The 143,329-nt window shown below is 51.9% G+C and overlaps 4 protein-coding genes across 4 annotated transcripts; 2 read left to right on the top strand and 2 right to left on the bottom strand.

The window, feature by feature from the left end:
- Positions 1-54,334: 54,334 nt before the first annotated feature.
- LOC122369670 (signal-induced proliferation-associated 1-like protein 2) lies at positions 54,335-142,499 on the top strand. The gene is made up of 20 exons (XM_043344576.1): positions 54,335-54,542; positions 82,276-83,167; positions 83,976-84,256; positions 92,331-92,476; positions 107,716-107,843; positions 121,152-121,233; positions 123,402-123,558; positions 124,077-124,180; positions 133,421-133,578; positions 134,085-134,191; positions 134,662-134,796; positions 135,167-135,288; positions 135,958-136,076; positions 137,406-137,529; positions 137,901-138,032; positions 138,403-138,978; positions 139,214-139,357; positions 139,906-141,065; positions 141,383-141,521; positions 141,891-142,499. Exons 2-20 carry the CDS (start codon positions 82,332-82,334, stop codon positions 141,999-142,001), a joined length of 4,761 nt encoding a protein of 1,586 aa, XP_043200511.1. The 5' UTR covers positions 54,335-54,542; positions 82,276-82,331; the 3' UTR covers positions 142,002-142,499.
- On the top strand, positions 56,938-60,434 carry LOC122369668. Its single transcript, XM_043344574.1, has 3 exons — positions 56,938-57,130; positions 57,788-58,634; positions 58,993-60,434. The coding sequence occupies exons 1-3, from the start codon at positions 57,030-57,032 to the stop codon at positions 59,683-59,685; spliced, it is 1,641 nt and encodes a 546-aa protein (XP_043200509.1). The 5' UTR covers positions 56,938-57,029; the 3' UTR covers positions 59,686-60,434.
- Positions 60,680-63,350, bottom strand: LOC122369669. The gene is made up of 3 exons (XM_043344575.1): positions 63,176-63,350; positions 62,425-62,575; positions 60,680-61,954 (listed from the first exon to the last, which is right to left on the bottom strand). Exons 1-3 carry the CDS (start codon positions 63,242-63,244, stop codon positions 60,792-60,794), a joined length of 1,383 nt encoding a protein of 460 aa, XP_043200510.1. The 5' UTR covers positions 63,245-63,350; the 3' UTR covers positions 60,680-60,791.
- On the bottom strand, positions 126,225-132,242 carry LOC122369667 (uncharacterized protein K02A2.6-like). Its single transcript, XM_043344573.1, has 2 exons — positions 126,663-132,242; positions 126,225-126,604 (listed from the first exon to the last, which is right to left on the bottom strand). Exon 1 carries the CDS (start codon positions 131,142-131,144, stop codon positions 126,666-126,668), a length of 4,479 nt encoding a protein of 1,492 aa, XP_043200508.1. The 5' UTR covers positions 131,145-132,242; the 3' UTR covers positions 126,225-126,604; positions 126,663-126,665.
- Positions 142,500-143,329: the final 830 nt, after the last annotated feature.

Below are 143,329 nucleotides of genomic sequence, written 5' to 3'. Positions count from 1 at the left end.
CAACCATAAGGTATGTGTTAGGTCATAGGTGTAGGAACGTTTTCGAAAGTGTGGGGGGGGGGGGGCAGGCTCCCAGAGGCACAAAATCTCACCTACCCCCAAAATCCATTTTCTCCTCGGATTTCGGCCACTTTATTTTCGCAAGCAGGCTCAAATTGGTTTAAAAAAAAACGTGACAAGGAAAAAAAATCGACCAAAATCTCGGGGAGACTCCCGTCCAGAAATTAAATCTCATGGACGCGTCCCCCTGGCCTCCGCAGCCGCGTTGGCACCAGGAGCGGATCCAGGGGAGGGTCATGCTCATGAATCGAAGTAGTGCCCCTACCTATACCCAAGATTAAAACCTCAACTGATTTCGGCCACTTTATTTTGGTGGTGCCCTATTTTCATTTATTTATTTGTTTTTGCCCTGGCAGGCCTGTGGTGCCCTGGCCCCTGTGTGGTGCCCCTGTGGTGCCCCTGCTAGGCCGCAGGTGCCCCTGGCAGGTTTGTGGTGCCCTGGAAGGACTATGGTGCTCCTTACGAGCCTGAAGTGCCAGCGACAGGCCCATGGTGCCTCTGCGAGGCCGGTGGTGCCTCTGCAAGGCCGGTGGTGCCCCTGGGCCCTGACAGGACTGTGGTGCTCCTGACAAGCCTGAAGTGTCCCCGACAGGCACGTGATGCCCCTGACAGTCCCAAGGTGCCCCTGCGAGGCCAGTGGGTGCCCCTGGCAAGCCTGTGGTGCCCCTGGCAAGCCTGTGGTGCCCCTGGCAGGTCTGTGGTGTCCCTGGCAGACCTGTGGTGCCCCTGCTAGGCTTCTGGTGCCCCTGACAGGCCTGTGGTGCTCCTGAAAGGACTGTGGTGCCCCTGGGCCCTGACAAGCCTGAGGTGCCCCTGATAGGTCCGTGGTGCCCTTGGCAGGCCCAAGGTGCCCCTGCCAGGCCAGTGGTGCCCCTGCGAGGCCGGTGGTGCCCCTGGGAGGGCCTTTGGTGCCCCTGGAAGACCTGTGGTGCCCCTGACAGACAGGCCTGTGGTGCTCCTGGCAGACCAGTGGTGCTCTTGTTAGGCCGATGGTGCTCCTGACAGGCCGGTGGTGCCCCTGTCAGGTCTGTGGTGCCCCTGATAGGTCGGTGGTGCCCCTGGTAGGCCTATGGTGCCCCCGGGCCCCAAGCGGGCATGACCCATGGGACCCCACCTTGGATCCGCCACTGGTTGGCACCCATGCGAATCCCAGAAGCATCCAAAAACATGTTTTATTACGAGCGAGCGTGAAACGTGAGAAGTGAAAAGTCAGCAAAAGGTGTGTGTGTGCAGGGCTGCGGAGTCGGAGTCGGAGTCGGAGTCGGAGTCGGTCGGAGTCGACAGTTGTGACCGGAGTCGGAGTCGGAGTCGATTTTAGAAACCCGAGCCGGAGTCGGAGTCGGAGTCACCGAAAATCTGTCGACTCCGCAGCCCTGCTAGGTCTGCGGAGTCGGAGTCGGGAGTTGGAGTCGGTCGGAGTCGACAATTCTGCCCGGAGTGGAGTCGGAGTCGGAGCTGGTTTTTGAAAGCCGGAGTCGGAGTCGGAGTCGGAGTCGCGGTAAATCCATCGACTCCGCAGCCCTGTGTGTGTGTGGGGGGGGGGGGGGGCAGTTAACATTGCTGGCCCCCACCACGTCGCGTGGTGGTGACGAGCTATACTTTTATAGCTCGGCCGCCGCCCAGTCAAAATGCAGATGAAATGTGGCGGGTGCACACCGCAACGTTATGTTGATGCTCATGTGGGGTTGAGGGGGTTGTTTGCCGTGCTCGATGCCGCTACTTATCTCCCGTCTTGCCAGCTGTACAGGGGACTAAGCGTGGAAGGCTGTGTCTCACATGGTGTATGTCTGTATGTTCGTGTTTGGGGGACACCGGTGTGACAATTTCGTAACCCGTGTTCTCGGATATATGTAATAAACATATGGGGAAAAAAACATTGCTGGCCCCCATTCGAAAGTGGGGGACCATTGCTCCCTGTCCCCCTGCTCCTACGCCTATGCCAGTAACCGATCAACAATGCAAGGCCGCCTAACATAAATTGTTAGTTTCCGCCGTTTACGCATTCTGCTGCGCCAGTATTGTCTCTCTTTGCAGCGCGCGCTGCCCCTAAGCTGCCACTTATTGCTTCTGACAAAGTTACCTTTCATTGGGTGGAGGAAAATTGCACTCAATAACGATGAAGCACAAATGTAAATCTTCATGGAAGGGCAGGCCAGAGAACCGTCAAGTTTGTTCTTCGGGGTGATACCTACAAATACATTAAAAAGTTCGGCAAAAGGTGGGGGGGGGGGGCCAGTTAACATTACTGCCCCCCCCCCCACTATGAAAAGTGGGGGGCCACCGGCCCCCCGTCCCCCCCCTGTTCCTACACCTATGTGTTAGGTAATTGATAAGATGAAAAAATCCGAAGCCAAATATATTTCAAAGTATACTCGAAGATAATAGGCTAATTAGGTACCTAATTAACGCCATCATATTACGTCGCTATAAATTTCCGTTGCTATTTGTAGATACATAAGCATTATATATGAAACTACTCTTTTACCTTTTTATGTACAGCTAGTCAGGATGATCGCAGATCGGGGAACGTTTTTTTTAGGTACATGATGGGTGTTGGCGCGCCGCACGTTTGTAAATAGAAGCAGCTGGCAGCCTGCACTCCAGCAGCTAATGCAGCCGCCAGCCAGTCTCACTCATGACCGACTCATCGCTGACTGAAATATAAAAAGATTGTAACATCGGCCTCTGCAAACGGTCTGCATGTGACCCCCGCTCTCCAGGCCTAGCGGTAGCTGTGTCATCTCTCTTCTGCAATTTCATGATCGTGAATCTGCATGCACAACGCACGGTGCAATGATTCAGGCTTCAGTGTGTTTTGATGGTACCATGATACGAGCTATGGGACGGAAAAAGTGTTATGTCAGTAAATAAAGTAAAAATGTAGTTAATAGTTATGCTACCGTCAGATGTAAATAGGCCAAGCTCATGAACCTTCTTGGCCTGACTGCGAACATGAAGTGAATGGAGAAGTGTCTGGACAATTTGCAGTATGTAGCTAAGAGGTGCACTGCTGTAGAACATACACAACATTGTGGCTGTGAAGTGTGAGTTATATGTGCATTATCATTGCGGAATTTACCACAATAGGTTCCGATATACACTTAGCTAAAGACGGCCCGACGGGGATGCCTCCCATCGTGCAATATTGCCCACTGTATTATTTCGGAAAACGAACATCCTTGATGATCGCGTGCCCGGTGCCGTGTGATACACTTTTCAGCTATTGCTGGGACAGCGCTGAACGGTGTGATTAGAAAGTAGAAACAGTTGAACGGACATAATTGAACGGTGTGAGACAGAGGGGCAATACACAGACTTGAACATTGTAAGACAACTTCACGGCGTGAGACAGAGTCTTACACTGCGTAAGACTGTGTAAGGTTCGCTGTTTAGGGTTCATAAGTCTGCCTCGTCGGAGAGCTCACGTACTCGCAACCAAACGACTCCTCTCGGCTACAGCGACATCTGCAAATGTCTGCGTAGCGTCACCTACAACGAATTATCCTTCCAGCCGCATATGAGGCAAGATCGTGAAAGAAAGACGTAAATAACGTAGGTATGTCTTGAGGGACAATGCACAATCAGAAAGCCATTTGGAAACGGCAAGGTCCTTACAGAGCCGAACACAGCATTGAAGGCTAGAACAAAGATGCAATCATGACAATTTTTTGCGATGACATGACATCGATAACGTCGAAACAAGGCTAACTAAAGACAGTGTGATCGTTATTCCATGACTAAATGATCTCCAACTTCAGACGCTGCCATATTTGAGCCTTTTCAACGGTAAAAATCAAGCATCGCCATAAAAAAACTACAGAAGGACTCTAAGCCATAAAACGGGGGCTGTAGTTATGCACTTTACCCATAGATGTCGCTAGTGAGAGCAGGCATGCTTCATTGTAGAGGTCGCTGTGAGTAGCAGGTCTGTACCAGTGAAGAGGGCGCTGTGAGTAGCAGGAGTATGTACATACCATAAGATAGGGCGCCTCGGAGTCTACATACGCAGACATGTGGAAAGAGGCAAATATACACCCAATTTTCAAAAAGAAAGGCTCTCAATCAGATCCAACAAACTACCGTCCGATCTCTATTCTACCAACTTTATTCAAGGTGATGGAAAAGTTCGCAGATAAATGTGGAGGAAAATGGAATGAGATTTCGCAGTGCATTCTCGGAGGTTTTGGGGTAGACGTGTCTTACCTTTGCCCCATAGGCGGCGGAACGGGGAGGGCACCGGGGCACTGTGCCCCCTTTAAAGGGACCCTCCCACCTTCAAAAAAGTTAATGAATTGGCACGAAAGTGGTGTCGCTCGGTTCAGAAAGAGCGAAAACGAATATCTACCAAATTTCATCAAAAAATATTCACCGGTTTTCAAGATATTAGACTTTTACTATTGTTTACTTTTTGGGATCTCCGCTGTTCCTAGCGACTTTATTTGAAAGTGCGGCATTTGTTGCGCACAAAGCAGCATATACCACCGCGTGCTACCAAACGTTTTAGTAAAAGATTTAAAAATTGTTAGATCTCCGCTGACGTCACAAATTCTAAGGGGGCATACCAATGCACTAGCCCCTTAGAATCCGAAAACTGCAAGTTTGAAATTCCATATCTCCGAATTAAAGCATTTGTCGATGTTGTGAATGCCCAAACCGGTATTTGCAGGCCATGGCCACCAATTTGGCTATCTCAACTCAAAACTAATGTTAAAGGGACACTCCCACCTTAACATTAGTTTTGAGTTGAGATAGCCAAATTGGTGGCCATGGCCTGCAAATACCGGTTTGGGCACTCACAACATCGAAAAATGCTTTAATTCGAAGATATGGAATTTCAAACTTGCAGTTTTCGGATTCTAAGGGGCTAATGCATTGGAATGCCCCCTTAGAATTTGTGACGTCAGCGGAGATCTAACGATTTTTAAATCTTAGACTAAAACCATCGTTAACACGTGGTGGTATACGCTGCTTTGCGCGCAACGTCTGCCGCACTTTGTCGGCCGGTGGAATTGCCGACTTACTTGGAGGTTCGGTGTGCCGATGCGTCCCCAAAGCCGGTCTCGAGCACTCTCTGTATTTGATAATTCACGCACGCTTTTATACAGGATCTTGCACGCACAGCGCGATCATATAAGGAGCGTCATGCGGCAAGCGCATAAGCTTATTCGAGGAACGACGCGGAAACCTCTGCAGAACCGGTCAGTCGTTGAATTAATAACCCGGATCTGCAGCGGGCCGCACGCACCTGAACAAGGCCATACGCGCTTGTAGCAATAGTCCTTTGAACAAAGCCTTGCGACATTACCTCCCCTCCCCCATGAGCCGACAATAGGAGGCGTCAGAACAACACACGACCGAGTGAAGAAGTAGACGTCCCGAGCTGGTGGGTGACTTGCTCGCAGCGCGGAGATGTGTAGGTTCTCCGGATCTTGATGTCCGAGGTCCCGGCCCATGACAGGGCCGCGCCGATGAGGTCACCGTCAGTGGACAGTGATAGAAGGCGCGGCCGGCTGGAGCGGGCGGTACTGTCGACTGCTGGCGGCCAGTGATTGTGGTGGCAACTGGCTGGAGTCGACAGCGACGGCCGTTGGTGGAGGGGACCTCTGGATGGTGCGCGAGCAGAAGTCGACGGGGACGTCTCGAGTCGATGCACTGGTACCGGACCATGGTTGTGTGGCGATTGTACTTGTAGGGCGATTTTGACCGCACTCGGGTAATGTGGTCCCGAGAATGCACGCCGGATAATCGCCATGGAGTCAGGTACCAGTGGCGGTGTGGTTGACTCGGCTGGTACTCGACGTCCCGGCTGCCGGCCGGGCCCTTGGCCAGGCAGCGGAGACGTGAAGATCGGTCAGCCGTGTGTATTTGACAGTCCATTGTGGCCCATGAGGAGTGAGTCGGCATGCAGCAACAGGCGATGCGAGTATGGTCGGCTGTCTGCAACATACAAAATCTTTCATCAATGGCACATACGTACACAAGACAAACGAACAGACATATACAAGCCTTAAAAACTATACATGATTTTTTTTTTTTTATGACGATCTGGCTGAAGTGGATGCAAGTAGGTATGCATATGAAACATGTGGGGCAACACATCAAGATAGTTGCCGCCAGACCGCCATGACATTAGCCGTAAGTACATGGTGATACAACCGAAAATGAAGGTCTTGACGAGCAGCCGGAGAAATGATATAGCCAAGATGTATGTATAGGGGCTATCGACGGCATAGATTGATTACCATCGAAAAGATGAAGATAGCGGCGATAATAGCGAAGAACCAGTAGAGCCCCTGCTGTAGTGTAGTTCCCAATGAAGAAGTGGTCGAAAGAAAAGAATCAAAGAGACCACTAGAGTGAATGACGGCTGTGGACTGGGCGACCGTCTCATTGCGCTGGGTAAGGGAAATAGTCGGGGTATCTAAACAGAAAGAGACGGGTTCACAGCTTTTAATTTCGTTATAGTAAAGACACAGTCTTTCCTCGTGACAGGGGACCGACGTAACGAACTGAATTGTCACGAGGGAGCTGTCAGTGGATAAGGCCACTGCACGGGATGAAAGTGGGATATTATTGAAGGATACGGATACCGTACCTGGAGAACAGATGGATTTGGCTCGTATGATAATTTTGGCAGCCACTGGACATGAATGACACCCAGTGACTGAATCAATCGATTCAATACGAGGACAAATTTTGTAATGGGATATGGCAAGGGACATGTCATTGAAGCGTATGTGAATATTTACTGGGGCACTCCGAAGTAGTTTAGATTGCAAAACACCGTCCGAATTAATGTAAAGGTGGTGGTTATGAACGGCGCGAGGAAGGATATTAGGACGCTGATTTTGGATAACCGAAATGTAACTTTGAGGGATATGGCATCGAAGGGTTGTTTCGTAGTTAGTGCAGTCAACCATGAGGGGGCTAAAAATAAAATCGGTAGACAGCGGTTTGGGGGCCTGAATGTCACCCAATTGACCTGGGGTAGGCTGAGATGGAGAAGAAGCGGATTCCAGATGTGAGTCAGAAAAGTCATGGACGTTTTGGACGAGGTATGGGGATGGCAGGGATAGGGGCTGGTCATAGGTACCTAAGACATTCAGTTCAATGCCAGAATTTGTAATAACTTGATCGGATGTCGTGGTATTGACTAAACGATTGTCGATAGCTTCCGAAATTGTAATGATTGGTTGACAAGTATGCCCTGTAATCTTGTCAACACGATAGGTGGCATTGTACTGTGGGAGTAGGTACCAGCGGAAATGAAGGCAGGGATCATAATGAATGACGCCACAAAATCTAGTTTTTGCTGGAATAGAAATGCATGACGTGATGCCGGGCCATGAAAGTGATTCTTTGGTGATTTCCGGAAAGTATTCTCGCCGAGGAACACATTTGGCTCCCCAGCTGCAATACTCAAAGTTAGGGCATATCAACTTGGAAGAAATTTCAACGGAAACCGGAAAAGTATAATATTGGTGAATTGTGGTCCATTGGCAAAAGACGTCTTCAAATTTAATCCGAATGTAATAAACATTGGCGCCACTGTCGTCCGAAAAGAACATGCAAGTCGTAGAACCTATGTTACTCAGACTAAGCTGTGCCTGTCCTGAGATAACACAGGATTGCTTACCTGTGGGCAGTGTTTGACACTGCGATATACGAGAAGATATTATTTTGAGTTCATTGCAGTCATCGTGAATAGAAGAAGCCAGAATGAGCGGTAAAAAACAAATAAGAATAACCACACTATACTTAAGCTGCATAGATTTAGGAGCGGGTGGTGTCTGTACCTGATTGGGAGAATCGGCAAATTTTGAGATTTTAGAGAAAGCTGTAGAAATCTGGCGGCGGGATGTATGGCCAGCTACAGCGCCCGTTCGCAGAGAAAGGCGGAAGCAAGAACGGACAAGACGGTAAATGCCAAAGATAATGTAGCAAATAGTACGAAGTATACTGAAAATAGCGTTACAGGCAGATCGAACGTAGATGATAACTAGACCAGAAACAATGATGATAAATCCATAAACTAAGTACTGAATGGTGTGGGGTAGGCATGAAAGATTCAACAACATTTCTTTGCAAAAAGTACAGGAGATTCTAGAACATCGAGTAGAACTGGGGATCAAAACTGAGCCAGACAAAACGTTACCATCGGGGGAAACAAACGTAAACGATAACGTGCCTTCTGTGTAACGTAGTTCAGTTGGAAGAACAAATTGGCGATCGGTATCTGAAACAGTATGGATAATTTCGAGGCCATCTTTCCTGGCGATGAAAGTTCCTGAAGTATTGAAAGTAAAAACAGGATCATGAAAAATAATTTCGGCGAAGTCGTTTTGAAAGTTGGCAGTGTCTACGCTTAGAAGTTTTCTAGCGGGTGCCAAGTTGATTGGGCTTTGGTAAAAACAAGCTTTGAATGACACTAGAAGAGGGTCTTCGAATCCAAAATCATGGGAAATTTGCAGATAAGAATGGAAACTAGCAAAGCGGGTAACACAAGAGCATGAAGACTGATTATCACAGGGAAGCTTATTACAAAATGCTTCGTCGCCGTGGCAGGGCTGCGTCTCAGGACAATTGCAGACCTCTGCCTGGCGTCGGCGGTCGTCGTCTAACCGTCTGGTACAATCATAGGCAGCATGGGTCCCATTGGTTTCGAAATGCGGTTGAGAGAGAAAATGTGTCGGGGCATACAGCGTGCCTTTATGTTGAGCGAAAGTTACCCAATTAACGACGGGGCAGTCGGAGCACATTAAACAAGTTTGGTGTTCTGGGCATTGTTCCACGGCACAAATGTTGTCGGGCAGTTCCAGCACGGGAGGGTCGAAATCTCCGATTGCGCACCATTCGGTGGTACGATGATAGTAACATATATGGTATAAGCCTAAAGAGAACGAGATATACTGAAGTACAATGAATAATTTTGGAAGTGGGTGCTGCATGATTGTACCACGGTTTTCTCCAAGCACCTGAAAAAGAACGGGTCTTTTAATGTTATCGGTTGAACGTACGGCGTACAAATCATTTCAAAAATTATTCAACAGATATATATGATATATCGTGAACATTGGCAATTGTAATCATTGTCGTCAGTGACGAATCATCATCTTATCCTACGGGGATATGTACAAGGGAACGCGTTCCTTAATCTAGCATGCCTTTTCATGTCCGCTCACTGGCGGAATCTATCTGGCGGCCGTATATGATGGCGCGGCCTCAGATTGTAGGCCGGCTCGTCCTGTCGGGGACCTGGGTCTACCGCAGGGGCCGCGGGAACTTGCCATAGTTCCTCTAATAGAGCTAAATTGTATTCAGGCACTTCTGGTGCCGCAAGATCTGCTTCTTCAGCAGAGCGGGGTCCTGCAGACATCCCTGGCGTGACCGGCAGTGTAATGAGCGGGTGTGCATCAGTATTACTGCGCTGAGTGGCCTGGCCTACGGAACCACCGTCAGGGTCGCAACTGCGAGAAGGATCTTCTGAGGCTTTGAGCTGTGTGTGCTCAGTAAAACGCCTCAGCCTGTCGACGTGGACGAGCTGCACGTCGTCAGGGTTTGAGGTGTGCTGTATACGAGCATTCACGGGGCTCGTCATGTGCAGCACACGGTATGGGCCGCGGTTGACTTTTTGGAATTTGCGAGTCAAACCGGGCTTGAACTGAGGATTGTGAAGGAACACAAGGGAGTTGGGAGGAAAGGATGGGGTTTGGTCTTGTGTCGCGTGAGACTGTTCTTGTGCCAAAATAGCGGATTCGTTGTTTGCACGCACGATGGAGTGAAGAGAATCCAAATGTTTGTGAAGGACGTCGCGGTAAGAATCGATGGATGAGAACGGATCGAATGGAACCTGTGCGTCTACATCTAAAGGGAGGATCGGATCTCGGCCTGTGAAGATTTGGGCTGGAGTGTCTCCAGTCGAACGGTTTACGGACGAACGAATCGCAAACAGAGCGAGAGGCAGTACTTCGTCCCAATTTCTTTGCGAAGAATCGACAAACTGGGACAAAATATTGCCAATTGTGGAATGGAGTCTTTCGACACGACCGTTTGCTTGCGGGTGACGTGGAGAGGACAAGATGCGTTTGATGCCTAATAATTTGCAGATAGCTTGCATGAGTTTGGACGTAAAATTTGACCCACGATCACTAAGCAAAATTTTGCTAATGCCATGACGAGAAATGATCTGTTCTACAAATGCTTTGGCTACCGCTTCTGTGGTAGTTTCTGATAAGGGAACAGCTTCGGGATACCGACTAAAATGATCAATCCAACTAAGATAGTGAGTGTTGCCACGATAACTTTCTTTCAGAGGTCCGACGATATCAAAAGATGCGATGTGCATGGGGTATTCTGGAACAAGAGTTCGCTGCAAAGGAGCACGTTTGATGTGTTTGTGGGCGTGTCTTTCCATACAGAGACGGCATGACTCTACATACTTTTTCACGTCGGTGTACATACCCTTCCAAAAGAATGACAAACGAATCTTTTGCAATGTCTTTTCGAACTTCAAATGACCAGACCAAATCGTGTCATGATATTTTTGAATGATACTCAACTGCATCGGCTTTGGAACAACCATCTGATCGAGAAAGGGACGAGTTTTGTTCTTTTGTGGGGAAACATGATATAGCAAACCATCTGAACTGAGGAAGTAAGCAGACAACTCTTCATGTAACTGTAAATCTTTGCGATCGTTTGTTTTTCCTGATAATTGATCTATGATGGGCACAAGAGCTGGATCTTTTCGTTGTTCGGTCTTAATTTTCTCACGGGTCCATCCTTCGTTTTCGAAGGTAGTGCTAGACACATAACCAAGAAAATCTGTTTTAGACTGTGAATCTACTCTGGTACGAGAGAGAACATCGGCTTTCACGTTTTGTCGACCTGGCAAATAATGAATTTCAAAGTCGAAAACACTAAGCTTCTGAGACCATCTAGTCAAACGACCACCTGGATTTGTACCTTTGAATATACCACGCAGTGGTAGGTGATCTGTGAAGACATGTGTAAAATGACCAAGGAGATAACAACGCAAGTTCTCAAATGCCCAATAAATAGCGAGACACTCTTTTTCTGTAGTAGAATAATTTCGCTCAGCTTTGTTGAGCTGACGACTGATAAACGCGACGGGGTGAAGATCGTTTCCATGTTTCTGTTCTAAAACAGCGGATATTGCAAAATCACTTGCGTCAGTAGACATATAGAAATCTTTCGTGAAGTCGGGAAATCGCAAAACCGGAAAATGTAGTAGTGCGCTTTTGATAGCTTGAAAATTTTCCTCACACTTCTCGGACCAATCGAATGAAACGTTCTTGCGAGTGAGATTGATCAGAGGAGCAGCCAACTCAGACATATTGGGGATATGTCTCCGATAATAGTTTGTAAACCCTAAGAAAGATCGCACTTCTTTGACTGAGGTCGGGGTAGGGAAGTCCTGAACTGCTTGAATCTTGGAAGGATCAGGTCGAATGCCATGCTCATCAACAATATGACCCAAATACCGAATTTGTCGGTGCATAAAAGAACACTTGGATGGCTTGAGAACGAATTGGGTTTTTTCAAGACGAACAAGAACTCTTTCTAATTTCTCTAAATGTTCCGAATAATCTCTACTAGCGATAAGAATGTCGTCTACGTACAAGAATGCATCAATGCCTTGAAGACCTGAAAGAGCTATCTGTAAGGCTCGGTTTAATCCACTGCCAGAGCTTTTGAGACCAAAAGGACAAGCTTTCCATTGAAAATGTTCATTGTTTGCAGTAAATGCGGTATACGGCCTAGAAGAAGGTGCGAGTGGAACTTGGTGAAATGAACTGAGAAGATCTAATGTCGAAAAAACTGAGCATCCTGACAACTGGTCAATGGCATCGGCAGCGAAAGAAGAGGGATATCTATCATCTTTGATTTTCTGATTGAGGAGACGTAAATCGGAAACTAATCTATATCCACCTGATGACTTTTTCACCAAAATAATCGGGGCGTTGTATGGAGAAACAGCGGGCTCAATTATACCACTTGCAAGCAACTTATCCACTTCTGATTTGACTATGTCACGGTGAGCGAAAGGTAGTCGATAAGGATGTTTAAATGCAGGAGTCGTATCCGAAAGTTCAATGTGATGCTCATATACGTTAGTAAATTTAATATCTTTTAAATCATTGCCGAAAGCAGAGACGTGTTTTACCAGCATATCGCGTAACTGAGATTGATAGGGCTCTGGGATGTGGTCTATCTTGAAGTCTTTTATGGTAACTTGATTTTCAGAGGAAGTCGCTGCAGAGTGTGCGACATGGTCAAGGTCGGGCTGCACGGAGCCGGGCTCATCAGATGGTGCAGCTGCAGCGGGACTGAATTGCGCAAGACGGACGTTTTTGCGGAGCAGAATCGGTGCATCAGTCACATTGGCAACGCGAATAGACACTTGTGGACGATTGACAAATGCAATAGCACGAGCTACCTGGATTCCAGCCAAAGATTGTTCAACATGACCCTGAATGAAATACGGAGTTTCACCTGGGGTGAAGTAGCGAGGGAGCTTCATCCGAACGAACATTTCTGAGAATGCTGGAATTTCAACTGACTGTGACACGAAAAGAGGAAACGTTGTCTCATCATCTATGGTAAATGCATTGCTTTCGTCCGTAGCGAACAAGGGATTGTCAGAATCAATCGGGCTAGGGCTATCGGTTGTGCCTAGCAAGAACTTCACTCGTTTCCTACGTTTTGGACTCAGGCGGTTTGTTGACTTGGACCGGATGGATGACGTTGCACAGGGTTGAAGAAATGTAATTGCCATTGTCGCAGGACTGTACATCAACTGATGCTGAATGATGAAGTCGATACCAAGAATGATGTCACATCCAAATGAAAGAGATTTCTCTGTGACGTAGAATTTATGTTTGATAGTACGGTCAAGAATCTGGATATCTATGTCAATTTCACCAACAATGCGAATCGCAGAACCGGTTACACCGAGAACTGACACAGATGGAGTTTTGAGAGAACCTGTAATATCGCATGATAATAGAAAATCACGAGTGACGAGGCAAACACTGGAACCTGTGTCGTATAAAGCAGTACCCTTTCGCTTAGAAATGGAGACATCCTGAAGAATGGGTGGAGGAGAACGATGTTCAGCACTAGCAGTGTTGGATGCAATGCTCGCAAACGCAGGACCATCGTCTAGCGTTGCGAGCGGCGAGCGTTTGGGGAACGCGACTGACGGGACCGGTCCGAACGGGACCTGTCAGGTGAGCACGATGGCGACCTTGAGTACGAACGTCCGCGCCGATCTCGGGAGGACGGACGTGACGAGCTGCGATGGTAGTGGCGGTCACGAGATGAGTCGCGATAGTGGCGGTAGGGCGAGCGTGCACGGTAATCGCAACAGGAATGGCGACACTGATCGGGCGAATATGCACGGCGGGGCTGGGAGGAAGATGACTGGTATCGGCGGTATGATGATTGGTGGTAGTTGGTGGTGGGTGGTGTGGAGAAACCACGGCCACGGCCACGCTGTGGATAACCACCTCTGGGTCGGCGTTGTGAAGAGCGACCACGGCCACGGGTGGCCTGCTGACACGTGGCAAGCTCGAGGCTGGCCACACGGCGCTGGAGATCGTCCATTGCGCCACTAGACTGTGCCTGGGTTGAAGATGCGGCGAGGGTGGAAGTAGCATCGGGCAGCAAAGAGCTGTTAAGTTCATGTGTCCGAGCTAGAGTCACCGCGGAATCGAAATCGGCAGGGTTCTGTGGAAGCACGTACTGACGGATGGAAGGCTTTAACCCTTTCACAAAGGTGGCGGCCACAGTACGGTTTTTGAGTTGTTGGGTGTCTGGGGTAGCGTCCCACTCTGTCAATGACTTTGCTTTAGTTCTGAGGCGGCAGGCGAATGCGTCTACAGACTCGGAGGGATGTTGTATACACGTCATAAGATCTTGCAGACGGGAGGAGATAGGTCGATCCGTATGAAGAGCGTTCGTTAAAAGAGTTTCAAAGTCATTCAACGTTTCTGCATTGGACAGAGCCACACGAGTGCGGACAATGTCAGCGACATGACCTTGCATTTTAGATTTGGCAACTTTGATAGAGACCACGTCAGGCCAATTTCCTAGGGATGCGGCTTCTCTGACGTCCCGGAAAAAATCTTGAATGGGGAACGAACCGTCGAAGTTGGGGATAAAAGTACCGATTTGATGAATGTTGAGGGTGTTAGGGAGAGGCTGAATATGGTCGTCTGGCATGGTTAGTATCTAAAATGCACCGGGAAAAAAATTGGGACCAGAAAAATACACCCTATATAATCCTAAACGGGCATGTACGTCACACATAGGGGACACGCAGGGGGACACACAGTAGGGCACATAATCCTACCGCTGCCACCATTATGTCGGCCGGTGGAATTGCCGACTTACTTGGAGGTTCGGTGTGCCGATGCGTCCCCAAAGCCGGTCTCGAGCACTCTCTGTATTTGATAATTCACGCACGCTTTTATACAGGATCTTGCACGCACAGCGCGATCATATAAGGAGCGTCATGCGGCAAGCGCATAAGCTTATTCGAGGAACGACGCGGAAACCTCTGCAGAACCGGTCAGTCGTTGAATTAATAACCCGGATCTGCAGCGGGCCGCACGCACCTGAACAAGGCCATACGCGCTTGTAGCAATTGTGGGACCGATTCCCTTCTTCCATATCATGATAAAGAGAGTACACGTTCAAGCTTTGTTACATAGAAATAGCCGTCACTTTCCCCACGTGTCGGCACCGTCCACCGACCCGGCGGGTCGGCGGACCGGTCCTTCATTGTGCAACCACCCTGCATATAACGCACAGGCACTGGCGAATCAGAATCAGAACCACAGTTGGAATACAAGTCTCGGCCCGCTCAGTCTTCTCTCCATCCGCGCCTCCGCGACAATGGTGGCAGTTGAACAAAGCCTTGCGACAACTTTAAGGCTGCCAAATTATTGCTTCCAAATAAAGTCGCTAGTAACAGGGGAGATACCAAAAAGTAAACAAAAGTAAAAGCCTAATATCTTGAAAACCAGTGAATATTTTTCGGTGAAATTTGGTAGATATTCGTTTTCGCTCTTTCTGAACCAAGGGACATCACTTTCATGCCAATTCATGAACTTTTTTGAAGGTGGGAGGGTCCCTTTAAGGTGGGAGTGTCCCTTTAATTTTGGCATTTAAACATTAGCCCTATGGGCGTTGCATGGAAAGAATGGGACCAAAAGTCGGCAGTGCCCCCCCCCCCCCTAATTGAAGGTGTTCCGCCGCTACTGCATCCCGTCAACGTGGGTTTTTCATAAGCATGCTAAGATTTAATTTCCAATCCGAAACTGTAATGATGAAAAGCAAATTTACGTTTTACATGTGAAACAAGCTGACACAACTAAATATTTCCCCTCCTTAATTGAAGGTGTTCCGCCGCTACTGCATTGCCCAAAAGTCTCTTTTCGAGCGCCCGAAACTCATCATTGCCTCAGAGCTGTATGTCAAGTCTATATGAACTCCTCGTGTAGATTGGCCGGCACCTGATCCACAGAGCACTTGAAAGGGTCCTGAGTCAATGTCATTGAGATGTCGTCTACATCGACCTCTGGGAAATAACGGATGATACAAAAAAATGGCCCTAATCCTGCGAGAGATGGCGACCGCGTGGTGGCCCAGCTCCTTCAAAAATTTGCATCCAATACAGGACGCTTCAGGCAGCCTATCGGGTTGACGGGCTCGGGCTGGCCCGTCGGGCCGGCCGGAGCCGGAGCGGTTGGGCCGGTCGGCGGCGGCGGTGGCGTGACGGTTGGCGTGGCGGCGGTCGCTGCGGGGGCGGTGCGGGTGTGCAATGTGCATGCAGTGGGGAGGTGGAGCGACTCGGGCGATAGTATGTGAGAGCCGAGAGGTGCTTCGACATAAGCAAACTGCTTTTGCACCAATAGGCGATTATTGTTTTGTACGTGTCCTGATTGATGAAATAAATTTATTCTATACCTACGTTTCTAATATGTAAATTTTTATGAATTTAAATGAATTTTTGAATGCATTTTTTAATTTTTAAAAAGAATTTTTTTTTATGAATTTAACCCGCGCGGGGCTGGGGTCTCCAGCCGAACGCGCGGGGCTGGGGGGGGGGGGGGGGTAAATTTTACCCCCCCCTGTTATCTCCCGAACTAATGGTCCGATTTGGAAAATTCAAACGCCAATCGAAAGCTCTCATCACGAAATACTAAAAACATGTACTTAATTTAAAGTTTGAGGTCAAGGTCAAGGTCAGGTCAAGGGTACAAATTGCAAGTTTCTACAGTATCGGCCTTGCACCGTAGTTACCGAAGAATGGAGTCATGGACTGAGACTGATCGCCCAAAACGTGTTCTTAGGCTACCAAGACAATATTCGTTGCATACAATATCATTCAGAGGTCAAGGTCAAGGTCAGGTCAGGTCAGGTCAGGTCACCAAAAAACAAAATATAGAAAAGGGCATGTGCGACACATGTTTTATGGGTCATTTTACTCATAGAATTCAATAGGCACACTCAATAAGTGATATGGACCACCTCTGGATGAATTTCAGGTCGAGGTCAGGTCAAGGTCAGGTCAAGTGAGGTCAAATTTTGAAGTTGGTTGTTAAGGCCTAAAAAGGTGTCTTTTTGATGCAGTTTTTCACGGCGAATCGAATGGTGCTATTTTTGTTTCCGTACGAGGTCTAGAACTTCCAAAAAAGTCATTTTTCAAAAATTTTGTGTGTCGTGACGTCATAAAATTTTGAATAACTCCCACATTTTTGAACCGATTCTTCTAAAATTTGGTATGTAGGTGCACATAGACCACTTCTCTGACATATATTCCGGTTTTTTCGATAGACTCAAAATTTTGGATTTTATAATGATTTTCCCAAAAAAGTCAGTTTTTTGAAAAAATTTAGGCCAAAATCCAAAATTTTCAAAAAACCGAGATAGCCATTTGATAGACAAAGTAAAATTACGTATAACCTTTTTTGTTACGTCTTGATTCCTTTAAAAATGAAGATGTTAGCGGCGTTTGAACTTTTGCCGTTTTTGAGGCGAAAATGGCGAACATGACGTCACTAAAACGTCAATTTCTCAAAAAATTTTCCGACGGATTTCGCTCAAATTTTCAGGGAACGTGTCAAATTGATGTAAGAAAAGGTACTGAAAGTTTGGCGGCGCTGCGCGCCGCCGTTTTTGAGATATCGCAAAAATTCGCGAGGGGGGGTAAAATTTACCCCCCCCCCAGCCCCGCGCGGGTTAACATATGAATTTGTCAACTGAATTTGTTTCGATGTTTTCATAAAAAATGATATCTAATCATTTGATATCATTTTTGAATCGTCGATACCATTTTGACCATGAAATCGTCGATGCGTTTTAACGTAGCTTTTGCCATTGTATCAGTATCATATATTTTTAATTGGGTCTCATTTAGCTCCTATGTCACCATGTCACATTCCTGACCGGATTCTTAATACCCACCCCGTGGAAGAATTCTAATAAAATGACCTTGACTTTGATTTGATTAATCAGGGAAAAGCACCAATTGCTTATAGTTGGGCTGAAAACCTAGGTACTAACCAAAAACTGCAGACCTAATTTATCAAATCTGCACCAAATGTGCACCAAATTTTGTCAGCTAACCGTCGTGAAAATGAAACAGTTTTGCAGGCCTAGGTCTATGTCATTCCTGATGACGGGCATTGTGAGCTGAAACTGGTTTTCATTTGGGCAGCTGTAACTGTGAGCGTAAAATGACACAGTTGGGTGAGTTCTCGCTTTTCTGTGGGCGAATATCACATTCATGATCCTATCTGGCAAACCAAAGCGCAGATTCACGCTAAAAAAGGAAACCCGTACATCGCTATGCAGCACAGTGCAGCTAGCCCGTTCACGGCTTGACCATGGATTACTTATATGGATTGGAAACTCCGCCGATTTTCGCGACATCGGGTACTGCGCATGCGCAGATCGACGTACAGGAATCTCGCCAGTGCCACAATGGCGGCGGACGGCAGTTCTTGGTGCGGCGCGATTAATTGCAAAAACTCGAAGAAGAAAAACCCTGATCTGTCTTTTCACCGAATCCCAAGTGATCCTGAAAGGTTACTGTACATATAGGAAGTGTTTTTTAATGGAAGTTCGATCTAGCATATGAGTAAAAAGCCTATGCATCACTGGCGTCGTTGGAGGTTTGGGCCAGTACATATCTATAGTCAGGAGATATAAGCCTTTTTTCCAGTGGACCACTTCAAGAGGTTTATTATTTGTCAATCATTAGCTATTATGCTTAGCCAATATGGCAGGACCTTGGACACTTGTCTGCCAGCATTTTTGTCAACGACAACCCCAGGCCAGCTCAGCTGACCCGCCCTGGAGGAGGTCAATCAATGCATCCCCCATCCATTAGTTTTTCCTTGCTAAGGTCATATTACCACCCTGACTGCTGATTAACCTTGTTTTAATGGAACTACAGTCATTGAATGACTGCTTCCCTACTTCTGCCGTGCAAAGGGAAAAGAGCATAAGTGCGGGCTTCCACACACAGGAAAGAGGATGCAAGTGCATGCATTCACATTTTGTGTCGGTTCATTTTTTCTGTGCCCAGCAGCTTGCGCTTAAGTTTTTTTTTTTGCTTTGCACGACAGACTTGTTTGTTGTTTTAACATGTGCACAGGCACCATCTCATTGGTATTCAACAATGCGTTAGGATCATTCCATGCATGGAGGTCAAGGTGGAACTAGGTCTCTGGGAAATAGTTAAAATGTGTCATTAAGGCTTCTACCATATTGATGCTACACCTCCCCCCCCCCCCTCCCCGCCAAGGCAATGGGTGGTAAACATGAGAAGAGAAGATATCATGAAGAACTCAACAGACTATCTTCATGTCAACATCGGCCAACTGGGCTCTTTGAGGAGTGAGTATCAGATAGATGAGAAATTGGCGTTCTTTATCGTTGATCTGCCTAACCTAATGTTCTTCTGGTCTTAGATTAGGCGGCATGCGCGCGATCCGGCCAATCGATGTCGATACGAGTGTTTGGAATTCAGATGAGTGAGGATTGGATTACTATACCGTGTCCACGCGATCACAATCGATGTTTATTTGAGTGTTTTGAATCACCTGTGATTTCGAAATGAATATCATGATGCCATGCGTCACATGTGTTTGTGGATTACACGTAAATACAGAATGACATGCAATGAGTGGAACGATGTTTGAACTAACAGAACTATGGGAGCAGAACTATGGGATTGTGAACTATGGGACTCACGGGTTGTGAGTCACAACAGCTCGCCGTCACAACTTGTGACGGCGAGCTGCGACGGCCTCCTGGTGACCGTCCGAGTGTGTGAAAAGCGGCGCCTGGGGACGCCTGCACAACCCCGGTGCACTGTCACCGCGGGGAGACAAGCTACTAAAGACCGGTTGGTAAGTGGTATTGGACGTGCGGTGAGTATATGTTACATATTTCCATCGAAATAGTTACCGGGTCACCGTCGATCAGCGTATTCCTGCGGGCGAGCCAGCCGCCGGCCGAGCACATTCCTGTATGTCGATATCCTCGCCGCTAGATGGCAGGCGCGCACCTATGTCGCGGCTGGTAATGGCGCACGCGGGGAGTTTCCAATCCATATATAGTTATCCATGGCTTGACAGCGGCGCTAGCTGAGTGTTATCACCCCCATCGACTTTTGGGTGACAGACAGATCCGAGTTTACGTCCGCGCGTTGTGTGCACGGCTGGCTGTCTATTCCAGTCGAACCCGGCGGCGAGCAACATGTCTCCGGCCCTGTGGCTGATGGTGGCGGCCATATTGTGTCCAGTCTGGTGTCAGTCAGACTCCGAGGAGGACATAATTATACAGCCAGGTGAGACGCGCAGTGGATGGTTCAGATGAAGGTGAAGATGCTATTTGACAGGGAAATGTCAATGTCATCCCTCGTAAGTTGACAGCGCTCAATAGCTGAAGAGATGCGCTACTCATAATTCATACTGCATATGTTTCACTATCGCATTATTTTTTATTAACCTTTTTTTGCTTGCAGTTGTTAGACATTCACACTTTTTAGTATCATTTGTTATTTTATCGCATTACAGAGTTTTATCTTGGTCCGGTGTTTGACATCGAAGACTTGTCTAATCCTTTCCAACAATTGGGAAGAAGAGGCTGTCTCCCGGACAACTTCAGCGTTGGTAATGGCACTGTGGAAGCCATTCAAGCGTGCTCGAGAGCAGTTGAACCCATCGAGACCCAGTGCGGGGGAAGACCACGGATGGGCTACTATTACCAGTGCATACAAAATGGGTAAGGATTCGGTTTGCAGCATACATACATGTATGTATGTGTTATTATTTAAGTGATTTGTGGTTTCGGGGCCGCGTGAATACATTCTGATTCATATCCATCATATATGCTCGTAGCTTCGTTGTTGGTATTTATAATTACATGCTTACATGTGAAGCGGCAAACGTGTAGGTATGTATGTGAGACAGGACAGAAGGTGGATGGTTGCTGTTGTCACGGATCTGTGCCTACATTTCCGGACAGGGCACTTCAATCAGACGATAATCCTAAAGGTAACCGTTGCCTCCCGAGAATGGCTTTAAAAATAACAGCGGCTGAAATAAAAAGATATACACAAACAAACCGGTGCGGGGCTGAGCCCATTCCAAAAGCTAATCCGTCGAATGACAGAACGAGCGAGAAATGGCCATCACATTCCGAAAAAAATGTGAGGCTCTTTGGCGTTGAGCACTCGCCTCGCTCTATTTCCTTCCACAGTATACCGGTGGCCGGCCCCAACGGTTTCGACGCGGTCGCCTTCCTCGACCTGATCACGAGTTTCTCGCCGGACGAGGGGTGGCAGGCGCGCGCGGGTCACCTGGCGCTGCGGTGCATCACCTCTTCAGACCCCGGCTCGTGCAGCGGCCTGTCGCGCGGCCAGCAGACGATTGCCGTGCTCGCCTGCTGGAAGTGGATGTTGACTCTAGACTGCGACTTCTGTAGTGCGCCGGAGTCGGACTGGACTGCCGCCTGCCGACGGGGTCGGTTCCTGGCCGGCTCGTGCCGCCGCGGGCCGGCCGCCCTGCTCCGCGGGGTCACTGATCAGGGAGGTGACGGCTTCAGTCGCTGGGAGGAGTGTATGGAGACCATGAGGAATGAGAGCGGCGTGCAGGAGTTGCTGCCGCAGGTGGCCGCCGGCGCGATCACCGAGGAACGCTGTGAGCTGCTGAACTCTGTAGCCGAGCAGTTCGTCGTGTGTCTGATGAGAGACTTCACCTCGCCCAACTGTCAGGGCGGCGGCTACGGAAAAGTCGATCTGGAGCGGCTGAGAAGAGCGGCGGTCAGCAGCACTGGAGGCACCCAGGACGCCCTGGCGCTGCTCGAGGTCCTGGAGAGGTGCGAGGATGAGCGGGATGTGCGCGGATTCATCGCCTGCTGGACAGAGCTGGAGATCTACTCGTGCGCCACCGAGCAGGCCAACGTCGTGGGACTTCGGTCCTAACCGGGAGGATATCGTGCTAATCCCCTTTGGGACGGGGGCACCCTCACATTTTTCACTACACAATCCTGGTTAAAAACGGCGCACCACATCTTGTGTACCTGTTGCGAGCTTATTGACTTTGATAATGGTGAAGCTTTTAAGCTAGAAATCGGATCAGTTTTGTTTAGCAATTGATATTAAGTGATGTCATAATTTCCAAATTTTCAGCCATCAATTGTTATGTGTTTGAAAATCGTATGCACTCGCAAATAGACGTTAAAAATGCTGTAAACAGAATTTCGCTGTCAACACCCAATACGTTTTTTTTTTGTGTGTGTGTAGAAAATTGGCTTCAACCCGCATAGCACTGCGAGTCACCGTACAATAACGGTGTAACAACAAACAGCAATACATATTTCTTAAACGCAATATGGAAATTAGCGTATAGTCAAGGTGGTGGGGCAAAAGCTGATGCTTAACTCGAGGCACCACCACCGGTGACATAAGCAATTGTACGTCATAATCCATAGTTTTGTGGCACTTATTGACATAGAAATACTCGGAAACCTGGTTTCAAATGATGTGCATGGCGGGATCCATTCAGATCATAGATCCATGTTATTGGTTTATCATCAGATTCTATGAGATCATAGATCTAGGATAATTTTTACGCCGGATCCGGTAGGATCCGTAGATCCTAACCTGCAATTTGCTTCGAGATCCACTGAGATCATAGATCCATCACTCGGATCCATGCACACATCTGTCCATGTACGTATACCCTGTAAATATGGTGTTTCTAAATGCCATAGAATCCACTCGCCAAGGGGCTGAAGGGGGCCGTAAATCCCCTCACCCCCCCCCCCCCTGGCCGTCCGCGTTATGGAAAAGGCCCTGGCCTGGCGAGGGTTAATATGAGGCCGGTGTGATTTGGTACCTACCTGCACTGAGATGGCACGATTGACAATTAAGATGTTCTGTACACAGCATAAGGCCAATAAAATATGCCCGGTGAGCTGTTATGTAACTGCTTCCATGTGAATACGAAGCCGGACCCGCCTCTGGTGACAAAAGCGTCCGCAGTGACGTCCGCATGACCCGCTGGCTGCTGCTGCAGAGCGCAGTGGCTTCCTGCAGGTGAACAGCGCAGCGCTTGTGGTATACCCGGTAAAACATCCGGGCTATCCCCTGTCGTCATGAGGCGGGAATACACGAACCGAACCGAACCGAACCGGACGTTTGCAGCTGGTCGAGAGTGAGCGAACCGGGACGGCAAAACGGAACAGTTGGACCGCACCCGTCGACGAAATGTGGTTTCATGGAGCCATCAGCGAGAAGTGGCAGTGACACCGGCTGGTCGTCCGTTAAAGATATTCATTGACGCTGCAGATGCGGTGAAGACGGTCATTGGCTCATGCATTTCGTACATGCATTTGACAGCTGACGACATAGCTCATGTTGGTTTTATCACCAGGTATATTCAAAACAGCACGAACACCAAACGTCTATTTGTACACAACCGTTGAAAGACGCGAGTTTATCCAGCACAGTGGATAAGCCGCCACAAGAAAGACATTCGGGTGTGTTTTAACCTCAACGATCCGCATGCATCAGTTGTACCGTGATAAGTACATTTGGCGGCATGCAATATGTACAGCTAGCAGCTAATAACGTACAGCTAATGCAATATGTAATCGCATTGAGACCACTGAATGAGCATCGGACATTTGCTGATCACTAACATTTCGGACCCTTTTGGCAGAAAGGATGACAACCATCATCCTGCTGTCCCTGTGACAATGTTGCTGATTCCACCGTTAAAAAGACAACACTCAGACTGAAAATCCAACTTCTATCCTTACAAACACTACTGACAAAGTACTTACAACACTCATCAAATGCAAGTGACGGCAATAATTGACAAGACCATTAAACTTCACCTGATTTGGCACAGATCCCCTGGCAAAGTTCGACAGAAAGCCGCAGCAGTTTAGTCATCCCATACCAGCCCAAATGCCCCCATCCGGTTACCTCTGGCTCTGTCCTGATCCTGTCTACCCCACGCACCAATCCACATGAATCTACGTACGCACCTTTCCCATCGAATCTCAGCGAGCGTGAGCTTCAACATCCCTCCCGCCAAGCACTACAAGTTTTGACGCTCATCACACGAGACAGTAGACACTGAACTATACCGCATGTCTCCAGTGGACTGCAACGCTAACCTCCAGCTTGCCCCACTCTGTGAGATCTAACGTCCCACCTGTCGACCTCTGCTAGGCTCTTACGTTCCTCCTCATATCAAAATCCTTCAGCTCTAACGTTCCTCCTCTCGATTTACATCACACTAAAGGTTCATCCTGTCCAGTGTCCACTTCCGTCCGCAATAACCTCCCTCCAGTCGACCTCTCTTAGCTCAAGCGTCCCACCCATCCGAATCTCTAACCTGAGACGCCACACTTTTCCGAGTCTCCAGGCTGAAACGTTCATTTTGTCCACCTCTGTGAGCCTTAACGCTCCACCTGTCGCCCTCTGCTCAGCTCGAACGCTTCTGCACACCTGCGTAGCTCCCTCCCGACAGCTCTGGCGGCTCCCAGCCTCCTCTCTGATAAGGAGGACGTCTCTACCTCCTCACAGAGAACCAGGCGCTCCTCTGCATGGTCCCCACACGGGTACCTCTGCGCGGGTCCAGCAGGAGATTCGCCTGCTCTGTGGACAGGGTGTTCTGTCGTGCGCGCCATCCCAGCCGGGGAGGAGGTCCGTCCCGCGGCGAACCAGGGGGCGAGGTCGGGTCTGATAGTAGCTGTTGGCCGGACCGGCGGAGAAGTCTCGCGGTCGGAACAGTCCTTTAGGAGGTCCGGCAGTGGTCCGGATGGGGCGGGGAGTCGCCCTGGAGGTGGACCTGCTGCAGGCATAGCCGGACCTGCTGGCAAACAGGGTGGAAACACCGTGTCAAGTCATTACTCTTGGTATTATTGTTACGGGCTATTGCTAAACATTTTAGGTACATACGTGATTGCGCAAAACAGGACACTTTCTATTGGGTCTCAATATACTCTAATATTTATAGCCTGCATTAAGTAGGTTAGCACACGGATTGCGGAGATATGGACTAACCTTCCACTGAGTATGTAGATCATGAAGCTTGAAGAGATCAAGCTATGCCTAACATGACAGCTTAGTGAAGCTTTTCTCAAATTTCAATTGAAATAATGATTATAATCTGAATTTAAAGTTATATATTCACAGCACTTTCATGTTCAAAGATCAACATAAAGGAAATATTTATAATGACTTGTTGAATCACAGCAGACCGTAAGAAACCGAAACAGTCATTTTGTGACGTTTGTCTCCATGCTAAAGACACAGCAATAATAAAAAAGTCACAGATTTACTTACTATGACGTTTTTTAATTATGTTGTCATTTTGTCGCTATGTGTGTTGTGTTATTATGCGGATCTTTTCAAGCTGAACTTCCTTACACCTATGCAAGATGCGTAATGCGTATAGCAAGTTAAGAAGTGATTAGACTGGTCCTTGAAAATAAATATAGCAATTAATTCAGCTTCCTAACCGTTGAATTACTAATGAGTTAAACACATTAATAGCTAAATGTTTCGTCGAATGGCACAATAGACCGCAAAAAGTTGCTAAATTGCGAATTAAATCATCTATAAAAAGCTTTGAGAAAAATAAAATGTTGCAACACATTCGAATCGTTACACCAGTAATCGCTGATAACGTTATCGAGCCCCCTCACTCACCGGTGGCGGTCGGGAGCTGCAGTCCGACTCTGATCACCGAGCGCATCAGATCCAGAAGCAGCAGAAGGCGATGGTGCACCTCTCCCAGACGGTCAACTTCACCACCAGCACCAGCATATCCACCGGCAGCTTCACCAGCCACAGCAGCACCAGTGCCACCAACAGCTCCTCCGACAGCCGCATCAGCGGCCCTTCCAGCACCAGCGTCAGCAGCAGCTCCACCAGCAGCTCTGGGAGCAGCTCTTCCAGCACCTCCTGCAGCTGCGGCTTGTGCGTCTTCCCGTTCCAATACGTCCTGATCTTGACCATCCCAAGGCAGTGACTCCTGAGGACCGACCACCTGACCTGTGCCGTGGTGATGGGACCCTCTCCGAGTCTCCACACTATGAGCAGGAACGTCGGCGTCGTCACAATCTTGCTGTCCAGAGCCATAATAGCCGTGCTGGGCTTGGTCGGCGTGCTGACCGTGCTGACCGTGCTGACCGTGCTGGGCGTGCTGGGCGTGCTCGCCCTGCTGGCCGTACCAGCCCCGAGCAGGTCGGCCGCGGCTCCCTCCGCCTCCGAAAGGCACCGCACCTGTGACAAGCAGCAGAGCCAGAGCCATGCCGTCTCGGTGGACCGTCGAAACCGACTGGGGAGCCCCGCCGGTGACGGCTCCCTATAGGAAAGGGGCGGGGCGGCGGCTCCGCAGCCACGCCCCCAGAGCGGAGCGAGCGGAGAGGGGGAGAGGGGAGAGGCAGAGTGGCGGGTAGAATCATTGGGGAGGTGTCGTCAGGGAGGGTCGATAGGACAGTGATGAGGAGTTCCAGCGCATTCACTTCGATCGCGACGCTCTGCATGAAGTACGAATGGTGTTGGGTCGTTTAAAACCCATGCTAACCTCCAGAGCCAAGTTGTTGTACTATTATCGAAGCACAAATATCTATGCCTAACTAAGATCCAAACTCAAATAAGCACGGGTCTTTCGGGTAGACTTTAAACAAGCATTGCCCTTGCCTTCGCATATGGACATAAGTCCTGCTTCAATTTTCCTAATTGACGCCCTTGTTTTCATGCTTGGCGGCATGACACTGGGCGTTCCTTTTGCTCGCATACCCAAATATGAAAACCTTTGCTTAAATACAAACCAATAAGACAATTTGTCAATAGGTACCCATAACTCAAATCGATGCTTTATTTAATACCGATCAATTGATTGTGGACCGATGGTTCATCAATAAAAAAATGTTTTATATCATATGGTATGATAGTACCTACCAGCATGGTATTCCCGAGAGCCTGAAGCATGCTACCATCACTACAGACATACCAACGGGCCAGCTGTATGTATAGTCGACTACAGAATGATGTTCCACTCCTCAGAAGCTATCAGTTGACCGGAGCGCTAAAGTTGTGCCGTTTATCACGCAATTAAGCGTGTCGATTGTGAGCATTGGGACAAAGCTATAATTTGTGAACTCAGCCCGTGTGATGCGGCACAGCCTACCACGCCAGGCAAACCGCAAATAACTGTCTGTGAAAAATGGAACATCATTCTGTAGTCGACTATACATACTTACCCTGCAGCTCTGACGTCACTTCAATGTCATTGCTGCAGCACACCGGGCCTCTGACGTCACTCCTGCTTTAACGTCACTCCAGTTACAGTTCTGATTTTGCTCCAACTGTCGATCTGATCGTCTGACGTCACTCATCGTCATCATCATCACCATCATGTATTTTGCAACGCTCCACGGGATGGCTCTTCCGGCTACAATTCCACCCAACACGCACACAGGCTATGGTAATGGCTGGTAACTCCTGCTATGTTAGGCTAAGGTAACTCATTCCCGACTGCTCGACAAGCAGACGCTCGAGGCTCGGTAGAAACAAACTCCTCAATAACTCAGTCCCGACATCACTCGCCGCCCTTCCCTGCGTCCAACTAAGACGGCGTAATCCGGCAGGGACGTCGGAGAAATTAGACGGCGCACATAACTCAGTCGGCGAGTAGGGCCCACCAGCCGAGGTGTGCGTTCAAAACAGGGGCTATCACTGGCTGATTGTTCCTGATTCCTATGCGCTTAATCACCTCATATAAATCGATATGACGAGTGCCGATGCGTGGAAAGCCGCACGTCCCCGCGAATTAATTAGTGTCATGTAATGCATGAACCTATACGACAGGTCAACAGGTGACTGGACACGGAGCCTTTGCACTTGATGCCGCGCGGCGGGTCAGTGCCAGAGCGGCATTTGTTCCCCGTCGATGGCGACGCAGTGCTCCATCGACGGCGACGCCGGTCGACATCAGTCGACGCGGCTTAGCACCCTCCCGCACCCTCCCCCCAATTACAGTGTCGTATTATCCCTGGTGCCAATTCTCCGGCCCACCCCCGGGCTTACGGACAAAGCCAGATTAAAGGCGACAATTTCGATGATTTAGCATCGTGCAACATAGCCTGCAATGGCGCTCTGATGAATGGCGTGCTTTGATGTCGCAGGGGTGGCACTGCAGGCTTTGGTATGTAGATTGCAGCGTGATTTCCGTTCATTAGACGTGTATTAGCGAGGGTGCCTGAGAGGTGTGGATAGCGGCGCGGCGGGCCTCCCGAGCTGACGGCCAGATATTGCAGAGAGAATATCGGGGCCCGGCAGACGGCAGGAGGAAATGAACCGAGCAGCGGCCCCTCTGGTAAATACAGGTGATGAGCTCATCAAATTAACATAGATCAGTCATGATTTAATATAAGACATAGGATGAATTGCAATAAATAATATGTATTATATTTCTTAACTTCATCGTTCCTTATCAGATGTTTAATGTTCACGTTTCCCATTTAGAGGTGCAAAAGATTCGTGGCACTACCACTACCTACTCGTAAGTGTGCATGAGAGAGATGCAATGTGCCTAAATTTTAAGGCAACTGCTGGCATCAAAGATCACGTCAGGGACCTGACGTCGGGCTGATTTTTTTCTACGAGTAACTTCAGTAAAAATACCCCAAGTCAGCGACATTTTACTTGGAAAACACATTTCAAGTGTCGTTAAAATCAGGTCAAATCCGGCCAGGTCAGGACTGGGTTAGAGAGGTTGTTTCATGCATATCGTTCAATTCAGCGACTTATTCTAAGTTCATCAGTGTGTTTCACGGCTCGCCACCGAAGCTTTTCGTGCATTTTCGATGAATGTTTACATGCTCATTAGTCATTAACGGCTCCCTAATCAGCATTGATTGGGTGCGCAATCAACAGCTAACCGTATTTCATTCTCTCGCATCTTGCAATAATATGTAATTGCTCGCCTTTGGCGATATTCCAAGTCTGACAATTTGCATCCCCTTCGAAATTTGAATTCCGACCACCAAATTGATAGAGATTAATCCGTGTTAATCAACTCTTAGTCCTAATCAGCACGTCATTCATTACGGCCAAATTCGCTCTGATTACGCCTGCTAAATGCGCTAAGTCAAGGATTCTGAGCCATTTCACGCGCTAATTAACGGAACAAATTTTTGCCGCTCAATTAGTATGCAAATGCGCTTTGTTTTCACATATTGTCTGATGCTCATCTGAGGAACTCACCCGCGGATTAAAGCGCGCCATTTAATCATTTGACATATGTGGTGGCATATCTGAGCGCCCTTTAAAATTAAAACACCCCATTTTGGTTGCGACGGAGCGAGTGAAGCTAAAGCACGATTTACACTTGCTATGCGAGGCAGCATCTCTATCGCCTGTGAACTGTAGCCTGGAAAATAAGTGTAGTGTAATTAAATCAACCAAATCAGTAAAGTACAAGCTCGACACCGGACATTCAGCAAGACTGGCATCGTCGCGCTCAATAATTCCACGTGGCGTTTCCACAAATTACCAGGGGAAATCATGGCGATGGGCAGCTGGATGCGCCTGAGGCTGACAGTTTCCAAATTCGCGTCCGTTTTTTTCGACAGCCGGGCGCATTTGGTGCCTTTTGTCTGTGAGAGCGCGCCCGGAGGCGGCGGGGGCGGCCTTTGAGCGGCAGCGGAGCGGCACGGGACGGTGGACACCGGCCCGTCCACCGCGCTCACCCGATGAAAACCAAACAGGCCAGATTGGAGCACGCACGACTGGTCAGTGGAGAGGCTTTTAGTCGGCGCCGACGGACCGACGGCCGCTGACCGGCGGACCGGTGGAGAGAGTTCGTGCTGCTGACGGGTCCATCAGAGCAGGGTGACAGCACAGGGGGATATACTCGTATAGGGGAGACGTCACACATGGTAGACGATAGAACCCTGCTCGACTTCAAAGCACTGAGTTTTCCGATTTCCACCACAGCGTTTTATTACGTGCTCGCTGCAAATGGAATGCAGATATTCTCGACCACGGATTCGTCGGAGGTCTTTGTCTGTGCATAACACATCCGTAAAGTGCACAAGACATAATCACATGCAAAAGAACATGACGCACCGTATTACGGTATTTCTGGTCATTCGATAGTCGATACCAACGACTCCCTGAATAAGGAAGCCTAACGCATTTTTCTGCCCTGCAAATTTGATGTCACACTTCCATAGCCTTATGAACTCGACTTCTTTGTCTTTTTTTTCTTTCATCTATTTTAACAACCGACGAAGAGCTAATGCTTCTCTGTAACCTCACCCAGCGTTCAAGAGCTCTTATGATAAAATACAGCACGACTGACAATGAAAACGCGCATCAAGTGCTCACCGATCAGGCGTTGGTTGTCCCCACAGACCTGTCACAAACAGTCGCGTCCCGGCCTCCCCACTCCCCACATTTACATAGACGGCGACCGCTCCGCCGGCCCCCGATCACCCTCAGCGGGCCCCACAGCCAGAGCTCCAATGATCCTCCAGTTCACACTGATTCACACCCACCCCGACCCCATCCGTCAGCGCCGTCACCGACCCCGTCACCGCGGCGTCACCGGCGTCATCGCGCCGGGGTTCAGCCGGCAGATGATCGCACGGGATGAACATTCAATTTTTACGCCGCTTCAACGCACTGGCGCCGGCGGGATGTCGTATGCAAATCATTGATTTATGCTAATGTGGCGGCAGAGCGGATCCGATTTCGGCGCTCGTAAAAATGGTTAGAATTATGTGGCGGTATGGTGATAGACGTGCTTGAGAACGGAACGTATTAGTGGAAACGGAGCGATAAACGCAGAGGCTGAGCGGAGATTGTAACTGAATTGTGACAAAGTTTCTGTCAGGCAAAGGGGTGATCGTGCGCTTGAAGCGGCGATGGATAAATGTAGAACGGTGGCGTTGATAAGGGTTGATCAGGATTGAATGTGTCTGCACCCTCAGATAGCGAAGTTTTTTTACAACAAAAAAAATCATTTGGATATTTCCTGCTAACCATACTGGATTTCCGTGTGTGTTCGATGATCATGAAAGACAATTCATTATCAAACATTTATGGTACATACCTACATTGTTTTCAAATTTAGTTGTGCATTTACGTCATCATTTTACCACGTCACACACTTAAGGAAGCCAACGATTAAATTTTGTCCCTTATATACATCAACCTGATAAATGAGGCGGTAAGAGTGATTGAGGCTAAATAAGTTCACGCAGACTTTTAACCCGCGACCTGGTGGGGGGGGGGCTATTTTTTGCCCCCCCCCCCTCCAGACTTTTCGATATATCTCCAGAACCGCTGCGCCGATCGTCACCAAACTTTCATTACCCTCCCGGACATCAATTTTACACATTGTGACCAAACATTTTTTTCCAAAGGCTATGATAGGTTGGCCGGAAATGACGTCAGAGTGACGTCATGTTCTGCCGTTTTCGACCCAAAAAAGGGTTTTGCGGGAAGAGCTGTCAGGCCTATAGCTTTGCAAATACAGAAAAATGATAAACACATAAAAGCTGTAGATTGGACAGGACTACAAAACTGCTATCTCGGATTTTTGAAATTTTTGGATTTTGACCCCCAAAAATCAAAAGATAGATTTTTTGGATATAATAATCGAAAAATCCAAAAAGTTTTATGAATTTCGCAAAAAAAACCGGAATATATGTGATAGTCTTTACCGCCTTCCATCCACATACCAAATTTGAGATTGATACCTCTTTTTTGGCGAAGTTATAGCGAAAAAAACTGTTCAAAATTGATGACGTCAAATTTTCCAACTCAATTTTTAGCAATTCTAGACCCCGTAGCGCAAAACAAAGACCACCATTAGACTCCCCGTGACGAGCTGCATCGAATCAATACCCATTTCATGCAAAACTATCAACTTTAAAATTTGACCCAGAAAGTGACCTAAGCCGTACCTGATAGTCTTAAAACCAACACCATTGAGTTGGAAATGAAAAATTGGCCATAAAACATGTATCACACAACCTTAGTAAAGTTGGGCTCGTGTGACCTGACCTGTGACCCTTGGTGACCTGACCTGTGACTTGACCTGGTATTGTCAGTGACCTCTAATAGCAACATATCTACTAGGCAACTGACGCCCTACCGCTGATTCTCGACAAAATGCGTTTCCTCGGTGTTATAGCGCATTCCCTAGAAGACCCGTGAACGGTGAAACATTTCATCTTTGACCTGACCTGTGACGTCATCGGTGACCCCGAGGTCAATGAAATTTGGTTTCCTTCGACAAATTTGACAGGCCTTTCGAACACCGTTTGAATTTTGTGGATCCGTCCAGTAGTTTCGGAGATACGAGGGGGGATAAAAAATAGCCCCCCCCCCCCACCAGGTCGCGTTATAAACAGACCCCACCAGGGCGCGGGTTAAGCAACATATAATTCATGAAGTATCTTCGCTTGTCAAGTAGCCTCACATCCCAATGCTTGATTGAGGTAACATCTCTTGGGGCATGTAAGTTCCCAGACTCGCTGTTTTTTTTTCTTCTCCAAACTGTCTTGCAGCAATTCTTAGCGTTAGGCGCGTCCGAAACGGGCGGTTAAACCTTTATGGGGCAATCACATCTTGCATCGGCCCGGGTTACGAGGCCGTTTTTAATATTTTCACCGGGGAGTCGTGTTTATAGCTGGGGGCTCGGTTTTGTTACCCGGCCAGGTGACGCTTGCCCCACACTATTTTGCCCGGTATTTTCTTTATCACTGATTTTTATACGTTTTGCCGGAGAAGACCTTCATTAGAGAGCAGGATCCCGTTGTGATTATTGATCGTAAAGTTGAATGTTCATCAGAAGCATGAAAATCAGCACAACTTCTCTATTGGATTTTTCATAAAGTGGTCTCGCTCCGTTGGGGTAGGTCCGGTGGCTCGGAAGGGTCCGTGGCCCGCGATCAGTTTCATTACCAATCTCTGATTCGGGGCGGTGGCGAGTGTCAATTCGCCGGGGTGTACCATTGTGCTCCGCCCGAACGGAGTGGGTCGGATCCGGGAGGGTGCCCCGACAACTGAAACCGCAACCGCACGCAGAGAATGATCGCGAATCAGACTTCATCCGATTATTCTCCAATTGAACCCGCAATTGGAGAAGTTTAAGCAGACATCACCGCCGAATTATTGCGCTTTTATTCATTGGAAATCAGCAACGGAAAATGAAAAGGCTTCCCTTGCATCAATCAAAACCACAGATATTTTTCCAGGAGGCAGTCGATGCCGCATTACCAAAGCACGAAAAGAAGGAAGCAAAAATTAATTGAATCGGCACATCAAAAGTTAGCAAAGTAGCGTTGTTTATTCAAGCCCAAATTTCATTAGCAGTTGTAATTACAATTTTTCGCTTGGGGTATGAAAGGACCTCGCACACGTCCGTGAGTTGCGAGTCCCGGGGCTGAGATTCATAGTCGACCTGTATGGTTTCATCACCGAAGCTGGTTCGTTTATCTTGACTGCCTCTGGCAGCGGCCCGGCCAGATTCGGGCACCGTTTGTTCCGCAGATAACGCCCGTGTAAAATTGGTCGGCCGCCAGGGCCCGGCCGTCTTTGCGCCGCGACGGCTGTCATAAAGCTATACAGACAGACATAATGCTTCTCATTCATTAGCGATAAGCAAACAAGTGCGCTCTGGGGTGTCGCACATAAGCCTTAATTTCTGTCGGAGAATATGGCGGCGGTCTTCCGTCGTCCGGCAGGAGCCCGTTGCTGATTAGTTCCGGCCCTAAGTGTCGCTGCCGTCGAGGGGAACGGCCAGTTTCGGCCCTTCCCCGGCCCGCCGACCGGCCAGATTTACGCAAACGGCCCGCCGACCCGGCAAACGGCCGGTGCCGCCAATTCATCGGGGAAAACAAGACGCGTCGTGTCGGATGATTACCGCAGGTTCGATACGACGTTAATCGTGATGGATTTGGCGGGCTTTTTGTGGCGCTACGGCGACGAATTTTGGCGCCGGCATTGTCCACCGCACGGCCAGCGCGCCGTCCCTGGACGCATAAAAATTCAAATATTCGGTCGGCCGGCTGATCCGCGGCGTTTGATTGTCGAAATCCGGACGGCGCCAGTATAAACCCGTCAATTTAAAATTGGAAAACGCAATATGGAGCCTCGGGAGACGGCGGAGACAAAGCGCGTCTGATTGGGTGGACAGACTGTGGACGCGCGGTGGGGGGGGGGGGGGAGAGGGGGGTCAGTGCGGACCGGCCTCCCGCGGAGGGACACATCCCAAGGGAGATTCGGAACCGCCGCGGGCACTGATATGGTACCGACAGTGTCACTTTACCGGCGGGTGGGAGATCGTGGAGAGAGAGGGTCTCATATCGAGATGAGATATCAGTGGGATGTCTCGCGTAGGAGCGCTGATGTTTTGTCATACTTTGTCATACTATAGCGGGCGCTGGTCCGTTGAGTCAAAAACCAGAAAAAATGATACTGGAGAGCTTACGGATTACATGAGGACCAGCCGGCACGACACTGTCTTCGTTACATCATAGACCTCTGTATACAGACAGGTTGGCATTGTTGGCGTCGAGCGATGAGGGCGTTTCTTTTAAATGCATTCCTTTTTATAAGTTTTTATGCTTTTCTATCAAACCTTCGGTCCCGCGATGCAATAGCATTACCACTCCGCGTATACAGAGGTACACTCGGAGTGGTAATGCATATGTTGTATACCTATGTTATATCCAACACAACCACAAGCACAACCAGTTCATAACTACGGCATTGTGACAAAAAAGGTATGTATGTATAGTCGACTACAGAATGATGTTCCACTTTTCACAGGCAATTATTTGCCTGGAGTGGTAGGCTGTGCCGCATCACACGGGCTGAGTTCACAAATTATACTAAAGCTTGTAGGCCAGGAGGCCCCCTCCGGCAGGAGATCGTTTACCCGCGCCCCGTAGGGGGGGGGGGGGGCGAAACAGTCCCCCTGTCCTTGTCCGTCGATATCTCCTAAACGGCTGGAGATATCGCCACGAAACTCTCAGGACCCCTCCAGGCATCAATTTTACACATTGTGACCAATTTTTTTTTTCTAGAGGCAATGATAGGTTGGCCACAAATGACGTCAGAATGACGTCATGTTCTGTCATTTTCGACCGAAAAAAGACCTTCACGAGAAGACCTGTCAGGCCTACAGCTTTGAAGATACAGAAAAATGATCAAACAATAAAAGGTGTAAAATTAACAGTGCTACAAAACTGCTATCTCGGATTTTTAAAATTTTTGAGTCTTGATCCCCAAAATTCAAAAAAGTATTTTTGGATATATTAGTCTAAAAATCAAAAAGTTTTTTGCGTTTCAAAAAACGGAATATATGTGATAGCACCTACCGTCTTCTATCTACATACCAAATTTCAGATAGATACCTCGTTTTTTGGCCAAGTTATAGCGAAAAACAACTGTTGAAAAATGATGACGTCAAATTTTCAAACTCAATTTTTGGCAAGTTCAGACCTCTTAGAGCAAAACAAAGACCACCATTAGAATCCCCGTGACGAGCTGCATCGAATCGATACCCATGTTATGCAAAAATATCAACTTTGAAATTTGACCTAATTTGACCTGACCTTGACCTGACCTTCACCAAAACGTGACCTAGGCTGCCCCCAAAGGCTGCCTAACCCACATAATCGCCTTTGTCATGTAAAATGGACCATAAAACATGCATCACACGACACTTTCATATTGTGACCCCCGGTGGCCTGACCTCGCTGTGACCTGACCTGGTATCAGTGACCTCAGATAGCGAAGTATGCGTTTGACGAACAATATACCATCGATGGTTTTCAATAAACTACCAATTTACTCGATTTCACAGCACATTTCTTGAAATGCCTGTGAACGGTGGAAATCCGACCTTTGACCTGACCTGTGACGTCATCGGTTTGACCTAGGTCAATGAAATTTGGTCACAAGGTAGTTCCCGGGTGGGGCTATCGAACGCCGTTTGAATTTTGAAAATTGGCCGGTAATTTTCCGATATCTTAGGGGGGCCGAAACGCCTCCCCCCCCCCCTACGGGTGGTAGGGTCCGCCGATAGCCCTACGGGGCGCGCGCGGGGCGCAAGACAGGACTGGAGGCCCCTTCTGAATGGGAGACTCCCTCCGCGCACAGGCTCTACCTTGGCATGAGCCAGGGGGCTCCATTGGCAGGAGACCCTATCTATGTAAATGGGACATCTCTTCTAGCAGGGGACCGTCTCAGGATAAGAATCAACCCTCGCCCGGCGAGGTGGGGTTGATTCAACCCCTCTAAGGTTTTTCGCAAATAACGTAAAAACGGCGGCACGTATCGCCACCAAATTTGGCATAGCCTCTGGGGTAGTTTTTCACACATATACTGAAAATTTCAAGTCTCAGTCTGTTCAGGTTAGGTCACTAGATCACAAAAACCGGTACAAGGTCAGGGGAAAATTGGACTACATAGTTAGTTTAGCGGCAACTGAATGACCGAGTTATTCGTTGATAGCGTGGGTGTTATGGTACGTGGCGCTACCAAATTTCACACACGACTTAGAGAATCTATTTGTCACTTGACCAGGGAGTTTTAGGTTCCAGTGACCTGATGTCAGGTCACATGGCCACAAAACCGTACATTGTCAAAATGACACTGAAAATCCACTATTTTGTTCATGGAAAGTAGAGTTCTTCATCGATTTGATTCAAACTTGCTGGATATGCTTGGGTCACCGATTGCCATCATATGCATCCCAGATTTTCAAATTCGGTTGACCTGAGTTCATCTAGAGGTCATGTCACTCATGACAATTTTTTAAGGAAATTTGCGCGAATGTGTAAAGATAAGAGATTTGTGCTTTCTTGTAACGTTTTTGTGTTGTACTACCTTGATTTACATCTACTTGGTGTTTGCATTTTGCAAGCTACAAGAACGCTTGGGTCGGGTCAACTTAGGTCAACTAAGGTCAAACCACTTTTTGCTAATAAATTGGCACACAATGAGGCTAGAGCTTCCAAAATAGTGTTGCTGTGTTCCTTGTGATCAGGCGGTTCGAATGATATGAGACATGATGCATTTTTATTCAGGTTAACTTAATTAATTACCTACTTTAAGTTAACTTAATTTTTAAGAAAATTTTAAGTTCACTTAATTTGGTAACAAAGTATAACATTCGATGCGCACGGACATCCTGAGTTCACTGGTGCTTTTATTTTTGCTCTATCTTTACCAGATAAAAAAGTTAGGTCGAAAAACTTTTGACATGTCTTAGCGAAATTTTTGCACTTATACCCCACCCCCTCCCCCCAAAAATCCTAAATATTGACTTAGAGACACCAAATTTTCACCGGAGCGAGATCTCCCATGGACCCACTTACCCTGTAAATGTGGCGTTTCTAAGTGCCATAAGAGCCAATCGCCAGGGGGGGGTGTACCCCCCCCCCCCCCTTCGCCGTCCGTGTTATGGAAAAGGCCCTCGCCTGGCGAGGTTAAGAGGCTTCAAATTAGGCTGATATAAGAATAATATGCTTCCCATCAAAATTCCTCCTATTCAAAACCTGCTGTGAAAATGTTTTCTGGACCTGGAAGCCTAAATGGTATAGGGGAGAGTACCCTAATTGCGCCCGCGAGATAAATGCGCCCTCCCAAGCTCCAGAAAAATTGGCACACCATAAGTACCTAGTGGTGGTTGCAAAAGCTGCCATTATACCTACTCTCTGCCATCATCATCTCGATCATACTTCCTTTTCCGGTGGAGCCTTGGCAGAGGTAAGGCAGCATGAGCTTAAGTAACGATTTTGTTTAAATGTTGGGGTTTCTTACCGAAAAAAGCATTCTTCAAGTTGTAGAATAAGGTTTAGTGAATGTTTAGACACATGTGCTGCTAATTTTTCGGACAGATGGTTAATTTTGAATGATTTGAGCACATCCATGCAAGAGATTGTGGCTGCGGTGAATAGGGACGCCATGTTTTGTCACACTACTACGCTTTTTCAAATGTGACCGGGGTAAATGCGCCACACCCAGGCTAATGTTAATGAAATTGGTAGGTATAAATAATGATGGCTAATATTCGAAAGGCTTAGGCAGATGACAAAACCACAAGCAATTTGAGGTCACTGTGCACTTCTAATAAAATTTCTTTCAAAAACAGATGGTAAATTAATGAAATAATGACACATCATACAACGACTTACCTACTTATCACTCTTATCTTTACAGCCCATAGCTAATGCATGTATTGGCGGTGGGCGCATTTGAATTCAATTGCGCCATGGTGTGGGCGCATTTATCGAAGGTATTCGACAATTGCGCCCTTTGCAACACTTTCTAAAAAGACCGTGTCTGGCTAATGAGTTGAAGCATGCGATAAATTAGTGTCTAAAAAATGTAGGAAAAAGGTTTCTAAATATAATGTCAAAACAACTAACCTGTGCTGTCTTTGTATTCCAAGCTGAAGCCAGTTTCACTTTATAACGTGGCGCAATATGGCCACTCTCCCCTACCCTAAGCTTATTTCGTTACCTTTAGAGATAAAGTCGATTGTGGGAATGGGAAGGAGAACTAGAACACCAGGTTCTGGCGAGTCGATTGGTGCAATTTCAGTCCTCTAGCTCCACTAAGTAGGCCACGGTCTGCTGCGCAAATTTTGGCATGACTTTGTTGACCTCTGTAGCCCAAATGGCTCGGAAGTGACAGATAGCGAATTACTTGGGTCACGTATTCCACACCTTAACCCGTGTCCAAGTGGGGTTCGCAGCCAACTTCGCCATGTGGGAGGGGGAAGGGGTACTTTGCCACACCGGCTAATCTCGGCAAGTAAGAAAGCTAAAAAGACGAGAGAAAAAGCAATGTATTGCTCGCTATGAGATCTTTTAGAATCAAAAAGGTTATTGCTCGATCATCGCTGGCCATCGCTGAGGTCACTGCAGGTCACCAAAAGTAAAATCATTTCAAATTTACTTCCCAGTTTTGACAAGTTAACATTTTTCGCACATCGGCGCATAACTCTGGAACAAACTGCTACAGCGCCGCAGAAGGGAAAAACGCCTTTGACAGCTTTTTCTGATCAGGATTTTCTGAGTTTCTGTTTTTTATCAGGGTCAACAGCTTATCCTCCAGAGGGCAAAAACTTTGAAAATAAGACGTTTTCGGAACACATTTTCCTCCAGCCATTTTAAACACTAAGCTTTCATTACCTGCTTTGATTTTACTGGCATCGCATTTATCTCGTCTAGACGCGTCAAATGATCTGCAAATTGACCTGAAAAGAAGACTTAAGAATTTGACCTCACGTCATGAGATTTCAGGCTCATGTTGCGCACCTATCAGTCGACTTGTATTGTATCGTAAAGCTAAACGCATCTAAGGTGTTTGAACGAATCTACATAAGTTAACCCTCGCATGTGTAGGGGGGGGGGGGTCGGATGCCATGGTTTTTCGCGCATAACTCGCGTAAAAAGCGGCCGATCGCGACGAAACTTTCAGTACCCTCACATTGATCAATTTTACACCTACCCTGAAAATTTCATGACCCTGACCCAAATGACCTTTGACCTGTGACCTCTTTTCCGAGACCATGTTTGGCCGGAATCGCGATTCTGCGTATGTCGGCTCGCATTAGCCGCGGGTTTGCAAGCTTTTCGTGGTTTCAAACGTTCAAACATGTGATTTGATGTTGCTTCCATGCATTAGGGTGGGTGTCAAGGTCACCTGAAGGTCAGGTCAGGTCATTGACCTTTGGTGACCTCGGGTGACCTCGGTTCACTTTTTCGAGCTGTACATGTTTCTAAGCTAGTTTTTGGAGCTGAATTCGAATTTAGCAACCATTTGAACATTTACGAAGTAGTTTTGGTGCCTTCGTAACATGTTACGAAGCTGTCAGAGGCGGTTGACACCTACTAGGAATACCCGGCAGGACCCCCTCTGGTTGACCTGACCTGACCTGACCCGACCTGGTCAAAATGCCTAAAGACATCATCTGTGATCAAAACTAACACGATATTCGTGATCAGCACCCCGAAAAACCCCTTAGCAGCCACACTTTACGACTTTCTAACAGCTCCCGATTTTCCCGACTTTGGGTCATTGACCTGACCTGGAAGGTCACCCAATGACCTAGGACCTTAAAATTGGGTATCATTGGCTTCCTCTCGTCACGGGCAACACGCTCGTTTTTTCCGCGAAGCTCTAGCTCGATCAGGGGCCAAACGGCAAGGGGGGGGTCCAACCGACCCCCCCCCCCCCCCTACACATTAGAAGCTGGCAAACGCCGCACACATGCGAGGGTTAAACTTTATGAATAGCGCTAAGAACGTCACCAAACATACAGAGGCCGTAAAAAGGGAAGCCTATTGGAGTCTCCGTCGATAGAGAAAAGGCCACCTAGCAAGCGAAATGCAGATACCCCTTTGAGGCCGGGCCCCTCCCCTGGAAAATCCTGGGTGCGCCCCTGACTCACTTATTCTCGTTTACTAAGAACATGTCTTTTCGGGGTGGCGTAGTGAAGGGTTCTCTGATAGTTCAGTGCAGCGAAAGTCTTCCAAGAGTGGTTAACTTGACTCTGAACTGAAACGCTGATGAAAACGCCTGAAAGCGCCCCAAAAAAGGCTGCCGTGCGATCACCTGTCACTCCACAGATACTGAATGGGCCCCTCGACCGTTGCAGGCCCCTCAGTCCTCAGAAGCCGGTATGAGTTTCCAGCTGAAACGGTGTTGGATCCCCTCGGGGTCCTCACAACCGCTTCCAGTTGCACCCGAGTCCTGGTTGGTTGGTTTGTTTGGGTTAAGCACCACATCCAGTTGACCAAAGCGCTAACCGGAACTCTCACGCTGTTCCAAGCGGTCAGGTAGCGGCAATGCCACGTGCATTGCCCGAGAATCGAACCGGGATGGCCGAATCCAGAGGCAAGTAACTTACCCCTAGACCGGGTCCGGAATGCTCCCAGATGCAGTCCCCACACCCCAATCCTTCCAGCAGGCTGTCTCACAAAAGACTGCGCTTTAGCGGCACCTATGTAAAAGTTATGTAACCACGAGTTCGCACCGAACGCGCATCTGACCCAGAGGGCAGCACATCCGTGGATCCCCGGCTGCAGATCATCGATATCTGCTTTTCGCTGAATGACATGCTCCCAGCAATAACGCGCCGCGGTCATGGTTTCAGCTTGCCGCATAATTTGTTACCTTGTCGCTTAACCCTCGCCGGACCTATTGGTTTTCTACATACGCGCCGGCCGAGGGGGGGGGGGGGGCGGGTACGACCCCCCCCTCGCCGTTTCGCCCCTGGTGGAGCTAGCGCGTTGCGGAAAAAAACGAGCGTGTGCGCCGTTACGAGACGCAGAGATTGGTACCCGATTTTAAGGTCCTAGGTCAACCGGTGACCTCTGAGGTCAGGTCAAGTGCCCCAGGGTACGGTTCAGTTTTTGGTGAATAACTTCGCAAAAAACGGCCGCAGAGCGCCGATTTTGGCAGCATCGTGTTCGCCTCGCTCAGGCGCGTCGAATGATGTACTTTTTGTCCGGGTCAGGTCAACTTGGGGTGTTGACCTCAGGTCAAGGTCAGGTCAGCACCCCCAGGTCACGAAGTTGGTCGAAAGAGGTCATGTCGCATATCATTCGATTCGGCAGACCTTCCTGAGTCCATTGGTGCCTTTCCCGACTCGCTAGCTCAATTTGATCAAGAGTTATTGACGAAAAACTAATTTGACCTTGATGACGTCATAAATGACGTCACGCAAGGTCAACATTGCAAAAGTGACGCATCTAACCTTGCAAGGAGTGCATCAAATCACGATTCTGTGTGCTTGAGATAGTTGGAGATCGTTCCCGGCGCCAGAATCGCAGTTTGAATTTTTCCCCATTGACTTATAATGGTGAGGTCACGAAAATGACCTGACCTCATATGACCTTTAGGAAAAATCCGAGATATACAAGTTGTGGGACTCATAATGGATACTAGATCCTGCAAGTTTCATTTCCCTGTGACATCTCCTCTGGCAGTGAGGGCGTTGCGAAGTTGCGACATCTGAAGACCGTGCAGAGGTTCACTTATGACGTCATAGGTCAGTGACCTGACCTGACCTAAAAATGCGGTTGGTGTCGAAAGATCCGGCTTGGATCAAAGGTCAGGTATGCCAAGTTTCAGCTCTCTATCGCCAGCGTGTTCGGAGCTATCGCGAAAAAACCCTATGGGGGGGGCGGCACCCGCCCCCCCCCCCTCGGCCGGCGAGGGTTAATTGTAATTAACCCACGCACCGACGGGGGTCTGCGCCAACTTAGAACCAAGGAGGGGGGGGGGCTGTTGACCGCGTCACCGGCATAGGGTACGCACGAACATGGTCTACAATTGTTATAAAGGTAATTTTAAGGTCAGGTCAAAGATGACGTCGCAGGGGTCAAAAAAGTTAAAATGGCGACGCTAGAAATGACGAGTTTTTCTCAAATAACTTTCGAAGTAGCCAAGCTAGGAACAGACTAATGGCACCTCTCGAATGATATTATATGTGTTGACCTCGAAAGGTCAAGGCCAAAGGTTGGCCTCAGGTCACGTGACGTCAAGGTCACCATGCATAGGTATCATTCGATGCGCCTTGACGAGCTAAACACAATGAGACCATCCGCGTGGGCTGTAGTTCCTGTAAAGATTTATTAGCAAAAAAAATCTTTGGTGACCCTTGATGACGTCACATGACCTTACAGTTGCCCAAGAGCAAAAAAGGGCTCAAGGTAGTCAAAGTTGATCGTGTTTTAACCCGCGCCCGGCTGGGGGTCCTGGATTTCCACGTCCTGCTGGGGGAGGGGGGATGTTTGAACACCCCCGCCCCTTCTAACTCGGCTCCTGGGCCAAGTAGCGATACACGGAAATCGGCGTTAGAAAAGCGCCAAAAAGAATGACGAAATCACTTCGGTCACTTTTTTGGTCGGGTCAAACGTCAGGTCACCAGACGCAGAGGTCATTAAAGGCAAAATTTCGCCGATTTCCAGGTCGAATGTCGACAATTTCCAAGATGCCAACGCATAACTCGGGAACCAATAGAGTTACAGCGCCACGGAAAACCGCATTCGATAGCCCTATTAACGCCCCTTCTGAGCAATCTCTCAGATTTGACCTAACGTCAACGATTTTGCCTGCAGGGCAGGGGACAAAAACTGCATAATTAGCAGATTTTTCGGAAACAGTTTTTCTCATTTCTGCATCCAAAGCCTTGTTCGAGCTTACTTTTACCGGCATCGTGGCCCTCTCGTCAAGACGCATCGAATGAACTATAATATAACGTGACCTTGAAAGGTCAACTTGAAAATTCGACCTCAGGTCAAGGTCATGACCTGACCGGAAAGGAAGGGTCATGTTGCATATCAGTCGATCCGTGTCGTCGAGCTGAACACATCTAAGGCGTTTTCAACGCTCTAGCATGCCTCTATCAAAAAGTATTTGCAAAAAAAAACTGTTAGATACGCCGCCTTCCGTGTATCGCTACGTGGCCCATGTGCCGAGTTAGAAGGGGCGGGGTGTTCAAACACCCCCCCCCCCAGCAGGGCGTGGAAATCCAGGACCCCCAGCCGGACGCGGGTTAAAACACGATCAACTTTGACTACCTTGAGGCTTGAGCCCTTTTTTGCTCTTGGGCAACTGTAAGGTCATGCGACGTCATTAAAGGTCACTATAGTTTTCTTTTTGCTAATAACTCCTTACAGGTTCAAGATACAGCCACGCAGATGGGCTCATTGTGTTCAGCTCGTCAAGGCGCATCGAATGATATATATGATGACCTTGATATCTATGATATAGGTATATGATGTCACGTATTGTATTGTATTGTATTGTATTTACGATCATGGGCGATCCACACATGGCGTGGCGAATACTGCCCAACTTTGACCTTGACCTTTTGAGATCAACAAATGTAAGTATGTATGTTTCGACGCGGATTGACGAGAGGATCACGATGGTGCTATTAGTTTGTTCCTAGCTGGGATGCGTCGAAAGTTATTCGAGAAAAACTTCATATATATGTAGTGCCGCTATTTTCGCTTTTGTTTACCTCTGTGACGTCATCTTTGACCTGACCTGAAAATAACCTTTGCAAACATTGTAGACCTTATCTGTGTGTACCCTGTGCCGTTTACCGCTTGTCGCTAGCTTGCTTTGTTCTCGAGATTTCGCTATCGCTCCCGCTCGTAATAATGGGCAGGTCATAAAAATGACCTGACCTGAGGTCAACGCAGACCGAAAGCCACTTTTTTATTATCGCATATGCATGACAATTGATAAGGCTATAATCATCAGACAAAATTGCAACTTTTAGTGGGGAAAATATCAAGATCACTCTTCAAAAAATAGGTCAGGAGGTCACGTGATCAAAATTTTCAAAAATTGAAAATCTGAGATAGCCAAAATGTTTGTTGGTTGGGTAATGAGTGATTTCCTCACACTGCAGTGTGAGGAACATAAAGTCAGTGCATAACATAAACATAGTCACTGACTATTAGTCAGTGCACTGACTTAAAATGAAAATTGCAAAGGTGAAACTACACCTTTTTGGCTTTTTGCGTTAGCTTTTGACCATCGGGCAAAACGTTTGTACACATTCGCCATATAGGTGGCGCTACAAATGGGCGGTTGGTCACAAAGAATCACCATTGTGCAAAACTATTCGGCGATGCGATCTTCCTCTACAACTCGACATTGAACGAATGGTTCGACATTGTGCAAAACAAATCGTCAATGGTCGAACCTAGTCGTCATATGCCGAGCTGGCTCCCTCTATGCCGAAGTCTGGCGAACTGTTAACCCGCGCCCCGCTGGGGGGGGGGGGGGGGGCAGAATCTGCCCCCCTCCCGTTTTTCGCCAATAACTTCTAAACGCGTTACGCCAGCGACGTCAAACTTTCAGTACCTTATCATACATCCATTTGACACGCTTCCTGAAAATTTGAGCGAAATCCGTCGGAAAATTTCTGAGAAATTGACGTTTTAGTGACGTCATGTTCGCCATTTTCGCCTCAAAAACGGCAAAATTTCAAACGCCGCTAACATCTTCATTTTTAAAGGAATCAAGACGTAACAAAAAAGGTTATACGTGATTCTACTTTGTCTATCAAATGGCCATCTCAGTTTTTTGAAAATTTTGGATTTTGGCCAAAATTTTTCCAAAAAACTGACTTTTTTGGGAAAATATTTATAAAATCCAAACTTTGGGTTTATCGAAAAAACCGGAATATATGTCAAAGAACTGGTCTATGTGCACCTACATACCAATTTTTAGAAGAATCGGTTCAAAAATGTGGGAGTTATTCAAAATTTTATGACGTCACGACACACAAAATTTTTGAAAAATGATTTTTTTGGAAGTTCTAGACCTCGTACGGAAACAAAAATAGCACCATTCGATTCGCCGTGAAAAACTGCATCGGATAGACACCTTTTTAGGCCTTAACAACCAATTTCAAAATTTGACCTCACTTGACCTGACCTTGACCTGACCTCGACCTAAAATTCATCCAGAGGTGGTCCATATCACTTATTGAGTGTGCCTATTGAATTCCATGAGTAAAATGACCCATAAAACATGTGTCGCACATGCCCTTTTCTATATTTTGTTTTTGGTGACCTGACCTGACCTGACCTGACCTTGACCTTGACCTTTGAATGACATTGTGTGCAACGAATATTGTCTTGGTAGTCTAAGAACACGTTTTGGGCAATCAGTCTCAGTCCATTCTTCGGCAACTACGGTGCAAGGCCGATACTGTAGAAACTTGCATTTTGTACCCTTGACCTGACCTTGACCTGACCTCTGACCTACTTAAGCAAAAAAATTTGGGCTCCTAAGATCTGCCTTGTTGAGAGCTTTCGATTGCCGTTTTCCCCGTCTTTCTACGACCATCGGTTCGGAAGTTAGACAGGGGGGGCAGAATCTGCCCCCCCCAGCAGGGCGCGTATGGCTGAATAGCCCAGCGGGGCGCGGGTTAAACTGTTTTGCAGATCGCTCATTTCAGTGTTCAATCTGTTTTGCTGAATGGCTGAAATGAATCGCACCACGCCGGAAATGTTGTGCTCAATGCCGATTGTCGAAATGGCTCCTCAAACAGTTATGGCGAATGGTTGAATTGTGGTTGAATTCAAATGCAAAAAGGTGTAGTATTGACCTTTAGATCATTGAAAGAAAATCCGAGATACCTACGTAACAAATAAGCATTCCCACACTGTAAAAAAAGATTAGCACCTCAATGGTACTAATTCAGATGTCAAATCTGAGCACCTAAATGCGGCTTAAACTTAGCTCCGTAGCACCTAGTACCATATTTTTGAAGCTGCTAGTTTTCAGCATGGTGCTCAAAGGTAGCACGTGCTAGACTTAGCCCCTGCTAGGTTATAGCACCCAGCTTCTAGATTGGGTATTTAATTTAGCATCCGATGGGTGCTAGTACTTTAGCACCCTAGGGGTTCTCATGTCAAATCGGAGCACCCAAAAAAGTGCTAGCAGCTGCTTGGTTTAAGCACCCTAGGAGTGCTAAATCAGGTTATTGTGATAAATAATACAAAACATCCAGTTCAAGAGGCCCATTAAAAGCAACGATGATTTACAATTCACCGAAGTATCAGAAACAACTTTCTTACATTCAGGCTAGTTACTAGATATACGAGTAAGCACGCATGTCTCATACGAGTAAGCACGCATGTCTCATTTTATACAGCTGTAGAACATACAGAACATACTGCCACTCACTGGCGGTCGCAGGGGGGGGGGGGGGCACGGGGGCCATGGCCCCCCCTTTGGTGCTGAAAGGTGGGGCCATACTATCTTTTGGCCCCACCTTTCAGATCGAACAAAAGTCCTAGAAAGCTTTTCGTATGTTTCATTTTCTTTCTTGCGCCATCAAAGGACGTAAATTTCACTCATGAGTGGGCTCAGTTTCGCATTCTGTCAATTTGGCGGTCAGCGTCGCTGGCACCGGTTCACGAGTATGGCCGGATCTTATATGGAATATCAGCGTGGGTTTACTTAAGGCTCTCGTAGGCCCAGCATTCAGCAATGGCTGGCATGAGACCCTCTTCGGCAGTGGCGGGTGGGCCCTGCTAAAGTGGAAGATCTGGCTAATTGCCAGCTAGTAACTTCCCCCTACCCCGACCAGGGCCTCGGCCTGTCGGGAGCAAAATTCAAAAAAAAAAAAAAAAGATTGGCTCCAAGCAGTGGCGGATCTACGTTGGGGCAAAATGGGCAATTGCCCCCCCTAAACGGAAAACCTCTGGGCAAACATATCTTTTTGCCCCCCCTAAAAAAACTACAACTTGAATACTAAAAATATGGTGTTTGAAAAGAAAATGTGAAATAAATGGAGGACTAGAAGGTTGCCATATTCGTGATATTAAGTTGTGAGCTGATAAAAAGTCCTCCGCCCCATGAATGTCAGTCCATCATCCATCAGCAGTGCTACTACTGCTACTGCTACCAAAAAAAAAAAAAAAATAACGCGATTTATTGAAACCTTGAACCAAGTAAACAAACCGTCAACAGCAGACCGCCAGACGCCAGTGGGGTCAGGGGTCACCACACTGGTGAGCGGTTGGACAGTGGTGGGTTTGCATGGGTATATAAGAAGTGTTTGCATAATTACGGAGCGAGCGAAGCGAGCGTAGTCTTTCCTTAGATTAACGGAAATTTCTAAGTATGAGCGGCCGGCCGGCCGGCCGGCCGTGGTCACGCTTTTGCGAGGCTTATATCTCAGCAACCACTTGACCGATTTACACGCGGTAATTTTTGTAGGGTAGCTTCATTCCTTCTACCAAGTATTGGACTATTCCTGATGCATGTGGGTGACCCCTTATGCACGTGCCACGTGCAAAACGAAGAGGTGTCCGTTTTGTAATTGTTGCAATATCTCGGTAACTACTTGGCCGATTGCGCTGAAAGTTGGCATGTAGTTAGGCACCCACTAGGCACTGCATATCCATGTGCCAGAGTTGGGGCGCTGTTGCACGTGCGCACGTGCAGGGGTCGTTTCCAGATCTCGAGAACGGCTCGACCAATTACCCTCAAATTTGGTACACAGTTAGGGACCGGTTAGTAGGGTGCCGTGCACAAGTCAGTTGGGACCCATTTTGCACGTGCGCACGTGCAGGGTGCCGCTTCCAGATCTCGAGAACGGGTGGGCCGATCGTGCCCAAATTTGGCACATCGCTAGAGACCGGTTAGTAGGGTGCCATGCAGAAGTCAGTTGGAGGTACCCCCTCGCAATTTCGCACGTGCAAGGCCAACCCTCTCCCTCGCTCCGTTAGTCGCCCCAAAAGGCGTTGTACTGGTATTTTATTGCTAGATAGCATGGGTGTAGGAGCTGAAAAAACAAGTGTAGTGATGGGTAAACAATGTGGCAGTCAGACGCTGTGAAATGTGAAGTAAAGCTGCGCTGGTGGTAGCTGTAACATGGCAGGCGAGATAGAACTGGTTGAGTGAACGATATGGTTGAGCTACTGCCGCTGTGTCACTCAGTGCTCGGGGTTACATGAGCAGAGTTAATACGCATTACAAACGGACTACAATGGTGAGCGAATAGGAAAATCCGTTCCTGATACGCATTTACTTGCTCATGTAACCCCGGTAAGTGATGGCCAGAAAGAACGGTGTACTGCGTGCCTTTGAGAACAAGTGCGAGATAGGTTTCTGAGAGGAATAACGTAAAGAAGATTACCAATCGCGGCTTTTTCATGAGCCATACCGTTATCTAACGGGGACAAACCCAGAAAGGCTCAGTCAGAGCTTTTGGTTTGCGAGGTGTTGGAGAATCTCAGTATGTTGTGGGAACTTAACGCTGTTCAGTGTGATTCCGTTGGCTGTTGCGCTGTGGTCCTATGTAGTCTGTAGAAGCATCGTCTATCTCCTCTCGAAAGTAACACTTATTGTATAATTTTGCTAGCTCGCGAAGTTTAGTCCCAAAGTTAAGGAATGTTCATTGTAATTGCATCAATAAATGCAGGACCGAAAACAAATGCGCTGTTCTTCGTCTATTTCTTGTTGGGATTCTTAATCGACTGATCTCATTTTCTATTACCGGAAACAACTGTTAATACGTTTAACTACATGGCAACCCTGACTGCGTATAGTATCGCAGGTACGCTGATGTGGCCTTTGGTCGTGGGCATTTACACATGAACCTGCTGCTGCGACCCTTATCGGTCTCCGGATACAGAAGCCCTTGAGAACCGGCGCGGGCGGACCTTTCGGACGAGGTCTTGCCGAGGTGATGCGGGAGGTAGAGGACGGACCGTCCATAGCGCCGGTGAGCTATTCTCTAACTATCTCCCGGAGTCAGGGTGGCTGCAATTTTTTTTGCGCTGCCCTGGCTTGGCCGGACTGACAAAAATGTAGAAAAAAAAAATCCCGAAATCCGAGGAGAAAAATAGGGGTAGCTCGTTTTTTTTTTTGTTCCTAAGACTGGACGTTTGAAATTCTCGCCGACTTGCCTGGCGGCGCAATGTTTGCCCCCCCTAAACTCAAATCCTAGATCCGCCACTGGCTCCAAGACACTAAAGTAAGACCTCAAGGGTTGGTGCTGTGCACCTCAGAAGCCCGGTGGTGACGCTGTATGCCGGCTTGGTTTCTTAAGGATTAGCGTGGGACCTTCGGGGCCTGCATAGAGTTTGCATGAGCTAGTATGTAATCTCAGAGGCATGTGTGTAATGTGTACACAGTGGCGGTCGCGGGGGGCCGGGGGGGGGGACATCAGGGCCATGCCCCAAAGGTCAATAAAGGGGGCCATCATATCATTTGACCCCCCCCCCCCTCAAACAACCAATGGGCCCCCATATAGGTGTATGGGGCCCTGGCAATTATTCGATCGTCACGAGGCTAAAAAAAAACACGCCAAGCTATTAATATAGCTCCCACACCGGTCTTTGAGCGTCCTACACTGACCTTTGAGGGAGCTTCAGTGGCGGTCAAGCGCCCACGTTGACCGCTAAGAGCCTACATCAACCTCTGAGGCCCCACATCTGGCCTATGAGGGCCCCTAACCGGCCTCAGGGATCCCAACCGGCGTCTGAGGGTCTCACACCGGTCTCTGGTGGCCTTATTTCTGTCTCTGGTGTCCCAAGATGAACCTTTAGGTGCCAATAAGGGCCCCGCACTGGCTGCTGAAGACCCGATGCCGGCCTCTAAGGGTCTGCATTGGCCTCTGAGGAGGGCCCATCTTGGCCTTTGAGGGCCCTCTGCTGGCCTCTGGGGTCCAACGACGGCTCATGCCGGTCTTTTAGGGCCCCACGCTGACCTCTGAGAGTCCATGTTGGCCTGTAATGAGTAAGGACCCACATTATCTCTGAGAGCCCAACTCGGTCTCTGATGGTCTCAAACTACTGGCCTTTGTAGTTTGCAGGCCCTGTACTGGTCTCTGAGGGCCCTAAACTGGCCTCTAAATGAAAACATACATGGGTGGGTTTCTGAAGATCAGAGGGCTCACGCAGTCTCCGGCACAGCCTTACGTTGGTCCTGATCGAGATTGCTTAAATTGCTTTACGTCCTGATGGTCCCGCGCTGATTCCCTCATATTTCGACGTCGGGTCCCCATGAGCCGGTGTGGGTCCTGGGGCTGGCAGAGACTGATGAAGTCCGTAGGGCTCAGGGCCAGTCTTTTTAGCAGTAGGACTACGTAGGTTGAGTGAGCCCCAACAGAGCCGTTGCGAAGCCCCGCAGGAGTCGCGCGCGGCCCTCAGCTGCCAATTCTGAAAGCTCGGAACCTGTGGGGGTCTCCAGAGGTCGGTGTACCTACTCTCTCCCGCCGCCACACAACTAGGTAGGTACACTCGGGGGCAGATTGATGTTCTACAACTCTTTATCCATCGGGTTCCTCTGACTCAGCATTGGCAGCAGCCGCCTGATACCGGTAGACTGTGCCGCTTCACTTACTTGTCAAGCGGCACAGCCTACCCACACCGTATGCCACCGGTCTGGGTCGGTGGCTGGAAGGCGATGTGGGCCGCCTGTGACGTCAGCGCAGCGGTGAGGGCCGAGCCCGGAGGCATATGGCTCGGGTCGGCGCGGCGCGGCGGCTGGCGAGGGCTGGGGAGTGAGGTGGGGTGGGAGCACGGACATCGCGCGGCTGCCGGCTGAGCGAGTGTAGTTAACTTTCGCGTCTCAAGGCGCCAATTATTTTAACTAACAATTGTGCTAAAGCAGTTGTTAAAATGTCCTATCCCCAAGACAGCGCCTATCATCATACTTGCAATCACATTACGACACACTTAGGTAAACGTGGCATTGGGACAGCCGATAGAATTTATATCACACGTGCATCGAGTTGCGGAGCTACATTGTTTTTAACAGATATGTATTAAGGCCTTGATTGAGCTCATTGGTGTCTATTATTTCGCACAGCAATCGTCCAGACACGTGGGAACTGGGGTTTTTGGATAGCGCGGCGTCCCAATTTTAAGCAACTCTTATACTGTTCCTCTAATATGTGGTCGCAGCCACCAATAGCAAACCGTTCCATCTAGGAACAAATAAGTCGCGCACCTGGGACGGTTCGAACCGGGTCTCTCCAACCGGTCACCCTACGATGCTAGCGTGTATCCACTGAGCTGCCGAAACCAGCGACCACCCGCCGCGGTCAAACGCGATCAAATGTCACAATACTGTCATTGGCGGTCAGCGGGTGAATGTCATTTTGTTTTGTGCGGACTGGGACCATTCTGGGTAGCTCAGTGGATGAACGCTCGTGTCGTGGGTTGGCCGGTGGGAGAAGCCCGGTTCGAACCGCCTGAGTGGCCGACTTTTTGGCTCCTAGTTGGAACGGTTTGCTATTGGGGGCTGCGACCACATATAAGAGCAACAGTAATTGTCAATTTTGTCAATTGATGTAAATAATAATCGCTTTAAATTGGGGCGTTGGCTGCGGCGCTACTCATAACCCCCACCTCCCACGTCTCTGGACGATTGCCGTGCGAAACAATAGACACCAATCTGCTCAATCAAGGCCTTAATACTAATATGTTATACAAAACATAGCTCCACAGTCACACCTCGATGCACGAGTGACATAAGTTCTATCGGCTGTCCAATTGCCACGCTTAAGTGTGTCGTAATGTGCATGGCAAGTATGATGATAGGCGCTGTCTTGAGGATAGGACATTTTAACAACTGCTTTAGCACAATTGTTAGTTAGAATAATTGGCGCCTTGAGACGCGAAAGTTAACTACACTCGCTCAGCCGGCAGCCGCGCGATGTCCGTGCTCCCACCCCACCTCACTCCCCAGCCCTCGCCAGCCGCCGCGCCGCGCCGACCCGAGCCATGCCTCCGGGCTCGGCCCTCACCGCTGCGCTGACGTCACAGGCGGCCCACATTATCTCCAGCCACCGACCCAGACCGGTGTCATACGGGTGGGTAGGCTGTGCCGCTTGACAAGTAAGTGAAGCGGCACAGTCTACCGGTACCAGGCGGCTGCTGCCAATGCTGAGCCGTAGGAACCCGGTGGATAAAGAGTTGTAGAACATCAATCTGCCCCCGAGTGTACCTATATGGGTAAATGTCATAGTCTAAAAATGCTCTCTGGGTTTCACATGCTTGTTCAAAGCAAGAGGTATCTGTACTTTTTAGCAAGAGGTACCTACCTATCTGTACTTTTCCGAATTGTTTTATAGTGGTAAGGTCATGAATCCGCGTGCCTGACCTTCCAGTATACCTATGCTACACCGATCCGTCGTCATGGTGCAGCGGCCCGACCGGTGGGCACACCGTGAGACGGTAAATGGAACTGGTGATTTTGCCTTAAATTGAGCTCAAAGATTTCACGCAAGAATGAGATGGATGAAGCATAAGTAATGCCAACTGTGCGGCGCCTCGTGGACGTAAAAAATTAGCCGATCACCCCCCCCCCCCCTCCCGGTGACGGAGAAATGTTATGTCCCGCGAGTGTGACTTTGGCCCCCCCCCCCCTTTTGCTAGCGGCTGCGACCGCCAGTGCTGCCACTCAAAGAACAGCTGCTGCTCAATTTGGGTAAATTGCTGCATTTCACTATATGCGCGCGCGCGTGTCTGTGTGTGTGTGCGCGCGAGCACGTCTTTTCTGTACCACCGCTACCGTTTGATTTAGAACAAACATCAAGTGGGCACGTGCAACGATGTATTAGTCAACATTAACAACGAATGTACCCATGGGCGCTATGCCACCTTACGCCATCTCCCGTCAGCCATTTGCTGATAAAAGACGCCGTCTGAAAAAGCCCCGTCTCGATCTCACCTTTTTCCAACCATCATAGCAGAATGAAAATACACACCGAACTTCTTTTAACGTGCACATCACGGCCACGCTATAGGCTCCTCCGCTATCACTCTGGCGAGCTTCCAGGTCAGTGCTCATGCTCATGAGATATATGTAGGTGGCCGACTGGCCATGTCTCCTGCCTCCTGGCCACCTGCTGCGCTCAGCGCTCGACCCCGGCGGTTTGCACAAAAAGCTTTGTTTTTCTTCACTTCAATGTTACAGAACACTCACAGTTATAACATATTGACTTCAAACAAACGTTTTAAAAATATGTATGCCATAACCAAACCAACATATACCCAGAGTTCAGCGCAGTGCACCTGCATCCGCGTCCAAACTGACACAATGGCGGTCACAAAATGGCCGAATGCCGAATCCCGGAGAAAATTAGCAACTTAAGGGTCCGCTTTTTCCCGCGCAAACCCCCCTCACACTGTAAAAAAAGTTTAGCACCCATGTCAAAAACCAGCACCCTATACCTGCTTATTTTAAGCAGGCTAAATGAGTACTAAATTTTAGCACCTTTTTCGAAAAATAGCTCCCTGTGCCGGCTTATTTTAAGCACCCTAAATGGCTGCAACCATTTAGGGTGCTTAAAATAAGCCGGCACAGGGAGCTATTTTTCGAAAAGGGTGCTAAAATTTAGCACCCAGTTAGCCTGCTTAAAATAAGCAGGCACAGGGTGCTGGTTTTTGACATGGGTTTTTACAGTGCAAGCTCATTTTAATCACCTAAGTACTAAATAACAGCACCACCAGCTGCAAGCGTGCTATAACCAGCGCCATAAAGATAAACAGATGCTAGCGCCAATCACCTTGTAAAACAAGAATCAAATTTAGCAGCACCATTACATGCTGGCGCCATCATGGTACTTCTTCGCGCACCAATCATGTGATTTGCAGCACAGGGTACTTGAAGTAAGCAACAAATGGGGAAGTTACTTAAATCTAGAATCCATTTAGCACCAAATTAGCAGCATGGATGCTAATCTTTTTTTACAGTGCACCGCCGGTATTGTCGAGCAGTTCTGTGGATTAGGGAAAGTGACCTGAACGGAAGTCAGTATGGCGGCGGCCCATTCAATAAAGAGCACCCACCTGCTGACAGCTGCTGCTCCCACGCCTGCCAACTCCGCCTCCGAATTCCACTCTCCACATTACGTTTTCCGGTTCCACAGTCCGGTCCCCTCTCCCTGTCTCCGGTTTCAGTTCGCTTCCGGCTTCACTATCGCCGTGACCGGCGTCTGTTTGGGGGCACGCATACGTGAACTGCGCCGGATGCCCGCGCGGCTCGCCGCCGACTTCAAAGTTCCCGCTACCGGCTGGGCCCAGTGCGCATGCGCGGCCGGCCGAGGCGGAGCGTTTACCGCCGCCGCGAGGGGAGGTTACCGCACGCGCTCAGACGGCCGGCCGCTGCCAGCGGAGAGGGTGGGGTGTGTTATTGCCGTGCGTGTGTGGGTTACGTGGTGATTTTGGCAGGGACGTGTGGGTGTGTTAGAGCGTATTCGGACGAGTGTGTAGTGTGGGGGTGAGAACTTATCACTCGGATTCACCCGTGGACTGGTGATCGTACAGTGCGGGACCGGAAGTTTTACAAGGAATCGCCTACGATTCAAACGGAAACACTTTTGTAGGTAAGTCGCGACGTCGGTTTATAGTCTGAACACTTTGAAACAACGTGCATCTCGTTCAGCATACACGATTGCGATAGTGGCAGTGCAATCTCAGTTGGGCAAACTAGACTTTTGGAATCAAAATATGGAGGCATCAATAATTTGATTCTGGTGGGAGGAGCCATGACCAAATATGGGCATGGAATCAATTTTTTGATTCATTTGGGTACACTTTTGACTTCAAATGAATCGTTACGGTTGAAAAAAGGCCCATGACGGTGAGATTTTTCTTTTAAAAGGTAGAAAAATGTGATAGGTTTGCAAAAAGTGTTACCTCAAAGCTAAGAAATTGTCCCCTTGGCCTTGTGAATGGGAAAAAGACAGAGCCACTGTCCATCACGTAAAAGCTGTTTTGAGGAAATCACACTGTATGTTATTTCTGTATCATGAATCACTTACTAACCAATCAGTATTTGTGTAAAATGGCAAAATGAAATTTTTAAACCCCTAATTATCATTGTTGTAGTGCTTTTATATTACTTATATGGTTTTTACCTGTTGCTTCAGTTTTTGTATTCTTGACATTTAAAAATTTTGAGTTGTTATCAAATGTAGTGAAGGTAAAGTACAACAATGCTATAGGTATCAGTTGTGGTGCTGAGGATACCACTAAATGAGAATAATAGCAAGATAAATGCTGTATTCTTGCAAGTCATTGTTGCCTATCTGTTAACATTACCTGTGAATCAAAATAATGATTAGCCAGCTGATGGGGAATCAATATTATGATTATCTGTTAAAAGTGAATCAATTCCTTGATTGCCTTTCACTACCTATAGAATTTAAATTGTTATGATAAGAGCAATATTATTTTGCTTAGGAGATAGTTCAAGCATTTCTGTTCAAGATCAGGCATGCTCCTTCTTGAAACACTCTCTTATTTTTATGTGATTGGTAAGTTAGAAATGGTCTGCATTTATGCCCAAAAGGAATCAATCTTTTGATGCCTCCATATTTTGATTCCAAAGGTCTAGTTTGCCCAACTGATCTACTGGTTTGTGCTCCCAAATCTGTTTCATATCTCAATCTGTTTCATTCATTAGCTGGTGCTAGCTGAGCTCTTCGGACAGTGACGCACTTCTAGTCGGTAACATTGCAGCTCGTTATAGTCTCGGCAGCCCACCGGTGCCACTCGGGGCCTTATCGCACCTTCCCCAGCGGCCAAAGGCTGTCGTGGAGAACGGGCGGTGTTTGGACTCTGATAGTGGGTGTCTGCGACATGGCCCGACGCTGTCACGTGACAGGCTGCCATTGGGTTCACCTGTCAGCCTGTCACCTGTCTCCTAAACAAGTGTGTGATGTGTCATTCATTAGACACACGCCTAGTCTATCACTCATTAAACTTCAGTTAGGTAATTGATCGGTCCTATATGATATTGATACCGCAGTGTTCGTCAGTCGTCGCTGTTATATGTTGACTGCCCGTCCCCTGGTCTCGTATCGGCTCGTTTTTGTGTACTATAGTGGCGTCAGGCGTGGTGCCACTGGCCTGTCCCTGGGGGCTCCTCAGTGTCACGGACCACTGTCAGCTCTGTTCTGTTTGATGTCCCCCTGTTAGCTGCCAGGCGTCTTTTGGATGCTAAGTGGATGTCTTTCGGTCGAATGGAGGCGTGTTACTGGGCTGCGCTTCTTCAGAGCGACACATTTGCGGCTGTATTCGTTTCACATTTCGTATTTCTAAGTCAGAGGGCTAGAATAGACGAAACACACATTCTCTCAGCCAAAATAAAGCTAGTAAGGAAAATCTACCTGTTGCACTGACGACCATGCGTATCAGATGCGTATCGTTCACTTCAGTGTTTCTTTCGTTTTCATTCGCGTTCCTTCAAGCGTCTGCCTTTAGCCCACCTCTGACCCGTTAGTCGCAGAAGGCATACTGGCAGGCCCGCTCGGTGCAGCCGTTCAAGTGCAGATCGCCCCGAAATGCCGCAGACTGCCGGGCGGCCAGCACTAGCAGGGTCTGGTCGGACGCTGCTCTGTGTTTACGAGCACTGACCAACGGGCCCTGACCAACGGTCAGTCATTAGCGGCTGATGTTTGGTCAGGAAACGCTGCGGCGCCTCGTCACTCGTCGGTATTTGGTGACGAGGGAAGGGGTAGTGGTATTCGGTAATGGCAGTGAGCACTGATGTTCCCCGATGTGCTGGTGTGAGCGATGTGCAAGAATTGCACCAACTGCAGAACTGCTAGCCAGAGTTTCACGCCAATGGGGCGTTCTAGGGGAAACTAATCCACCAGGTGGCTCTGCTAAGCAAAGCCTCAAAGGCGTTTGGCGCAGCTGTTACAAATCTGGCGCGCAAGGCTTTGATAGGCTGCGACTAGCGAGTTGTGCGGGTGAGGAGAGGAAGGGGAGTCGATTATCTGAGCATATATTTAATTGTATTGTTGTAAAAGTTATAGGAATCGTTCTTGCACGAACCTTGCTTTGAAATCTTAGTGCCTCTCACTATGGAGGTCGGATATGAAACGTGGAGTGTACCAAGACTGAAGGAAGAGCTGAAGCTGAGGAACAGTAAAACGTCTGGTCGAAAATCGGCTCTAGTGCAGAGGTAAGGTTTATTTGAGTATGTTTTATTTTATGATGTTTATCCCTTCAAAGATTCTAGCTATGCCCATTGATGCAAGGGCACTCACAAAGTAAGGGCGTAAGGGCCCATGCGGCATGCCATCCCCATGGCCCATTTAAATTGGGATTTGGGGGCCTGCCTCAAATGTGTTCAGATGGCCCCTAATGGGTCCTCAAATCAAACGAGCCCTTAATTTTAAGATTGCCAAAGACCATCTAAAAATTGATGGTGAATGAAACCCCTGGGAGGGCCCATCTCGGGTGAATTTTCTGGCTGGGGCCCCTGGCATGAGGGGCCCAGTTGGCAGGTCATGCCCACCTGGCACCTACAGCTACATAAAGAATCCTTATGAGTAGTGATCCCTAAAGGCTAAAACTATTATCTGAATGGACAAACTGCATCATATGTAGCATAACCGTGCTCTTGGCATGTAGCTTCCACCTGTCTTTAAGTGAAAAATATGGATAATGAGATAAGAGAGTAAAGAAGGCATGTTATCATTGTAACTTTTTGTAGTTCTCCATTTCTTCAAAAAAGTTAAAGGTTTCTTTTCATATGTCGTGTTATCAAATTGTGATGCATCTCTTTTTCACTTTCATTGGAACATTTTTCCCTAACATACTGAATATTTTTTTTCAGACTTCAAACTTTGGACTCTGCGTCTTACGTCCCTGGTGAATCAGAAACCAACCAGGAAAATGATCCAACACGGGCTGACTCAGCTGCTTGGCCTCAATCTACTGATTTCAAGATGTATGATGGAAATCAGCAGGAAAGTCTGACAAATGTAGAAATCAGCTTTTTCTTTGCTTCACACAGTCAGTCAGTGAGCCGAATGAAAGTGGAAAATCAGGCTGGGTACAAGATGCTTCATGAGATGTTCCTTCTGTCCCTACTTCATGCACGCAATGGTGAGGCAGACTTTTTCCGTGCACATGTCCATGCAGAAATGTCGAAGACTGTGACATACTATGCATATGTCCGTCTGCATGGTGGCTCAGTTGAGTTTTGCCACTGTGAGTGTCCTGCAGGTGCAGGGCCTCATGCTACGTGTAAACATGTTGCAACTGTGCTCTATGCCATTGAACATGCAGGCAGGACAGGGGAAGTTTTGGTGCGGAAAAGTGTGACTCAAAAACAGCAAAAGTGGCATGAGCCAAAGAGGGTGAGAGTGGCTCCGTGCGCACTGTCCTCAAGAGATATGCCACTAAATGTGTCTCAGGCATCCTCAAGTGATGAACATCATGCAAGTGGTTCTGGAGAATTTGTATTCGACCCACGACAAGAGCATGACAGAAACGTGCCAAAGGCGGAGAAACAAGCCAGGCTGAGATCTCTGCTGTTGAATTACCATGCTAACAAGTCTGGGCCACAAATGGCGATCATGCAAGGTTTTGATGACAAAGCCAACTGGGAGGCAATCATGCTAGACCATGATTATCTTGATGTTCCGCTGGACATCCAGTGGCTCTTCAGGCAGCTGAAGGTAATGAGGCCTAGGTTTAATTTATTGATAGTCACCATTGAATATTGTATTGTTCGTTGTTATTGCTTATTCAAAGACATTTGACAACTTATATGCAAAATATCTTTATAACTATTCTGTTGCCTGGAATAAGAAAAAAACATAGCCTTTTTCCATATACAACATAAGCCAACAACAAATGCTGGATTTTGACCACTCAATAAGTATTATCTTGAAAAGTCTCTGTTTGTTTCAAAAGTGTGTTTATCACGCAGGAAACGAATGTAGGTACATATGTACACATGTACCTGCCCCATATGACAGGAAGGAGAGACAAAAAATCAGCTCACTGACACTGAGTTGAATTTTTCGTTGGCAGGATACTGATGTCGGCGCAGTCGAGCAGCACACCAGAGGTCAGACGACCAGCAAACTGTGGCACGCAGAGCGAAGCCTGCGGATCACAGCGTCGAATGTCTCGACGATTGTCAACATGAAAACCCGCGACCCTCACCAGCTGGCTGCGGCCCTGGTCGCGGGAACAGGAGCTCCACGGTTTGCGGCGACAACGTGGGGACGAAATTTCGAGCCCCAAGCAATCAAACGGTACGAGGAACTCACTGGGTGTGCGGTGATGAAGAGCGGGCTCGTCATACATCCAGAGCTAAGAGCCCTCGCAGCATCGCCCGATGGCATTGTGGGCGATAAAGTGATCGAGGTAAAGTGTCCCTATAGTATAAGGAAAAGTGCTATATCGCCCTCGAACTACTCGCATATCGAGATCAAAGAAGGAGCTCTCATGCTCAAGCGGTCGTCCCCATACTGGTGGCAAGTCCAAACGCAGATGTTTTGCACCGACAAAGTCGAGTGTGACTTTGTAGTGTGCACAAAAGTTGATACAAAGATCATCAGTGTCCCTGCTGATACAGCAACTTTCCGCAACGTAGCTCTGCCCAAACTGGCATCCTTCTACGACACCTATATGGTGCCAGCAATTCTGTCTGCTAAACTTGGGATAACGAAGCCATCATCCATGGACATAGATGAGGAGCTGGCTCTTACTTACTTTTAAGCATCGCATGCGCGTTCCCGTTTAGCGCTCTGTCTGTGCTTGCAGCGTGCCCGTTTGAATGTCAAACTTGTGTATCAATCACCAAAAGGGCAAAGAAAGTGAAACATTTTCGTACACAAAGTGTTGGTACATGCTTTAATAGTAATAGGTACATCCCTGTTCGCCTCGTTTGATCCGTGGCCCCCGCCTTACCCCATCCGGGCTAACCCGTGCCCGGCCCCCCTGCATAAGCAGGGCAGGCCGGGCCGCCGGCCTGTCGCGCGGACCGCCTTTGGCCCGCGGGACTGGCCGGTGGTCAGGGGGCGCCGCCTCGCGTGGAAAGTCGCACTGAGGTGCGAGGCGGCGCGGGCGGGGGCCAGCGATCTTGTCTCAGCCACGTGTGTGACGGGCTGGGGTCCGGCATATCTAGACATGCTTATGTATGAAGGTGCGCCCCGACCGGGGAGCGTGTCTTACCGTGATCTGTGAAGGGCACTGGGCGGTGTCGGGTACATAATCCGTGTTTACTGTGAAGATGCATTGGCTCGTCAAAAACCGTGACTTGACGCGCCATGTCTATTCGTCGGCAGCTGGACTTCCGCGTCTCTGTGAAGTGTCGTTTGCTCTGTTCATTGCTCTCGTCGTGAAAATGACCCTCAATGCAAGGTGTATTGGTTAAAAAAGGGATATCCCTGTTTGTGTTGTGTTCGGTGGTCATGTATATTTTCCCTGTGCTGTAATGTGTCACAATACATTGAGCATTCCCTGAACGCTCCTTTGTTTTATGTCGTTTCATAGGAATTGATTGTTCGGTCATGGGTTATCAAAACGCAACAATGCTCTTTACAAATGTACACGGACAATTAAGTTACGGTACATCGTTGATCTCACACCCGCGGGTAACAGCAACAAGGGTAATAGCGGCTGCCTGGTATTTGAGATTCGGCTCAACTCTGTTACTACACGCGCCTGTATGCGTCCCTGTATTACACGTTTCTGAAAACTGCAAAAATTGATGTAATATGAGACGTGTATTCATTGATCTGTCGGAACATAGTAAGTCAGAGACATACATAGGTAGACACTAGGACATTCAGAACCTCTCGACTCACTGGAGTGTGGTACGCTTACTTCACTATATTCCTTCGGAAGTTGGCGAGCATGAAGCAGATGTACACTATTTCCGTGCTTAGCTTAACCTGGGATACACACATCCGACCACGTAGAATAGCGTAGGTCTTGGCTAACCCAATAACACGTTCCACGTGTATGCGTCGAGATGACAGGGCCCCCGATGCGGCTCTTTCGCTAGGCGGTAACTGTCCTCTACCCTTCATCGAGGCTGGGGTCACAAGCTTCACAGATCTAGACTCGGCGAGGCAGCGATCAGTGAATCCACGGTCAGCAATGACCTCCGCTCCCGGCCCGAGGCTCTCCAACAAGCCGCTTTCCTGCACTATCGCATTATCGCTGGTGCTTCCACCATATGTCTGGGAAACGTGAGTTACGATACCCGAGGGTGTTATTGCCACTAGTGTCTTCATGGTGTTTGTAGATTTGTACGTACTATACGTGGCCTGCTGCGCGATCACGTTTCCAGGCTTCACAGTTGCTACCTCTGTACAGTCTATAATCACCTTTGTGATCCCTGAATCCTCGCTGCGGCCCGCCCCGAACCCACAACCTAGTCCCATGTCCAGAAACTCGCGATACATAAAGTTCACCCATGTGATGACTATGTTGGATATCAGCGAGACTGACACGTCATACATCATGCTCAGTTCGAAAAGTTCTTTGTTTCTCTTTAACTTTACCAGTGTAATGAAGAAACAGTCTAGAGGAGGGATCACCGTGCAAGCAGAGCCATCCGGGTAATATTGAAGCCTATGCGCTGCTGGACCCAGGCAGTCAAATACGATCTGAAAGTGTTCGAAGCTATCAAACCCGGTATAGAACTTGATGGCCTTGTCATTGTTACTGAAGCGGTCTACTGAGAAGTTCACGCTACTTTGCTCTGCTTGCACGGATTTATCAGCACGCTCAGGTTGAGGTGCAGACTCATCAGCGACTTCAGCATTTTCATGGTAGTCATTCTCAGCAACAACTTCCTCAACTGTATCAAAGTTGCCTATCCTATCAAGAGTTGCATCAGGCTCTTCAGCAACATCTTCTTGTTTAGATGTGTGCTGTCTTTGTATGCTCCTGGCTCTCCTCTGCACTTCTACCTTATTCTTTGCAGAAGTCCATGGGAAAATGCTTGGGACAGCATCTTTTTTCAGCTGCTTCCTGACTGAAAGCAAAATAGGAGGAATTGTGGTTAGATTATGCATCAAAATGAACACAATATCAAAGGTGAAATGTTAATAGGTATAAACTACCTGGCAAAGAATTGCTATTTATTGACCTTGGTGTGATATTTTATATTGAATTGTGTTGCATTCCTTAACAATCTATGAAGTTACTGATTATGGATGTCTTTGTTCTCAAATGAATTGTGTCCTGATTTGCATTTTAAAAAGAAAGAATAGGTACCTACTGAGGCAAGGCTAGTGTAGGATTGCTTATGCTGGATTACATGTTAAGTTACATTTCTTCACATAAAAAGTGATAAGTGAAAATACGGATTCATCAACATGAAAAAGCAAACATGGGTACCTGTAGCAAATGTTGAAAGTGAGTGCCAGATTTGAAATCCCATGCTTAGATGACAAATTGTCTTTGAATGAAAATTGTTTTTTTGTTGACAGTTTATTTACTTACCAATTCCTGCCATCTTGGATGTCCAGGATGGCTCCATATAATCATTCGGTGTGAAGTGTTTTCGACAAACTACAGATGATGCTGAAGGCTTCCACACAGATCCTCGTTTTGAACCTTCTCTCCTGATCTTCACCAACCAGGTCTTGCGGAGCTGTGGTGGGTAAAAACAGTCATGTAAAATGTGGCAATGTCTTTATGTGAGATCTGAAGAAATAGCTTTACATTTGCATTACTTGTGCAAGCAAGCATGTTAATACATTTCCAGGTCAGGGTATCAAGACCAATTTATAAGAATGTGCAAGTTGCATGTGAAAACAGACATTACGGCCTCAGTGAGACATCTTTAAGCCAAAAGGCTGTGGAAAGTTCAAAAGGAGTTTCAGCAATGGCATACTTAAATGGCAGGCAGCCGACATGATATACTACACATGATCAATCCATGATAGGTATGCCCTTCAGGCTGTATCAGTAGCAAACATATGCCAATTTCTTGTACACATAGCCCTTGGTGGTGAATGGTTTCAAAAGTTGGTGTCAGTGTGGCGAGGAACATCTCGGTGTGGCCTAGCATCAATGTTGTGGTCTGGGTCATGCCACACCTGTCATGCCACATTATCCACCCATGTACATGACTGATGCATTTCATGAGCTAAAACCTCTGACAAAATTTCAAGTCCACCTTGCCATTTGGACATAAAAACATTGAATATGTTATATGACGTGTGGTAACCGGGTTATTCACTTGGCTCACCTTCTCTTCACGTGGTATTTTGTGCCCTCCAACAGTGCTACTGCATCCAGGAACACAGCAGCCAACCATGTTTGCAGACTTCTTTATTTTATCCAAGGCCTTCTAACGCTTTTATCTAACGCTTCCGATCGTCTTTTCAACAAGCTCAATCACAATCTGATAAACCCGACTTCAAACTCTACTCAGATTCAAGTTCGAAAGACATACGCATTATATTCGAAATTTCTTCCCAGCGTCAGTCAGCCATCATTTCCATGAAACTGATTCGCTTACAATGGCAACTGAGAGCAGCTCCAGTACAAAAAAGTAAAAATGAACACGATAAGACTGCGCCGCATTTGGAACATCTGCGCAAAAAAACTTTGAGGCTTTGACTAGCAGCGACATCTATATGAGCTTCTCGTGGAACGCCCCATTAGTGGTTCCGCCAACGCACAGTGGGCGATCCGGCCGGTGTAGCCTCGCGAAACCTATCGGCATTTATAACATCCATATTTTTGAAGCTAGAACCACAATATTTAGGAGCAACCTTCTTGAATATCCAATGAGCATATGTTTTAAATAAGGACTATCTCTTTTAGGATTTGTGCTCTGTGGCGAGCTTGCAATTTGCCTAATTGCCGCTCGAATAACGCATGAATACTTTTGAGGGTAGGTCGAAATTAATGACGATATGAGCTGGGTAGGACATCGAAATGGTGTGTACCTCCGTAGAAAATTGCTTCCAAGCCAACTTTTTATTCAAACGATTATGCCCTACCAATTTATACATACCATGAAACAGCGTAAATCTCGCCCGGCAAGGCCCCATTTCATAACGTGACCAAAGCAGCGGGTTTGGTTTTTGGTAAATAACTTCGCAAAAAATGGCCGCAGAACCACGATTTTGACATCGTCGTGTTCGCCTTGCTCAGGCGCGTCGAATGGTATACTTTTTGGTTCAGGTGAGGCCACCGTAAGGTGTTGACCTGTTGACCTCGAGTCAAGGTCAGGTCAGAGGTCTTCAAATCACGAAGTTGGTCGAATGAGGTCATATCGCATATCATTCGATTCGGCAGGTCTTCCGGAGTCCATTGGTGACCTTGTCGACTCTCTACCTCAATTTGATCGGGAGTTATTGACGAAAAACTCGCATGACCCTAGTGACGTCATTAATGACGTCATGCAAGGTCAACAATGGAAAAATGCAGCATCAGATCTTGCAAGGAGTGCATGAAGTAACGATTCCATGTACTTGAGACAATCGAATATCATTCCTGGCGCCAAAATAACAGTTTTCATATTCCCCGATTGACTTATAGGTGAGATCACGTGACCAACCTGACTTTATGTGACATTTAGGAAAAACCTGAGATAAAAAAGTTGTAAGACCTCTAAAGGACAAGAAGTCCTGCAAGTCTCACCTCCCTGTGAAAGTTACTCTGGCACTGAGAGCGTTGCAAGGTTGCGACATCTGAGGATCGTGCAGAGGTTCATTTATGACGTCATAGGTCAGTGACCTGACCTGACTTGAAAGTGCGGTTGGTGTCACAAGATTTGGCATGCATCAAAGGTCAGGTATGCCAAGTTGCAGCTCTCTATTGCCTGGGTGTTTTGAGCTATCGCGAAAACACCCTTTGGGGCATTTACCACTTGTGCTCAAGTGCACCAAACCACGGCCAATCCTTAGAAGAAAAAGGTGTCTGGATGCCAGGGCTGCAAGTGGCTGCAAATTTTCACTGGCTCCCCTGATAGATAGTGTCTTAGTGCATGCGATACAGCATTATTTTCAGTTCATCCTCGTAAAACTTTTTTTGCTGGGCTTGGTTAATTCAGTGAACGTAATGTTCAGTGGTAGAAAAAATATAAAAAAGTTAACCTAATTATAAGACATTTTGAACTGATTTTGTCTATTTGCTTTCTCTGGTGGAATCGTCTAAACATCTAAATTTCACTTTCCATGCAAAATGGATGCTCAACACCTAGCAACTTCATCGTTCCGCAAAATATTCAAAGAGCGTAAAAATCGGCTGTGATTATCCCCCTTATGAAGTGTTACGGAACGCTGTCTTTAACGATACCTTTGTCTATGAAAAAATGTCTCCTGAACCATGCAAATGCACTGATCGTAATCTTCGATGAATTTTCTGTCGACTAGTATGCGTTGTTTTCCAATTTTCGGAAAAAAGTGTCTTTGAGGTTTCGCGAGGCTAGACCGGCCCGATCGCCTACCGTGCAACGGTGAACTAACGGAAACACGTTCGACTAGCGGCCAGTGTTCGCTGATTCTCAGTCGAGGTGTGAATGTTCCAGCAACATCGTTAACTATCCGAGTCTTGATTTATAGGGGCTGCGAATTGACCACCGCCCGTGCTGAGCATAATGCTTGAGTTGGCCTGAAAGTGTGGGATCTATGTGATGTGATGTCTGAGTTCTGAACGAACACAACCCACTGACGCAGAGCTCTGTGCGTCGCCACTGCCTGGTGTAACCCGCGGCTGGTTCCCACGCCGGCAGCAGTCGGGTTCCGGTGGAATTCCTGACGGATCGTTAGGCGCTCCCTGCCCCGGTTCTGATCAGATCGGCCGGCTGGTTCACCGCACAGCCACCGATGAAATCTGAGCAAGGGCCGGTACGGTCACACGCCCCCGCCCCCGCCCCCGCCCCGTCCTGCGTCCATGGGTGCTGCCCTGTCACAGGACTGGACTGGTCAAAACAAGTCGGCAAGGACGACACGGCCCAGTTGACGGTGTCGCATTTCTTAGTGGTGCTCACATTTCCATCAACTGCGCGACAGGTTTCCAAGAACATGCCTTTGCTGATAGGGGATACTAGTTATTACTGATACGATGCCGGCGCGTCGTTGCACAGAAACCCTTTCGTTTTGTAGAATGTGATGGTCGCGTCTCCATATTTCTTTCCTCAGCCCGCGCCGTCACCGTCATGTTGACAGGCGCTTTGTCCTTTGTCGAATGGTGTTAGGGCGTTCGGTGGATGCATTCCGCAGTGTTGCCGCAGCCGACCGTGTCTGCAACGAACGGCACCTCTGCGGAGGTGAGCTGAGGTGAAGTGAGCGTGCTGAGGTGAGTCAGGTGATGTGAGGTGAGCGGCTGGGAAGACGCCGCCGTGCCGCGTTCCCACGCTGTGCGGCGCTGCAGCCGCCACATCCGGTGCCAGCGGGCCCCCGCCGCCACCTCCGCTGCGCCGCCGCCGTCGTCACGCGCCGCTGCAGACGCCGGCAGTTGCACGTGCCCCGTGCGCCACTCCACCTTTGTTGTCGTTCCGCCAGATTCCGTTGCACGTCGTTTTGCGGTATTTTCCGCCGAAATCTGGAACAACATAAGACGATACTAAGATTATCACATTCTTGGCCCTCTACACTCAATGTTCAACACATGGTTACTGCTTTTATGGTTGGGTTTCGTAATAACGTTTTCGATACTCATTTGTCGGCTCTAATTTCACCATGGAATTTCACAAACTTCTCCGGGCGCCACCGGGATGACTGTATTCCATCTAAATTGGCCCGTTTGGACGTTTTGAAACATCGACACGTCAAGTTCGAGCCTGTCGGCTCAGGGTCATGAGCGGCTCTCGCCTCCCCTCCTCCCATCCCTCCTCATCAGCCGCGAGGGGGCCGGAAATGCCTCTGGAATGGAAGTGGCACCGCCCGGCTCCGCTGGACAGGCGTAGCAGAACGGGGGAGCGCGCCGCGGCGTGCTTACGGACGGCGGGCGTGACAACAGACCTGATGGTGGCAGTCATCTTCGCCACCCTGTCCCCCAGTTCTTGTCGTGCCTCTCTCCCCCGTCCCCGTCCCTTTTCCCTTCCCCATTTCGACGGTCGACTCTCGCCGGTGTTTGGTGAGCGGTGAGACAGTCCGCTGATGGATGCCTCCGCGCCCGGGCTAGTCTACTCGCCTCAGTGCCGAGATGTTGTGACGCCGGAGGCATGTCAACTGTCTGCGTGTCTCCCTCCCCTGGGGTCAGGTGAAGGCCTTCGCCGACTGAGTGAGGTCACTTGTCTCCATGCTTCCCTCCGGGGTTCAGGTGAAGGTCTTCGCTGGCTGAGCTAGGTCACCTGTCACTTTGGGTTTCAGGTGAAGGAGAGGGGGAGGGGCACTGCTACAGGTGAACGTCAACCGATGGCACTTATAGAGGGGGAGGGCACAGTGGCTAGTGGTGTCAATCGGAACTTGAATCTTTGGAATTCCGATTTTGTCCAATGTCCAATTCGGAATTCGGTTGGACAATGACGGCAGGCGTTGGACAACTTTGGACAATCACTTGCTACACCTCAGCATTTTTATAAAGCAATCGTGTTGAACACTGATTGGCGAATAGAAAGCTCAGCTTTTGAGATGATTAACACATTAAAGCTGGTAATAGTGCATTTAAAACAAATTAAATAACTGTGTTGAGTGTAAACTATTGCGTAGGTATCGGACATCTTTGGACAAATGGCTGGCTTGGACATTTTTGGACGGACAATCGACGTAAGCATTGGAAATTGGACGGACATTGGACATATATTTTCTGAAACTGACAACACTAACAGTGGCATACCTGTGGAGTGTGGACGCCATCCTATGGCGCCCACTTCCGGCGATTGCAGGAAGTCCGCTCTAGTACAGGATGCACCTGCGTCGGCGGCAGCAGCTGGTCGGCACTGGGCTCTCCTCTGTCCCCTGTCCTCCCCTGCTCTCCCCCTCTTCGCCCTCTTCCCGTCCTCAGCTCCCCGGTTCCGTCCACATACGAAACGGTTTCCGGAGGGGAACGGACGCCGGAGAAGCCATGTGTTGGCGTGACGCTCCGAAGATCCTTCTTCCCTTCTGGATCCCTTCTGGATCCTCAGGAGGGATGGTCGAGCACACGCGGAGAAGGTTGAATGAAGTGGTCATCAGCATCACGAATTGCATCGGTCTGTATTCGGCAAGTCTGGCGGTGGTTGGACAGGACGTTCTGCGAGGTTGTCGGGCCGGCGGTGGACGTCGCCATAAGTCGTTTTGAGTTTGTGTGAGTCGATGTGCATCAGTGTGAAGCGGCTTAATTCTGTGGGTCGATGTGAGTCAGTGTGTGTCATAGTCACTAGGCGTGGAACGATTTGAGTCGGTGTGAGTCGTTGTGAGTCGATGAACAAGTCGGCGTGTGCTAGTTTGAGTGGGTGTGACTCGGTGTGAGTCGCCCTGAGTCGGCGTGAGTCAGTGTGAGTTTGATTGTCACGACGGATACGATTCGCAGTGCTGGCTGTCACGATGCGCGCACCGAACGTGCACCGGTTTCCTGCCGGTTCCATAGTGGCTCCTGCCGTTTTCTAGTGGGTTCTGCTGGTTTCTATGGGTTCACATGCTGGCTCACCAGTCGGTTTGGTTGAGAGTTACGGTTTGGTTGGCAAGCCAACACAGTCAGTATTGCTGACCGAAGATAGTCCATCGCATTGTCTGCCTACTGTCAATGTCTATCGAACATAGAAAGCTGATTTATATTGCGAAACATCGACGGGATTAATCGTGAATGATAGAATGTTAGGTTCTCAAACTTCACAGACAGTGAGCTTGGTGGTGATAGGAGCTGAGAGGACGTTGTTCGTAGCATAGTTTTGGTCTGTTTATAAACTGAAGAGCCGAGTGTTCAGTGTTCACTGTTCAGTGATCAAAAAGGCCCTCTGTTGACACTGCCGCCAGAGGTCAAGTGCCGGGGACAGGGGTTCGGAAATTGGAGAGGATATCGGATCGCTATTGCTGCCACAATGACCGCAGTGAGCCGGGTCAGGTGTCACTGCTGATGCTTTGTTTGACGTACTGCATTCGATACGCTTTAGGGCATCATTCCCAGCTGCTTCAACTGTGTTTTGGAGGCGAGTGGAAGGAAGACATGCAGCTTGTAAGCTAGAAGCTTGTCGTTTTCTTGCGTACTGCGAGATACAGACTTTGAATTTCTACTTTTGCCGTTAAAAGCTGTTAATTAGCGTTTCTCCGTTCACCTGTCCGCCGTCTCTCTGGTCTGTCTCCTCCAGCGACCAACAGCGAAGGAAAGGAACCTCTCCTTTCACCGTCAGTGCACCACCACCGACCACTTCCGTGTACCACCGCGTCTGTCACCGCTTCTGTCCGACCATATGTCACCGCCGGATGTCAGGTGTCATCTCTCCCGGCGGGTGTCAGTCGGGGAGGGCCGCCCGCCCCCGCCAGAAGGGGTGCCATCTGGCGGACGGGACCCGAGCACGCGCGTCCCCCTGTCCCTCTCCCGGGCGTCCCCGAGAGGCCGGGAAACCTCACACGCCAGGTGGGGCTGCTGTGATTAGCCGCGTTTTATGGCGGTCGGACGGGTGTTGGAAGGACGGCCGCTGGTGTTTGTTGGCCGTGTGAGAGAGGTAAGGACGTGACGTTCGCTCGGGCCGTGTCGAAATCCACGCCCGGTTATCCCACGGATCTCTACTGCTAGGGCGGCGCGGTGGCGGGGCCTGAAGGGCCTCTGCCGCATTCCACGGCCGTCGTGCGTCAGTTGGATGGGATCGGTACTGACGCGGGCCGGCGGTGGGCGGCGCGGAGTGCAGCGGGGTCAGCCGGGTCAGCCGGGTCACCTGCAGCCAAGGTCAGCGCTCCGCCGCACCTGTCATTGTCTGCTGCAGCTATGGACGCTCGGAGGTGGCGGCTCCGGCCGGTGTGGAGGTCACCCTGGCTTCTCGCCGCCTCTGAGACCGTCACGGCCGGTGCAGCGCGCCGGAACGACAGCTGCGGAGCGGTCCGGCCTGGAACGCGCCGCCGGCCGGACCCCGGAGCGCAGCGACCACCACCTGCCCGGCGGGGGAGGGCGCCGGTGTCCCTTCCCACTGCCACACCTGTCCAAATGACCGGTATTTCGGGCCGTTTTCCTTTGTCCCGCAGGTGCTCCAACTATATGTCTCCGACTGCTGTCTCTGAGCGGTCTCCTTTTTTCTTCGGGAATTACCGACAATAGTTCTTGTCGAAAGCATTTGATCTCGGGTCCCGGATAGTTGGCTTTGCAATGCATTAGTTCTACCAGCGAGATATTTCCGAACAGTATATTGCTAAGTTTTGCTCGTAAACCCCGAGCGGTAAGTGTTCGTGGCTTGCAGGGAGGCTCGCTCGTTTGCAACACATTTTAAACGTTCTGTTGAGGCATTCTGGGCGTATGACGCGCCAACGTTAGCGTTATACGGTTTGTGGCGGACGAGTGGGTCTTTTTTGGGAACCTGTTGAAAGCCATTTGGTGCTGGCCTGCACGCCATCCGAGCGATCTTTGCGTGACGCAGCCATATCTAACCGCGCTGCATACCGGGGCTTTTTGCGGCCTTTTTACCTTGTTTTGATTTGGGCTGTTTACCGCTGGATATCTGTGCGATATGCTAATTGGACGAATTCTATCTATCCGTTGACATGCTATCGTGCAGGGTTTCCCTCCCGTTCGATCTGATTGTGTAAATAGATCTCACAGGCGCTCTAGCTGCTCATTTGCGGCAGCAGAGGCGGGCACGGTGAACACTGGCATCGTCCTGCAGTACATAATTTTTATTAAATGTCTCTGAATTCTGATACTATAGTCCTGTTGCGAAAAGCAGCAAACCTGCGATGGATTCATTCCTAATCTACCGGTCAAAGGCTTATCCCATTTGTCCTGACCTCGGCGAATATGTTTGATTGATATGCTGGAATTTTATGATCCTTTTTGTCTCCTCTAATATATTTGGTTACTTCCACCGGTAAGCATGCGACAGCTGTTGAATAGATCTTTAAGTCCGACTTCCGTATCCGGTGTTGGTCAATGTGGCAGGGCCATATGGCAGCCGGGCGGCACATATGGCAGCAGGCGATGCGAAGGCGCTAATGGGTAGGCTCGGCGTCGGGTCCGGTGTCACTCGGACTGTCAGAAGGGGGGGGGGGGCGTGTTGACCTTGGCGCGGAGACAGAAAGGGACAAGGTCGGCTATTACTGCCTCATATTCCATACTTTCTTTGCTCCCAAGGAAATGCCAGCTTCCGGGCAGTTGTGCTGAAGTCGGTGGATCCATGTCATGTGACGTTTAAAGAACCTGGCAATTGTTTGAGGTTTGTTCCTTTGAATAACACTAGTGCAGCTGTATTTTCAAAATTGCCACGGTCTGCACCTGTTTACACAATGCCTTCTGATTTCATTTTGAAGCTTAGAGACTAAATTACTCCATTTCTCACGATCTTCCCGTGCGATTTTCTAATTTTTGTGTCGTAAAAATGCAGTGTGTGCAATTGTTAATCAAGTCTGGAAACCTTCGCGAACTTCCCAATGTTGCCTAACAGGCTAGAACCTGCGATAAATGTGGCGACAACATCGGCTTATGACCGGTCCGTGAGAACGACAAGATTGCCTACATGTTTGCTGCCAGCCCTGGAAAGTGAGCGTGGTCATTGGAGAAACTGAAACCATTTTGTTCAGCAAAATCCCGGCCACTATCGACTTTGGGTGTGTGTCATGTCACACAAAAATTGTTGGTCTTGTTCCAAGAACCCTAGCCTCTGATTTGAACAGCGCTCGTTAAAAATGTCACGTCTTGTGTCAAAGATTCCAAGAAGCTTGCTCCTTATTTCCACACAGTGGAACACTGGTATGTTTGCGAACACCGCGGCTTCGCCCTGTGTTACTGTGAACACGTCCTCTGGCCTGTGATCTGTTGTTGGACATTCTTCCATCTGTCAGCCGCCCATGACCAGTGGCATCCGCGGTATGTCTGGCTACACGTCCCGCCGATGGTACGGGGACCCGCAGTTGCTACTGTACAGCGACCCTGAGCAAATTGTCCCAGCACCCTCACAGGGAACAACGATAAGCTGTCAGAGGGCACGCACAGAAAACCTCAGCTGCTCTTGTACATGGACCGACAGCCGATATCAATGTTAACGGTTGTTACTGGACACACAGACGGTTAGACTTGGGGTTCGTGTACAGTAGCAACTGCGGGTCCCCGCACGCAGAATCGGCAGCTCTGTGAGCGTATGGAGAGTGCAGCTGAATTGAACGAGTCAGCGCTACAAGTCAGCTCCCGCTTTACCCAGTTTACCTTTTTGACGTTGCAGAGCACTTGACCTTTAGCGTAGCTCGCGTTTCGATCATTTGTGACTGTTGTCGATGAAGCTGTGCCATCGACGCTTGCCTCTACGTCTCACTGGCTGACCCCTGACCGATGAAGTTACTGGTGTATCTTTGTCGACGTCGGTGGCCATTGTCTGCGAGACGGGTCGGGCGTGCTGAACCTGATGTATTAGGGACGCGAACGCACCTCCTGATGGATGGGGAGGTGGGCGCGTCAGGATTGATCGCTGTCTAGCTAGAACTACCCGGCGAACGAGACGTGATACACCAGTGGCAGGCACTTTGCATGGGCCTACATTTAAATACTGAACATCGACTTAAACAAGAGTCTACTTTCTTAACCCGGCAGTTGCTGGGGTCAGGGGTGTTTCGCCACCCACCGTTTGCTGGGGGGGGGGGGGGGCGTTAAACGCCCCCAGCCGATAACTCGAGAACCAATAGGCGCAGCAAAACGCACAAGGCGGCAAACGAAAGAACGTGACGAGACGCTTCCGATGAGTACTTAATAGTTGAATTTTGAGGTCACAGGTCGGGTCAAGGTCAGGTCAAACACCTGAAATCGGGCTTTTAGTAGTATGGACTTCAGGACTTCGCAATGGGCGCCTCTCGTCATAAACTCTGTCAAAACGGCGCACAATCCTTCATATAAGGCCTACAAGAGTGTCAGCTCCATGTATGGGTCAGTCAAGAATAGGTCAGGGTCAAGGTCAGGTCAACCGGGTAGGCACATATCCCCGAAAATCAAAACTGATATTCGCAGCCTGTGACACATGTTTTGTGGGTAATTTGGGGCGTAGAACACGATGGTGACATTCGCTTTATCATATGTGTACGTGTTTGGCTCAAAAAGTTCAATTAAAGAAATGCATGTATCATGGTCGTGAAGTAGTCACGAGAAATTGCCAAGATTCAGTTCAAGATGTTGGGAAATGCGGAACGATAATCAATAATCGAAGATATCCATTTGATTGTTCATGGTATTGGCAGTCTAATGGCGTTCACGGCATGTCTGTATATATATTCTGTGATTTTATATGATTTTTTGAACATATGCCGTTTTTGGTCGAAAACTCAAATCATGACGTCACTAAAACCTCGATATCTCAAAAAATTCCCAAACTATTTTTTTTGAAACTTTGTTACAATAAACTTCAATTGATTCCCTACCGGTACCCAAATTTTGGCGCACCTGCGGCGCGCCGTTTTTATGCTATGGCTCGGCGAAAAAAGTGGGGGCGTTTAACGCCCCCCCCCCAGCGACTCGCGGGTTAATTAACCTACACTTATTCCTCGGAGTCCTTCGGATGCCAAGGTATAGCGGCTACCAGTTTCCCATCCCTTCTTTTCGGACCAAATCCAAGGCCGTTTTTAGACTCAAATCCACCGCAGAGTAGCATTACTGGGCATGTTTCATCTGGCTCAGCCGCTGCTAACCAGATCGCACCTTGATTGCTCTCAGATGTAGTGGTGCGGTGATTATGCGTTACCTAGCTCTGCAAGATAATCCCCACGGTGCACGCTCAGATAATCCGCCGGTAATTTGAAGATGAACAGATTTCATTGCTTTGCAAAATATAGCGCACGCTCGCGGTAGCTTTCTGGTTGGCGACTTACAGTGATTGTTTTGATGGATCGGTATGTGCTTAAATAGGTGTTTCGCTGATTTTCTCGGTAGTTTCTTCGCAACGCCGTGGCAACAGCGCGGGTGAAAGCGTGCGAGTGATGCTCGAAGTTGGCTGTCACGGCGCCGGGCAATTAACGAAGCTACCGCGACCACAGCCCTGCCTACCCGGTGTGAATGCGCGACCTCTTCTCGAACGTAACTGCCCGACAATGAGTGAAGAAATGCATCCGCAACGCCTCTTCGCCCATCGCTGTTGCGTCGTCATGTGTTATGCAGCTGGCGAGCCTGGGCTGTACCCGTAATGAATGAGCCATTGGCGGGACAGGCATGTCTTTCACTGATCAGGATGCTATCATTCTTCAGTCGGGCGGCTTCAGCCTGGAACCCAACTCGGCTTCATACCCGCACCCTCATCCAGGCGTTCCATCGGCGCCTCCAAGCTCTGGCACTTGATCGGTCGCCAGGTGACCAAAGGCTAAGCGCCGGCTCAGTTCACGCTCGATCCACCGACCCCTCTATCGGGATGAGCCGTCGATTGTTGCCGCCCTGACCCCTGCCCCGGGGCTGGCTCGTGGCCGTTCGTGACCCCCGTAGCGCCGGCCAGCACCCGATCCATTCCCACTGCCTCCAGCACTGAACGTGGCGCTCTAATAACAGGCGAGAAGTGTCGGATTTTGAAACAATAGAGTCATTAGATCGAGAGGCATACGTAATCAGCTGTTCCGTCAAGGCCCTGGGCTAGTATTGGTGAGAAATGGACGGTATGCTTGAATGGTAAAAGGCAACACTCGATTGTTCTGTAGATTCCTATCGGTTTAGGTGTTGACGGGCCTATATGCTGTTACTTTTACCCGGGTAATACTGAGACTCCATTTGAATAGCACGCTAGTTGCTTAATTTAGCCCGTTTTTCCTTCCTACTTCCGTTACTGCAGGCAGTTCGCTTTCATCCGCTTATTATTGCATTCACTTTATCTGATTCATTCATTCGCCGTTTGTCGATGCCTGCGACTGAGCGGGTATTGCCACGAGGAAAAGGAAAGAGCGCTGCTTTTGAACGAATGCTTTGGCTACATGCTGTGAATGCTTTACATGAGCCGCATGTGGCACATAACGGCCTCGCCGCGACCTCTCGCCACGCCAAGTTTAACGCCGTGCCATGTAATGTCGTGCCTTGCCGTAGTGTTGTTCCATGCTGTTCCGTGCCGTACCGTGCCTAGTCGTGCCGTGCCGTTAGAAGCCGTATGGAGCACTTCAGCGACGCCGGGCTGGCCATCTGTGCTCTGCCTGTGTCTGCAGAGTTGAGTGCGCCAGGATATGTATTTCATCCATCTTGTACTCCAGCTGTCGAGTGTTCGCTGGATGTGCGTCGGAAGCGGCGCTGGATTTCCGCCAAGTGCCGCTGCTGCTACTGCCGCTGCCACTGAGACTGCTGAGTGCTGCTGCTGCGGCTACATGTTCGCTGTTCATTGGCCGTGTAATGCCACTGAGCCGCGTGTTTTGGTCCCGGGGGATTTGTCACCTGCCCAGCCGGGTTGCCGTTGCAGGGATCGTATTGGTTGTAGGAGTCGCACGGTCTCTCCAGCAGCCAGCCACTCGACAGGCAGGTGATGCCATAGCCGAAGTCAGCACATGGGCTGGACGCTAGGCTTCTTATACCTACTGGACAGTGGACATTTAGTACATTGCGTTACATCCTCTCTAGATTTTCCAACCCTTCTTCATTACTATCTCTATGCCGTGCCCACGTGCATTTTCTGGTTTTCATTTGTGATCCCTGCGGTAGGCACTGTGCTCCTTCGCCTACCTGCGAAGGTGGTCGGTAGCTGGACAATTGAAACTGACCTCACGATGAGGGTCACCAGATTATACATTGACCAGTTATTGGTCTGTCCGTGCGCCTCTGAAAAATGACAACTGCTCTGCCCCTGATTGATTCTGACCTCACTTCAGACACAGGCGCTCACACATAATTGTTTCGCAGTGGTCACGCTATTTCGAACGGTCTGATTAGGTCAGCTCCAAAGGCTAATGACTCCACGGACTAAGGTGGAGATTCGATTCCCGTCTGACCGCGGTCAGCGGCTCTCAGCCGCTCACTCTGCTTCATGCGGCCGGGACCGGCCACCGGGCCTCGTCGTTCCTGGGGTGTTCTGCACAGCTGGGCCGCGTTGGAAAACACGGTAATGGCGGTCGCTGGGCTGGTAAACATACAAAGTCGTGCTGTACAGACCGCTGGGCGGATCAGTGGGACGCGCCGCCCTCCCGCCGCCCGCCCACGGTCGCCCACCGCCGCCCAACATCGCCTGCCGCCCACCGCCCACTATCGCCGCCCACCGCCCGCCGCCCGCCGCCCACCGCCCATAGCCACGAGGTGGAGCGTGAGTGTGTGTAACAAGCTACCACGATCTGGCTGTGATGAGTGTTTGTTGCTAGTCTGCTGCATTCGCGTGTCTGTCTTTGTACGAGGTTTGGGTGGGGTAACGGGGCTAGGGGTAGGGCGAAGGAAGGGCACAAAGAATTTGCACGCCTTTCAAGATGCGCCTGCACGGAGCTGTGCCCACTGGCGGTCGCAGCCGCTCGCAAAAGGGGGGGCCAAAGTCACACTCGCGGGACATAACATTTATCAGTCACCGGGGGTGATCGGCTAATTTTTTACGTCCACGAGGCGCCGCGCAGTTGGCATTACTTATGCTTCATCCACCTCATTCTTGCGTGAAATCTTTAAGCTCAATTTAAGGCAAAAGCACCAGTTCCATTTCCCGTCCCACGGTGTTTCCACCGGTCGGGCCACTGCACCATGGCGACGGATCGGTGTAGCATATACTGGAACGTCGGGCACGCGGATTCATGACCTTACCACAATAAAACAATTCGGAAAAGTACGGATACCTCTTGCTTTGAACAAGCATGTGAAACACATAGCTCATTTTCAGACTATGGTATTTACCCATATAGCTGTTTGGCGGCGGGAGAGAATAGGTACACCGACCTCTGGAGACCCCCGGCCCCACAGGTTCCTGGTTTTCAAAATTGGCATCTGAGGGCCGCGCACGACTCGCGCGGGGCCTCGCAACGGCTCTATTGGGGCTCACTCAACCTGCCTTATAGTCCTACTGCTAAAAAGACTGGCCCTGAGCCCTAAGGACTTAATCAGTCTCTGCCAGCCCCAGGACCCACACCGGCTCATGGGGTCCCGACGTCGAAATATGAGGGAATCTGCGCGGGACCATCAGGACGTAAAGTAATCTCGATCAGGACCAACGTACGGCTGTGCAGGAGTCTGCGTGAGCCCTGTGATCTTCAGAAGCCCACCCATGTATGTTTTCAATTAGAGGCCAGTTTAGGGCCCTCAGAGACCAGTACAGGGCCTGCAAACTGCAAAGACCAGTAGTTTGAGACCATCAGAGACCGAGTTGGGCTCTCGGAGGCTTATGTGGGTTCTACTCATTACAGGCCAACATGGGGCCCTCAGAGGTCAGCGTGGGGCCCTAAAAGACCGGAATGAGCCATCGTTGGAACCCAGAGGCCAGCAGAGGGCCCTCAAAGGCCAAGATGAGCCCTCCTCAGAGGCCAATGCAGGCCCTTAGAGGCCAGTATCGGGTCTTCAGCAGCCAATGCGGGGCCCTCATTGGCACCTAAATGATCGTCTTGGGACACCAGAGACAGCAATAAGGCCACTAGAGACCGGTGTGAGACCCTCAGACGCCGGTTGGGGCCCCTGAGGCCGGTAAGGGGTCCTCATAGGTCAGATGTGGGGCCTCAGAGGTCGATGTGGGCTCTTAGCGGTCAACGTGGGCGCTTGACCGCCACTGAAGTTCCCTCAGAGGTCAGTGTTGGACGCTCAAAGACCGGTGTGGGCGTGTTTTTTAGCCTCGTGACGATCGAATTAGGGCCAGGGTCCCATACACCTATGGGGGCCCATCGGTTGCTTGAGAGGGCCAGGGGGGGGGGGGGGGGCAAATGATATGATGGCCCCCTCTATGTGCCTTGGGAGGGCATGGCCCTGATGCCCCCCGCGACCGCCACTGTGTACACATTAGGTACATACAGGCCTCTGAAATTACATACTAGCTAATGCAAACTCTATGCAGGCCCCGGAGATCCCACGCTAATCCTTAAGAAACCAAGCCGGCATACGGCGTCACCACCGGGCTTCTGAAATCTGAGGTGCACAGCACCAACCCATGAGGTCTTACTTTAGTGTCTTAGAGCCACGCTCCTTTGGCAGGGCCCACCCGCCACTGCCGAAGAGGTCTCATGCCAGCCATTGCTGGGCCTACGAGAGCCTCAAGTAAACCCACGCTGATATTCCATGTAAGATGCGGCCATACTCGTGAACCGGTGCCAGCGACGCTGACCGCCAAATTGACAGAATACGAAACTGAGCCCACTCATGAGTGATATTTATGTCCTTTGATGGCGCAAGAAAGAAAATGAAACATACAAAAAGCTTTTCTAGGACTTTTGTTCGATCTGAAAGGTGGGGCCAAAAGATAGTATGGCCCCACCTTTCAGCACCAAAGGGGGGGCCATGGCCCCCGTGGCCCTCCCCCCCCCTGGGACCGCCAGTGGCTGTGCCGCTCTCTGTTCACCAGGTGCGGACGCGCCGCGCGGTGCGCCGTATCAAACTGCGGCGCTCGCGGCGCGGGGGCGGCGATGGCGCGGCACTGTTTACTGCGCCGGATCTGCCGCGCCGCGGCGCGCCATCAATATTTATACGCGGCGGAAATAGTCCGCCGCCGTTCGGTGGGGCGCGCGGGATGAGTGATAGGACCGGCGGCCATCCTTCGACGGGCCGGCGGACCGGGACCCGACGGAGACGGAACGGCTGAGGACAGCCTCCACCGCCCCCGCCCCCGCCCGCTGTTCATCCTTGCTCCTGCCACCCGGAGACAGCGAGACGGGACGGGAATGGGGAACGACAGGGCGTCAGTTGTGATGTGGCAAGCTGGAGCTGTTAGACATGTTTGCTTTTCAGCAAACATCCGGGTCCTGGTCCAACAATGAAGCACTGATTGCCCTCAAACATCAGCCACCCGTGCAACAGGCTTTACGTCTCCATATGATAGCTCCGGGTTCACCTAACTGCCGAATTGGCCCTGAGCTCCTCAAATCTTCCCTCGCTCGCGGAGGGTGGTTGCCGTCCGTCGTGGTTCCCACAGAGACAGGTGTCCGCTGTCGCACCTGCCTCCTCGAGGCGCTCGATTGGTATAGGACAGCGAGTCGAGCACTCACGACTGAACTTGACAGAGACCACAGCTGCGCCACTGATCGCCACACCTGCGCCATCGCCGCGCCAGTGCGCTTTTCTTATTGCCCCGGCTTGAATAATGGCACACGATGCCGTCAACTCAGTCTCACGATTCGGGGACTGAGTGCCACTGCCTGCCCGCGGTTCGAGTGCGGTGTGATGCCGCTTTACCCGTGGGATGCCGTCCGCTGTTTCACCATCGGTGAAGTTTATTACATACCCCAACGGCACGACATTTGTCAGGCTGCCAGTTCGCCCGGCTGTGGATGTTTTATGATGGAACCGCCTCTCGGCCAGGATGGAGATGCATGGTGCGTGTCGGTAGGCTGAGTCGAGAAGCCGGTGCGTGACGGTTGGAGCGGTAAATACGTCTGCACGGCCTGGCCTTCCCGTCAAGGTTGGAGGGCTTACTGAGACTACCGTGTCGGGGTGATAAGTCGCTAATTTTACCTTGTTTGGCTCCGTAGAATTGTACTGCCTCACGTATCAGCGGTATGATTTCGTTATCTTTGTTCGTTTTTAACCGAGCGACGCCACCGTTTTCTGCTACCTCCCCCGGCAGCGCTCGGGCCGTCCGACGTCGTGCTTGGTCCGAAGTCGTATCAGTGCAGTAGAGCCAATATGCGTGTCCTCTGACGTCACACTCGGTCCAGAAGGCGGCTGGTGCGTCACTGTTGTGGTCGCCAATCCGCCTCTGACCGCTCTAATACCGCCGTGGGCTCGCGATTGGCCGCCTAATCCCCACTCTGTGGTCTCGGAGACACAAAGCGCCCCGTGGTCCGTGACGTGCGGCTTCTACCTGCAGCTTCGGCGGGCAGCCGTCCCACCGCGCCGATCTGAGTCAGACCCAGTGACGTCACGGTACTGTTCAGCCCACCGTGACGTCACTGATGTGAACACTGTCGTCATTGGTGTAGTGGTGTATATCGTCACCGTTCGTAAGCTGCCTAGTACTCGACTTGCGACGCAAAGGTTGCTGGTTCATGCGTCAATGCTCTGTTTTCTTCGCCCCGATTTTATGCTTCGTGAACTTTGCACCGTGCTCTGTTGGCCATGCATTGTCAAGGCTAAATGTGTCAGTACTGCCGGTTTATTCCGGCTGTTGTGCTGCTCTCTGCGCTCTGCCGACCTGGCCTAGCCTCTCAGACGGAGCGCTATCGTGATCTGTGTCACGATAACCTCTCCTCGTCTCGTGTGTCGCTCTGTCGTGACCTCCTGATGAGGGCGATACATGGCGTGACCCTGGCACCAGAGCACTCGACCGGCAGTGCTGGACGCTGGTGCGTGTCGTCATCTGACCTCTCCCCGCCCCTCAGGGAGAGGGGTGTGGCTATAACTAACCTAGCTCTAGTGAGCGCAACGTTAGGTCGTGCACGGCTCTGCCCTAACCCAATGATGCTTGGTCTGGACCTTCACGAGCTCAGGCGGCGTGGAGCTAATCTCCCCCCCCCCTCTCGTGACCCTCCCTGTCCGCGTGGGTGCCGCCCATGCCCATCCTGTTTATGCTAATTGGTGTGTAATTTTGTTGGTCGAGTGCACCGACCGAGGGCGCGGGCTGTTAGGGCTGGGTGCGGGTGTGCTGCGGACCGTCGGACATGTGCGCTGGGTGCGGGGCGCAGATTGTTGTGCTTGTGCTCTTGTCTGGATTTCCCTGATGGTTGCGCAGAGTATGCGGTATACATGCGGTATACACTGTTGTGCGTTCTGTTGAACGTTGTGGGTTTGGTATTCGTATTGGATGCAGGCTTTTTATGCGGGCTGCGGATTACCAGACTATGCGGGTGCGGATGCTGGGCACGGGTCCAGACTGGTTGTTAGGTTTGGTTCGTTCTTATGGACGCTGGGCTCGTTCTGCTGTGTTCTGTGTGCCGAGCCTGGAGGATGCTCCGGCTGGCCGGGAAGGTAATGAGCGCCCGGTGACGGCTGATGGTGGCCCGTCACGCATCGAGACGCCCTGACCTTGACGTCGGACGGGTCCTCCTTGGCGTGACGCCGTAATGCGACCGGGCGGCTCCCCGGCTCTGCCCAGCGCTCCCCGGACGGTTCCCCGACTCTGCCCGGCGCTCCCCTCTCCCCTCCGCGCGCGTCCCTGCCCTCTCTGCTCTTATCGCGGCATCTGCTGACCACTTGTGACAGCGGGGCACAACACTGGGTCACCCAAACTCTGTCTCTGGTGTCCAATGGCCACTACTTTCTTGGTCGTCTGCACTTGGAGTGATGCATTCGTAGCTCCTCCGGTGCCATGCATTTGTTAGTGTTCATAAGCGTATATTGTGTTGCTGGATGTAGGCATTGTTCTATGGTCTTTTTTACCACATTGTCAAAAACAAATGTAGTTATTATGCGTATGTAACTCTCTTATCGATGTCATACAGGAAAATATCCCATGCCAATGACTGGAATGTATTATTGTGAGCTCAGAAACTCGGAAATTTCACACGGATATCTCAACTGCTCGTAGGTAATGCCGTTCATATCTTGATTGAAATATCATTTTCCGCAAGCCAGCGGTCTCTTTTCCCTCATGTCTGGCGATCCGCCAGTAACGCCGTCTATGGGCCCGTTCCGGACGGGCGCGGCTGTGGCGGAAGGCTTGTTAGCGTCTGCCGCTGTCTGAGGGAGTGGGTGGTCCCGTGGTGTCGCGTGCCGATACGTCATGGCCCCGTTATCAGATGGCAGCCCACCGCTCGGATAGAGTGCGGCTCTGATAGACTCTGACGCTGAGCGCGCCGCCGCGCCCGTCCCGAGACACGCCGTATCGCCGACCTCATCGATGTCGGCGTTACGCGTCATCGCGCATTGATTCAGCGGACCTGCGCCTGGCTGATAACAAATAACCTGGTGGAAGTGATGAAATGGAAGCCTAGAATTACACCTAATTGCCGCCCGCGGCGGCGTTTGCGTCTTTAAATTGGTCGTGAGCTGTGCGATGCTCACGCATGACTGATCACTGGGTTGTGGTTCGGTGGCTATTTTAGTGATTATCGTGTATCGGAAGTTGTATGCCTGACTTGGATGGGTAATATCCACCTGTTGGGTCACTGACACCGTGGCTATGGCTCGTCGACACGCGTTCGTTGTCAATCACCGTCAGTGTTGAAGCGTGTCCCACAGACCAGGGTTCCTGCCCGGCTAACTCCCTCGTCCCTGCTGTTTCAGGTCGGCGTCTGATGGCTCACTCGGCTCCTGTGCGACCTCAGTGACCTCCTATCGCCATGGAGGGTGCTGTGATGCCCCCTCCGGCGCCGGTGCCGGCCGCCGGACGGCTCCACACGACCCGGGAGCGGGCCTACGTCCAGACCCGCCTACAGAGCTACACCAACGGCGCCAGCGCTGCTCGCCCGCCCGCCTTCGGTCCGTCCAGTCTCCGCTCCAGCTACAACGAGCGCCTGTACCCGCGCCACCGCGAGCGGGTGCTAGCGCAGCACGGCGGGCCGCGGAGTCTCCGCGAGGGCTCCGGCGCGCCGCCGGCCGCTGTCTCCACAGTAGGCATGGGCCCGCTCTATCGGAGCAGCTCGTCACTCGAGCTGGAAACGTCACCCGGCGGCGGACTGCGCCGCGAGTTCGGCTCCCACGGCTCCATCGACGTGATGGCCGGCGGCGGCGATGCGCCGGGCCTGGGCGCGCCGCGTGCCGGCTCCGCCACCGGCTCAGACGCCAGCCCGCGGCTCAAGTCGCGCCTGCAGCGGCTCTGGGATCGAGACCGGCGCGGCAGCCGCAAGACCGCCGAGCCGTCGCTCTTCCGGAAGCTGCGCGGCGGCGGCGCGCGCGCTGAGCCGGAGACCAGTCGCTCGTCTGACTCCCTGGACGGAGAGGCGCGGTTAGAGGAGCGGCGCAGACGGCGCGCGCTCGTCCACTACGACTGCCAGAGCCTACAGGCCAGCCTGTCGGCGGCACAGCAACAGCGCTCGCAGCTGGCTAAGAGGAGGAACACGGCGACGGGCGCCAGCGCGGCAGCCGCTGCCGGTGAGGCTGCCGCCGCCGCCGCCGCCGAGTCGAGCGCCGATGACCTGGAGACGGGCGATGGACGCAGCAACGACCTGGTGCTCAGGTGAGGACGGGAGCTTGGTGCGGATGTGGGACGAATAGTTGGTGACAGTCGAATAGTCACTGGCTGGGGCAATGAAGGCAGTGGTAAATTTGAAGTTGAGCTTCGACTTATGTTTTCTTTTCTTTTTTGTCTTTATGCTTACGCTATGTCATTTTTTCTTAAGATGCAACTTCTTCGCCTGATGAGGAACACGAATTTAATCAACTTTGCGAAAACGCTCATTTGTTTTGCTTTCTATTTTGCTTCAATATGCCGCCACAATACCGCGATAATCTACATCAGCTGCAACATACCTACGAGAAAAAAGTACCTCCAAACCGCAGCTCAGAGACGATGATTCATCTCCGTCTAGTTTGTGGCGGCAGGCTTATCCCGTAGAGCCCACGCCTACCGAGCTCGCTCTGCACGCTTTTGCACCTGTAATCGTGGCTCGGTGTGACTTGTATGGCATTCTCGCGCAGTGGCGCCGCCATTTTTGGCGTCTGCAGCGTTTTATCAAGACAGTAATTACCCCAGGAACGGCAGGTGCTGCCTTGAGGGTGTGGTGCGGGTACATAGCAGCACCGCAGAACAAAGGTTAATATCTTGATAAGGCTGGACGGCTTAGCTTCTGGAAAATTGTTACAATGCCGACATCACACCATTTATTCGGCGGAAATGTTGGATTTACCTCGCGCTGTTTTGTTCTAGATATGCTAAGCTACCATTGTGTATGTGTGTGCTTACACCTTAGCCGTCCCATTTCACGGGGTGGCGTTTGTCTTTGCTCCTCGACCGTGACTGACCCGTGAACCCCCCCTGCCCACAGTTGTCCGTTTTTCCGTAATGAGACCGGCGGCGAGCTGGATCGGGCGGTGAACGTGGGCGGCAGCTGGGCGGGGGCGGGGGCGGCTCGGACCCGCCGGCCGCCCGCCGGCGCCGAGCCCCTGCTCCACCGCCCGGCGGCCGCCTGTGGGCTCTCGGTGCTCGAGAAACCGCGCGGTATGAGCCACTGGCCAGCGCACGTCTGCCCGTTCCGCCGGACCGCTGCTAGTCCCGAGAGCTGCTCACTCGGCAGCTACTACTACAAAGACTTCTTCTACGGCAAAGGTGGGTGAAAAGATGCTGGCGGGGTGAGCGCTGTGATAGCGGATGATGCCGTGTCTCTGTCTTTCCCTGCCAATAGCCCCACCGTGCGTGCACCGCTCACAGTGCGTGCTCGCGTCTGTTTGGCCCATTGTTTCCTCACTGTCTCACCGTCTCGCCTCCTCGCGTGCGCCGCTGCTGCGTGCGGCGTGCTCTGAAGGCGTTCGTGAGAACCGTGCACCCCTGCACTGGGGCGTGCCGTGCACCCAGGGTGCTGTTATCCCCCTCCCGCCGGATATGGGGCGTGCGCGCAGACACCGGGAGAGAATGAGATGTTGGAGGCGATCGAGGAAAGTTCCGCTAGTCGACTGGTCTGACGTGGTCCGAATCGGCTTTCCCTGAGGGTGTACGGGAGCTGTGACTAAAAAAAACTGCAGCTAACAGCCTACGTCTATGACAGTCGGAGGGAGCCCGGGGGCAGACTCACCGCTGCAGATAAGGATAACTTTAGTTGCAGATAAGGATAAGTTTAGTTGCAGGTATTCCAGGTGGTGCAAAGTGCCAATGTGCCCCGTCAGTCAGTCCGTGTTTCGTGATTGCCCGCCGGTGTAACGAGCGGCCTGAAAGCTGGCCAGCTGGTAGCCGGCGGTGGCAGTCGGCCGGACGATTTATGACGGCTGATTGCAGGCGATGCACGTCGCCCTGTTTTCCTGCGCGTTTTTCTGGTTCGTGCGAACTCTCCCATAGACGGTTTCCGGCGGACGGCAGTGAAAGGGACGCCAGCGGTGGTGCAACAGTCGACTGCCTTCCGGTCGATTGAATGGGGAATAATGCAGGCAACCGCAGCTTTGTGGCTGGCGTTGAAGATGGGCACACAGCTATCGCTCGGTATTTTCCGTTGTTATAATTGTTTTTGTTTGGTTCTCAGTTTCCCTGAGAAACTGCTTGCCTGGTTGAACTTTGGTGCATGAATGCGGATTTCGATTCACAACTTCAGTAGCATTCAAGGTAGTAATGTGGTAAACAAGACTGAGGCTTATGTAAGATTAATCAAGAACCAAAGCCTTCAACCCGCTTAGTAACAGTAATGATTGTGCAATTAGGAGGTGCATGAATATGTCCATCGTCCATGTAGCAGCAAGGATGACACATTTCATCCTTTGTGAACGGCGCCCGAGTCCAGTGCAGCCTCTAATCCCTACAGCGATCAGTCGATGAATGGTTCAGGGCCATCCGGTGCTGCTGTGATCGCTCGCCGGCTGCGTGAGAGACCGCGGGTCAGCTCGTGACCGTGGTGTTACCCCGTCCCCCTCCCCTCCACGAGAGCAGACCACCGGGCTAAAAGACCGGCTAGCTACCTGGCCAGCGCTCCAGCCTGGAGCACTGCAGCCGCACAAAGCGGATCGTTTTTTGACCGGGTCGTGCCGGGTGTGTGAGAACCTCGGCGGCTGCACGACGGCTGAGAGGCCTGCCATCCGCCGCCAGGGCGGGAGGGGGCGTTTTTGCGGCCATCGGCCCGCCGCCGGCCGTCATCAGGCGAGCGTCATCAGTGCCGTCATCGAGGCGGCTGTGGGCCGGCATCTGTCATCGGGCCGCGGGTGGTACTGCCTGGAGGGATGTGCGCCTGGGGGCACCTCACCAGTGCGGTCGCCGGAGACAGCATAGGGCAGGGCTGCGACGACAGGGGCGGTCTCTGAACAGAGGTCAGGAGTGATTACCATCTTATTATCCAGCCAGAACGACAGCTGGAGTGTTGACCTGCCGAGAAAAAGCGGCGGCCTTCGCTGCTGTATGCTCAGTCGCCGACTGGTGTGTGTGCCTTGTCAGTCTGTCAGTCAGCCGTCCAGCCAGCTCGCTAGACAGACAGACAGTGAGTCTGACGGGCACACAGACAGGTCTGGATGCCGTGGGCTGCATGTCAGGTCCGTGCCCGCCGGCGCCCATGCTGAGAGTCGTGTGGGGGCGATGTGTCGGTGGGTGAGGGTCTGTAAATGGTGTGTTTTTTTGGGGAAGGAACAGGCAGGACTACTGCACACTGCTCAGTACACACGGAACCATCGGCGACTGTCCGTCACTACAGACATCACTTGACGGGTGCATGCAACTAACGGGGATCGAGAGTCGTTCGCTGCCTCGCTCAAAGCGAGCCGCGAGCAGACGGGCCTTCGCACCTGTCTCTGGGGCTCTGAGCTGCCGCCGTTTGCCAGTCTGCTTCTTACATGTACCCGCCAACTACCCACCTCCCGTCGCTTCCTCCCGCCTAACACTCGCCTTCTCTCGTCTGCCCCGCCCCCTCCCGCCTGTCTTTGGCAGCGCTCTCCAGGGACACGCGGCCGACGGGAAGGGTGAGGAAGTAGTGGGATGTGGAGGAGAAGGGGGAGGATGGATGGAGGTCTGATGGACGGCCGAGAGCACGGCACCTGCTCTCGCCACTCTGCCGAGCACGTCCTGCCGCCGCCGCTGCTTGGTGATTGTGGCGGTGGCGAGGAATTGAGGATGTCTTTTATGGTGAAAATGATGACGGTGTTATGGCAACCTCCACACCAGTGGACGTCAGCGTGTTCCTTGTATTGGAGGAGCAACGAACCACGAACTATTTGGCACTATGCTCCTTTTCCTATTGATGCTTCGCTAAAAGCTCGTCCCTGTTCTTGGTCGTTCTTTTGTTGTTCCACACAAGTATCTTTAGTATCCTAACAAATGGTATTGTTTTCGGGATTCCTTATCTTCTTTTTAGCCGCCTTCGCTCTTTGTTTGCTGTTTCCTGTCACTTACTGCGGCGCCAGGAAGTCGCATGTTCCCCGGCACCCCACCGTCATTGACTCGGGAACACGTGGGAACTCCGGGGCCAGGGTCACCACCAGTAGCGTGAGAGCATCATTACCGCTGACATTTCACGGACCCAGTCGGCTTTGAATGTGGCCAGAACTCGTCGCTTCTCGGAAGCGCATCTTCACGACTTTCTGGCAAAACTTCACAGAGTTGCGCTTAGCTCGTCTGCTGGAAGCGGTTGTCTCCGTTCGCTGGGTACATGCAGTCCGGTCTGTCAGCTGTTCCCCATACCTCTCTCCTGGCTCCCAGCCCCACCACGTGCTCAGCTGTATTTCGGTCGCAGCCAGCCGGTGCCGCGGTGCGGGCGGCTGAATGCGGGCGCCACGCCGCATTCCTGATCCTCGTGCCCGGTCTGCCGTCTCCCGCGCACCCAGCCGGCGCGCCTTTTTCACCCGCGCTCGCTCAGCTGTCGACAGAAACGCGCGCGCGCGCGCGCGCTAGGAACGGCGCGAGATAGACAAGCGCTCCGCGGGGGACGTTTTTGTCCTGCGTGTATCGCGCTCTCCTGCAGGGTCGCTTCTGCGTACCAGCTCCGCTTCTTCTTCGGCTTATTTACCGGTTCGCTGCGGCTGCTCCTGCCTTTGTGTTTATGCGTCTGCGGTCGCATTAGAGGCGTTGGCGGCGGCTGTGGGCCCGCATGATTTTCCCTGCGCCTCTATGGTCCGTGTGTCGGTGCTTCGGCTGATCACCAGCTGTTGAGGCAGTGGCACGTGCCGTGTGCGCAGCGCCATCGTTCGCCGGCCATGTCCGACTGTGCCAAACGTGACGGCACATGGGGGGCCCGGATCAGCGCTGGGGCTCGGCACCACACCGCCGGCCTTTGTGTGACGGCACTGCCATCCATCGACCGGGTATAATGCTAGGCGGGGCTGCCGGTCCCCCTCTCGCTGCCACGGTCACCCGGTCCATCACTTCGTCCGTCACCCCCCCCCCCGCAGTGTGCCACTTCCGGGGTGTGCCCCCGGGTGTCAAGCCACGCCCAGTTATTCAGCGGTAGCAATGGAGTCGATGAGTTGGAGCGTTGGCAGCGCGCAGCACACACGCTGCAATGAGAGTGCAGTGACTACCTCACGCGGTGAATCGTTGTCCCGCGCTAGGCTCAGCCGGGTGAACTTTTCACTACAGTGAGCCCATTCATTACGAGCCACCCCACATCCGAGGACAATGTGACACATGCTGTTGCGCTCCTTTTATAACCTCTGACCCGGCATCGTGACGCCGTTTTAATGTGTGAGAGCCCGTTTCATTTCGAGGACACGGCTAAGTCGGTCGTTGGCGACGTTTCTTTTCTATGTTAATCGCGCCGCCTTCCGTGGCGCATTAGCTGCTCTGAGCGGCGCCAACTCGTTCTTTGTGGCCGCTTCCGGCGGCTGTGGCGGACCGCTTCCTGCGCCGCCGAGGAAGGACGCGGCGCGCGCGCGCGCAGGACGTCCGTTGGTGACCCCGGGGTCAGCCCGCGGCGCTTTGGACGGCCGCAGGCAAACGAGCCGCCTCCTGTGCCGGCGGGCGCCGCTGCGGACGGCTGACCTGACCTCGGTGACCCGGGCCGGCCGGCCGGCCGCCGACCCAGATTGTCGACCGGCCCCGTGTCGTGATTTATCCTGACGCCACTTCCCCGTCGGCGGGCTGGCTTCATTAGCCGGTCGTAACCGCCAGCCGTGGGTCGGCCATAACCGGTGACCTGGCCCGACCCCCGGGCCGGCCGCCACGCCGCCGCCGCTGCTGTTGACAACATGTGCCGCCGGCCCCGCGGCTGTCGTCGACACACTCGGCCTCACCCGGCAGCGAGATCACAGGGACCGCCGCCGCTTGGAGCGGGTTAGACGGCGCGCAGGAATTCCTTGGGATAATCGTCTGAACGAGTCCCAGGGCGGCGAGCGCTCTGACTCGCTCAATCCCCGCCGCCGGCCTGCGGGGCAGATTCCGTCGCTCGCTGTCCGACGGGAGAACAGATTCGAATTCAGAGGCGGACCCGGGGGTTGTGAATTCATCCAGCTGGGCTCTGGACCGCTCCGAGTTCCGACCCTCCGCTCTCAGCTCCGCCAGTCATTTGTCGTCGGCATGGAGATGAACTCTGATCTGAATAACGGCCTTCAGCGAGGGTCGGCCGACCCAGATGGAGCAGGGCTCGGCGACCAGGACTGGGCGGCCAGGGCTCGGTGGGTTCGGTTTCCTCTGCGCACCAGTCGGCGCGGCGGGTTGGACCGTACTTCCGGCTGTAGCAGCTGATCTCTGAGACGGGACGTCTCCGGTCGGTCCGCCCCATTACCGGCGGACGGGCCGGGTCGGGTAAACATTGAGCTGCGGGCCAGGACGGCACGGAGCTGCAGGTTTCGGACCAGCTGCCACATAGCAGAAGGCTGGAGTGTCGCAAGCCAGGGTGTATAGAAGTCGCAAGCCACATGACTTCGACCGCCATAAGCCGCCACTTTTGGAAGCCATTGCGGGCTATGCAGCCGCATAGCTGCATGTAGCAGCCACCCTGTGGGTACGACTTGCGGTGCCGAGACTGGGAGGTGCCCACTGTCCGACGCACGCACCGTCGACACGAAACGTGGCCGGTCAGGGTCGAAAAACCAGTTGTGGGCATGGTATTTGGGCAAACCCGCCCGCAAAATGCATGCTAATCCTTGGTATGGCATATGAAGATGTCTATCAAAAGTAAAATGTATGCGGGTTTATTGCGCGGCTTGTGTTTAGGATGTTATGTGAAAAGTTTGCATTCTGCTCATTAGATTTGGATTTGTGCTCAGTGTTCACTATTACGCGTAATTTCCTAACCCGACTCATATCAAGCTATATTTGTTGCAACGTTATCTCCTAACGCGCTCATACGTTACATTATTCATTGATACTTTCTGCATCCATTGCTTGTCAGTGTATGCCCCCGCGATGCATGCTATATTCAGTTCCGTATCCAAACACTCCACCACTCTCCGTCTCTGGGGACCACCTACCTCCGCGGTCGCCCCGGGGCCGCGGCTCCCGAGCCGTGACCTTGTGACCCCGGCGGCGCGGGGTCGGCGGCCGGCCGGACCCGGTGCCTGGCAGCAGCGCGGCGCGCTCAGACAGAACAGGCGTGTTTTGAGAGCGCTGCCGCCAGTGCCATGTCCGTGTCAGAATAAGAGCGGCTCCGCGGTCTGACTGGCGCCGCCGCGTCGACACCGATGACGACAACGACGATGACGTCGGCTCAACCGACGCGGCTGGAAGTCAGCGATGTTGATTTGAGTAATGATCCGGCCAGTGCTGGAAATGAGGTCGCTTTCTGGTCCCGGCGTTTTATTCTCCGGGTGAGTTAGCCCCGTCTAGCGCTTAGCCTTTCGGGACCCTCTCAGAGCCGCGGTTGTTTTCGCCGCTCGGCCCATTCGAGATGCAAAGTTGATAGTCGCACGAAGTTTATTTGGGGCCTCTGAATATACGACTTCGAAATTAATCGATTCTACAAAACCTTTTACTTTCATCTATATGCATACATTTAACAGTAACTCCAGACTAGACTGGTTTGGTTGGCCCTAAATAAGCTTCGTGTGACTATTAACTTTGCATCTCGACTAGGGCGAGCGGCAAAAACAACCGCGACCCTGAGTGGGTCCCGAAAGGCTAAACGCTGGACGGGATTAACCTGCGAGGAGAATAAAACGCCGGGACCAGAAAGCGGCCTCATTTCCAGCACTGGATCCGGCCCATTTTGTGACTCTGTGGGTCGATGGCGATTCTGGCGGCGCTCAACAGTGGCGATGGCGAGCGAGCTCGCCGCTGACTCAGTCCCACTAATGTGGCGTTGCATGACAGGCGGTGGCGCCGGCGGCGTGCCACGCTGCCGGCCGGCCGGACCGGCTGTGAGCCCACCACGTGCATGTCAGCTGGCAGCCGGGCCCGGCGTGCAAACAAGGACAAATAAGCACACAGGGCACACGGAACAGCGTACAGGACAGTCGGGAATGAACGGCTAACGGTTCCTCGGCGTACAAATGCACCGGCACAGTGCAAAGGAGGCGAACGGGACGACGGTTGTGGCGAAAGGCAGTGGGACCAGATGTTTCTGGTTCAACTTAGAAACATTGAGAGAGGAAGGAATAATTTCCAGAAAGGAATGCTCGTCGGGGTAGTATGTGCCGTTATGGAGGAAAAATAAGCTGAGTGACTCACTTAGCTTCGGAAGAGGGTTCGTTTCGCTATAATATGTGTTGTGACTGTTTGGAATCAGTTTGTCAATGAACTGATGTGTGATAACCTGTGTGAAATTTATGTTTGGTCCAATCATTATAAGCAATCAGAGTGGTCGCACAGTTCGGTACTTTCGCTGCACCTGCCCAGTTTATCAAGATATTGCCAATGCTGACGTTTGTTACGGTCAGCCGCATGCGAGCCGTCAATCTCACCGATCAACCTGGGAGTGTTTTGACGGTTCAATTCAGCCTCCAATCGAGCATCCATTTCAACAGCGTACCGTTCACCGGCCCCGCACGAACCACCCAGCCTCGCGCGCCCCCACGCAACGTCTTGAGACCCCACGATGTCATAGCTGTCGCCTCCCTGCCGCACAAGCCAAAGACTGGCATGTTGGTTGTCCGAAGCTGCTTTGTTTGAAGTTTGAGAGCGGGGATCGATCGGGCTGCCTCAGCCGTCGGGTGACACCCAGCCTGGGACTGGGGCGGGGCGTTGTGGAAACTGCTTGCGGGGGAGGGGTGGAAGCGGGCCTCCCTCCCGGCTGGGCCAACTGTCTGTCTTGGGGCTGCGAATCCCTGTTCCAGCGTGGTCTCGTTGGAGCGGTGGCTGGCTGGCTGGACCAGTGTCGGCTGGATGGCCCGGGCGGCTATCGATCGCCTTGCTCGCTCGGGTCACCGAACTGTCCTAGTTTCGGGCAGCTCGGGGTGGGCGTTCCCGTCCCCCTTGTCATTCCCGTATCACCCCACTCGAACCTCGATCATGCCACCGTTCTCTAATCATCATCCCACAGTTCTCCTCCTTGATCCGACATCATGTGTCCCGGTGTTTCGGAGTTGTTCCCGAGTGGTCTGATAACGCCACGTGCAGCTCTCAGATAGCACGCGCGAGCTGATTGGATAATGCCGTATACAGACGGAGCCAATTCGTTTCACAGCTGCCCAAATAAGCTAGTATTTGTTCGAGTGGTTATCGGTGTGTGGTATCTGTGTGCGGCTCTGGACGCTGCAGCTGTCTATGTGTCTGCGTTTGTTATCTGACTGTTACCAGTGTATGTGGTATTTGTTCTGACTGGTGTGTGTCTCTGTTTCCACAGAACATGAGAACTGGGTGGGCACCGATGATGTCCTGGGCCCGGTGGCCGTCAGTGTCAGAAGGGACCAGCTGGAGGGTCGGCCCGCGGAGAGGGGCGCCCAGCCGGCCGTCTACCCCTGCTACAGGATCATCATCCGCTCCAGCGAGGTCAGTCACAGGTCACACCACTCTTCCCTTCTCTTCAGTTCAGTGTCAAATCCTACGCCGTTGTTTGCACTCGAAGGCTCAAGTCGAGATGGTCGATAATCCTGTGGTATTTTTATGGTTCAAGTGACCATGGATGATACAGATTAGTTCATATCTCCACCGAAGATGTGGAAACATTCATTATGCTGTTGAGGGTAGCATCTGTTGCCTTTTCCGTGGGAAATCACCTTGTAGCCTTAGTGTCCCTGGCCGCATTGTGTTACCGCAATCGTCGTGTGCGCTGCCCCAGGCCAGTTCAGTAGTTAGTATGCCTTCAGAAGACTGCTTAGTAGTCTGGGTAGGTGAATTCTGTGGTCACCATGGCCTGTTGAAGCAGTTCCATCATGTTGACGGAGACGGCAGAGGATTGCGGTGAAACAGAGCCTCAAACTCTGATATCGATGCGTCTTATTTGACGGCACGCGTCTGGATTGAAGCAGGAACGCAAGTCCAAAGCTGGTATTTCGAATTCATACTCAGACTCAAGCTTAATCGATTTTATTAAGCTTCCCGCATTCCATGACCGGCAGCTCCCACAGCAATGCCGTATCAGGTATTCGTTAAAATTCAGCGTGTCTACGGACCGTCTGCCGGTATTCGGTCACTCTCAGTAACGCGCGCACACAGCGTTCGCGTTCCATCGTCGTCTGCAAGGTCCGGTTGAAGGTCACGCCGCAGGTCGCGAATGTAGCTCGCGCTGCGCACGTCAGCCACGTCTGCGGCGTTCTTTGGTCCCTGTGCGTGATGGCTCGACGGGCCGGCGCACGGTCCCGACCCGGCCCGACCCGGCCCGACCCGACCACATACCTGCCTGCTGGAGCGGGGCCAGCGGAAACGCGATATCCGCCCGTCCCGACCGACACTGGATTGTGGAGGGAGCGGTGGAGGCAGTGGTGGCGGCGGTGGAGGTGGCACGCTAAAACATGCCGTGATGGAGGGCAGATTATCGGCGTCCCATCTCGCCCCTGACACTCGGGACAGCGCGCCTTTTCGACCCCCTACCCCTCCGTCACACGCCACAATAGACGGGCTTAATGGAGGCTGTCGACGAATGTGGCGCGGGTGGCGGAATAAAACGACGGAGTGGCTGCGGAGATGCCGGCGGTCGGCTGCGGCGGTGGTGCCCCCGGCGGTAACGTTTCTGGCGGCGGTGGCGGTGTGTGATACGGTGACGTTTGAAGCTGCGCACTATGGTTGGAAACGGCCTCACGGATGGCCGGGGGTCAACGCGAAAAAATGTTTTGCCCATAACTTGTTAATGCGTAGACCGACTGCGATGAAACTTTGCATAGGTATACCAGTGTCTTTCGTGCATCATACAGTAACTCAGAAATGACGAGGTCACGTCACGTCACGCGTGTGTGACGTCATCATTGCAAGTATGTTATAAGTCGCCTATGTCTTTCGTAATGTTATCGATATCGCGAGGCATTTTGAACATGTTTTGAATACTGCTATTACTGAATGGATATTGTTGTTATGCTTTAGGGCGAGAAATATCAACGTAGTGACGCACAGTGTCTTACGTTTGGTCATAAAGTGTCAAAAATTTGAAGAAAAAGTATTAATGTTTTTTTTTTAGATTGGGCAAAAAAGTAAGAAATAAAATGACGATCAAATGACAAAAAAATGCGTCAGATTAACCCGGCAGTTGCTGGGGTATTTCCCCACCCGCAGTTTGCCGGGGGGGGGGGGGAGGTTCAACGCTCCCAGCCGATATCTCGCCAACAAATAGGCGCAGCGAAACGCACGAGGCGGCAAACGAAAGAAGAACGCGACAAGACGATTCACATGAATACTTAAAAGTTGAATTTCGAGGTCACAGGTCGGGTCAAGGTCAGGTCAAACACTTGAAATCGGGCTTTCAGTAGCATGGACTTTAGAACCTCGCAATCGGTGCCTCTCGTCATAAACTCTGTCACAACTGTCACAACCCTTCATATAAGTGCTAAAAGAGTGTCAGATCCATGTAGGAGTCAGTCAAACATAGGCCAGGGTCAAAGTCAGGTCAATCAGGTAAGCACATAACCCCGAAAATTAAAACTGGTACCTATTCGCAGCCCATGACACATGTTTTAGGGGTACTTTTGGGCGTAGAACACGGTGGTGACATTCATTTTATCATACGAGTACGTGGTTGGTTGAAAAAAGATCAATTTCAGAAATGCATGCATCATGGTCGTGAAGTAGTCACGAGGAATTGCCAACATTCAGTTCAAGATTTTGGAAAATGTAGAACGATGATCAAAAATAATAGATAGCCATTTGATTTGCCATGGTATTGGCAGTGTAATGGCGTTTACAGCATGTCTGTATGTCTGTTCTGTCAGTGGGTATCCATATCCATACTCCAGGATATCCATACACATTTGCACCATATCCATACTCCAGGTGCAGGGGCGAGCAGTTACTTCTTACGAGGGGTGCGGAGTCGAAGTCAAAGTCGGAGTCAGAGTCGGAGTCGGAGTCAGAGTCGCCCAGAGTCGTGGCAACGAGCCAGGAGTCGGAGTCGGAGTCGGGGTCGGTCAGGAGCCCGCAGTGGAAGTCGGAGTCGGTCCGAATCGGAACAGCTCCATCACGACTCCGAAACACTGGCAGGGGTCCGGAGTCGGAGACAGAGTCACCCGGAGTCATGGCAACAAGTCAGGAGTCGGAGTCGTAGTCGGAGTCGGATTTGGCGCCACCACGACTCCGCAATCCTGCTTCTTACCATCATTTATTAGGATAAGCGATTGCACGACTGACGAGCCGACCCGCTGCTAACGAAGCGACGGGTAGGTACGCCGCGGGAGATGAAGCTTCACGGAAGATTTTGCGCACAAGTGCGCAGTTTGCTTTTAGGTTCCCCTTACGCAGAATTGAACAGAGATTCATTCTGCCAAAAAGCTCAATGGAGGTCGATGGAGAACTTTTTGTAAGTCCAATGAAACATAAAAGTAATTTTGCAAATGTTGCTGTGGTGACACTGCAAACAGAATGCAATGCCGTTCCTGATTTTGAACACGCATGGGAAAAAGAGTCACTCCACTCGATAGCCAACATAACAAGGATTATTTTGATATATAATAATCCAGTTTTACAACGTCATTGAGGTACTCCACATGCTATCACCAGCGCGGTTGTTTAAACCTTTGACGGCGCACCAAAAAGCCACTATCAGAAACTCCCGATTCCACGTACGATAATAAAGACTAAATGCGCAACTAAATATTTTTTTCTGCCCAATTCAAAACATTTCATCAATTTCCAACCGAATGACACCCCAAATATACCTATATTCCGAAATTGCCCATGGCCATCCGTGAGGCCGTTTCCAACCATAGTGCTGCGGCGCGGTGCCCCCCGGCAGTGGCGTTTGAAGCGGCGGCGGCGGCCGCGGTGGCGGTCTGAGGCGGCGGCGGTGGTGGGCCGTGGTTGACGGCGGGTTTGTTTGTATTCGGTCCCATCCGTCAGCCGCAGACCGGCTCGACGCTGGACAGTGAACGCACGGTGGCAGACGGGGACGGCCCTCTTTCGTCGGTGGGATGACCCATCGCCTGCCCGTGTCCTGAACACTGCAAATGAACGGTACCACCAAAACAAAACCGCCGCGCGACTCAGATACTGCAGCTGGCCTGAACACGGCCCATGCCGAAAACCTGTCGAGGCGCGGCCGCGTTTTTCCCGTTGTCAATGGCATTTCGGTTCCATTAATTCAGTTTATATCGGGTGCCTCGTTGAGTCACGCTGCCAAAGCGGCTGAGGCGGATGGAATGCGCTCACAGTCGGCGCCGGTTATCAACTCGTTCCTCCTCCTGGCAGCTACCATGATAAATATTCAATTTTCCATTGTCCGCGCGCGGCCCGCTCCTCCCGGCGGCCGTTCCCGCGCCACTTTCTGGCGGGAAGGAATGCCGGCTCCGCTGGACTGAGGGTCCTCAGAGGGTCCTCTGAGGGTCCTCCAGTGGATGGTTCTCGGTGGGTCCTCCAGTGGAGAGCCCTCACCATTGTCGACCGTCGGGAGCGGGCGACGGTGTTCGTTCCTGGCAGTCTCGCCGGTGTGGGGAACCGCACAAAGGGGTGCCGCTGGGTAAAGGAAGGTGACCGCGTTGGGGCGGGACGCACCAGAAGGCCGCATTCTTGGCCTGACGTTCGGTCGTAAGAACCGGGATAGTGACGTAACTATGCAGAGGGAGCAGAAAAAACTCGCGGTCAGAAAAGGGAGGGACGCGTTTGCCGTAGTACAGGGTTATCCTGCTGCATAGAGGACCGGTATGTTGCAGAAAGTTCCAGAGTCAAACGCGCCATGGGTGTTGTGGTATGCAAATTGAGCTATGAAGGCGCCATGACAATGCAAAAACGACTGGTATGACGTCAGTCGGATGCCTGAGTGACGTCACAGAGGTGCTCACAGAACACGGACTATGGTATGTCCGCCGGTCACCAGAAGACACCCAATGCTGTAGCTGTAGATTGTAGGTGTAGACACTAGAGATGCCACTTTTGGACCCGCGAACCCGCTTTCTGCGGGTTTTCAAAACCCGCAGGGTTTTTGGCGGGTTCGAGAAGCAAAACTTGTCGTGTGGCGGGTATTTGGCGGTCAGACTTTAGAACCTATAAATTTTATTTTTTTATTCTTTTATGCAAAACAGCAATTTCAAGTCCTTACTATTTGTTTGGCTCTTTTTCTGCACAGCAATGAAGCAAGTAAGGGTTATATAGCTCTAGCATTGACCCAGCTGCATTTTTTTTCTTGCAAAAGCAGGTTTTTAAAATTGCGGGTTTTTTGCGGTTTCGGCTCAGCCAAAATCAGCTTGCGGGTAGTTGTGGTTGGGCAAGGGGTAGCTGCGGGGCGGGGCGGGTAATGAAATTGCAAATTTGTGGCATCTCTAGTAGACACCAGTGCTTTGTTCCACTCGCCCGGCCCTGCCCGGCCAGGTAGCGGACAAGACTATTGTTCCCCTCCTGGGACACACGAGCGCCGGGACAGAGGCCGGTGTCGTGACCGCGTAATGACCCTCTCTGGGGGCGGGTACTCGCCGCGTGGGAGCGGCCCGGCGTCCGGCGTGACCTCTGACCCGACCGGTGACCCGGGGACGCTGACCTGTCCCCCGAGCCGACGGCTGGTCGGCGGCGGGGAGCGGTGATTATGCGGTAGTTATTATTTTGTCGTCATGATTAGCCTGTCTCCATTACCTTGTCGTTATGATGTTGTATAGCGCTTCTCTGTAGGTAACTGAGCTTTTGGGAAAGCCTGAGGTCAGCCAGCCTCGCTTTGGCTGAATTTCTCACGACTGTTTGCGTGGTGATGGTGGCGTTCCGACAGTTTCCGACGAAAATATCGCTTTCATGACTCGAGTAATGGTCTCTGTATTGTCTGCGTGGGGTCCACTCCCTGCGAACTGGCTGGGTGGAGGCGGCTGGCGGTGGCGAGTGTGACCAATCTGGGTTCGTTACGCTCTCCCCACCTTTACGTCGCGCCCCGGCCGGGCGGTCCTGCGCCGCCCTCGTCCGGTTTCGGGTGTCGCCTTCGAAGGCCCCCGCCGACTGGCGAGCCGACGGTGGGAGCTGCACACACGCACAAACACACAAACAGCCTCCCGGCGGTGTCCCGCAGCGGCGAGTGTTTGTTAATCGGCCGCTGCACGCGGTCCCACCCGGCCCAGCCCCGGTTCGTACCCCCAACCTCTACCGGCGCGGCGTGCCGCGGTGCCGGTGGGCGGGCGACGCCGCATTCCTCTGAACTCAGCGCGCGGCGATTCAAACTGGCCTCTGGCGGGGCTGTGGATGCTTTAGTAAGGGGCTGGGGTGAACGGCTAATTCGCTCGGGTCCAAACCAGGGCACAGCGAGGGTCTGTGGCGGTCCAGGGCGGTCTGCTGCCGCCGGAGATGTAATTTACCGGCCCCGGGCGTCATTAGGGACGGTGGAAAAAGCGGTGGCCACCGGGCGGCCCCCCGCCGCCGGCCTGGGCGGCTACCGGAGGCTCCGCCGTCCGGCCGGGGAGGGGCCTTTCTCTTTCCGCCGACACCCGTCGAGCGGTGGCCGGCAAAGAATGCGCTGCGTCGCGCCGACGACCTTGGATCGACGGCCCGCCCGGGTCGGCGCGAGCGGGGGCGGGGGCGGACGGTCCCAATCCGGCAGCTAAGCTGCTGTCGCTGGCCAGGAGTGTACCGGCGCGGCGACATGCTGAGGGGCTGCGACGGCCGTGAGGTACGGGATAGTGCCGCGGAGCTAGCGGTCCAGAACGCGTCCCGTACCGCTCGGCCCGTAACGCCTTTTTTGTACCGCCGCCCCGCCCTGCGCCGATCCACGGACCGTATACTTTCTCCTCGAGCGGGTTCCGTGCCGTTCGCTGTGCGTTTTTCCGGCGGTCACGGCACGACCCGCGCGGTGTTTTTGGGGGCGTCTCAGTGGGCCAAGCGAGGTCAGGCGGACCGGGGCGGCACCGGCACGACCGGCTGTCACGTTATTCACCCACTCATACCCGCTGTTGATGCAGATCAATTCTGCTTCAATCACGGCAGGCGCACGGGGATATGTGAGTGACTTGTTATGCTGTTCATCACACAGTACACAGAGCAGTGCGCGTATAATTTCGACGCCGTCGTATATCAACCGCCCGGCGGTAACACCGTGAGAAAATCTCCATATCATGAATACCGGAGCGGCGTGAATTTCGATTCATGGAGTGGTGTTTACCTGTTCCCCGCCCGGTCCATTTCATAGCTGAGCTGTTTCGGAAATCATCCCGTTCGCCGGTGTGTTCGATGGTGCGTGTCGGCGTGGCTCCGCAGCGCTCCTCCGATCGTGACGGCTCGTGAGTCGTGACATCCGGTCGTGAGCGGGCGGCCACTGACACTGCTGGCCTCCCGAGAGCACATCTCGGTGGGCGAACTGTTCACGGTCGACCGAGCCGGTTCGTGTTGCTGCATGACGGTCATTCAGCCATTAACCAGCGGCTGAGATAGCGGACAACCGTCTTGGGTTATGTGTGGACTCAAGGTTGAGGGCCTGGAATTCAAGGTTATGTAGGTGTGTGAGGAATGTGTGGCGGACAGCGATGTGAATCAGTGGCTACTACCACGGCCCCGGGTCGTAACTGACCTCCTCTGGAACCGCGCTGGGCTGGGCGCCGGTCACTGGGGCTGTGTCACCTCGCGGCGGCTGTGGGTGCTATTTCCAGCGGCTCGCTGTGAGTCACTGATGCGCAGTATATGCGCAGTGGTGGTCTGTTGTGAGTCATTGACTCAGACACCATGCCAGTTCGGACCAGCCTAGCCCTACCCATGGTCCACCTTGCGACTATGTTTGTCCATCGCACCACACTAAATTCCGCACAGTTTCTGGTTCCGTCCCTATTCTCAGTGTCGTCTTTCAGGGACGACGTACACATGCACCGCGAATGTGCTACCAACCGGTTACCTTGGCAACCGACGGTCAACTCGTCCGTGATGTTCCAAACACGACCAGCGACAGCAGAGAGAAACTCAGTGTTGTGACGTGCCTGTTTTCGCAGTCGTTTGATCGTGTGTTTCTGTGGGAACTCACGCGGCGAAAGTGCGCCCAGCGCCGGCATTATGTCTCATTTTGTGACATTATGCAGCGTTTTGTGGGGGCCATTGCTTGATTGCTGTCAAATTGTGCGCGCTCACTGGTAGATAAACGACGGGAATTTAGATGGGCGGTAGCGGCGTCCACGTTGTAACAGAGAAACTATCCCAGGCTGTCTCTGCAGCGTGTTTCTCCACAGAGCGTCCTAACTCGCTCCATGGCTCGTGTGGACGGACCAGGCACCTCTCGGTCTGCCCGTCCTATGGAGCGACGACAGTCTCCCACACAGGACCAGTCTGGCACATTTTGTGCCGTCAGGGACGGAAGTTTTACCGACGTCACTGACGCTTTTGAAGGAGCCGCAGTGCCAGACCCATCAGCGGCGACCGGCCAGTATTTATTAGCCCGAGCCGCTGGTCCGGAGTCGCCAAGGCCGGCCGACTGCGACCGGCTGACGCGTCCAGGCTCTCATCTCTACGGCCGTGTCCGTTATCTATCGTCCAGCAGTGTCCACTGTTCGGCCTTGTCCAGCCATCCAGCCGTATCTAGCTATCCAAGCAACGCTGCTGCTCGGTCATCCAGTCTTCCAGCCTTATCCAGACGCCCCACCGCTCTCACCGAACCATTCAGCCTTTTTCAGTCAACCTTTATCAACAGTCTAGCCGCCGTCCGTCACTACAATCGTTCATTCAGGTCTACGTTTGTCCCTCCTTCAACGCAGCAACTAGTGTGTCGACGCATAAGTAAAAATTAAACGGAAAATAGAAAAATAGAAAAGTGTTCTGCTGTATCGAAAAACAGCTTTGTTACTACTTTGAAGCTGTATTTGTATAAAAACATGTTTGTGCTTTATTGTCAAATTCTGCTACTTTTGATAAAAATAGTCTTACATTCTTGCTAAAGGGTCCTAGTGATTCCTTATTTTCTGACCTATGCTATGTCAGGTCGCAGAAATGTGAGACGGTGCTCTGGCCTTAGGTAATGAGTATAGAGTTGTTGTAACCATTCTATTCCCAGTGCCTGCAGTGGATGACGCTGCTCCGCCTCACCCCCCCCCCCCCCTGCAGAGGTCAACTCTGTCACCGCCGGCTGCGCCCGACCCGTCAGCCCTTGTTCCGTTTATCAGACGCGTGATGTCAGCGGTCAGCGGTGGTTACGGCTGGCGTGGAGTCCCGTTTGGCACGGGGTGGCTCCGGGTGTGTGGGGACGCCGTCCGCACCTCAGCTGTTACCTACTATGGACGTCAAACCCCTTGAGGCCCCACTTTTTTGCGATAATTTTTAAATGCGTCAACTCTCGTTGACAATATTCTGGCAATGTGTGTTTCAGAAGGACGCCATTTAATTGCGTCCCAGAAAAGCTATTTCTGGCACCTAAAAGCTGACTCGCCCCAAAATTGGTCCTCAGCACCTATTTGGTGGATACCAGCACCAATCATGGAAAATGACCTTAATTAGCTGTTTCTGGCACCTATTCATCGGTACGCCTTACTCTTTTTTCTGAATCTGGCACCTAAGCGTAGCACCAATCTAGTAGAAAAATGAACTACTGGCTGGTAGAATCATGTTGTTCTGGTATAATGACCCCTGGAGTCTAGCCTAAAGGTTGCCAGTGCAGCTACACTCTAAGACAGCCCCGTAGTGATCTCAGCATTGTATATGACGTTTAAGTAAGCAAATAATATTATTTTGTTTGAAAAAACAATGTCATTTAAATATTTAAAAGTATTTATTTGTAATGCTTAAAGGGAAACATTTTTGTGAGTAATTGTCTCGATTTTGACCATTAAAACGGGTATTGTATTTTTTGACGTCATCAAATAGCTCCAAAAAAGAAATGTAATGTTTTCATTCCGTTCAAGGCCGCTGAAGAAACGCGGGATCTTGCGTGGGACATTTACCCGGTTTACATAGCATTTTTAACGAGGCTCTAGCTCGTTAATTTGGCGATAATTTCGATGCAGTGGTCTTCAAATATTTAGAGGGGATCATTTTGTAAACTGTTCAGCACCATTGGCATCTTTTGCAACATCACGGACGGAGATATAAGCTTGCAACAAACCCTATGTAAACGCGTCTATTGTCCGTTGTTTGCCGCGCAGAGTTGTGCCGTGGTTGTGCCTTTTTCATCCGTTTCTTACGAATGGCATATGTGTGCATGAAGCTTTGATTTTGTTTTTGGTTATTGTGTGGCCGGTCAGTCAAACGCCCCTGTAGAAACCGGATGCTGCCTTTGATCGAGATGGAGTCAGACGATGATTGCAGAAAGCTAATAATATTGAAAAGAGGGCCGGTTGCGTGGTATGTCTGTTCAGAGTTGACATTTTGCTTTACTCCAGTTTATGACCTGAGAGCCTGGCTGGAAGTGACGGATCCAAACTTTTCACGTTAAAATGGCTGAGGGTGCAATCATCTCTAGTCTCTACATAGCGGGCTGGTATAGGAGCGTCTTGCTACGCTGCACCATAGCTGGCTAGTGATTCTCTTTTGGCTAGAAATGGCATTAATCATTATCTCCACTGGCGAAAATGGCACTTGACAATAATGGCATCACCGAATGCAACGTTCATGTTGTTAGAATACATAAAATCAGGAAGATTACGCGAATTAGGTAGGCAAACGTGGAATAAAATAGGTGCTGGATGTTTTGGTTTTGGTGCTGAATCAGCAAACAGCAAATACGGAGTTCAACTAGACGACCTGGCAACTTTAGGCTGTGTGGAAGCAATTAGGTGCCTGATTCAGATATTAGGGTCGAATAAGCATTTTGGGGCTGATCAGCAATTAGGTGCCAGAAAAAGCTTTTTAGGGACCAGAAACAAATATTCCCCGTTTCAGAACCTGCCGAAACTTTTATTACTAAGGTATTTTGACGCCAAACGATTATTAAAGGTACTTCTCATTCACTCGTAATGTTAAATTTCACGGAACGAATCTGCTGTTTGGTTAGAGGCTACGCGCTCATGGGGCGGAGCCACGTAATGACGTCAGCGCTAAGCTCCGCCCTACCCCTCCGGCACGGTTCGTCGGAAGGTCATCTCAGGCTCAAAAGAAACGATATATACCATTCGAAAGCTGACGGTGAGCTGAATCCAAAAATGTAATTTTTATCAAAATCGATCGATGGCCTTTTTTGAAAATTGCGTTTTTGTAAAAACTTAATAATATTTTATTCAACGGGCTGTCCTGGACATTCTTGAAAACATAAACATGTATTTTTGAGTTCCAGTGAAAGCTGAATGCCAAAAGAGCAATATTTAGCGAAGCAACATTTCCAAACATTAATATGCGTCTCCCACAGCCGAAAATAAGGCGCAATCACACAGCTCAGTGTCACGATGGACCAAAGTCGCCGCACAGAAGCGTGAAATGACCCTTATCGACTCGCAGACCCGGCGCTCTAGGCCCGCCTGACCGGCCACGGAAAGAACGTTCGGCTCTCGTTCTACTAAACAAATGTCATATTTGTCAGTTTAACTGTCCACATCGCTATGAAAGTTATTCAGGATACCTGTGAAGAAAATTCATTGTTCTGTCATCCTCACATCATGCATTAATTTGCATTTGTTCATGTCTACTTTGCTCAATTGAGCTTGGTATCATGCCCATATAAGGAAAATTGGCCGCGCTGAAATGTCAGAGGCTGCACCGGCCTCAGCTCGGGTGGAGTGGGGGTAGCGCCCGGTGGGGCAGGGTAACGTTTGACCGGTCGCACGGCCGAGCAGCTGTCACCAGTGCAGCCTCTGACAGTGAAACCCCGCTCACTTCCCCTGCGCGGGCACTGATCGCAGCTGGATGGAACAAAACATGCATAAGAAAAATGTAAATTAAAGCATGTTGTAAATCGAGCAGAACAATGAATTTTCTTCACAGGTATCCTGAATAACTTTAATAGCGATGTGGACAGTTAAACTGACAAATATGACATTTGTTTAGTAGAACGAGAGCCGAACGTTCTTTCCGTGACCGGTCAGGCGGGCCTAGAGCGCCGGGTCTGCGAGTCGATAAGGGTCATTTCACGCTTCTGTGTGGCTGACTTTGGTCCATCGTGACACTGAGCTGTGTGATTGCGCCTTATTTTCGGCTGTGGGAGACGCATATTAACGTTTGGAAATATTGCTTCGCTAAATATTGTTCTTTTGGCGTTCAGCTTTCACTGGAACTCAAAAATACTTGTTTATGTTTTCAAGAATGTCCGGGACAGCCCGTTGAATAAAAGATTATTAAGTTTTTACAAAAACGCAATTTTTAAAAAAGGCCATCGATCGATTTTTATAAAAAATACATTTTTGGATTCAGCTCACCGTCAGCTTTCGAATGGTATATACCGTTTCTTTTGAGCCTGAGATGACCTTCCGACGAACCGTGCCGGCGCTCCTTGCCCGGCGACCGGTCACTCGCGTCTCTCGCTCCATTCAGGCTTGATGGTGGGCGGTAGCTGGTAGCGGTAGCGGGCGCTGGTAGATGGCATTTACAGCAGATGGCGCTGGTGGCGGGGCTCGAGTGTGGCCGAGCGCAAGCCTCTGCCCGGGCCTGAATTGACCTTAACATTACGAGTGAATGAGAAGTACCTTCCATAATCGTTTGGCGTCAAAATACCTTAGTAATAAAAGTTTCGGCAGGTTCTGAAACATACATTGCCAGAATATTGTCAACGAAAATTGACGCATTTAAAAATTATCGCAAAAAAGTGGGGTCTCAAGGGGTTTGACGTTCATAGTAGTCGGGCACGTGGCCGTGGGCTCACGTCAGTCACCGGCACCCGGGCTGTCGGTCGGAGGTTTTTATTACCGGTGCCGTTTGTGCAGGTGTTCAGAACGCGGGTGGTAGCGGTCGGAGATGATAAAAACCCGACCCGCATGAACGGTAGGGTATCAGGGCTGGTTTGTGTGTCTGTGGATGAATGAGGGCTGTCGGCTTATCAGGAGACCTGCCCTGATGTGGCGTGGTCCTAAATATCGCGGTTTTTGGGACGATGAACCTTAATCTGATGCATATACGGCCTCATTGCGTATGCGCGACCCGCGACATTGCAAGACAAATTTAGCGGCTGCGAATTTAGCACATTGTGTTGGCATATTGATGTGCTTTTCTACGCAGTATAACAGGAACGGGAGCACTGGCTGCTCTGGTATCGCCAGCAATCAATTTCGCTGACATTCAACAACGCTGATAAATTAAACAGTGCCCACTGTACTGTGCTGCGGCTCACGCTTAAAATACGCCAGCTCATACCAGGAAGTGGTGTAAAATTGTAACATTAAACTGCTGGAAGGCATTGCAGAAACTACCGGTTCATATGAAAAGAGCGTGAAAAGGTCAAGTTGTCAGTTAACAACAGTATTAACCGAACCTGTCGGAAAATACGACAGCTAACGTTTCCCTTACATTACAGGACAGGCTATCAACAGGCGTTTCGGGGGGAGTGGGGGATTAAGTACAGGCGTGCTGTATGCTATACGGCGAGACGGGCTGCATGGTGACGGCGGAGCACGGCTCTGATGAGTCGGAACAGTGACCGCTCTGTGCTGTCGTGCTCCGGCTCGCGCCGTGCTCCGTCCTTCATCACCAGCCCGTGGCAAAGTGGTGCACGCCGTCACTAACTGGTGTGACAGAGTGGTGCACGTTGTCACCACTGCGACTGGTGCGGTAGTGTTCACGCTGTCACTGCTGGTGCAACGAGTGGTACACGTTGTCACTGCGCGTGTGGCGCTGCATTACCCTTCTCCTGACACTCTGAGGGGAGAGGATGAGGTTTACGGGCGCACCGAGTGACAGACTTGTGACGGTGGCCACGACAGACCGAGCACGGTCAGCACGGCGGCGTGCTCTGATCGGAGTACGACTCGGCACAGTTTCATTTCTCAAAACACAGCACGGCGCCGTACTCTGTTCAGAGAGCACGGCTCGGCGCTCTTGCCATGGTCGGCGAGGTCGCTGACCCTGTCCCGTCTCGCCTGGGGGCGGGGCGGGCTGCAGCGTGCTGGGCAGGGAGATGAAGTGCTGAGGCTCCGCCGGCCGAGTCTGCACGTCTGTGCTGACCTTGGCTCGATGGTCGGGCAGACGACGGATGGGTGTTCCCTGACTGCATGGAGATCTAATACATACAGATGGATAACTTTAAAGCAAGCGTATATCTCTATGCATATAAAATCACAATACAGTGGGCTGGTATTGATAGCGGAGGACAGTCCACTGTCTGACCGGGTCACCTACCAGTCAGCTGTTCCCTGCCTGCTCAGTCAGCTGCCGCTGCTGCTGCTGAGCCGACACCACCGCTGTATATTTATGGATGCCGTGCCGTGCCGCCGCTCTCCAGCCGTTCGGTGACGAGTTTGCGGTACCGAGCGTAATTTCCGCGCTCTGTTGCATGCCCAATGCGCAACACCTGCATTATTTTGGCGTTCGCTGAACTCGATCTAGGTCGGCGATTCAGCGGTTTCTCGGTACGTAACGATCGGTTTGGGCTGTGTTACGGCACGTAACGATCGGTCTGTGTTGTATTACGTAGTTGATATCAGGTTTCGTGACGTGTCAGAGACTTATTGCAGAAAATGACGTGCTACGCTTGCCATTGTATTGTGTCACGTGGGTGATTCATTTATTACGTCTATGACAAGCCATGCCGACGCTACGGTGAGCCGTCCACGATGACGGATGTCTGCAGGTTTGTTTAGTGGTCGGCTGGGCTGATAAGCCAGTTTCTTATTTGGAGGTAATCTGTATGTTGTGGTCATTCTCCAATGGCTCGAACATGTTTGATGAATGATGTTGGCTTTTAGACTGACTCTACCCCGTATATTGCGGTGAATCATTTTCATTCTTCACTGGCGGTTGTAAGAACGGAAATGAAATCCATCAATGCCGATTCTGAGCCGTCTCTCATCAGCTCACACGAAACTCCGCTCCATGACTTTGCTGACATGCATTTTGTTCAAATTTTTGTTTGACTGACCGTCCAGTTTTCTTCGCCGCCTCTGCTCGCCCTTCCTGTAAATCTGTGCTACTTCTGCTTCCATTCATCCGTCCTCGGTAAGGAATGTCTTGAGATGATATCAGTGGACCGCCCTCCCCGGCACCCTTGTTGGAACTGATGTGCTCTGCTGAGACTGACGTGAGCCATTTATCCGAGTCGGCCGAGGGTTTCCTTCTCTGCCGGCCGCGCCTCCGATCACTTCTGCGCTGTAGTGTGTCCGAAATTCAGTGATACCGGTCCAAAGCTCAACGGTCTTTTTTGAAGAATTTGAAACAATTCCATGCCCACGTGCAGTTTCATCAGCTTTTCCTGTGCGTGTTTAGCGACTGAAAATATCACAAATGTCTGGCCAGGGCAGGCAAACAAGTCAGAAGCAATCTCTTGGCAACTTGCGAAGTGCGCAAACCTTCCTGAGCTGGTCATGTTACTGTTTCAGAACCCACCCACTCATGCCGGTTGATTTCATGTCACAATTTTCCTACGTGTCCCAAGCAGTCTGTTCACGTGCCGACACCCAGTAATTTCACTGAGATACTAGGGGATACTGGCTTGGCGGTGCAACACAGCATTCCTGGCATCTAAAGCTGATTCATTACCATCGTGGCTCTTTAGCCGTCTAACTTCCTTCTATCCGTCTGTCCTCTCTGCATTGTGACGCCCTTCTGACCAGCTGCGCCCTCTCCTCTGCCCCCAGCTGCCGACGGTGCGTGCGCTGATCCTGGAGGAGGCGCTCTGTCAGCTGGCCAAGCCGGCCGAGAAGCTGAAGAGGCTGCCGGTGCGGGAGATCCTGGACCATGTGGCGCCCGAGCTGCAGGCCAGCTGGTGAGTACACGACGAAGGTAAAGAAGTAGCTGTCCTGTTCGGGGGCAGTTACTTCACTAAGAAGTGGATTGAAGCTGATTTTGTCAGTGTTAGTTAAAAGGTGGAGAGGGAGTGTTCTGTTAACGGCATTTATGCCTTGGGGAGAAGTATGAGAACATTGAGGGAATGACCGGGCGAGGGAGCACATAGGTAGCTAAGGAGTCGCGGAAACGCTGCTGGCTTATCATCGGTACAGACCGCGGAGGCATGACGCTCTCACGATTGAAACTGGTTCGTTAGAACTTCCATGGAGGGCGTGGTTATATAAGGAATCGCTTACATTGATCACAAGCATTTCCTAGAAAGTGTCGTGCTGCTTGACACGCAGTTACACTGATCATGGCAAGATGTGTCGACTGCCTTCTTATATCTCCCGTAAATTCCTGAAACAATGGACATGCTGCTGAGCAGGTGGCATAGATCCAGGAAGTCGTTACGCTCACTGCAAACTGTGGTGGACAGTGGACACAGCAGGCGCCATTTTCCAGCCCCGTGGTACTGCGCTCTGACCGACAGTGGCTTGTCGGCCCCGTGGCAGCCCCTGTGACAGTTCCGTGACAGCTCCGTGAGAGCTGTGTAACGGCCGACACCGGAAGCCGGGTCTCAGGCGGACAGACGGGTCATTACGCGGGGAGTCTCTCCGTCAGCCAATCGGCGCCACCCGGCACTCCTCCGGGCTCATTATCGGTATTGGTCTGGAACAGACGGCAGTACCCGGCTCCCGTAGCTATTTACCATTGCTCGTTACCTGAGGTGATTTTCACCGTCGTTTTGTTGCGTTACGCAGCCCTCTCCGCCCACCGCGCGGCGTTAGGGGTGATGTAGGGGCGGGCGGTGTTCCCCCGCGGGCAATCTTGGCCCACAGGTCGTCAGGGGCCGGCCGTGCTGGGCGGGATAGCTCGGACCGACCAGCGCCGTGGGGTGCAGCGGAGTGCTCGCTGCTCATGACTGGCCAGCCCCTGCGGGACGCACGCCGGCGAGTGCGTGCTCCGCCGTCATTGTTTACCGGCGGCGTGCTCGGACATTCATTAGCTGGTCTCTTTGTTTGGTGATTACGTCTACGGCGCACCGTCACGAGTGGTGCTGGTGACGGCGGTGGTGACGGTGGTGGCGCCCGGTCCCAGGAGTGGTGATGGATGTCCAGCGGTCGGCCCTGCAGTCTCTCATCTGCACGTGCTGGACAGTGGCAGCGACGGCTGTGTTGATGGACCGCTGCGGTGGGGAGCGGTGACAGCGCTGGGGCAGCTGACAGTGGCAGTGGTGGCGATGGTGGCGGTGGAGATGGTGCTTGAGGGTCTGACAGTGGCGGTGGCGGCGGTGGCAGTGGTGACAGCGCTGGGGCAGCTGACAGTGACGATGGCGGTGGTGGCGATGGTGACAGCGCTGGGGGTCTGTCAGTGATGGCTGGATGTGAAAGCGATATCAGCAGTGGCAGTGGCGGTATATGACAGGATATAAGCCAGGGCTGTCTTGCTAGTGTGGAATGAAAATAAGACTAACTTTGCCGTAACACCCTTTGCAACAGTCTGATCAATTGTCAGACGTTGACTAGCATGTTTGAAACCTGTCCGTGCAGTATCACAACTGTTTCGGCGTGACGCGAACGTTGCGCCATGTTCGAGCGCGATGTTATTAGGTCTGTTTGTTCCGGACTATCGCTGATTAGCACTCCATTATCATCGGGAAGAAGAAGATGAATGTGTGCGCCGGTCCCGTGACGTCCATAAATCCTGAGCTGTGATTGGCTGAGCGGGCGGGGAAAGAGAGCGTCATCAGCGCCATCAGACAGATATGGAGGCGTCATTCTCTCCCCGAAATTGTTCCCCGGACATTGGTTACAGCGAACCATTATTTATTTACGGTGCCTTGTCAGTGAGAGTAGCACCTACAGTTTCTCCTGTCTTTTCCAGACCGACCTGGTTTCATCAGCTCTGAACTTGCAAGGTCACTGTTCGTTTATAACTGGGGATCTATTTATGAGGTGCTATGTCTGGTATTTGTGTTGGCAGCTGCTGAGTGTTGTTCCATATGTGTGTGGACGTGCCGCTGATGGTATGGCGACTGATAGCCCACAGTTGAATATTTACGGCGCTTTATTCCGCCTCCTTGTCTTCGATCCATTGATGTGTGAAAACAAGGAGTGACAGGGAATTTCCGCAGAGGACAGCCCACAGCCCAAACACGAAGACCTTGTTGACAGGTGTGACACCGTCCCGTTTAGGGAGAGTACGAGAGGGGCGTGACGGCCTCTGAGACGGACCCACCTGCCAAAACAAACACCGCTGCTGGGGTCGGGGCGTGAGCGACCGAGCTGACCCCTGACCCTGACCGGGGCGGGCCGGGCGGTCATGGGCGGGCTCCTGCCCGGCGGCCGGCCGCCGGCGACCACCCGCCGCGCGGCGGCGAGGAGCGGCGCGCCGGCGGCGGTGGCGGCGCGGCGCCGGCGAGGAATGACGCGGAGGTCGTGACGACTCCCCCGGCCCGTTGCCATTGAACTCTGCCACGGTGACATGGGATGCCGGGTCCAACTGTCGGTGCTATCAGGCTCTCCGACACGATGGGACAAATCGCGCCGCCGTCCGAAGGTCGGATGTGACAAATCGAACGCTGGCTCGAAGGTCGACCGGTAAAAATGGACGTTGGACAGCGAGACAAATCGGGATGGGAGCAGAACTAACGGGAGGACAGACACGATCGCCGGAAATGGTCGTGTTCGCAGGGACGTTTCGTGAGTATTGGATGTAAAAACTTCAGATGATTGACTGGAACAAGATGAGTCATTCAGTTCACGGATTCGATGTTGCTTCATGCCCTCCGTGTATCGATAATTTTTATTTCACCTTTTTGAGTCACAAATTAGTATGTGCTGGATCTTGGCGGCTTCCACGAAGTGGCACTTTGCGTTGACAGATAATGTAATGGAACACTGCATGCTGCAGACCAAGCTCCTGACAAGGATGTTCGGCTCGGCTCAAGTTCGGCTCAACAGCCACCCGATGAATTTTGAGCCAATGCGATCCACCTGCGCGTCCCTTTACTTCCAAGTTCCACGGATTACGTTCTACTCATTACACGCCCGGCCCATATTGCCCCCCCCCCCGTCCCCCTGGAATGCAGACCGGTCGTGGGGGAGGGATGAGGGGTGCCGGGTGCGCGCCTCCCCGGGACAGCTGCGCGGGTGGTCCACCGCCCAGGTCGGGCGGAGGCGGGGGCGGCCGGTACCGCCGGGCAGCCCTAATGGGCAGGTATGGTCCTCGCCGGGCGGGCATTGGAGCAGGCCCTGTGGTAAAGACGTTCAGTGGTGATGATTGAGACAACTAATACGGAGGGTGCGGAGGGGGGGGAGGGGCGTGCGGTGCAGACTGGTGGGTGGGAATCCAGACGCGGAGGCACGTTCAGCCTATAGCGGCCGCGTACTTGCTTCTTTCGTCCATAGATGGCGCCAGTGGTAAACGCCCGGAGGGTATGCTGCACCGCACAACCAACTTTATCTGAAATAACAGCGCGGCTGCTGGCCATTGCTCGGGCCATTCATCGAGTAGTCGCCGGTCAATGGAATCCAGGTTGTGATAGACAAATGCAGATGGTGCAATGAATGCTGATGACGATCAAGTCTTGCCTTGGATCGTCGCCTACCAGCCTCCAGACCAGCACCTGCACCCCTGTCTCCCTCTTCTGTCCTCCCGATAGTCGCTAATAACCACCGCAGTCCCGGCGCCCTAGACCCCCAAATCATCATCACCATCATCATCATCATCATCCTCATACCCTCCCGCCTAACCCCCCATGGTCCCCACTCTGCCTACCTCCTCCCGCCCAGTCTCCGCTCGCCCGGGGTCACCTGTGACGACTCCATCTCGGCCTGCCCCAGCGGCAGCGGCAGCGGTGCCGGCCGCTGGAATCCCTCCGCTGTCCCCAGCGGCAGCCTCCCGGATTCCATTGACCGGCGACTACTCGATGAATGGCTCGAGCCGCCGCCGGCGCCGGCGCCGCCCGGCGTCACTCGATAATCGAGCCGGCAGCGTACGGCGGACTCGATAATCGGACACCCGGTCCGCCTCGGCTGGCTCCGGTGCCGGGCGCGGCGCGACGGCTCCGACGCAGGCGGCCGACGGGTCGTCGGTGGCGACGTTTCGACACAGAGGCTGAGAATTTACCCGTCGCTGTGACGGCGGCGTGGTGACGGTGAATGATGTCTCTGACGGTGGACCGAGTGAGTCAGACTGGGGTCGATGACGGAGCCGGTGGTCTTCTGATGTCGCCGACAGTAGCCGGCGGCGGTCCGGGCGTCACTCGCGCTGCCGCCAGCTGGAGCGTCTGCAGCCTCGCACAATGACGCCCCCAGCTGGCGGCTGCCGCCAGAGAGGCGCCACAGATTGGTGGACCTCCCTCTGTTCGGACTGAGAGCAGCGTGCCCCAGGGCAGGGAGGGAGGACCAAAGCGCCGCCCCTGGGGTCCAGTGGCCTTTTGTGACCGCCGTTCGATGCCGCAAAATCGATCGAGTGGTGAGAAACTCGAGTGCGATCAAATGCGCACGTGCTTTGTATGGTGTGCGCCAATCAGGGTGTGTTTAGAAAGGAGGACGGAGAAATGAAAGAAGAGACGCGTCGGTTTGTGACAGTCGGATCCTTTCCACGCGGGGCGCTGTTCCCAGGCTTTCCCTGGACCCATTTACTGGCTCTGTGTTATCATTGTCACACACGCCGGGTCCTTTGTGCGCTGAAGTGACCGAGTTGACACGGACGGTGAACAGGGGGGCCAGTAGTGGTGTCAATCGGAACTTGAATCTTCGGAATTCCGATTTTGTCCAATGTCCAATTCGGAATTCGGTTGGACAATGACAGCAGACTTTGGACAACTTTGGACAATCGCTTGCTACACCTCAACATTTTTATAAAGTAATCGTGTTTAACATTGATTGGCTATTAGAAAGCTCAACTTTCGATATGATTACCACTTTTGAGCTGGTAACGATACGTTAGAAGCAAATTAATTAACATTGAGTGTAAACTATTGCGTAGATATCGGACATCTTTGGACAAATGGCTGGCTTGGACATTTTTGGACGGACAGTCTACGTACGTATTGGACATTGGACGGACATTGGACATATGTTTTCTGAAATTGACATCACTAGGGGCCAGTGGAGCCGGGGTCGCCACTCCCGCCGCACGCACTGTGTGGGACGGTCACCCCGCGGCGACCCGTCCATTGTGATAGGTCACCACAGCGTGACGACACGGACGCTGCCCGATGACGGGTGGTTGTGTGTCGCATACGGACCACGTGCGCACCTCTCCCCAATTCATCGCTGGGTTTACCCCCTCCCTCCGTTCGGCCAGCCGGCCCCACGGGTGCAGCCACAGTCCACACACATTCCACTAGAGGATATCCGGACATAAACAGGCACGCAGGCATTCTGTCCCCGTGTGTAGTTAACATGTGACTCGAACCATTTTCTGCCCTTCCCTGAAACAGCACTGCTACCTCTGGAGATGAGAATGATTTGGTGTGGCAGGGCGCATCAGCAACGAAGCCCACCTCCGGACGCCTGAGCAGATTTGGGACTGCTAGTTTGGTGGACCGAGGTCTGTAGTTATCTCTGCTCGCTCGCTCCGATGTCATTCCTTTTCACTCCGTGTAGCTCAGGCCGCGGCGGCTCAGGAGCTGCGCTGCCGCTCGCCCTGCGGCGATGTCATCCGTCGTACCAGTACCGTTAGGGACGTCGGTCGACCTCGCACCTCTGACCCCGTGACCTGCGCCGCCGCCGCTGCTGCCCGGGAGGTTTGATCTAGCCGTGTCATGTCCGTGTCAGTGGAAGGTATTAGCTGCAGTGGACGGGCTGCGGCCGCCCGGCGCGGTGGGAGGGCGACCCTGGATTGGCGGGGGAGTGATATGGTGGTGCGGTGATGTGGTATTGACGGTGATGGTACGGCACACTGCACAGTGATGTCACGGTACTAACATCAGTGTTGTCTCTGATGGAGGCTGTCGCTGTAACCTCTGTCTGTAAGAGACGCACATAACCCTATACAGAGGAGGGAGGGAGGGGGGTCACGTTCCGAAGGTCACGGCACTCTGCGAGGGGGCGGGGCGGGGGCGGCGAGCAGGATGTTTGTTATGGCAGCGTCGGGCCGTCGCGGGTCCCAGTCCCACACACCGTCCTCCTCTCCTCTGCCCCTCCTCCCTTCCTCTGTCTCTCCTCCAGTCCTCTGCCACCGCTCTGTGGTCGGCGAGCCTACTCTGGTGGCCCGCTTACCGCTCTGCGGTTTAGCTTTGTGTTCCATCATATGATGCCCTCCTGGGTGATGTGAATTTTGGCACTGTTTGTGCCAACCAAAGCACAGACGATCCGCGTGTGTCGGTGCATCGTTTGTCATAGTTGTGGCTATGATTCCGTGTGAGAATGTTATGGCTCGTATCATATGTCTCAAGTGATTGATGCACTGATTTGGAAAATGCGAAAAGAATCGCTATTTATCATGTCGGCGTGACAGTGATTGCGGATTAGGGCGTAATGTGCTGGGATCTTTTTCTGGAAGGACGCCCCTGACAAATCGCTTCTGTTGACTTTGGGCGTTGGGCGGCTGGACGTTTGAGAGAATACGATCTCACGTTCACTCTTCAGTGGTTTTGTCATGGTCAATGGTCAGTGGTCACCGATCAGTGATGTTTTGCTGTTAGAACTTAGAGGAGCGTGTTCGGCGTGGCACACTTCGAGATTCTCCCGGTATTCAAGCCCATAGCATATAGGAACTTCATCAGATTCATTAGCCGATTCCGCAATTTCCTCTGCCGGCTCGGCTGGTCCCTGGCCGTTCCCCGGCGGTTCCCCGGTTCTCCTGTAGTGTTCCCGGTGGTTCCCGGCTCCCCTGCGAGGCCGGCCTCCCCTCCCGGGCCCTTCCCACGCAGCCGGTCACGCAGCCGCCAGCGCACGCTGGGCCGGCGGACCGGAAAAGCGCTAGAAATACCCCCAAGAGTGACTTTCCACAATGTGAACAAAATATGTATCATTCGATCCCAAATTGATCAAAGCATACGATTCTGATGCCATTTTTGCCCTAAGGTCGAAATTGAGGTGGTCAGTTGTCACCAAACACAAGACTATTTAGACCCGCTAGTGGCCACCACATTTGCCGATTTTAATGCTAATCTTTAGTTGATATTTATTAGTTGACCAGTTGTCGTTTTGAACGCAATTTTCTGTCAGACAAGTTCAGGGCACTGTTGTTCGCTGTACCAACAACATTCTTACATATTGCATCGCTTTTCTGCAAGATAAGCTAGCTTTTTGCAAGCAGCTGCAAGACCATAATAAAAATCATATCTAAATTTTTAAATAGACTTTTATACAAATGTTATTTCGAGCGGCTAAAAATGAACATCTTATACTAGCCTCTGATTACTCATCTTTCGTTCCATATAGGTGCTTTGCTGCTTTTCCCTGCTACTTTTCGAGATATGCGCCAGTAAACCACATGATGTAGGGGCAATTGTCACCTCGCCGCTCTACTGACGGCCCGGCGCTCTTTAAAGCGCTGAAATTTATGAAAAACGAATGCTTATAATCTGAATAGAATATATGTCCCTGAGCTCAGAATTTATCAACGCACACAATGCTGTCAAAATTTTTGGGCCAAAGTCAATAATTAAAGGGACAGTATCAGACTTGTAAACGACTCAAATTTTTTTTGAGTCGATTCTTTGTTTGAGTCTGGAAATTTGAATCGATTCATCAAACGACTCATGATGTTAAATTTAATTGATTCGAATCAACTCATGACTCATCAAGTTTCTCGATAAAATGATTCGAATCAACTCATGACTCGAGCAACTAGCCAACGGAATGATTCGAATCAACTCATGACTCACATTTTGATGAATCGATTCAAATCAACTCATGACTCACACGACATTTTTATTGAACTTATTTCATTCAACCCATGACTCACTATAGGCATTTGTTGATTATTTGACTCAAAGCTATGATAAAATGAATATGCCGCATACCACAATTGTATTAAGCAGCATAGTAGCCTTGACCAAAGATTCAAGCAGCTACCTAGTAGGACTAGGTACATAGGTACCTACCTTACACCTACCTATCTTCAACACTCAACAGTCAACAGTGCAATATCAGATAAATTTGTAAGTAACTCTGAGAGACAATTATAATATAAGTGAGGACTAAGGAGTAGCATAGTAACCTATCTCTTATTATTACCTAGAAAGTCTTTTTGAAAATTCAAAAGCACAAGTTCCGAGAGGCATTCATGTTTTTTTTTAATCAAACTTTTTCTACATGATAATGAAACAAATGTTACTACTTCTTACTTATCACATAAAATTATTCAAACAGTACAACCTCAAAAATAGGATTAATCCCACCTGTGACACATTCAGCATCAGCAGGGACTCCATGGGCCACGAGGAGCAAACGAGGAGGCCATGACCTTGCATGGGTGGCTCAGGCCTCAGAATCAGATATGATCTTGAGTTGAGACTCATTGAAAGTAGTTAAGGTATCGGTAAAGCTGGCGTCACCGTCGCCTTCCCGCCAAGGTAGGCCATAATGACCAAGGTCACGTATGTCAAACTAGTGGCAGCTTCAGATCGCAGTTACCGTGCGATCGTACTAACTTACTGCAAATTTGTGCTAACCTGCTGCAGTGGAAAACAAGTAAGTATTATGTCCGTGAAGTTAGCGTCAGCAACAACAACGAATACAGCGTCGGATTCAGAATCGCTCAAAAAACTCATATTCGGTAAATTGGGGGACGGGGAGCAAGAATATGACCTTTATTTGGCCCTAGCTTTTACCCCTTACCCCTTAATCGGCCCTTAAAGGAAGGGGCGCGTCAAAAGTGCCTCAAGGGTTCGTCTGATCGCCAAAATAAGGGTCGCAATCGATTCCCCGGGTTAATATCTAGCCGCAGCCTTGGGTTCCAGATGTGTGCAACTTACCCCTTACCCCTTAATCGGCCCTTAAAGGAAGGGGCGCGTCAAAAGTGCCTTAAGGGTTCGTCTGATCGCCAAAATAAGGGTCGCAATCGATTCTTTGGGTCAATATCTAGCCGCAGCCTCGGGTTCCAGATGTGTGCAACTTACCCCTCACCCCTTAATCGGCCATTAAAGGAAGGGGCGCGTCAAAAGTGCCTCAAGGGTTCGTCTGATCGCAAAAATAAGGGTCGCAATCGATTCCCCGGGTCAATATCTAGCCGCAGCCTCGGGTTCCAGATGTGTGCAACTTACCCCTTACCCCTTAATCGGCCCTTAAAGGAAGGGGCGCGTCAAAAGGGCCTCAAGGGTTCGTCTGATCGCATAAATAAGGGTCGCAATCGATTCCTTGGGTTAATATCTAGCCGCAGCCTCGGGTTCCAGATGTGAGCAACTTACCCCTTACCCCTTAATGGGCCCTTAAAGGAAGGGGCGCGTCAAAAGTGCCTCAAGGGTTCGTCTGATCGCCAAAATAAGGGTCGCAATCGATTCTTCGGGTCAATACCTAGCCGCAGTCTCGGGTTCCAGATGTGTGCAACTTACCCCTTACCCCTTAATCGGCCCTTAAAGGAAGGGGCGCGTCAAAAGTGCCTCAAGGGTTCCTCTGATCGCAAAAATAAGGGTCGCAATCGATTCCTCGGGTCAATATCTAGCCGCAGCCACGGGTTCCAGATGTGTGCAACTTACCCCTAACCCCTTGAGGCACTTTTGACGCGCCCCTTCCTTTAAGGGCCGATTAAGGGGTAAGGGGTAAGCTGCACACATCTGGAACCCGAGGCTGCGGCTAGATATTGACCCGAAGAATCGATTGCGACCCTTATTTTGGCGATCAGACGAACCCTTGAGGCACTTTTGACGCGCCCCTTCCTTTAAGGGCCGATTAAGGGGTAAGGGATAAAAGCTAGGGCCAAATAAAGGTCATATTCTTGCTCCCCGTCCCCCAATTGACCGAATATGAGTTTTTTGAGCGATTCTGAATCCGACGCTGTATTCGTTGTTGTTGCTGACGCTAACTTCACGGACATAATACTTACTTGTTTTCCACTGCAGCAGGTTAGCACAAATTTGCAGTAAGTTAGTACGATCGCACGGTAACTGCGATCTGAAGCTGTCACTAGTTTGACATACGTGACCTTGGTCATTACGGCCTACCTTGGCGGGAAGGCGACGGTGACGCCAGCTTTACCGACCTAGGTGAGTTTATTTATATTATAGCATAGCCTATAGGTAGTTAATAGGCTATAGGTAGTTTGGGCGTATTTGACTCTATAGACGCCCAAATTCTTATGCTGTTGATTGATTATTGGGACCAAATTGGGACTGGGAGAAGGGGAGGCAGCCGCAGGTGTCAATTCTGACTTCTGACATGTAAAATGTAGGTACCTAGGTAGTGTAGCAGGCACTTGGCTTGGTAAGACTAAGTACCTACCAACTGCCAAATGCTTTTGGCTCATTAGGCGCCTGTGCCTGAGCCTCTGAGGCTCTTGTAAGTCTGAAATATGGAGTTAAGTGATGGCTAAAGCTGAGGGAGTGATCTAGCATTGATTATTAGGGTGTTGATGGTGACTTGTAAACGACTCAATTTTTTTTTTTGAGTCGATTCTTTGTTTGAGTCGGAAATTTTGAATCGATTCATCAAATGACTCATGATGCTAAATTTAATCGATTCGAATCAACTCATGACTCATCAAGTTCCTCGATGAAGTGATTCGAATCAACTCACGACTCATCGAAAAATGGTTTGATTCTGAGTCGATTCACGAATCAACTCAGAGTCGTTTACAAGTCTGGACAGTATCACCATTTTGATGAAATTTGACATTGCATAGGCCCCACCTTTCTGGTCCGGGAACTGAAGACCGATCCTCGAAGCTCCACACCGTTATCCCGCTATCGCCGCTCAAAGTACGAAAGGTGTACCACACTTTGAATCGTGCTTCACTATCTTCACTGTTTAAATGTTTGCGCCGTTTTGAATTGACCGCCAGTAATAAAACTTTTACCCTGGTCATTTCATCAAATTTTATAAAGCCAAAACGTTTTTCGCACTTATTCATCACCGTTAAATTCATTAAATAGTCGTAGGCAATTTCCGCTGTTTCCTTCGGATTCTAGCGGCTCAACAAAGGAATTCCTCCAGCTTGAATCACAATCTCCCTCCAATGTATGACGTTTATCACGTGATTGTCACATGATATTTTCTCCCATTGTCAATTGTCACGTCCAATTGTCACTCCCTCCAATTGTCACGTGATATTTTTATAGGCAATACCTAAGGCTACCTCTCCCTAAGGACAACTCAATCAGAAGAACGACCGCGTAAGCGTAGCGTCAATAATGTATTATCTGCGCCAGCTCTGTAGTAATTTTGCATGCTTCCAAACTGGCGGCCATGCTTGTATAGTGGTGGTTCGCTCATGAAAATGAATCATGAAAATGAAATGTGGTTGCAATATTTTTCACCGAGTTCGGTCCTCAAACTATGTTTTTCTGATTCAGAAAAATAAGAAATGCTAGTAAAAAAAAAAAAAATCAGCTCCATACATGGATTTTTTTTTCGATGATACTGTCCCTTTAAGTCATTATGAACCCCCAAACACAAGCCAGTGATAATCAACAACAACTTGCTCTTTAGTTAGACTTTTTGAAAAATATTATTTTGAGCCGCTAAAGATGAGCATGTCATCCAAACAACTAGTCAATTGTCTGCCATGCCCTATTGACGATTATTGCCTATTACTGCTACTTTTCGAGATATTGTCTGCTTAGTCACCTGAAATAGCTGCTATGCCACCCTACCGCGGTAGGGTGCTATGCCACCCTACCGCGGTAGGGTGGCATAGCAGCTATTTCAGGTGAGTAAGCAGACGATATCTCGAAAAGTAGCAGTAATAGGCAATAATCGTCAATAGGGCAAGGCAGACAATCGACTAGTTGTTTGCATGACATGCTCATCTTTAGCGGCTCGAAATAGCATTTCTCAAAAAGTCTAACTAAAGAGCAAGTTGTTGTTGATTATCACTGACTTGTGTTTGGGGGTTCATAATGACTTAATTATTGACTTTGGCCCAACAATTTTGACAGCATTGTGTGCGTTGATAAATTCTGAGCTCAGGGACATATATTCTATTCAGATTATAAGCATTCGTTTTTCATAAATTTCAGCGCTTTAAAGAGCGCCGGGCCGTCAGTAGAGCGGCGAGGTGACAATTGCCCCTACATCATGTGGTTGACTGGCGCATATCTCGAAAAGTAGCAGGGAAAAGCAGCAAAGCACCTATATGGAACGAAAGATGAGTAATCAGAGGCTAGTATAAGATGTTCATTTTTAGCCGCTCGAAATAACGTTTTTATAAAAGTCTATTCAAAAATGTAGATATGATTTTTATTTAGGTCTTGCAGCTGCTTGCAAAAAGCTAGCTTATCTTGTAGAAAAGCGATGCAATATGTAAGAATGTTGTTGGTATAGTGAACAACAGTGCCCTGAACTAGTCTGACAGAAAATTGCGTTCAAAACGACAACTGGTCAACTAATAAATATCAACTAAAGATTAGCATTAAAATCGGCAAATGTGGTGGCCACTAGCGAGTCTAAATAGTCTTGTGTTTGGTGACAACTGACCACTTCAATTTCGACCTTAGGGCAAAAATGGCATCAGAATCGTATGCTTTGATCAATTTGGGATCGAATGATACATATTTTGTTCATATTGTGGAAAGTCACTCTTGGGGGTATTTCTAGCGCTTTTCCGGTCCGCCGGCCCAGCGTGCAGCGGCGCGGGAACAGGAAGAAATTAATCGCGCCGCGCCGGAGTGGAGCCGCCCGGGCGCGACACCGCCCTGCCGGGCCCGCTTTGTGCTCTTTGTACCTCACCAGCCGGCCGCCCGCGACGGATTACGCTCACGGCCCGACCACAATGGCACATGCATTAAGATAATTGTCGTAGGTAGGGAGGAAATGTGGCCGTGACACGACACGCGGCAGCCTCAGGTGGTATGTCCTGTGTAGTGTGGAGTTGACCTGCACCCCGCCAAACTGACCGTCGTGGTGGTCTGTACACTGCAGGAATCGGTGACCGATGAGTGAACGTCACGACAGCGTCACGTGACCTGGGCGACCCGTACTGATCCGTACGGGACGGATGACCGTCACGGCAGCGTCACGTGACCTCTGTGACCCGTACTGATCCGTACGGGACGGATGACCGTCACGGCAGCGTCACGTGACCTGAGTGACCCGTGTTGACCCCATGATCCTGCTCTCTGTTGCAGTCTGCGGCTGGCGATTCCCGAGCAGCGTACGGAAGATTACCTGATGAAGCTCGATGAGCAGAATATCTTCACCCGGTATAAGGTAGGTGTTACTACCGAGCTGGACAACTGCGATGTCCTCTTTTAGAAACCTAGAACTTCTGCCTGAATATTTGAGCCGAAAATTAATCATGTAGATTGTAGTCCGTGAATCTCATCCAAATTCCTAAAGTACTCACGTGCATCTGTCACGTTCAATAGCACGTGGATCTCGTGCCACTGTTGCTATCCTCAAACATACCATCGATCCACGCCCATCCCTCCCGGGGCCGTCGCCTCGCCTCCCCCCCCCCCGCCCCATACCGCACCCTGTTGCCCCAGGCCGCGGGGAACTATGCAGGATCCGCGTGTGCCGCCCACATTACCATCTTTAGAACGTCTGGAACGGCCTGGAACGCTATGGAGCGGTGAATCGCTGAGCTGGTGCCGCAGAAAGCTGTCGGCGCCGACGATAGACGACGGCCGACGGCGCCGATCGACGGGCTTTGTTTGACGGCGCCTGGCGCGTCGGTTTCGACGGCGGAGCGTGACGCCGCCCCGTCGTTATACCCCGCACCCCGCCCCGCGTCTGGGCCCGTATACCGACGGAGTGCGGGGACCGGACTGAAGCCAACAGAGGTTCCATTCGGACCAGCCCACCGCGCCGTGCACCGTGTGGCGTGAGGTGTGCTGTGGGTGCGCACGGCCATGCACCGTATGGGCGTGGAACGTGCTGAGTACGGCCGGCCGTACGCCGTAGGGCGTGCTGTTAGTACGGCCGGCCGTGCAGCGTGTGTGGTGCGAGCACGACCGCCCCGGGCGGGGTATTTCGGGAACAGACCGCTCCACGCCGACAGCTCTTGTAAATGGCTGGTGTCGGGACGGGATGCTCCGGACGGCTGCCAGGGGCGGACAGGCGCGGTCTACTCGGCCCTGTCTGCTGTCTGTCTGTCAGCTACAAACTCAACTGGACTTCTTGGACCTAATGAGGTGCATTTCATTCCAAGAAGCGTTTATATTCGGCCATTTCAACTGCCACGGGAATGTTGCATGGTATGTTGACACGAAAACTGAAGTTGTGTGAGCGTTTGTCTACCCCCCCCCCCCCCCGCTCTGTTCCCCTGGTATCATGCACGTTGTCAGCGGTGGCGCGCCGTCTCACGTCCGTACTCCCACGTGACCCGAGAAATGGTGTGCGTTCGGCGTTGCAGGAATGTGAATGCGTTCATGTCGTGTCAGCGGCATCGTTGTGTCACGTTCGCTCTGTCACCGGCAGACGTTGGTTGAAGGACGCGTCGGTTGGTATAGGCTAGTCATCAGCGCAAAGTGCGAGATGGGTTGTAAAACGCTAGTTGTGTGCCGTTCTTACAAAATATAGTTTTCTATGCGTCTGTAGAGGGTAGCCAATAGGGGGAGTCATCCAATGATATAACCTGTACCGTTTTTCAAGTTGCCGCCTCCTTTGCACCGGATTCCGCTCCTATTCGTTTGGATGGCCCCGTGAGGCCCCCTCCCTTACTCAGCCCCCCCTTCGCCCATCCACCCCCTTCAGGAGCGCCCGCTGACCTGAATCCTATAGAGGAGCCGCCATGAGCCGTGTTATCCCTCCGAGGCCTCTTCTCGTCTCCGATCATGACACGCCATATCGGACGATGTCGTTATGAAGTAACGGAGCGTGATTTAGACGGTGCCGTGCCAAAAGACGGCCTTTTCGAGTCATGAGATGACCGAAGTTTTAACTGACCCTGAGAGCAGGGATGTGACAGCGTGTGGAGGACTTTGTATGTGTTGTGATGCTCAAAGAATGTCCCTGGTGTTTGAGAAATGACCAAACGAAGTGTGAAAATGGCGAGAGCATGTTCGAAATTCGTGTGCGTCGTCACCCTCGTTTGACAGTGTCATCCATCTATTGGCAATTTTTCACTCCTTGAATGTATGGGCGCTCTGCTGTGACCCAGTCAGATATTCCTCTCGAAGAGAGTGGCATCGTCATAGCATCCTACTTCCTAGCCACACGACTGGCATGACCTAGACCTAGTCTAAATACCATCGTGTATTCATACCGTTGTAGTCCTAGTCTTACCTTCGTCCCAGAGGGCGCCATCATCCAATCACAGGGCATGTCTCGACTTAATTGTTTTCACACCAACCTTCCAAATGCTCTGATCGTCCTACCCTCTCTTCCCCTTCCCCTCTCACACCCCCCTCTGACACTGCTGCCCCGTGCTGCAGGTCGGCATCATGTACTGCAGAGCCGGCCAGAGCACTGAGGAAGAGATGTACAACAACGAGCAAGCCGGACCGGCGTTCGACGAGTTCCTAGACATGCTCGGCCAGCGAGTCAGACTCAAGGGCTTCGACAAGTACAAGGCGGGCCTGGACAACAAGAGTGAGTTCTATGGAATGGCCGGGGAGACTGGAGACTCTGCCAGCTTCAACGCCGGTATTCACTGACGGGTTTGGTGGTTGATGTGTTTGCTGAGTGGTATTGTTGGTTGTCGATGAATCACTGGAGGTTTGGCAGTAAAACCGTTGGCTGGGTTGTTTGTGGATTGTAAATAACGGGTATTACGGCGCTCAATCTCTGTCTCAATTTGAGCCGCTCAGCCGCTGCGTTTCTGTTTCTTCACAAACAAACAAGCTCGCTCAGCTCATCTAACGATAATCCTTTTAATGATTGCAGCATTGATCTCTCGACCTTAGATATTTACAGTTTTGTCATTCACACTCCGCGAATCGCAAATATTCGCATGCCTCAAGATTCGCTAAAGAATTTCATGAGAGAGATGCCAAACTAGAAACTGTGTATCTTCACGTGTATGTGATGTGTATATGCTGTGTACTAAATTGTGTTTGTGTATCTGATGCGACCTTGCTGACCGTCCTACTCTTCCCTGTCTTCTCCAGCCGATTCCACTGGCCAGTACTCTGTATACGCTCAGTACCGCGAGAACGAGATAATGTTCCACGTCTCCACTATGCTGCAGTTCTCACCCAACAATCGACAACAGGTGAGAACCAGGGTATAATTGGTGAGAGCAGTGAGAGCGGTAGACAGTGCTGCCAAATCACTGGGAGGAGGGACTGCACACTATGTATATTGTATACTGGCGTGTGACGAGTCAGATATTACTCTCCGCTCTTGACGGCTGTTACGTGAAACAAAAGAAACGAATCGTAAAAGAACGTTTTCACGCACCTGATTTTATCTGTACAAGCCGTAACGAAATGACCATGTAGCACTTCATGGAAATACCTCATTCGTGACGCATGGATGCGTGTAGCATGCATAAACGGGGCGAATTTGTTGTGGAAAGTTTGCGGAATATCTCTGCCAAGAACGATATAAAAGCTGCATATTTTCCATATCACCAGAATTACTATTATTATTATTATTATTTTTATTTTTTTGGAACCCACAAGACGTTCCGTGAACCTTCTCTTCAAGAACGTATCGTGCAAAATTGAACACCGCAATGCAGGCCTAATACGTCAAAATTGTCATGATCTTCGCTCTTTAGCGAGTTAGCGAGTGATTTTGTTTTCATTTATGCGCTTTCTCTCAGGAAGCGCTCTCTTCCTTGTCTCAAAGTGTGTACTGTTGTCTGGTCTGTCGCCTTTGCTGTCCCTTAATGTCGTCTGCACTGTTGTCTGTTCTATTGTCTCTGTTGTCTCTAACTGTTGTCTCCGCTGTTCTGTTTTGTAATCTCTCCTGTCTGTAACTGTCGTCTGTACTGTTGTCTGTAGGTATGTACTGCTGTCACTGTTCTGGGAGACTGTAACGCCTGTATACGACCGTCACGGTGTCCAGCACTAACGACCGGTCGATGGCGGCTTGGGACATCCTGTAATTGGCCAGAGTCGTGACCGTGTCCACTGTCTCTCGGGGGGAGGGGGGGGGGGGGTAACGGCCGCTCTCACACCATGCTGAATCAGCGGAGAGGGAAGGGGGGGGGGTCCAGCGTCGGTCACGGCCGGCGCGCGTGTGCGTCGCTGAGTCGCCGTCACGCAGACTGAGTTTGTGAGTCACGATTACCGTGAGTTGGTGAGTCATGGACTGTACAAGTCGGCAAGTCATTGTCTTCAGCTGGCTGCTGGTGATTTTTCTCCAGATCCCATCATGGATATACCGTATTTCTCAGCTTTGCAGCTCTCCTAACCCAAACCAACATCACTTTCCTCGAAAAGGCTAACGCAAATGCTCAGGACTGACCCTTGATGTCGTGAATATCATGCGATGTTTCGAGTGTCATGTCATGTCTCCTCCAGCTAACTGACAAGGCTTTGGAAGAGCAGAAAGCTGGGGCGTGGCTGTGAAACGGACCACCTGTCTGCTGTCACTGGTTTGACCCTGGCAGACCGGATGACGTAAGGATAGATCGTTGGCCGATCAGGATGTTTGCTCGAGTGATTAGGCGAATGGCACGGCTCTGTGCGTACTGCGTAATCGTGCGTACAAACTTCCTATGTCGGTTCCAATGCGCTTGGCTTTATCCGGCTGTATCGAGACGAAGATACTCTTGTTTGATGAAATTTTGACGTGTCCCGGACGCGTCGTCAACATTTCATCAAAGGCGCCGTCCGCCCTTTTTATAATTGCCCGCCGGGATCCACTTCACGTTCATATGTCCAGGCCACATCCATGGATCACCCTCAATACTGATCGAACAGATATGGGTGCTTAAGGATCCTTCAAATCGCGAAAGTTTATCTCTCCCGCAGTTTTTAATTAATTCCCCTCTCCCATTCCCCGTCATAACCAGCTTTTAATGGGACAGCATTAGAACGAATGATGATGAATCGGCGTATCCAAGGCGGGAGCCAGCCATTTGTCTGCTTAGTAATTCTACCAGATCTTATCTCGTGGGCTCATATCCTGGTGACGTCAGATATATCGATCACAGCACACTTTTTCCATGAAAATCTTCTAAATTCTGGCTCGTCTTTTTGCTGTCCCGACCGAAAGGGGACAAGTCTCAAATTGGCCTCTAATTCTGAAGGGAATGGTGCAATCGAACGAATTTACTGCCCCTCTGTAATGCATTAGCCCTGTTATAACGTGAGCTCTTTATTCACAACCAAAGCCGCATTGCGTTAAACTTCCTAGAGCGCCAAACACCGATCGCTACTACCACAACCGCGCTCCGCGCGGGCCGGCGGCCGACTGCTCTCGAACCCCGCGTCTGCGCGCCGGCGCCGCCAATGGCGTCGCCAGGCCCCCGGGCAGGGGGGAGCAACTGGCGTCGCCAGGCCCCGGGGCAGGGGGGGGAGCAGCTCGCGACACCACACCCTGCCGCCCTTAAAACGGAACACATTCACTTTAACCTGCCGCCCTTAAAACGGAACACATTTTAAACCGGAACGTGGAAACAAACACATTACGCGTCGGAACGTGGAAACAAACACATTACGCGTCGGAACGTGGAAACAAACACATTACGCGTCGGAACGTGGAAACAAACACATTACGCGTCGGAACGTGGAAACAAACACATTTTAAACCTCGGCGATCAGTCGCCTCGGGCACCTCCGGCGCCGAGCGGAACGGCGTTGCGAGGGGCCCTCCGTGTCCCCGCCGCCCCTGCCGCCGCCGTCACCGCCACCGCCGGTGTGACTGTAGCCGCTGAGGTCACCGGTATCACCGCCGCCGCCGAGGTCACCGGCACTACCGCCGCTGCTGACGGCATCACCGCCGCCGCTGAGGTCACCGGCACTACCGCCGCCGCCGGGGTCACCAGCACGGCCGTAGCCACCGGGGTCACCGGCATCCCCGCCGCCGCCGAGATCACCGGCACGGCCGAGGCCGACTGCTCCCCGGTCACAGGCCTGACCGGCGACGCCGGCGCGGCTGCCGTCACCGAGGCCATTGGCGCGATCGTCTCCGACAGGGCGCCCGGCGCTGCCGCCGGCGCCACCAGCCCGGTCACCGCCGGTCGTCGCTCTGACGTCACCGCCGGTCGTCGCTCTGACGTCACCGCCGGTCGTCGCTCTGACGTCACCGCCGGTCGTCGCTCTGACGTCACCGCCGGTCGTCGCTCTGACGTCACCACTGGTCGCCGCTCGGACACTACCGCCGGTGGCCGCTCTGACGTCACCGCCGGCGCTGTTCCCTGGGTCCGCCGCCGCCGCCAACAGCTGGTCAACGTGGCGCGACCAGATCACGTGTCCCACGTCCACTTCATACGACACGGGACCGGGGCGGGCGACCACCGTGCCGCGGACCCACTTCTGACGACCGTCATACGAGCGGGCCCACACTGTAGCTCCCACGGCGAATTCCCTGCTCCGTCCGCCGGCCGTCTCACGCTGCCGGTCCCGAGCCGCCTGCAGAGCTGTCTCGGCGCTCGGAACCATGAGGTTCATACGAGTGCGGAGGTTCCGCCCGAACAGCATCTCAGCGGGAGTCCGTGCGGTCGCGGCGTGGGGCGTCACTCTGTACGCCATCAGAACTCGGGCGAGCGCCAGTTCCATGCCTCCGCTGTCGTCTGCTGCCAGAGTCGCCTTCAGTGAGTTTTTTAGCGAGCCGACCGCTCGCTCCGCCATCCCATTAGACGATGGGTGATGGGGCGCCACTCTGACATGTCGGATCCCGTTAGAGCTGGCGAACTGGGCGAATTCCTGGCTCGTGAACTGTGGGCCATTGTCCGTTACCAGCACCAGTGGTAGTCCGAGACGAGCAAAAACCGTCCTCATCACCGCTACGGTCCGCTCGGACGTGGTCGTCTTCATTGGGATCATTTCAGCCCACTTGGAGAAACTATCCACCATCACCAGGAACCAGGTGCCCTTCAGAGGTCCGGCAAAATCGGCATGCACCCGCTGCCACGGGCCGTCCGCCGGCTCCCACGGGTGCCGTGTCGCCTGCGGCGGCTCAGCTCGCTTTGAGACGCACGCCTGACACCCGCGAGCCAGCGCCTCCAGCTCAGCATCGAGTCCCGGCCACCACACAAAGCGCCTCGCCAGCTGCTTCATGCGAGTGCAGCCGAAGTGACCCTCATGCAGCTCCCGCTTGACGGTGTCGCGCAGGTTGCTCGGGATGACGACTCGGCCGCCCCAGAGCAGACAGTCGGCCTCAGTCGTCAGCTCCTCTCGGCGATTCTTGAAGGGAGCCAGGTCCGGGTCCACCACCGCCGGCCAGCCCGATCGCACCGCCGCCAGAGCGCGGGCGAGCGCCGGGTCTCGGCGCGTGGCCACTGCTATCTGCTGCGCGGTCAGACACGGCCCCTGCTCGGCGATGAACATTACGCCGCCTCCGCCGTACGCCGCCTCCTCTTCTGCCGACAGCCGGTTCTCCGCCTCGTCCGGCACCGACAGACGGGACATCGTGTCCGCCAGCCTCATGTCCTCCGTCCGGCGCAGCTCGATCTTGTACTGATACGCCGCGAGCTGCAGCGCATACCTTTGCATGCGAGCCGCCGCCAGAGATGGCAGCTCACGGTCCGGGTTTAGGATCCTGGAGAGCGTCCTGTTGTCGACCACCAGGGTGAACGGCCGACCAAACAGGAACTGGTGGAACCGCCGCACTCCGAACGAGACGGCTGCGGCTTCCCTCTCCACTTGGGCGTACTTCCTCTCCGTCGGAGTGAGCGTTCGGGAGGCGTACTGTACCGGCCTCTCGAGCCCCTCGGGCGTCACTTGCATCAGAGCCGCTCCGATTCCTGTCGCACTGGCGTCCGTGACGAGCCGCAGCGGCAGCACGGGGTCGTACCGCATCAGGACCGGCGCCGTGGACAGCATGTCCTTCACACGGCGCACTGCCGCGGCGCACTCCGCCGTCCATGCCCATTTGACGCCCGTCTTCAGTAGCGCGTAGAGCGGCGCTAGCACGGTAGACAGGTTGGGCAGCAGCCGCTGATAATAGCTGACTGACCCGATCAGAGATCGCAGCTCCTGCACGTTCCGAGGGTCAGGTGCTGCTGTGACGGCCGCCGTCTTCTCTTGCACCGGGCGCAGACCCGCCTCAGACAGTCGCCAACCGAGATACACCACTTCTCGGACTCCGAACTGGCACTTCTCTTTCTTGAGGCGGACGCCGTTGTCCTTCAGCCGCTCCAGCACCCGGTCCAGCCTGTCCATCAGCTCACGGTCACTGTCGGCGCCGATCAGCACGTCGTCCAGGTAACAGACGACTCCTGGAAGACCATCCAGCACCTGGTCCATGATCGCCTGGAACTGCGCTCCACAGGTGCTGATCCCGTACGGGAGACGGTTCATCCGCATCGCACCACGGTGTGTGGTCACGGTGGTCATCTCTCGGCTCTCTTCGTCCAGCTCACACTGGAGATAGGCGTTCCTGCAGTCCAGCTTGCAGAACTTTTTCCCTCGTATGCTGGCGAATAGCTCCTCCGGCGTGCGCATCGGATACTTCAGAGGCTGCAGCTGCGGGTTCACCGTGATCCGATAGTCCGCGCACAGCCGCACGCCGTCCTTCTTGGGGATGGGTACGAGCGGCGTACCCCATCCGGAGAAGTGTCCAGGAGGCACCTTCTCGGCGATCCCTTGATCCAGCCACTTGTCGAGCTCCCGCTCGATATCTTGCTGTAGCGCAAACGGCACCGGTCTGGCGCGTCGATAGACCGGTTTGGCGCCTTCCTTCAGTCTGAGCGCCACCTTCACCGGGATTCTGCCCAGTTCTTCTTTGAACACCTCACGGTGTTTGTCCATCACCTCCTTCAGCGTCGGCTGAGTCGCCACCGGGCACACGTTCAGCGTCTCCAGACCCGACGCCGTCCTCAGCGCCTTGATCCACTCTCGTCCCATGAGAGGTCGGTGAGAGCCCATGTCGGACACGACGAGTCGCAGCCGTGTCGCTCGGCCGTCCGTCTCCACGTTGACGTCGGCCTCGCCTCGCAGACGGATTTGCTGGCCGGTGAATGACGTGAGGTGCAGCTCACTCGGCCGCAGCGTCAGACCGGGGATGTGAGTCTCCGCGCTGATTATAGTCACCGGTGAGCCAGTGTCGATCAGCATGGTGAACTCCTGGCCGTTCACCCTGACCGTCGCCCACTCAGCTGCGGCTGGCTGCACGGCGCTGACTTGCCAGTCAGCCTGGTCGCCGTCCTGAACCAGCTTCACGCCAGTTCGCTGTTTGCCGCAGTCACGCTGCAGATGCCCACGCTCTCCGCACCGATAGCAGCGCGGCGCGCCGGCCCGCCATGGCCGCGCGCCGGCCTGCCGCGGCTGCCCGCTGTCCTGCCGTGGCTGCCCGCTGTCCTGCCGCGGCTGCGCACCGTCCTGCCGGGGCCGCGCGCCGGCCTGCCGCGACTGCGCGCTGGGACAGTGGCGCCGCCAGTGGCCCCGGCCGCCACAGCGGAAGCACGTGCCTGGCCCCGGGGGCTCGGTCGGCCTGACCCTCTCCGTCCGCTGCGGGCGTCGCACCAGGTGAACTGCCTCCCCGTCCGTCTCGGCCGGCGCCGGCGCCCCTGACAGCCGCGTCGTCAGATCCATCACGTCCCTGTGCGCCCGTGCCGTCCGCCGGACGTCCTCCAGAGAGAGGTCGTCACCCTTTAGCGCCGCCTCCCGGACCAGCTTCCTCTGTAGCTCACCTCGGCTGCCCAGGACGCATCGGTCTCTCAACTCACGGTCCACCTGCGCCGGCTCGTAGCCGCAGCGCAGGATTTGCGTCCGTAGTCTGCCCAGGAACTCCTCCAGACTCTCTTCCTGCTCCATTTTCATCCCTTGAAACTTTCCTCTTTCCGCCACCACATTATTCTTCGGCACCAGATACCGTGTTAGCTTCCTTTTCAGGCGAGCAAACTCGTCTTCTCCCTGTCTCTCGGCGTCCTCCTCAGGCAGTGAATCGCTGACATCGGCGAGGTCCGGGCCCACCAGGTGCAACAGGACTGCACACCGTCTCGCAGGCCCTTGAATGTCAACAGCGATCATATACCGCTCCAATGCCCGGAGCCACTTTTCAAAGTCCGTGCCTGGACGGTACGGCACCGCAGACACTATCTGCATCCCCGTTGGATCCATCGTGCCGCCGCCCTCTCACCAGCACGTCGTTTCTCCGGTCGGCTCGCCGCCGCTCCACCGTCGGCCCGCAGCCGCTCCACCGTCGGCCCGCGGCCGCTCCACCGTCGGCCCGCAGCCGCTCCACCGGCGGCCCGCAGCCGCTCCACCGGTCGGCCCGCAGCCGGGCGTCACCGCTCACACCGGCCGGTCACCGCTCACACCGGCCGGTCACCGCACACGCCGGTCGGTCACCGCACACGCCGGTCGGCCACCGCTCACGCCGACCGGTCACCGCTCACCGCGCCGCCCTGCGCCTGTACTTGGCGCTGCAGCTGCGGTTTCCCGCGCTTTTCTCGACGGGGGCGTCACGTGGTAGTGACGTCACACGCACGTCACCGCGCGCGCATGCGCACTCGCCCCACACCGCCCGGCCGCGCGCCAGCTTCCCGCCGAAATTGCCCGCTTCGGGGACCAGGCGCCTCAAACCGCATTGAGGCCCTCTCCGCCGCACCGATCGGCCAATCACACGCGCTACCACAGCTGCGCGTCACCCCCGGCCGACCAATCAGCGTGCAGGACGCCGACGCATGCGCCACGCACACCACACTGCCGAGGCATCATGGCCGCCACGAATTTCGGCGATCACATGGGAAACCCTGCCAGGACAACGGCCGCCGCGCGACAGGCACACTACCAGCAGCAGCGCGAAAATAAAAATACTAAGCAATACTAAGCACTAAGCATTCGTACTAAGCAACGTTTGCGCCCTCACCGTCCGTGGCCTGTCCGCCCTCGCTGACCACCGCGCACTGATCACTGGCCCGTTTCGCCATCACTCGCAATCACAGCTCCAAGGCTTCACCTTGATCTGATCCTCGTCGCCAGGATGTTATAACGTGAGCTCTTTATTCACAACCAAAGCCGCATTGCGTTAAACTTCCTAGAGCGCCAAACACCGATCGCTACTACCACAACCGCGCTCCGCGCGGGCCGGCGGCCGACTGCTCTCGAACCCCGCGTCTGCGCGCCGGCGCCGCCAATGGCGTCGCCAGGCCCCCGGGCAGGGGGGAGCAACTGGCGTCGCCAGGCCCCGGGGCAGGGGGGGGAGCAGCTCGCGACACCACAAGCCCTGTGACCTTGGCGGCTTCCTTCGATCCCTCATCTGCTGCTCTATCCCCCCGTCCCGTTCCCGGGGGAAACAAGCCACGTGTTGTCCTGTCCCCTCCTCTCTAGCCAGTCCTCTACGGTGACTAGCTATAGAGATAACCAGTCCACCTCACTCCCTCTCTTTACCTCTGGCCGGGCGTTATCCCTAGCCGGCCGTCCCTCTCCCTACCTCTATCCGGGCCTCCCTGTCCCTATCCCTGCCAGCCAGCCCTCTCCGGTACTGGCGGCGCGTGGGAACGCCCCGGTCGGCGCGCGGGCCTGCGCCGGTACTCGCCACACTGCGCCGCTTCTCGCCGCACCGCGCCACGCGGCCGGATATCAATGTTTATCGCCGCGCGCGGCCGGCCCTACACCCCGCCCCGGGCCCGATTACGGAGCCGACAGAGCACGGATTACGGAAAGGATCGGCGGATGGCGGCTGTGTGAATGGAGGAGAGAGGGGCGGAGGATGAAGAGAGCTGGGAGCGCTCGTTGTTTGTTGTGTGTCCGCCGGGGATTGGATGGCGGCGGATTGAGGAGATTTCAGCGGCTCGGCCGTCCTCTAGCCTGTTGTCTTTGATCACGGCACTGGGACAATAGGTGGCACGGGAAATGTTGGCGACCTCAGGCCCGGGATTTGGGGTGACCCTGAATGGATGACGTGGTGTGTGAATGGCCGCACGCTTTATCAAAGAGCTTGACGGGTGGGAGGTGAAAAAAAACGGTGATGCCATGTCATTCACAATGCTGATTTTACAGCAGAAAGAGCTGCTCACTTCGGTAGTTGTTATGCTGCCAGTATTCGCCCATACCTTGGTAAATTATAGCTTTTTAAATCCAATATCGAATCCTTACTTTCTGGCTTCCGGCAGCGAACCATACAAGACCCATGCCCCGATCTATTGCTATAGTGAGTAGAGACGGACAGAGGTAGTAAGAACTGACCACGACTCTGACGTCGGCTGATGTGTTATGATGTGGGGTGATGTGCCACGCCATCAATCTATGTTGTGTTGTGACTACTGCTGACGTCTTGTTCCTCCAGTGACGATGTTGTGACTGTGTGTGATTGTGTTATGACTCCCTCCCGTTCATATTATGACCTGCCGACCATGAGGACTCCTCTGACCCACCTCTTGAACGTGTTACAGCTGTTGCGGAAGCGCTACATCGGCAACGACATCGTCACCATCGTCTTCCAAGAGCCGGGCGCGCTGCCATTCACGCCCAAACACATCCGCTCACAGTTCCAGCATGTGTTCATCGTGGTGCAGGCCGTGGAACCTTGCTCTGAGAGGACACGCTACCGGTGGGTAGAGGGGAGAGAGAGAGAGAGAGAGAGAGAGAGAGAGAGAGAGAGAGAGAGAGAGAGAGAGAGAGAGAGTAGGGGAGGATGCGGGGTATGTCTTTCAAACCAGGGCACTCTGAGGTCGATGCGGGTCCCGGATTCGCTATGTGTGTGCTGGTTGGCCGGTTAACTGGGCCTTGCTCGCTGGAGGGTGGTGAGGGGTGAGTAACTCAGTCACGGCCCCACTACTCGCTACTATAAGCGGAAGTTTGCGACAATGTGTCGGAACCATGACGACCCGGTGGTGTAGGTTTTGCACGCCGTAACTTGTGGCTGGCCTGGTTAACAGAGTCTAAAACGGGACTATCAGGCAGTCGTAACAGTTCGCGAGTTAGCTAGGGTCGACCTGCAACCAGCTTGTTGGCTGTCAACTTGGCCAGAATAATATGGAAGGGAGCTGTCATTTTGACCTGTCACCTTACCCGTCACGTGACCCGTCACCTGACCTGTCACACCCTCTCCCCCAGTGTGGCGGTGAACCGGTTCCGAGACGTACCGCCGTTCGGACCGCCGATTCCAGAGGACGCCACGTTCCCCAAGTCGCAGTCGTTCGCCGAGTTCCTGTACGCCAAAGGTAAGAAACCCACACCGCTCCCTGGACCACCAGCGCCGCCTGTGGTCCACTGGGACCGCTGCAGCCGGGCCGGGACGTTTGTTGAGCTGGCTCGCTCATACCGTGACGAGGACACGTGCCACGGTGTCAGGCCGTCGATAAATCCAGCGTGATTTATGTGCCGCCGATGTGTGGGCCGTGCAAACGTGCAAGGCAGCCGCCGAGCTGACGGCCGACCGACGCTGTTTACATACGGGTCATCTGTATTTGTCGGCGCTGACGCTGATGGGATATACATACATACACCTGGTATGCCATCATCTGGGGGGGGGGGGGGGGGTATTGGGTCGCTTTTAGGGAGCTGCTAAAAGTGACGGCTTATCTGTCGACATTATTTGCTCCATGGCATGTGTCTTCTAGTATGTCTCCAAATGGCTCTGTCTTTATACGTGTGTTCCTCCTTGGCATGACACCACATCTCCACCCTTCAGTGATCAACGCGGAGACGGCTGCTTACCAGTCAGACAAGTTTGTGACGATGGCCCGACGCACGCGCCAGGAGTACCTCCGGGACCTGGCCGCCAACTACCTCACTGAAACACCGCTCGACGCGTCGCCAAAGTTCTGTGAGTCACCTTGACGCCGCCGAGCTGGTGGTGCTGAGCCGTGGGGTGCCCGACTTGTGAGAGATATTTTGAGCACTGCGTAAATTGTAAAGGGTGCTGCGTAAATCAGCGAGGTGACTCCTGTGTAATGGGGTGGCTGGTGACGTGTGAGTCGTATTCAGCAGTTGTGTAAACATTGTTAGATGTTGACATGGGCGGTTGAGATGTCGTTTCGGCCTCGTGGAGCATACCTCGCGTGCCATTTTACATTTGTATCTCAGTTGTGATCCGTTATGCATGATAACCCAACGCATACCGAACCCATGCTGTCTGTGTTTGAAGCTCTATCATATTAATAACGCCGTTTTCTGTTTCTCTTTCTGTCTTGCAGCCATCATGTCGTTCAGCAGTCGGAAGAAGGACCGTCTGAGGCCAAGGTTTAACCCAGACGCTATCCAGCGAGGTGCCATCAGCTGGCAGGTCACTGTCGACGATCATTCGCTGGGGAAACAGGTGAGAGGAGCAGGAGTCGGACGTATTTGAGGGATGTTGTCTACTCCCAGGTGAACTTCTGGGTATGTCTCTGACCTTTTGCCTAACATGTGTCCGTTTGGTTGTCTTAGGCTGGGAGTGTCAGATGTATGACATAAGACTGTGAGACCGTCTGTTGTGTGTGTCTGATGTCTGACTCGTGTCTGTTCTGACTCTGCCGCAGGGTCTTCTGCCCTCTGTGTCATTTTTCTTCTAAATCCAAATCCAAATCCAAATCCAAATCCAGTGTATTGAGGTCTCCATTTAAATGGCTTTTCAGCCCTCTCGTCGTGTACATACAAGTATTAAAATTCGCTGACAAACACGTGAATCATTACGCAGTACGTACATAAAAGGCTAAAATCAACGCAATAGCGAAACACTAAACACCAAAAGAAATAAAAGACATCTAAAATACATGGTTTTTCATCCGCTGCCGACCCCGCCAACGCTGTTCCACGTGGACACAGATCTGTAAGGGAAACAGCGCCTCGCTCGCTCACTCTTAATTTTAGGTAGCTCCAACTGATGTCCGTGGGAGCATCGGGTGTTTGTGATAGGTTCTGACTGACGTGTCTGTGGTCTGGTTGTGGTGTGTCTGCCTCCTGATGTATGTTCATTGTCTGATACCTGTCCTTTGTCTTCCCTCAGGTGGACTGTCTGCTGGGCGTGTCTGCCGACTCGCTGGTCCTAGCTGAGGAGAGCGCCGGAGCCCTGCTGTTCGCTGCCCCGGTGGCCAGTGTGCTCGGATGGACACTGCGGGGCACCAGGTAATTGGGATATCTAACTGGGACGTAGTCATAGGTGCTACGGGCGAACCTTTTCCGTGACAGTGTCCTGTTTGACGAAGACGTGGTTACGTTTTGTGTTTGTGTATGTGTTAGGTTTGTAGACAATATACGTGAGGAATTCCGAGGCCTTCAGAATGAAGTGTTATGGTTATGTTCTTGTGTCAGAAGTGGTATGATTATTGAAGTGCGTGAAATTATTCCACGCGGAAATAATTGTACGTGCAAATTTGTTTGGAAAATTTTGTGAATAAAAGAGAGACTTTTGGGCATCACTGGTGTTCGGTTGTTTAAATTCTATTACAAGCTATTTCGGCCTTATCTCGGTCTAGTTACGGTATTGTATAAATAAGGGAAAATTCGACAGGGAAGATAAAGAAAGCTAAAGATGGCGAAGAGGCGAGGCACGACAACGAACCAACGATCGATTCGATTTTGTCCAGTTTGGATACCGGTGCTGGAGTCCGGTGATACCGGCGATGGAGCCCGGTGATGGAGACCGGTGATGGAGCCCGGTGGTGGAGCCCGGTGATGGAGCCCGGTGCTGGAGACCGCGGTTATGGAGCCCGGTGATAGTGACTGGTCGTGGAGCCCGGTGCTGGAGACCGGTGCTGGAGGAGCCCGGTGATGGAGCCCGGTGCTGGAGACCGGTAATGAAGACCGGTGCTGGAGACCGGCGATGGTGCCCGGTGATGGTGCCCGGGTGGTGAGCGGCGAGTGCTCCGGTTTGTTGACCGATTAAGGTGCACGGTTTGGCCGCGGTTTTATGACCGAAGATAATGTTTTTGATATTTTGTGTGTGTGCGTTTTAGTGATCTTGAAGATCAGAGGGGCGTGTGTCAGAAGTGGTATGATTATTGAAGTGCGTGAAATTATTCCACGCGGAAATAATTGTACGTGCAAATTTGTTTGGAAAATTTTGTGAATAAAAGAGAGACTTTTGGGCATCACTGGTGTTCGGTTGTTTAAATTCTATTACAGTTCTTTTTTCAGCAATTGCATGAAGTTGATGGCACGCGATACGCAATAATTAATCCCAATTTCAGGGGCTTCTTTGTTCTCTTTATAGCATAAGTGATCAAGTAGCACATATTTCTGCTTGTTACTGATTGTTCTGATTTCTACTTCTGCTTGTTAATTACAATTACGCTCATTGGACGTCGATACTGCAGTCTAGGGAAGCGTGTGCTTGGTCCTATGGCCTGAGCTGACCCGGCCTGACCCGACCCCTCCCTTTGCAGTCTGTGTATCTACTACCACCAGGGCGAGTGTGTTGTCCTGTAACCTTACCTGTCCTGGCCTCTCTTGCAGCCTCTGCATCTACTATCACCAGGGGGAGTGTGTGGTCCTCCACCCGCGCACCTCGCTCGACACAGAGGAACTGGCGGAGATCGCCGCTCGCCTGGCCGCCGTCTCGGAGGGGGCCGATACTCAGGTACAGACAGACGGTAAAGGGTCGGACGGGCTCTCGAGAGTTTGTGTTAGACTGAAGGCTGAAGGGACTTTACCACATAGCTCCTGGCCTTCAAGTAGTGAATTTTGTCATTTGTAGCATGCATTGAGACGAGATAACTCGTTTGAGACACCCCTCATCACCTCTGGTATAATATGTTAGGGACGACTGACAAGCGTTTTTAGTGAGAGGTTACTTATTGCGTCATGTTTGAAGTTCTTGAAAGCGCCTGCTACTCGTGTTAGCTCAAGGTTTTTGCCATGTGTTTATGATACAGCTGCCATGTGCTTAGCGGTCATGTCATGCCACCCATTCCCCCTCCCTGACCTCCGCGCTCCCCCTCCCCCGATCAGGAGCTGCTGCTGCGGCGGAACGCCATGGGCCAGCTGGGCTTCCACGTGCAGCACGACGGCCTGGTGACTGAGGTGGAAAACTACAGCCCCGCCTGGCAGGCCGGCCTGAGGCCCAACGCCAAACTCGTGCAGGTCAGCGCCGGAACGCCGGGATGGAGTGAATAGGATTAGGGGATTTAAGAAACACGAACTCAAATGTCCTACTTTCGATATGATTTAAATGGTTGTTGCTAGGCGTAATCTTATTCGCTGCGTCAAGACTCAAGGTGGCAACACTGTACCTGTCTAGTCGCTTGATGGCATTGCAGATTAGTCGCGCTTTGCATTGGCTTTTGTCCGAAATCCCTCATGTCCCTCTCTGACCCATGATCTCGCACTGGCCTCTTCCTACCCTGTATAGCTCAGGCTTGTTCCTGTTCTCTGACCTGTCTGGCTCAGGCTCGGCTCCGTTCTATCAGACCATCTATTCACCGTGGTAACTTCTGGTGTTCCCCCTCCTCAGATCTGCCAGATGGCCGTCTGCACCATGACCCACGACCAGATGGTGGACCTGCTGAAGACCTCGGTGACCGTCTCGGTGACGGTGATCCCGCCGGCGGCCGACGGGGCACCCCGCCGCGGCTGTCTGCTCGCCTCCTGCGGCGCGCCGCTCCTCGAGGGTGACTATGAGAACGTGCCTGCCCGCGCGGCGGCCGGCAGTGGGGGTCAGACGGCAGGAGCGGGCCGGCAGCAGTCTGCTAACCGCCCGGCGCCGGAGACGCGGCCCGCCTCGCCGCCGCCGCCCTCGGTGGTGAGCTCGGGTTACGGCACGGGCGGCAGCGGCCGCTCGTTCGGCGCTCCTATCTCGCTCTCTCCCGAGGCGAGTGGCACCCTGAGCAGTTCGTCCAGCGGCTCGGCAGACCGCTGGCTGGAGCCGGACGAGGCGGAGTCGCCGCCGCCGCCGCCGCCGCCGCTGCCGACCCGACACAGGCAGCGGGTGGCGGCGACACGCAGCGCGGAGACGGCAGCGCCGCCCGGCGGGCAGACGGATAACTACGGCAGACGGCAGGAGTACAGGCGCAGCCAGATCGGAGAACAGGTGAGGACTGCCTCCCTACGTTGGCAGATGGATCGATGTGTAATGAATCACGGACTGTCATAAATTTTGTATTATTAATAGAGGTGTAACTACAGCTGCAATGCGTGCTCAACTCTTTCGTAGTCAGCCGTTCCAAAGTCGCAACTACGGCGAACAAGGGACGTGTTAACGCCTGCTGTCATGTAGCACCTCACCGCTGACTGCCACCTCTCACCGCGTGTTTTCGTCTCCCCAGGGCCGGCGGCCGGATCTCCAGGCGCTGGATTACATCGAGCTGACCTCCCTACCGCGGCCAGTGAAGGTGGACGGTTCAGTGCCGGCCGGTGTACGACTGCGTTCCACCTACCCGGCCGACCGGGGGCCCGACCGGCCGCCGCTGGTGAGAGTGGGACGCGACTTCTGACGGGTAGAACTCCTCTCCTGATGGGCCAGTGTTGTCTTCCAACCGGCTTGCTTTCCTGATGGGCCCGGGAGGTTGTGAGACCTCTGTCAGCACAGACCGTCTCCTGAATGCCCAAGCCATAGCTCATGAAAAAGCCAGATCCTCTCCCCCACGTGGCAAACCTCCTCTCCTGAGAGCAGCAGACCTATCGAGTGTGGTTCCTAAACGGCAGTACTCCTCTGGCTAAACAAGGACGGGCTAATGTAGAGTTTGAAGGCTTTGCTGTACGTATTGCTTGGATTACATACTTTGGAGATTTTCATCCGTACCTACTTGATGAATGCTTGAATGTGGCCCCTGTAGCTAAAGCAGTATGGTGTCGTTTATTTGGTTGTAGAACATTACAGATCCGATAACTACAAAACGTGGCGTACGGTATCAATGTCGGTTCATCAGTAACTACTGCGTCAGCCAGTTCAAAGGCCCGTGTGTATTGTATGTGCGCGTTAAACTTTGTTTTTAACACCTTCTTTGCCTTGTTTCAGCCCCAGGACTACTACCATCTCTCTGCCCTGGTTCCGTCCTCGGCGCCTGGATCCGCCTCTGGATACGCCCGACTGGGTCCCTCCGCTACCTCCGCCCCTGGCGGTGACCCGGCGCCGGGTCGGGCCGGGCGCACCTCGAGCAGAGAGCGTTTGGGCGCCCCGCAGGAGAACGGATATGGCGCGAACGGCGGTAGTGGGGGCACACTGAAGGCGGGAGTCACAAATGGAGTCGCAAACGGAGTCACTAATGGAGTCACAAACGGAGTCACAAATGGAGGAGTGAATGGAATCACAAACGGAAGTGTGAACGGAATGGCGAATGGTGTGCTGAATGGTGTCACAAATGGTGTCACAAACGGTATGTCTAATGGAGTTGCCAACGGCGGGTCGCACGGTCAGGGTCACGGCTCCGGCCGCCCGGGTCTGGGACTGGCCGGCTCGAGCCGACTGCACGACTACAGCGGCAGCTACCACGTGGCCAGCCAGGAGTACGGCAGCGGGCCGGACCTGCTGGCCGGCTTCCCACACCGGCAGACCTCCTCGACCGGCAGCCCCAGTCTGAAGAGCGCCTCGCCGTCGTCAGTGTCTTCGGCGGGCGGACGGCGGCCGGCCGACGCCGACCCGCTGGAGCGGCCGCTCTCCTCGCGCAGTGAGGACGAGCTGAGCGCCGCCAGCGGCTCCCCAGCCACCCGGCGGCGACTGCGAGCGGCCGCGGCCACCCCGTCCACGGGCAGCGGCTCGAGCCGCACCCAGAGCCCGCGCGGCGCGGCGCCGGCCGCAGAGAGCGGCGCCGCGCGCCGGCGGCCCGGCGCCGCGGCTCGCTCCAGCGTGCACCGCGCGTCCGGCGCCGGCGCCAGCCTGCAGCGCGAGCTGATGCGGCTGATTGGACCCGACGAGCCGCCGCCTACGGCGTCACCTCCCGAGCAGGGCGTCATCGTCACCACGGCGCGGCCGGCCACCGTCATCGCCTCACCGGCGGCGGCGGGCGCCGCGTGGCGCGAGGACCTGCGGCGGGTGTCTCGCCAGGAGCGGCTCTCGCCGCGTGTGACGGCTGGCCCGGCGCGAACGGACGTCCCGCTGCCGCCGGTGGGGCCCGTGGACTGGCAGGCGCTGGTCGACACGGCCACACGGGCGGGCAAGGAGACGGCGGCGGCCACCAGGTGAGACCGAGACCGCAGAGGTGGCAGGGAACGGTACGAAGGGAGGGATATAGGCTGGTTCAGCGCAAGTGCATGTTTGCAGCTTGTTTGGATAACTGTATTCTCGAAGTAGTCCGTATTGTTGGAATGGGTGTACAATATCATTACGCATAGTTTGACAAAGTCAGCTATAGACATAGTCGATAGGTATGCCAGCTTGAAATTTACTTTTTCCGCTTTCACGTGTAGTTACAGTTTCGTCTTCAGTATTTATTTGCACCGTCTCTCAGTTATATGTGCGGATGAGACATCTGACCGTGCGCATTGCCTCATTTCAGGAGTACCCAGTCAAGCGGAGTGAGTCAGTACCCGCGTGAGTCGCGCCAGAGTCCGTCCGAGGAGCTGCGCAGTCGTCTGACTCTGCTCGAGCGGGAGCTGGTTACCGAACAGACCAAACGGGAGCTCCTAGAGTCTCAGGTGAGGAGGGGTGGTAGGTGGGTCGTGACACCGCGGAAAGGGAGTGTGATTTGGTGCCATGGGACGGCGGTAGGAGACGGCTGGAGACTGATGTACATGTCATGGATAGATTGAAAGAGGATGTGTGGCTCTATGGTTGTGTGGATCCTTATCACCAGATGACTCATTATACCAACTATAGTGTTTGTCTTTTTAGCTCAGCTACCCATTGTCCCATCGTAGAGTGCTTTGCGCTTTGCATCCTGTTCCGATTGTCTGACACGGGCACCGTTGACCGCTGCATTCCGGGCGCCCCATAAACTCCCAAATCATCATCATCATGTTGCCTGACGTCATGTCTAACCAGTGGCGTCATTTCGTTTTCGTCAGGTGTTCCAGCTAAGCTCCGATAACCGTCGTCTGCAGGAAGAAAGCAAGCAGGCGGCGCACCAGCTGCGAAAATTTACCGAGTGGTTTTTCAACAACATGGAGAAGCCATGACTAGACTGAGATTGAGGTACTCGTCAGTAGGCGGCGCTAGTGAGCCGTCACGAGCTGAATTCTGGTTACGAAAATGAAGTGCAGCTATATGCTCGTCGGTTGATTGCGCCTCGTGGTGTATTGTTCTGCTCTCGTGTGCCTCGTACGTCATAATACCGGCCAAAGATGTCTGATATACGTTTGTCTACAGAGTGAATATGTGTTCGAGAAGCTTCCATTGTGAGTTATGTTATTTAAGTCGGTGAAAATGTACTTAGTATCTTGTTGTGTTCAACCGGGGGAGATTGATATGCAATGCTCCAGGGAGACCGATTTGTGTCGTATCTGGGAAGCGCTCATTTCTATGTATCTTTTGTGTGTACTGTGGGTCGTCGGAAAAAGGTGCCTGCCTTGTAGATGCGATGCCTTGATCAAAGTCTAGTCGGTGCCTGTTTTTGTATTCTGTGCTACCGTTGGCCCGATGGTCATGTTTTGTAAATATAAATCAGAGAGCTCTAACGTGATGTGTTTGGGCGACGTTTGTGTGAAAGGTTGCAAATGTTAACTGAACTAGCGGACAGACAATTAACAGTCGCCAGTGAGCTAACTAATTACTCAAGGTGTCCAGAACAAAATGATTCTGACCAATCAGAAAAATGATCACGTATCAGAATGGCATTATATTTCCCCGAAAATAAACCAGTTGAATACATGGTTGGTTACATAAGAAACGCCTCCAGCAGAAAGATATCGGCCGATGTGCGCAGATTTGCGTCACAGCACGCGAACCCTGCGGCGCCTGTTGCTGTGACCAGTTATTGTGGCCGCTGCCCGCTGTCTCGGATAGCGTATCGGTCACTGCCAGTAATTTCTGATCGGTTTTACGTTGCACCCGCCGGGGAGCCGGGTGGCCAGCGTATTGGTCAGCTGGTAGCCGCAGCTGGGGGAGCCGTACTCGGCCCAGCACTTGGCGAACTGCTCGGCAGTCTTAGCGCCGTCACAGTTGTCTGCGATCTCCAGCAGACCACAGTACTGCCATTCTTCTCCATTGTCATCCGGGTCTCCGTTCCGCTTTCCTTTTCCTTCATCCTTCCCATTCCCTTTTGCACATCCTTTTCCCTGATCTTTGGTTTGACTTATGATTGCGCCCTTCAGACTGCCAACATCCATCTGGCCTTTTCTGTTGGTGAACTTCCTCAAGAGGCAGACAAGAGTTTTGAGGTGCCCCGAATACAGCCGATGGGGGTCTCTTTCATTTTTACGCACTCTGTTACATGTTTTCAGCGAGCGTTGGGTGATTCGCTCCAGGGCTGTCCTCAGGGTGTTGGGGCTGAGAGGACAGCCGGCGG

Source organism: Amphibalanus amphitrite, unplaced genomic scaffold (genome assembly GCF_019059575.1).
Source record: "Amphibalanus amphitrite isolate SeventyFive unplaced genomic scaffold, NRLGWU_Aamphi_draft 001060F_arrow, whole genome shotgun sequence".
In the NCBI taxonomy this organism is placed as follows: Eukaryota; Metazoa; Arthropoda; class Thecostraca; order Balanomorpha; family Balanidae; genus Amphibalanus; species Amphibalanus amphitrite.
The sequence above is the reverse complement of the archived record's forward strand: the minus strand, read 5'-3'. Positions and strand labels throughout refer to the sequence as shown.

Coding starts and splice junctions, on each gene's coding strand:
- LOC122369668 (XM_043344574.1), top strand. CDS start 57,030: ATGGAGGTCGGATATGAAACGTGGAGTGTACCAAGACTGAAGGAAGAG. Junction 57,131..57,787: donor AAATCGGCTCTAGTGCAGAG/GTAAGGTTTATT, acceptor ATTTTTTTTCAG/ACTTCAAACTTTGGACTCTG. Junction 58,635..58,992: donor GGCTCTTCAGGCAGCTGAAG/GTAATGAGGCCT, acceptor TTTCGTTGGCAG/GATACTGATGTCGGCGCAGT.
- LOC122369669 (XM_043344575.1), bottom strand. CDS start 63,244: ATGGTTGGCTGCTGTGTTCCTGGATGCAGTAGCACTGTTGGAGGGCAC. Junction 62,576..63,175: donor AAATACCACGTGAAGAGAAG/GTGAGCCAAGTG, acceptor TACCCACCACAG/CTCCGCAAGACCTGGTTGGT. Junction 61,955..62,424: donor ATCCAAGATGGCAGGAATTG/GTAAGTAAATAA, acceptor TTTTGCTTTCAG/TCAGGAAGCAGCTGAAAAAA.
- LOC122369670 (XM_043344576.1), top strand. CDS start 82,332: ATGGAGGGTGCTGTGATGCCCCCTCCGGCGCCGGTGCCGGCCGCCGGA. Junction 124,181..133,420: donor CACCCAACAATCGACAACAG/GTGAGAACCAGG, acceptor AACGTGTTACAG/CTGTTGCGGAAGCGCTACAT. Junction 138,033..138,402: donor CCAACGCCAAACTCGTGCAG/GTCAGCGCCGGA, acceptor CCCCCTCCTCAG/ATCTGCCAGATGGCCGTCTG.
- LOC122369667 (XM_043344573.1), bottom strand. CDS start 131,144: ATGGATCCAACGGGGATGCAGATAGTGTCTGCGGTGCCGTACCGTCCA.